This window comes from Schistocerca piceifrons, chromosome 2 (assembly GCF_021461385.2).
Source record: "Schistocerca piceifrons isolate TAMUIC-IGC-003096 chromosome 2, iqSchPice1.1, whole genome shotgun sequence".
Lineage (NCBI taxonomy): Eukaryota > Metazoa > Arthropoda > Insecta > Orthoptera > Acrididae > Schistocerca > Schistocerca piceifrons.
Window position 1 is genome coordinate 21,238,359 of NC_060139.1, and position 144,179 is coordinate 21,382,537.

A 144,179-nucleotide genomic window follows, 5' to 3' on the forward strand; every position below is an offset into this window, starting at 1 on the left:
CAGGCTGCCTGTTTGTGCTAGTACCCTGTTTTGAACGTTCTAACGGAAAGCAACTTTCAAAGAGCACGAGAAAAGTCTTGAGGAAAGCATTATATTTATCGTCTACTGTATCAGCACTATAAACATCTTGCCACTCTTGTTCCTTGATAAGGTTTACAAAAGTCTGTATAGCAACTGGATCAGCTTTCCTAAAAAGTTGGTAACTATATTTAACATGTGTTGCAGCACAAAAATCTTATAGACTTACAATTTGTGCATCATGATCTGAAAGGCCATTCACCTTTTTGCTAACAGATTGCCCTTCTAATAATGACGAATGAACAAAAATATTGTCTATGGTTGTTCTACTGTTCCCTTGCACTCTCGTTGGAAAGAATACGGTTTGCATAAGATTATATGAATTAAGGAGGTCTACCAGCATCCTTTTCCTTGCACAATCACTTATACAATTAATATCGAAGTCACCACATATAACTAACTTTTTCTATTTCCTATAAAGTGAACCAAGAACCTCCTCTAGCTTTAGCAAAAATGTTGTGAAATCGGAGTCTGGGGATCTATAAATAATAACAGTAAGAAGTTTAGCTCCACTAAATTTAACCACACCTGCACAACATTCAAACACCTTTTCAGTGCAGTACTTTGAAACATCAATTGACTCAAATGGGATACCGTTTTTCACATACATGGCTACTCCCCCACACCGCAAAGAGCTCCTAGAAAAGCTGCCAGCCAACCTGTATCCTGGTAAAGGAAGCCTCTGAATTATCTCCTTATTTAAGAAGTGTTCAGATATACCAATAATTTCAGAGTCAACATCTATAAGCAGTTCACTAACTTTATCTCTAATACCTTGTATATTTTGATGAAATATACTAATTCCCTCATTAATCGGATACCCAAGCTTTGTAGAATGTGGTTTCTTTGTTAGAGAGACTTCCCTTAAGCAGGAATACCTATCAGCTGACTTCAATCTAAAAAAGGTACAGCTCTAACACCCACAACTACCGGAATTTTCCCATGAGTGATCCCACCACCCCCACCTATGCTGTCACCTATAAGTTTTGCCAACCTCCCCTTCCCATACCTGTTGAGGTGCAGGCCATGTCTAGTGAAACCCGTCCTACTGATAGACTCCACCGACACCACTGAAGTGTGACTCATGCTTTCTGTCATCAGCGCACCCCCATGTCTCATGTTATTACGCCGGACGGCTGTATTAAGATGAGGCCGATCGTGACGCTGAAACAGCTCCACGAAATGCACATTCGTGTTGCCAGTCTGAGTGGCTATCTTTTCCAGGTCACCATCTATGTCATACTCCCCATCCCTATCAATGCTATTACCAGCCCCACCCACAATCACTACCTGATCCTCTTTAGTAAAATCCCTACATAACCCCCCTATTTTAAAAGTCACCTGAGCCAATCCTGCATTAGGCTTCACAATGCTGGTGACCTGGTACTCACTCCCCAAAACATCCTGCAACTGCTGGCCTACACCTCTACCATGAGAACTACCTAACAGCAGAACCTTCTTCTTTCTCTTAGACTTTGCAACTGTCCTAGCCACCGTAACTGCTGAGGTCTGCTGCATACTTCCTACATCTACAGCTACTAGTGATTCCTCTCCACTAGACTCTGACAGTTGGTCATATCTATTACAAACACCAATAGTAAAACTATCTGAAAATCTCCTTCTCCTAGCAGATCTCTTGCCAACAGCCAGCTCCCATTCCCCAACCCCCTTCTCCCTCCTCATCCTATCTAGCTCCTCCTGTGCGTTTTTCAACTGCACCTGAAGGGCACAGATCTTACGCTCCTGCTCCTCTATCAACTTACTCTTGCTACATAAACTGCAGTTCCAGGAGAGGATCTCACCAGAATGCCCACTGGCTTCCCCACTGCATTCCCCCCAGTGAAAATACTTCGAACAAGCCTCACACCGCAATCCACTACTCACGAACCTTCGGCAAAGCCCACACTTCTCACTCATGGTAAAATTTTACAATTATTGAAGCAAGAAAACAACTTTATCTAAGTTCCACTACTACAATAAGAAGATGTTAAAAACTGACTACAATCATCACTAACTTGCTCTACAAGGGAAGTAACTACTATTATTGACAGTATTAATCAACAACAAATGAGAATATAACAAAATACTAACACAGAAAGAAAATCAAACGTCTAATGACAGTAACGAAACTGAAAGCAGTTCGCAAAAATTTCTTCTGAAGTTATTTCACCGGAAAACACCAAGAACACCGGTTGAAGACTACTAAAGTTCCTAAATAAACTACTATACACAAACAATTAATTAGTACTTAGCTTTCGATGCGCCGCTATAGCTGCAACTGGTCAGCACGGAATGTAAACACGGGTAAGAGGTTAAGTTGCTCGATACGAAACACTCACAAATATCAGGCCACAACACAAGAAATGCAGAGGTGAATGAAGAAACCACTAATAAGTCACTTAAATAGTAAATATTATCACAAAAACAATTAAAATATATATCTGAAACCTAAAAATAGATGAAAACTTAGAGAGCGATCTCACACGCAGTCACGCGCTTATCTATGATTAAGACAGTAATTCCATGTCTTTCATTTACTGACACTAATTTGTTAGTTGATGCTTACTATTTGTTGATATGCAATGAGTCGCTGACCTGTTTTTGGGGTCCTTTGTAATAACTGATGAACAGTTACATGTCCAGTTTTCTACTTGTATGTATCTGAGTCCATAATGTCTTGATAAATTGTAGTTTTCAGGATATGCAATTGTTTGGTTATGTTTAAAAGAGTACATTTTAATTTAACGTACTCACATACAACATGCTTGGACAAGAAACAACTGGCTGAGCAAAGAGTAATTAACACACTATAGTTTCAAGAAATACATGAAGCATAATTACAGAAGCACTTGCACAACAAATAACAATAGAACATCAAAATATAACTAACTCTTAACAGTTCGTTTGGTTAGATATGTCATCTTCCATTGGTTGACTATACCAGCAGTTCCACGAAAGGATAGTTTATGTAGGTGAATATTGTGATTCACACAGCCAAATACCTTAGACTGGTAGCAAAAAAAAAAACAGCTACTGCTTTTTTGTTATTTAATGTTCGTAAAATTTCACGAGTGAACAGTTGTCTGCATTTATATCCACATTTATACTCCACAATCTACTGTGAAGTGCATGGCAGAGAGTATGTACCACAGTACCAGTTCTTGTGGTTTCTCCCTGTTCCACACATGAGAAGAATGATTTCTCCTTCAAGAGTCTGCTAGCTCAGTTTCTTCAGTCTCTATGTGACCTTCTCCCACAGGTCAAACATATCTGTGACCATTCGTGCTGCAGCACTCTGTATACATTCAATATTGTCTTTTTGTCATATTTCGTACAGGTCCCGCACTTTGAGCAATATTCCACTATGGGTTGCGCAAATGATTTGCCTACAACCTGCTTTACCCAAGACTGTGCCTACGTGAGCATTCCATTTCATATCCCTAAGAAGTGTTACACCATGGTATTTGCATGAGTTGGCCGATTCCAACTATGACACACTGGTATTACAGTCACATTATAACGGTACAGCCTCCCCCAGGACTCATATGAAATATCTGACATCACCTTTTTTATATGCATCCAGATAGTTATCAGACAATTCAGTGCTTCCTAAGGCCTTGTATGTGTGTCTTTATATATATCATTCTGTACTATTTGACAAAAAACCTGATATTCATTGCGAATGTGTGTGGAATGTTCTGGAAGGACGTTCGTTGTCATAATTATGCGTGGATTGTTCTCATTGATAAAATTATATACATATACTAAATTAAGTAATTAATCAAGAAATTGAAGTAATAAGTCCTTAGCAATAAATAACTAGAGACAGCTGAGATATTGGTATGAAAAATCAATGTTTCTAATTAACAAAATGGTAACCTACAAATTCCAGTAACAGAAGATCTCACTATCTTGAGAAACAGCTTAAAAGTTATTACCAAGTGATGTATTTTCATTTGTTATTTACTTTTATGTATTCCTCTGTAATTAATATTCTTTGTAATTACATTTCTAATTAACTCTCCAATTATTTATGTCTCACAGTTTTCCAATTTCCAGAATTTGAGGCCTTATTTATGCAATTTATGTATGTAATGAGAAACGTCCTGTCCATTATCCTTCCAAAGTGGTATACCACTGTCTGCCAAACCTACACAATATACTTGTCCATCTCTACACAACCCCTGCTCCAACCCCTTACCTCATTACTCATATCTCTGTAATACACCTAGGTGTAAGATGTATCCCATACATCCTCCCACCACCACTTACTTCAGTCCGGTCACAAACATCATTTATCCCATCAAAGGTAGAGCTACATGTGAAACCAGTCAAGTAATCTACAAGCTAAGCTTCAACCACTGTGCTGCACTCTATGAGGGCATGCCAACCGACAAGCTGTCTGTCTGCACGAATGGCCACCGACAAACTGTATCCAAGCAACAAGTGGACCACCCATTTGCTGAGAATGCTGCCCAACATGACATCCTTAATTTCAATGATTGCTTCACAGCCCATGCCATATAGACCCTTCTCACTAACACCAGCTTTTCTGAAACGTGCAGGTGGGAACTCTCCCTGCAATATAACTTTCATTCCTGTAACCCACCTGGCCACAGCCTTCGTTATTCATTTCTCTCACCCATTCAGCCCCTTCCCTGTTCCCATTCCAGCACTACATAGCCCTCATTCCACAAACACACCCACTCTTATTACTTCTCTCCTTTTCTGCAACCCCCCACCTCTCCCTGCCCTCTGTCTAACCTCCAGAGAGCACCTAGCTGCCCTACCCTCTCTCCACTTTTGTCCTTGTGTGCTCCTCAGCAGCACTTCAGTGTCGCCCACCCCTCACTGCTATACCTCTTCTTCCCACCCCAGCCTCCTCCTTAACCCCCCCCCCCCCCCAATTGCCACTTGCCACTCCCATCATGCACAGCTGCTGTTGCTCGCAGTGTGGCTTCAGCTGCCAGAGGCTGCAGTCATGTGTGTGTGAGTTGAATTTGCGTGTGTCGTCTATTTTCGAAAAAGGCCTTGATGGCCGAAAGCTTATATTGTGACAGTCTTTTTGTTGTGTCTATCTGCGACTTGGCATCTCTGCTATATGGTGATTTCCAAGTTACTGCATGTGATAAAAGTAATATCTCACCAGAGTAACTTTTCCTAAACATGTCAACAGTATGGCTATATAAGTGCTACATCATGCTGAGTCATGATATCATATTCAGTATATTCTCATATAAATGAGCTCCTCCTCCTCACTGGTAAAAACTGGCAGGAACATGGGATAGAAGTAGTCCAATTGTCCTCTTCTTCCTGTCCAGATTGAATGTCCAGTCGTCACTAATTTATTTAATTTGCTCGTAACATGTAATTTTTACATGCATGTGCCTTTTTTAACAAAGTATATAAAGAATGAAAGTGAAATTTTTACAATTAGAGTTTTAATTTTACATTATTTCTTATTACATTATAAATATATATAGAGTATATAAAACAACAAAAATTAATTTCTTATTACATCATAAATGTATATAAAGTATATAAAAAATAAAAATTAATTTTTTCAATTAGAATTTGCTTTTTACATTATTTCTTATTACATCTTCTTTCTTATTACAGCATAATTCATTTAGGTCCAGATTATAGGGGTATTTTTTAATAAGCTACTGCTTGATGCAATTTTTAAAAGTATGTACCGTCACTGTTTTTTATGTCTTGGTTCATAGTGGTGGATGTCCATATTTCTTTTTGTGATCTTAGTGTCTTCTTTCACTAGCATTACTGTTTCTAGTATTACATGGTATAAACTGTAAGAATATTGTGTCTAGTGAACAGTGTTTTACAAGAGGTTCTTTGTTTTACTTTTGCTACAATCCTTAAGGCTCGCTTTTGCAGTATGAAGACTCTTTTCATATTTGTTTAGCATGTGCTGCACCACAGTACTATCCCATATGACAAGATAGGTTATACTAACCCATAATATACAGTCCTCAGAGTTTCTGAATTGAGATATAGCGATAATCTTCTTAGTACATATAGAATGGATGTTATTTTTTTGCAGACATGGTCAACTTGCTGCATCCATGAGAGTCTGTCATCTACGTAGAGTCCCAAGAATTTACAATCTAAACAGCTATTTGACAGAGTTTCCTTAGTTTCAGTGTTGTGCCTGTCTATACCACTGGGTTTATAATGAACTTTCAAGTTGTCTTTTTCAAAGTGTGCCCTTGCCTTTTCAATAAAGCTACGAATTTCTTCGACTAGGCCGGTCTCACTGTCTGCACAACAGACAACAGATGTATCATTGGCATACATAGTGACCAATTGCTTACTGTCTAGAGAACATGTGAAATTATTTACGTAACATATGAATAGGATTGGACCTAAAATGGAGCCCTGGGGAGCCCAAAATGTACTTTTCTTATACTTGAGCTTTTCTGCTCTAGTATTTCACCATTGTAATATAGGGTTTCTGCACACTGTTGCCTCCCTTTAAATATGTTGCAAGCAATTGCACGAGTTTTCCAGTGAGTTTGCAATTTTTGACAAAAGTACATCAGGATGTACTCTGTCAAAAGCTTTTGAGAGATCCAAGAATACTCCTGCATTTGAGACTTTTTATTTATGTTTTCAAGTAAGTGTTGAACAAATTGTACAGCTGCTGACATGGTACTGCAACCCTTCGTGAAACCATGTTGGAAATACCCTGGTATGTCAGCATTATTGTAGTGTACCAGGACTCTTTTTAATATTATTTTTTCTAACAGTTTGCCGAATGTTGAGATAAGGGCTATGGGCCTGTAGTTCTGTACATGCTTTCTTTCCCCTTTTTTGTGTAATGGTTTAATTACAGCCAGTTTCAACCTGTCAGGGAACACACCTTCTTCGAGTGTAGAGTTTATAAGATGAAGTAGTGGTTTCAAGAGTTCATGTTTGCGTTTCTTCATTAAATATGGAGAAATTTCATCTATTACTGCTGATTTTTTGTTTTTGAGGCTATTAGAGTGCTGCAAAATATCAGAAGCACTTACTGCGGGTAGTGTACTTCTGCAGTTCCGTTTGTCACTAGTCGTGAATATGTGCTGTTTATTTGCTGACCAGAATGGGATCAGAAATGGCATTATTGTGTGCGGTTAATTCTACATTATTAATTTGGGTGTCTGTTTCTTTATTTCTTATTTTATTTACAAGTGACCAGAAAGATTTTGAGACATTATCTGAGTTTCATATCTCTTGGCTGATTCTTTCTGCTTTTAATTTTCTGACTTCTTTGTGGTACTTGTATTTATACTGCTTGTAGGTTTCTTTATGTACCTCTGAGTCAGTTAGTCTGTGTAAGCGATACATGTTTTCCATTTTTTCTTTTAGATCTTTTGTTTTACAGTGTAATGGCACAGGTTTTGATGTTAAAGGTTGGTTTTTGTGAATATTTACTTTTGTTATTGGCATGGTCCTATTTAGGTGCCCAGTTAGGATTTCTACAAATTCTTTCCATTTATTGTTTACCCCATTGGTAGTAATAACTAATTCCCATGATTTCTGACTTAAACTAAGACTTAGCTTGGCAATGTTGTTTGCAGATAGTATTCGCTTGTGCTCATACATTTTTCTTGGTTTGAACTTGGGTATAGTATAGAGTGTGACCTGGTAAAGATTGCATCGGCATCGAGACATACCAATGTTGAATTTGTATCAGTCCTGAGACGCCACGACAGGCCTCATTTGAACCCTTCTGTTGGGAGAGTTAATTTGGAGTTGGAACGACTGCTTGGGTCGGGTGCGGGGGCTCATATTGGTGTGGATCCTGTTGATTCTTTCAGTAGGTGGGACTATACCAGGCACGGCCTACATCTCAACAGGAAAGGGAAGGGTAAACTGGCTGGGGTAATAGCAGGAAATTTAAGAGGGGGAGGCACTGCCATGAATAGTAAAATACCAGTAGTTACAGGTGTTGGAGCAGCACCTTCTTTAGGATAGGTAAAACAGAAAGATGTCAAGTTCTATGAGAGGTCAGTTTAGGAAAGAAATTAAACAGCACAATTCTAGCACATCGGATCACCAATCACAGCTGTCAATTATAAATTTTCACCAATCGCCAGAAATTTTACCTCCAGCAAGTTGTATCTCAGTCCTAGGTAATTGCATTGATGAATTAAAGTCACCCAATCCAGCTGACATAATCTGCCTCTCTGAACACCATATGACCACTGGTATAGGAACTAGGCCTAAGCACAATGAGAAACTCAGACAGGAGAGTACTGCAAATGTTAGAATAAGGAAAGGTTCTCATAAAAGTATAATCATAAATAATGTAAGTATACTTCATCAAAATATTTGGAGTTTAAAGAATAAAATAGATTAGCTTCTGGTTTGTTTAGAAGATTTGGAAGCTGAGGATGAAATAGATATACTATGCCTGTCTGAGCATCACATTGTTACTGATATGAATAAGGTAAATGTAAGTGGATATAAGCTCTCTGCACATTTAATTAGAGAAAATATGGAGAAAGGAGGAGTTGCCATATATGTCAAAAGTTATCATTGTGCAAAAAGTATAGAAACAAAAACGTTTTGTGTAGAGAAACATATAGAAGCATGTGCCTGTGAGCTTAAATTAAATAAAGGTACATTTATAATTGTCACTGTATATAGGTCCCCACTGGGAAATTTTCATCTATTTCTGAAAAATTTGGACTCCTTGTTGTGCTACCTGTCAGACAGGGGGAAGCAAATTATTATTTGTGGGGACTTCAATGTAGATTCTCTGAAAGAGGGTAATAGGAAAAATGATCTTGAAGTATTACTCAGTTCTTTCAATTTGACACCCGTTATTGATTTTCCTACTCGGGTGGTAAAGGATAGCAGCTCACTGATAGATAACTTCTTTATAGACCAATATAAGATTAACCAGATAAATGCTCAGCCTGTTGAGAATGGTGTTTCTGATCATGGTGCACAGCTAGTTACAATATATGACATAGCTCCATTCATCAGTACTAAACAATCCTCCAAAGTAGTACATTCAGTCAACAATTTAACAATTGCAAATTTCAGGGAAAGCCTACAGCAGTTAGACTGGGATGAGGTGTACCGTGAACCTGATGGCAATTTAAAATATAATTTATTTCATGACGCTTTTGTAAATGCATTTGAAAACTGCTTCCCCAAGAAAATAGTTAAATATACTCGTAAGAAACCATGTAACAAACCATGGCTTACTAAGGGTATAAAAATATCTTGCAACCAGAAAAGGGAAATGTATCTGACAGCAAGAAAGAGTAGTGACCCAGAAACTATTAAACATTATAAAAACTACTGTGCTATATTAAGAAAAGTTATTTAAAAATCCAGAAGTATGTGTATCATGTCTGAAACCAGCAACTCTGATAATAAAATTAAAGCAATTTGGAATATTATTAAAAGAGAAACAGGTCAATCAAGAGCACAGGAAGACAGTATTACCATCAAATTGAATGAAAACTTTACGAACAAAAAGTCAGAAGTTGAAAATATTTTTAATAAACATTTTCTAAATGTTGTGGATATAGTCGGATCCAGGTGTTCATTAGAAGATGCTAGGCAGTTAATGGAAGAGGCCATACCTATGAAATTTGATACAATTGAAAAAAACCTCACCCACTTCTCCCTCTGAAATTAGGAAAATAATAAACTTGCTTAAAAGCAAAAACTGACATGGAATTGATGGCATTTCCAGCAAAATACTAAAAGCTTGTTCTCAACAGATAAGTAAGATTCTCAGCCACCTGTGTAATAGCTCTCTGGAACAGGGCATTTTCCCTGATAGACTGAAATATGCTATTGTTATACCTTTGCATAAAAAAGAGGGTAGATCTGATGTCAACAATTACCATCCAATCTCCCTTCTAACGGCTTTATCCAAAATTTTTGAGAAAGTAATGTATTCAAGAGTAGCTTCACATATCTGCAAAAATGAAGTACTAACAAAATGTCAGTTTGGTTTCCAGAAAGGTTTTTCAACAGAAAATGCCATATATGCTTTCACCAATCAAATTTTGAATGATCTGAATAACCAAACACCACCCATTGCGATTTTTTGTCATCTCTCAAAGGCTTTTGATTGTGTAAATCATAAAATTCTGCTAGACAAGCTCAAGTATTGTGGCATGAGTGGGACAGTGCACAAATGGTTTAATTCGTACCTAACTGGAAGAGTGCAGAAAGTTGAAATAAGCAGTTCTCATAATATGCAAAGTTCAGCACATTCCTCAAACTGGGGAACTATCAAGAATGGGGTTCCACAAGGGTCGGTCTTGGGTCCTTTGTTGTTCTTAATATATATTAATGACTTACCGTTCTATATTCATGAAGAGGCAAAGTTAGTTCTCTTTGCTGATGATACAAGTATAGTAATCACACCTGACAAACAAGAATTAACTGATGAAATTGTCAATAATGTCTTTCAGGATATTACTAAGTGGTTCTTTGTAAACGGACTCTCACTGAATTTTGATAAGACACAGTACATACTGTTCCATACAGTAAATGGTATGACGCCATTAATAAATATAGACCTTAATCAGAAGCATATAGCTAAGGTAGAATATTCAAAATTTTTAGGTGTGTCCATTGATGAGAGATTAAATTGGAAGAAACACATTGATGATCTGCTGAAACGTTTGAGTTCAGCTACTTATGCAATAAGGGTCATTTCAAATTTTGGTGATAAACATCTTAGTAAATTAGCTTACTACGCCTATTTTCACTCATTGCTTGTATATAGCATCATATTTTGGGGTAATTCATCAATGAGGAATAAAGTATTTATTGCACAAAAGCGTGTAATCAGAATAATAGCTGGAGTCCACCCAAGACCATCCTGCAGACATTTATTTAAGGATCTAGGGATATTCACAGTAGCTTCTCAGTGTATATACTCTCTTATGAAATTTGTTATTAACAACCAAACCCAATTCAAAAGTAATAGCAGAGTGCATAACTACAATACTAGGAGAAAGGATGATCTTCGCTATTCAAGATTAAATCTAATTTTGGCACAGAAAGAGGTGAATTATACCGCCACTGAAGTCTTTGGTCACTTACCAAATAGTATCAGAAGTCTGACAGATAACCAACAAGTATTTAAGAAGAAATTAAAAGAATTTCTGAATGACAACTCCTTCTACTCCATAGAGGAATTTTTAGATATAAATTAAGAAAAAAAAGAAAAAAAAACAAACAAAAAATTATTTAAAAAAATTTAAAAAAAAACAAAAAAATTAAAAAGTTGTTATACTAACTTAACTGTGTTGTTAAATTAACTTAATTATGTCATGTATTGGAAAATTTGACTCGTTCCACATCATTACGAAATATCATATTCATGATCCATGGAACCAGTATTAATCTAATCTAATCTAATCTACTACATTTTAGTACTAGTGTTTGGCCCAAATGATCTGAAAGGTGACCATTTATGATGTCTGCTGAGATGATATGGTCATAATTTGTAATGATATGATCAATTGATGCGGGTGCGTTAGACATTCTAGTGGGTACTAGTCCAAGAATGTCTTAAGCCACACAGGAGACGATACAATCAACAAAACGCTTGCTTTCCTGGTTGATGAGTAAGGTGTTTATATTCAGACTTCCAAGTATGATAACATTTACATTTCTGCAACCTGAAATTGACTCACTTCGAACTCCATCAAGTGATTCCAGGAAAGCATCAAAGTTTCCACCTGGGGATCTATATTTACCTATAACAATGAACGAAACAGTACAAAATGTGAGTTTAAGAGCTGAAATCTTTGTCAGCATTGAATTTTTATGTCCATAACACTTTTTCTGTGGCTGTTATTAACTTATATTTTCTCACACACCACCGCCTTTATTTTGTGTTCTACAGTAGAATGTTGCTAGGTAATAGTCTTGTAATTTGAAATGATTAATGTTGTCTACTGGCTTTTGGTGTTCTGTGACTACCACTACATGTGGAGCTAGCTCTGTGATGAATGATTCAAATGCATGTATTTTGTTTAAACCCTGTACATTATAATGCAGAAACGATAAATTGCACTCGTTTGATCTGAGATCTGCTTGAGGTAATGTGGATCACATACACTTGCATATGGTGTTGCACTGGTGGAAAGCTTTATTGCCAAAAAAAAACCACTTTTGTCCTGCTGATGTATTGTATCACTGACCTTGTATTTCGTGGTTGATTCATCCGTGAATTCGTGATTTTTGTTCTTGAGAGGGATAGCTACTGTAGCATAGCACTCCACATTCAGTTTGTTGTTTACTATTTCTTCGATCCGTGTTATGACTAAGTCTTCTCCTAGTTTGTTGAAGTGCAGACCACGGATTGTGTGGAATCTTCTTCCTATGCTGCTTATGTCCACAAATGTTACGTTTTCGAATCTTGAGCATATATTTTGTATTTCCTTATTTGCTTGCCGCACTTCTTCATTTGCACATGACCAATTTGGTAAGTCGTGTCGATGGGGAACCGAGAAGACGATAACATTTGAGTTTAAGTTCATGTAGCTGCCTTTTGAGTGAGATCATTAGGCATTTCGTTTCATTTCTTGCTACATCGTTCGTTCCCACTAAGAACACGAAAACGTCTTTGTTTGTTGATGCTGTTTTCTCAACATGAATTGTAGAAGTCACTGCTTGAAACGTTGCGCCAGGTGTCACTGTACTAGTAATGCTGTGAATGCTTCCACACTGAAATTCAGCTGTTACGTTCCGCCCCTGACTGTCCGCAAACAGGTTTATTTTCCCAGAATTTGTTTGATGGTGATTTGGCCTACCTGAAATTTTGTGTTGCGTGATGACACAGTTTGTTTCTTGTCTTTTGTCCACAGTAGTCGATAATCCATCTTGTGAAGTTCTTGATTTTGAAACACTGTCGGCGACCACACTCGTGGTAGAATTGTATTTTCCCTGAGGTTTACAGCTTTTTTGTCGTGCTTTGCTTCTGTCGTCTGTCTTCACATGTGGCTCGACACATTTCGTTGTAGTATCACTGTCTATAATTGAGAGGACTTCGAAAGAGTTTTCATGCACAATGCTTGCGTTGTCGTTGCATTTACTATTCACACGATTTTGCAGTTCTTGAGTGTTTTTCTTGTATGTGATTTTAGTCCATTTGTCACTGGCAGCAGCCATGTTTTTCGGAACTTTTAGAGAATTCGGCTCAGTTTTTCTGCACTGAAATTTCGAAATATCTTCTTTCATAGAACTGATTATATATTGTATGCTCGATATACGTTCCTTTAACTTTGTTATTACCTTCTTGCAATTTGTACACACTTTCTTTTTACTGGTAGAATTAGCTTTTTTCCACAGAGAAACATGACGAACTTTCGAGTTGGCAGCCATCTTACTGCATGAAATCAGTGGACTGTTTCACTAAAATGACACTTTTCTTAAATTCTGCATACTCCCATAACAGCTGAGTGTTTAACCCCCCTCCCCCCCTCCTGCTGCCTCCCTCTGCCATTGTTTGACAATTTCAAGACATTCAAATATATAATATTCTTCCCACCCTTACTCTACAAGTTGGAAATCACAGATGTTTGTGGGACTAACAATATCTTTTCTCAACATGTGGTGTGTGGAAATTATAGCTCAACTGCAAAGGTAATTTATAGGGACTTGCGTAAGTGATAAATTGATAAAGGTTTTCATTTGTTTATTAATGGTATGAATAGCATAGTAGCAATATGTAAGTAAATGGTAATGACTAGACTATAGAGTAACACCTTTCAGTCAGAAACCAGAAAGAATCTCCCATTTAACAATAAATGGAAGAATAAAATAAATATACACTAATAACCTATTGTTTATAGGCTTAATGAGGTAATGGATGGCATTCACAGAAAATCGATTAGTCATAGTAACATTATTACACAAAATGAGAAAAAAATAAAAATGTTGAAGTTGAAGACTGGACATATTTACAAAAAATAGTAACAGCTTAAGATAATGGTTTAAGATAGATTACCACATGAAGACAATTTCAGTTAAAACTGATATCCAACACTTACAAAAACCACAAAGGAAAGCCAAAACCTGGATGTCTCCAAATTAAAATCTATGAGGTTTCAAGCCAGACGATGTAACAATAACGAGAATAAAGTTTAAAGAAGTAATGAATGACAGTGTAGTGGTCAGAAAGTGCGAAACTGGTGAGATGAGTATCCCTCAGAAGTTAAAATTCAATTACCTTCATCTAATATAAAAAACAGAAAACACTTACATACAAAATAAACAAAGCAACACTAAGAAAGTATAGAAATACAGAAAGAAGACTTTGGAACAACTTAAGTTAGTGACTACCATGAACTATAAGATCAAATTATGAAAGTGACAAAAAATATCAACCAAGAATAAAAATAAGACATTATGGAATGACAACAGTACTACATTAATGGACTCAGAAATGGAGAACATCAAAATGTTAAAAAAGAAGATAATTTTGAACAATTCATACAGCAAACGAAAGTAGGATCGAAAATAATCTGGAAATTGAAAAGAAAACTTAAAAAATCTGAGCTTACAGAGCTACAAGAAAATTTCACTGAAATAATGGAAGAGGCTTTTACCAGAACTTTAAATATAAAAAAAGCTCATAAATACTTCTTCAGTGGCGAAAATAGTAAAACAGGATTAAGGAACTGTAATAACTGAGTATTATTATAGAATTTTAAAAAATACGTGAAGAATTGTTTATAGCAACAGAGCTAGGAATTCATAAAGCCATCAAAATACTAAAAACAAATGAAGTAAATGGTGAAGATTAGATTGCTGTACAACTACTAAAATTGTTGAAAACAAAAATTACAAAAGGCCAAATTTACTTTTCAAGGCCACCTAGAAGTTATGAAGAACGTGAGATGAGAGCAGAAAGCACTGTTTTGACCACTAAATAAAAAACAAGCTGCTGACAATTATGGTAGAGTATCACTTCTTTGAACGATATATAAAATAGTGCCAGAAATTCTTCTGGACAAAGTTGAAAAAATTCTGGATATACAGCTAGGAGAATATTATGGTGGTTCCTGAAAAATACTGTGAGATCTCTGTCTTTAGTTTAACACATTCATTATATTTATTGAGACATCACAAGGAGACAGCCGTAATTTTTCCCAAGGGCATGCAGCTTTACTGTATGGTTAATGATGATGGCGTCCTCTTGGGTAAAATATTCCAGAGGTAAAATAGTCCCCCATTCGGATCTCCGGGAGGGGACTTCTCAAGAGGACGTTGTTATCAGGAGAAAGAAAACTGGAGTTCTACGGATCGGAGCGTGGAAAAACTGATAGAAGCCGACCTTGGGGAAGATCAGTTTGGATTCTGTAGAAATGTTGGAACACGTGAGGCAATACTGACCCTACGACTTATCTTAGAAGAAAGATTAAGGAAAGGCAAACCTACGTTTCTAGCATTTGTAGACTTAGAGAAAGCTTTTGACAATGTTGATTGGAATGCTCCCTTTCAAATTCTGAAGGTGGCAGGGGTAAAATACAGAGAGCGAAAGGCTATTTACAATTTGTACAGAAAGCAGATGGCAGTTATAAGAATCGAGGGGTATGAAAGGGAAGCAGTGGTTGGGAAGGGAGTGTGACAGGGTTGTAGCCTATCCCCGATATTATTCAATCTGTATATTGAGCAAGCAATAAAGGAAACAAAATAAATGTTTGGAGTAGGTATTAAAATCCATGGAGAAGAAATAAAAACTTTGAGGTTCGCTGATGACATTGTAATTCTGTCAGAGACAGCAAAGGACTTGGAAGAGCAGTTGAACGGAATTGACAGTGTCTTGAAAGGAGGGTATAAGATGAACATCAACAAAAGCAAAACGAGGATAATGGAATGTAGTCGAATTAAGTCGGGTGATGCCGAGGGAATTAGATTAGCAAATGACACACTTAAAGTAGTAAAGGAGTTTTGTTATTTGGGCAGCAAAATAACTGATGATGGTCGAAGTAGAGAGGATATAAAATGTAGACTGGCAATGGCAAGGAAAGCGTTTCTTAAGAAAAGAAATTTGTTAACATCGAGTATTGATTTAAGTGTCAGGAAGTCGTTTCTCAAAGTATTTGTATGGAGTGTAGCCATGTATGGAAGTGAAACGTGGACAATAACTAGCTCATACAAGAAGAGAATAGAAGCTTTCGAAATGTGGTGCTACAGAAGAATGCTGAAGATTAGATGGGTTGATCACATAACTAATGAGGAGGTATTGAATAGAATTGGGGAGAAGAGGAGCTTGTGGCACAACTTGACTAGAAGAAGGGATCGGTTGGTAGGACATGTTCTGAGACATCGAGGGATCACCAATTTAGTATTGGAGGGCAGCGTGGAGGGTAAAAATCGTAGAGGGAGACCAAGAGATGAATACACTAAGCAGATTCAGAAGGATGTAGGTTGCAGTAGATACTGGGAGATGAAGAAGCTTGCACAGGATAGAGCAGCATGGAGAGCTGTATCAAACCAGTCTCAGGACTGAAGACCACAACAACAACAACATAACAAGGAGGGACCTTAAGTGCAGCTAATACAACATTATTAATGAACTCATCTGGGATGGTGTATCAGCAGCACGGTTCTGTTCATTCACATGTTAAGAGAATCACACATAATTCAATTGTCAGCTGACTAGCCGACTATGGAATGGGGGCCTAGTTGAAGATGTGATAACGAAAGTGGATTATGCTAAGTGGGAGAGATCTTATTAAATGGGAGCCAAAATGCCAACACTTGTTATTAATTAGTAACAAAAACCGATAGCTGTTAATTATATGGAACTACTTGTCTACTTGACATGCCATAATAATGTCAACATAAGCTTATCGCTGACAACCAGAGCAACTGACTTTAGTAAGAGGAAAAGATGATCTTCAAATAAATAGGAAGATACAGAAAATATTATTCCAAGCATGATGTAGTGACAAGGTTAAAGAGCTGTTCAGACATATAATCCAGTCAAATGAGGGATTTTAGTGAAAAGTTCTTTTGAATAGCTATCTTCTATATCAAACTTACTGGCAGATTAAATTTGTGTGACAGGCTGCGACTCAACAACGAGACCTTTGCCTTTCTCAGGCAAGCGCTCTACCATCTGAGCTACCTAAGCACGACTCATGCCCCATTCTCACTCCTTTAATTCCACTAGTATCTCGTCTCCTGCCTTCCAAACTTCACAGAAGCTCTCCTGTAAACCCTACAGGACTAGCACTCCTGGAATAAAGGATATTGCGGAAACATGGCTTAGCCATAGCCTGGGGGATGTTTCCAGAATGAAATTTTCACTCTGCCCGCGAAAGGAAAAGGTCCCGAGTTCTAGTCTCGGTCCGGTTTACAGTTTTAATCTGCCAGGAAGTTTGATATCAGCGCACACTCTCTTTCTTCTATATGTTTTCGAGTGTGCTGAATCAGAATTTTCCAATTACCACTAAAATTTTGGATCGGAAATGGGTCACAAATGGAAATGTTACTTTTTGGGGGGGTTTTTACTTACAACTCGGAAACGACGGAATTTTCGGCTAAGTTGACTATTTACGAAAATAAAGAGGAAAATTTTCTACAAAACTAGGTATGAGTGACTTTTTTCTTCTGACCAAGTAAACAGCGCGTGTCGTGTGTTGAAGTTGTCATGATTTCAGGTTCCACCACTTAAACCTAACTTCTCATTTCTCAATACGTAATGATGTTCGTTGTGACGGTAAAATGAAAATTTTCATCACTCCTAAAATTACGAGAAGTCCCTGAGACCAATGACGTAATAATTATGCTTTAATTGTCATATGGTAATAATATTCCTAATTACGGGAGCGCTTCAGAAATATGTATGAAAAGACCACACACAGAACCACAGTGTGGTTTGTTTGGGAGGTCTGTCTTCATGATTGGTTCCTGTTTGAGTCCAGGAACGTGGGGTAAAACGCGATCATTTCCATAGCCACTCGAACATACGTCTTCCCATAGCTATATTCCAAAATATTAAGCAAGGTTTGAAAGGCGAACTGAAGCTGGCGCCCCAGCAACTGGCGCTAATCGATCGATTCCTTTTGCAAAAGATTTTCAACGGGCTGAAATTAATCTTCAATTAAAAATGGTATCATTTGCAAGTGAACTGCTCGGGTTTTAGCTGCAAAAACCATGAATGTAGAATAAAGCCCGGTCCACACACAACGATCTGTCTGCGCAGACATTGGCGCAGATGTCTGTACATGCAAAAGATCGCTGCAAATGTGGTGTGTTCACACGACACAAACCCCAATCTACTACTCGCCCGCCATATGTCGGTGTAGAAAAGAAAAATCCGTGGCAAGCGACTACGCTCCCCGTAAACGTCAAAAATTTAATTCAGTTATTTTGAAATATAGAAATGGAGGAATTTCTGTTGTCGTCTGTGTTCGCAACTTGTGTTGCAAAAAACATTCAGACCAACCGCAGGAAACAGAGAAAGCGGTCAAAATGGTGTAGACAGTGGTTGCTAAAGCGAAAGCAGTTTTCTCACGTACATTTACTGCGAGAGTTGCAGGGCGAACCTGTTTTGTTTCACATTACCTCGTGTTCCATTTCCTGGCACATTGACACTCCAATTTCATCTTCAATTGTACTCCTGCTTGGTCTCGGCGTTTCTTGATCACTAAGAAAGCCAGGCAGATCAAAATACCATAATGTTGGCTGGTATACTTGATCTACTCTTACACCAGATCTTCTAGATTTCTGAACTTTGGATAACTCTTTTCGGTAAACAGTTCACTGACAGACTTAAATTTACTTAGCTTGCCTTCATGAACTCATCCTTCAGGACAGCGTAAATAGCTTCACATGTGTTTGGTATTATTTTACTCAACGCTTGTTTCGATATTGCAGTTGAAAATTCCAAATCCTTGTAGCTCCTTCCTGTTGCTAGGAATCTTAATGTTACCGCCAGCCGTTCATGAGGAGAAATTGCCCTTCTCATACAAGTATTTTTTCTCATAATATGAGGGGTTACAAGCTTTAAGAGATAATTATAAGTTTCGACATCCATCCGCAAATAATTTCGCCAGTTCGCAGCGAATTTTTTTTAATCTTTTTTTTTTTATTACCGTTTCTCTGTTTGCCGAGGCGTCAACTGCACGCAATTTTTCAATTAGAGCATTGTATGCTGCTGCCTTTTTGTCTCTGTCACTATATTCTTTACTTTTAATCTTCCACAAACATGGGTGGTTTCTATATATTTCAATGAATTCACTTACAAGCTCTCGAGAACACTGACGAGTATCAGCCATTTTAATGCCCTATGCGCACAAATACAAACACTAGACTGAGCAAACAGCTGTTTCGTGCCAGATTTGCGGCGATCTCCTGTCCACACGCTCCAACATGTCTGCGCAGATGTGGTTTGAACCCACAGATTTGAGAGGTTTCGCTCAAACCTCCAACTCCAACTTCCAGGTTTGCACACACCTCAGGTTGGTGCCAATCTTCTGTCCACACACAACGATCTGTCTGCGCAGATGTGATGTGCGCAGACAGATCGTTGTGTGTGGACGGGCCTTAAGGGGAGATGGCGCTACAGACTTCCGTTGTTCATTGTTTTGAAGCCAGTGGGCGGGGCCTGCCGCCATCTTGGATCCACCAGAACATTAGCAAACGAATGTTTACAATTGCTTCTTGTTCGTTATTTCTGTCGTGTACACGCGATATTTGTTTTATATAGTAAATGTTACACTATTTTAGTGAACAACACAGCAACTTCAAACGTTCTTCTGGTCTTAATTGCGCATTCGATACAGTAATACGACACGAAAGTATGACGCTTCTGGCCTCAGTACTGTAATTCCTTTTTGTTTATACACTTCGAATAACTGAGACGAGAAGTACGTGCTATGAAAAGCGTGCTTTCGTAATCCATTTCTATTCACTTTTATTGTGTTTGTGTCGATAATTGATAAAGCCGGAACTCCAAAAGCAATGATAGATAGTTTAGACACAACGATTTGTAGTCGTTGCATTTTCAAGTCAAATGCAAATTTAAAATGTTCAAGTTTGCCAGAAACTTACCTTATTTCCTTTGGTGTCCCACAGATGTACGTAGGGATGATATAAACAAGCCAGCTGTCATGTCAACAAAGTGAAAGATTCGTTAAATTACGAATAGCCGGCCGAGCGGTTCTAAGTGCTACAGTGTGGAACCGAGCGACCACTATGGTCGCAGGTTCGAATCCTGCCTCGGGCATGGATGTGTGTGATGCCCTTAGGTTAGTTAGGTTTAAGTAGTTCTAAGTCTAGGGGACTGATGACCTCAGATGTTAAGTCCCATAGTGTTGTATTGTATTTTATTGATCCTGTTGTCTACATAGCAGCTTATGCATAAGACATTGGACAAGTCAAGTTATAAATATACAGTCTGAAAGTAATTTCAAGGCATACATATTTAAGCTTACAATAATACACTTTACACGTAAGTATTTATATAACACATTTCATAAATATAAATATTCTTCAATGGAGTAGAAGCAGTGATGCTGTAAATATGACTTTAGAGATTTTCCAAATGTATTGACCTCAGTGATAGCTTTTATGTTTTCAGGAAGTTTGTTATAAAGCTTAACTCCCATGTGAAAAGTACCTTTTTGGCACAGTGCTGTGCTGATTTGAGTCATATGTAAGTTTCTGTTTGGAGCCATTTGAACGAAGGAATATAACTGACAAGGGGAGGCCGCCAATTGTGAAATTCAGATTCGATTCATACTGCGCATAATAAAAGCTCATGGCCAGAGGTATAATGTGGCAAAGCAGCAAGATGCACTTCTCAGCCGTTGTCGAGAAAATCGACAGTTAAAAGAAACCGTTGCGGTGAAACACTTTCTACGATTAATAATTTTCCATAGCCGGATCGAATCTCGCACCATGCAATTTTTTTAGTATTTGTTTTTTGTAATTCAAATGTGTGTTTATATATATATAAAATTCCCGGCAATCAGTTGCAACAATTATGCATATAATAAGTTGTTGAAAGTCGTTTGTCGTGGAAAAACTGGCGACTTCGAACATCATTATTTTTTCCGCAAACAAAGTTGTATTTCACAAATGTTATTAATTGTCTTCATAATGTTAACCACGTATAGTTAACGGAAGACGTAGAAACGATATTCCGAAACGAATACGTATAGCGTAAGTCAAACGTTCGAATTCGAATAGAGACCCCACGAACACAAATTCCCTGTGGCAGGTATGAAATATAAACTCCGTTACTCGCTCGTTACACTTGAAGGACAGATGTTGAATGGGCCGAAACGAGCCGCCGCATAACAGCGTAGTTGCCTGCTAACTTCGAAAGAAGGTAGATGCGGTCCCTAGCGCAACTTATAACGTCGTCGAAAATCAGTGAGGACGGGAGAGCTTTGGTACACCCTGTTAAAAAAAACGGAAAAATGGAGGCGGTACAATTGGAGAGCGATCCGCCTTCACCAGCATGCATAAGCAATTCATTAATAGTTTTTATATATATATATATATATATATATATATATATATATATATATATATATATTTGAATTACAAAAAACTAAAAATAAAAAAAATTGCATGGCGTGAGATTCGATCCGGCGACCTTCGGATTACGAACCCGAGCGCTTACCGCTGTAGAAATCTATTAATCGTAGAGAGTATTTCACCGCAACGGTTTCTTTTAATTGTCGATTTTCTCGACAATGGCTGAGAAGTGCATCTTGCTGCTTTGCCACATTACACCTCTGGCCATGAGCTTTTATTATGCGCAGTATGAATCCAATCTGAATTTCACAATTGGCGGCCTCCCCTTGTGAATTTAAGATTGTCAGGCCCATTGTAGTTTACACATCTGCTTTGTTTTTAAATTTTAGCTACATTCAGTGTGGCAAATAACAGCAATTTACAGGGTAACACGACAACACAGTGATTAATGTAATGATTTAAGTAGCCTGGACTTAGATTGGGAACTTTGCTTTAACGGATCTGTAACCCTTTAAGTACTTATAATTTAACCACTGTAGCAGGTGTACCACACATTTTACTGAAGATTTAATTAACTACGTGTGTTAACATTACTTTTGTATTAAATTATTGCATTTTAAAACATTAGTCCCCATTCCCATCTACCAATGACCACACAAAAATTAAACTAATCAGAAAATTGCTATAAAAATAATTGTCCGAAAATAGGTCACCTTATTTCTAACCAGTAGAAAATGTTCTACTGCATTTTCTTCGTGAACGTTATGCTGTCTCGTAGAAAATTAGTTTTCTGACAAAACATGCAGAAGTTCGGCAGTTTTCATATGGGGCCGAAAAGTAGATAGTATTATTTGGTACATACATTATTTTGCAGTTCTTTGGTTTATTTCAGCCAATCATACTTTATTTGAAATGCTTAATACAACATTTCGTGCCAAAATTATTCAACTTTGTTTTTCTAGCGGTGCTTTTGTAACTTTCAATTTTTAGTGGCACATAGCTTAAATAAACACTGACAAGAATATTAATATAAAAAAGAACAACACTATATACGCTTTCGAATAGTTTATTATTTGTTATGCGAATCGTTCAGCGTTCACCACATCTTTTTTCTTGGTTTGTTTCAGATGCAACATTTCATTTATAAGGCGCTTAGGGAAAAGTCTTGAGACAGCCCATCTCCTCAGTTTCAAAATCTAACTTCAATATGTTTGGCCTGACGAAATAGGTTCCCAAGACCTATTTTGTGGGAAATTCTTGTTCTCTTTATTTTCAAATGTACTCAACGTTGCCGAAAATTGCGTCATCTCAGAGTTGCAAATAAAAACAAAAAAGTTCCAGTTTTTCCATTTTTCTTTTGTCCCATTTCCAGGCCGAAACTGTGGTGGAACTTTCAAAAATCGGATCCAGCATCCAAGAAAACATGTTAATTCATCTAAATAAATAAAAAAAACCTTGTACAAAACTTTCTGCTATTTGGCCTTTCTGAGCACGATTTGACTGGACTGATTATCCTGCTAACTCATCAGCGCCACATTCAACTTTGTATGATTAGTTACTTACTTTCACACCCTGTGCAATAAAGAAACACAAAAGAAAAGAAAACAATGCAGATGTGAGCTAGTAATAATTCCTACCTACCACCTTTTACAAATTACAATGATAGAAATCCTTCTACTGAGCAGGAGAAATAGTTATTTTGGTATGAACAATAAGGATTTCAGTAAGCAATGAGTGAAATATTGGTGTCAGTTCTCATTGTACTAATAATGATGATTTCGAAGGTAATTTATTGTAGACAACATTACCACTATTGTTGGACAGGATGGTGTGTCAAAAAATTCAATTTTTAATAACCAATTCATGTTATAACTTCCTTTACCCATAGCCAAAGTCATATGTATATGTGTATTACTGAACAGAGCGAAATGTTGACCCTGACAGCAGTTTCATATTCTGGTGCAAAAATTAGTAACAGGTTTCAGTTCATGGTAGATTTCAGGCAGGAAATTGAAAATCTACTGATATTGGCCACTCCTGTAATTTATCAGAAAATGTTTTTAAGGCTAGTTGCAAACAGAGACCACAGCAGAATTTTCTGCATTACATTAGTATCTTGAACTGAAAAGGCACCATCCAACAGAATGTCATCAGGAAAGCTTGATGGCAAGAAACCAGCTTGCTGAAATATCATGCCTTCTCAATGCTACCACCTGGATGAATACGCGAGAAAGATTTGAACTCTGCCTATTCCATGAAAATCTTAAATCCCACGTGGTCTAGAGGTAGTTCTTTGATTCTTAATCAAAAGTCATGGATTCCAGGTTTGATCGCAGCCACTGATCAGATTCTGAATGAAGACAATGAGCAATTGGTGGGAGATTTACAGTATAAAGGGTCATTTTGATTCTGCCAAACAGTCTTGTCAATTAGGCCACAGGCGTAAATTAGACGTTCCAGCACCCTCTTGTCTTTAGGGTGCGAACATAGCAATAAAAACAGAAGAACAAGCAATGTATCGGGATGCAAAAGGTAATGGAAACCACTACATTAAAGACATATAATGTGTATCCACACAAAATGATCATTCTCTGTAATAGAGAATAGAATACTTTCTGTGGATATTGTGATTGTCAGGAGGAAATTAGGTACACAATGAGAACAAAACTAGTTGAAAAAATGAGTCATGATGATCTCTTCATTAGCAAAAAGACTCCCGATTAGTCCCCTGTTCATATCTCTGTGATGGTAGTGCCAAGGGGGAGGTGATCGCACGAAAGAGACTAAAAACTACTGAAGTTTTCACATTTTATAAGTCAGAGCGAAGAATGGCAGAAATCTGAATGGGAAAAGGGAAACTAGAAAATATGAAGAGGGAAGTACAAAGGCTCAATCTATATACAGTAGAGTCAGAGAAAGGGAGAGAAGAGAAGGATTTCTGGTCAGATAAATATTAGGTGAAATCAGCAACAGAAGAAAATGGTATAACAGGAGTAGGATTCATTAGGAATAAGGAGGCAGGTCAAAGAGTGAGTTATAGTGAAAAGTGAATAGGATGTCCCCTATCCGAAACTTGTCAAAATTTCGTAGGAACATGCTGGAACTCAACATGCCACATAAATTGTTGTGGCAAGTTTTTGTAGCTTTCTTAATGTTTCAATGTGTGCTTTTGAATTTATTATTGCATCCTGTTGTATAAACTCAAACAGTAATCTGCCATTTGTGCATAAAAAGACAGTGAAAATAACATTCTTGGAAGAAGTGTGATAGAGTTTCAAAAGTTCTCAGAGTGAACTGGTGTTATGTCACAACATTCATATAGTTCATAAACAGAATCCACGACTCATCATCTCTGACAGTGAGATTGAGAAAATGATCTTCTCTGTAATAGAGAAAGAATGCTTTCTGTGGATATTGTGATTATCAGGAGGAAATTAGGTACACAATGAGTAAAAAACTTGCATTCGACTACTCTAATCAAAAGGACAATTCACTTGAGAATATTGTAAAATTACAAGGAGACAGAATGGTTGGGCAGTACTTACCCGCAGGAAGCAAAACTGCAAGTACTGTTGATAGACACTGTAGCATACTGCTTCCAAGACTTGGTCAGATATTGCAGGTGTCATCGAATCTCTAATGTGGCAACATTTCAATTAGGATTGTAATATAGTGCGAAGAAATGAATGAGTGTTGAATGACATATCTTTTGATGTAAATAAATGTGTCACTAATTGAACACTCAACTTTAAGAAGTTAATTATGCACAACAGTGTTGTATATTCAAAACAATCAATGATATCTGTAGATTGCCCACTACCTCAATTGGGTTGATACGAAGTATGAGATTGATAATGTCAGGGTTTGATTTTATATATTTTAATGCCAAACCAGGAACTGCCAGCTTGTAGATCTTTCTGCAAGAAACCACGGGTGTCAAAACAAGCCATTAGTTGGAAAAACACGCAGTTTCCCGAAACACTGCCACCACAATCTCGAGCACTTTGTTGTCTTGTTATGCATACCTAAATAGAAGACTACCATTAGTGTATGCCAGATAATGGCAAGAGCACTTTCTTAGAAGACATCCGTTTGTGTCAGTAGCCAATGATGGGTGGTGAGAGAGCCACTCAGTGACAGATTTTTATCAGTGAGGCTGTAAACTTGGTGACAAATAGTTGTTCAATCTATGTTATATGTAGTCAGTTAGTGAGCCATAGTCAGGCAGTCATTTCACTCTTTCAGTCACCAGTAGTTTGGTTTTGAAGGTACACCGAACTCATTACATTACATTATTTATATTTCTTATTACACTCCACTATCTGCATACATGACAGACATTCTTTTAGGGAGTGTATTGAAAGTGTAGCTGTTCTGAGGCATTGCTTCCTTTGTCAAATTTATCTGTGTGTCTGTTCAGTGTTATTCAAGTATTCAAACATGTTCTATATTCAATCAATGCATCTTTATCCCCACGACTAGTTGCCAGTCATTTGTCTATTTTACGTGGCGCTGGTATACACATTTGTTCAGTCAATGTACGGCTATTAATTTTATAAATGCTATTACCATCATATACATGATAGAATCTTATTTGAAACAAAAAATGAATCTGCTTTATCACAAATTAATATTAAAAAAGGGAAAGAGAGGAAGGAAAGAGCTTCTTGGTTTTCTTCAGCAGTCTGTCTGTATGTTTTTTGTCACAGCCATATGTACCTGCAGACTCCCATCAGTCATCCATTGTCTGTCTAGATCTCCAGCTCCTGAGGAAGAAGTATTGACTAACAGACTGACATTTCAAAACATACATTGTGTAGTTTAATATCTCAGGTAACTTAACAGGGTTGCCACAAGTTTCCCCAAGTGAAATTCCCTGATATATCCCTGGTTTCCAGACAAGTTTTAGCATTTTACCCTGACAAATTTTGAGATCTCAGGGTTGAGTAAAGACACAAGTTGACAAAAAATGTAGGAACTTCTGTATTTCTAAACATTTGAGCAAAAATATTAAGTAGTAACATCAACATATTTTGTAATGAAATGTTTTTAGATGGAGAAAGCAAGCCAAATGGTATGTGTGTTTCATCAAGACCACCGATATTATTTTATTTCAATGAAACGAAAGACATTTGATGACAAAAATACGCATTTTCTTGGAGTCACAAAAGACATTTAAAATACTTTCACTGATTTCAGAAGTAACCTCAGAAAAAAGTAGGCCTCTTGAATCAAGTATATAAGGTGGGGAACAGTTGTTTAAACCAACACTATACGCGACCGCCAATAACATGTTGGTTCTACTACGTTGGTTAGTGTCAGGTATTACCCACTGTGTTATGCCTATTATTTTAGAGGTATTGTGTGTCCACATGCCTAGCTGCGTGGTAACATGTGTGCCTACCAGCAGCGAGCCCCAGTTTGATTCCTGGCCTGGTTGGAGATTTTCTCTGCTCGTGGACTGGGTGTTGTGTTCTCTGCATCATAGTTTTATGATCAGCTACACACAAGTCGCCCAATGTGGCGTCACCTGCACGAAGACTTGCAACCCGGCAGCAGAACTTCCCTATATGAGGTCTCCTGGCCATCAATGCCACTCGATCATTTCATTTTACAGGTATTGTTTGATTTTTCTTTCGAGTACATAGTGTACAAACTGCCAGTGACTGCCACAATTTTCTTCTTCTTATTGTTCATACTTGCTAATATATGAACTACTTTAAAGTGCCAAAATGTACTAGAATAAATACAATGTCTATAAAACGATGCACTGTACAATGTACTTGTGGTGAGACAGTCGCAATTCTTGAAATCCGTCACCCATGGCGTCTGGCCTGCTGAGGAGCACCACAGTCCTTGGTCCATGGCTAAATCCCGAAAATCTGCTGCATTATAGCACACACATACAGACCCAGCCTGTGGGAAGATCAGATCCGATGGGCAGGGCCTGCACATTAGTGGCAAACGAGACCGCGGTGATCAGCCTACGCAATAGATAACTTGTGTGAATACTTTAAGAATCAATTCTACTGAGGATAGGTAACAACACACCGTGAAGATGATCGTTGAGCCGCTGACAGGGACGTAGAAAAGACAATCACACTCTCACAACTAAATTTTTGGCCACAGCCTCTGTCAGAAAATGAGAGCGCACACACTTTCACATAATCACTCAGACACAACCCACACTCACACGGTTGCCATCTCTGGCCGCTCCATCAACACTTTCTGAGAATCAGATCCAAACACACCACTCCTGACGCCTCTCGTTGGTAGCTGCTAGGCTAGCAGCAAGAAGTGGTGGCAGCACCGACTGCAAGCTGAGGAGAAAGGCAGCAGGAGGAGATGCAGTAAGAATGAGGGATTAGGGAGGCAGTACATGGCACTCAGCTGCACCCAGCGTGACAATGCATGGCATCTCAGTAAACAAAGTGTTTCATTTACTGAGACAAAAATGAGACTTTTCCACGGTTTTCTTCCAAATTTCCTTAACACGTTTGAAATTCCCTGATTTCCAGAACTTGGGGCAACCCTGCTTAATCATATCATTGAGGTTTTGGTGCATTGTGATTCTATGACTAACTTTCTTATTTCTAACAACATTTTTTTTATTTAAATATCCAACAAGACACACAACAGTGCAACTGTACATATTTCTGTAAATTATATTTTTTTAAAATGTAAGAGAACACTCTCATTGTAAATTATGGAAAACTGTAACCTGTGAGGTCATCAACATTAAAATGTCGCTAAATTTTCTTAACATGCATCATGATAGCAATTTTTGTTCAACATTTATTACTATAGCAAATTTAAATTGTTTTAATTAAACAATTTACCTAAAGTTAAAGATTCAGAAGTGTACTGTAGTAAAAGATAGATAAAATTTTGTCTAGTATGAAATCTGTTGAATACATATTGAGACTAAAAAGTAATAAAGACTGGGTTAAATTGTAGATTACAATGTTCTTCATTTCTAGGTAAATTGTACTCCCAGAACAATATATTACTATGTGTAACAAGATGCATTAGCATAACTTTGTAGATAGCAAACAATTACAAATTAGAAAGTGAAAGAACATGTAAGGAAATAATAGTCATTAGATGGGAGGGCAAAATGAAGGTAGCCTTGCAGTGGCAATTTATCTATGTTCTGTTCTGTAGATTCATGAGGAGCATGATACAAGAATTCCTACTGCTCTTTGTGCTGATTGCAGTTCAGTCTCTCAAGTGAGAAATTATATGCTACTGCTGCATTTCAAAATGCTCCACACAACATAGTTAAAATGGACAAGGAACATCATAAAGCAAAGCATATGATTAAGATTGTATAATTTTTTACTATACTTTTTTTAAATGGAAATGCAAGTAGTAATTTTGCCTGATATCAATTCTTGCTGTAGTTTCCTGGGTGTAGAACTGTAGAAAGTCACAAATATTTAAAATAATTCTGTGAATATGATAACAATCAGTGAATCTTTACAAACAAATTGGCAAATTCTAGTATATCAAATATCTGAGATACACTGAGTGACACATGAAGGAAGGTGGCCAAACTACGATTGCATGCAAACTTCTTATCAGTGGATAATGGAAAGTCATCAGTAAAATATAAAGTTTATGTGATGAGGACAATGAGTCACGTCACCTACAAATTGGATAGGTGGTTTGTGTTCAGCTACAAGTTTAGATATGTAGAACCTAAGCTGTCAAGTTTCTGGCTCATTTTCTTCCCCTTCTTTCTCCACTCATCGTAGTTGCTTCTCAGTAACATCTTGGTTCTATACATAAACCGTGTGTGTGTGCGCGCGCGAGCACGTGCACGCGCAGGGAGGGGGAGGGGGGGGGGGGGGGAGGATGCACCTTTGATAAAGTAGTACTTTGTCTTAAATGTGAGTACTGTGCTCTCTTGGCCTTGTAATTATTACTTTTAGCAGATAATTGAGATTATTCCTGTAAGAATCACTTAAATAACTTAGAAGGAAAGGACACCATAAATGTGGTAGGTAACAGAGTTTTATTTCCTCACAGAAAAACAATAATGGAAAGTGTGTCACAATGATGGCATAACAAGGAATTTCTTATTGGGGCCAGCAGAATCCTTGCATCCTCTTCAAGTTTCCTATGGCAGACATACAAAGTCAGTTTCAATCAAATTTCTCTCTTGATTTCGTTAAGTCTAAAACAGAAGAATATACATTTTAAAGTGCATTTGGACATACCTAGTGATATTCAAGCCTAAGCAAGGCAGCTACAAATTGTTTGGTTTCAGAGACATAATGACAGATCAGGAAAGTTGATGTTATGGACCTGATTGTAGGACAGTGCGGTTTTAAATTAGATGTTCTGAAAGAAAATGTGCAAGTGATACCATACATACAAAATTTTCCCCCGTTTTATCTTATGTGATGGGAGATGGGTACTATTTAGTTTTACAGTTACACAACATCTCTCTGTGCAACTGCTGAAGACACACACCACATGCTTGGGTTTATCGTCAAACTTTTCACGACCAAAATGATAATTCAATTCCTTCTGGGAGATATTATATTATTGATAATGCTAAGAAGATAAACTTAAGGGTGCATTATAACAGCACATATTAAATAATCCTGCTTAAACCAAACCCTTGAGTTTGTAAACATCAGTTCAAGGTAAAAAAATTCACTGGTAATTAAAATAAGCTGCAAAATACAGATATTGTAAATCTTGAGATATCATATATTTCTGGAACTCTTATGTCAATCCACAAGTTGGTGTCATAATTATGAATCAGTTCAACAAATGAAGCAGCACTGATTATGCAGTAACACGTTCACCTCCACAGCCAACAGCAGGAAGTGTATGTCAATATTACCAGTCTGCCAAAAATATGCCCTGTCAAACATGAAATATATAAACATTAGAATGTGGCACTAAGCAGTGGAATCAATGTCAGCTGATTTATGCCCTTGACTTCAAGGGCCCTGATTTGGGGATATATTTCTAAAGTATCCGTTTTGAGTTCTAAATATGACTCACAACAAAGCAATATTTCAATGTTACATTAGACGATATGTTACGAGAGCCAAAATCATTCATAGCATCGTTTCTAAAGGCTCCTGCACAACTTTTAAAGATGGGCATTAAACACAATGATTAGAAGTATTCAGCTAACATCTATTTTCCAAATGTGACAATTTTACAGGGGGTCTTTAAGAGAATATCTTGAAGTTTCTGTTCTTCTCAACACATTGATAACTAGAGAATGTAAACTTTCAGCTTTGTTTCATCCTCTCATTTTTCATTACTATTACTTAAAAAAATGTCTGAAGAAAAATTTTGGTTACATTACATATTTTGCAATACTTCCTGCAAACTAAAAGTTCATTTAAAATATTTTTAGTTAACAATGTAACAAATACATAATATCTGACCATCGTAATATGACTTCATATGGTGAACACGAGTACAATCTATGGAGCTAAGGTTTTTGGTCATAATTTTGGATAGTTTTCTGGTAAATATCTTTTGTACCAGTACTGCTATCCAATGTTAATGATGAACACTCAAAAGGTATTTCCCTTGAAGTGTTTGGATAAGAAGATTTAACTGTAAAAGATTGAGCTGCAAAGATTAAACATCTTTATTAACAATGATGATGGCCATGAAAACCAAAACTCCTTTGTAAAACCTATTGATACACATTATTTTGTGTAACTTTAACTGCCTTCCTCCAGTTTTTTAATGTGTATCTAATAGTACCTTTAGTTTCAGGATTGATTACTATTTCCATACATTGAGGAAAACAAGTAACCTGTAATCATTTTGTTCACTGATCAAATAGTTCTCAGAAAACAAAATAATATTTTGTTTGAGAACAGGTGCCATTTTAGGAAATTCCAACAGATATTTAAATTATGTTGTTCTTGGCATATTAAATTATAGTCTTATGAGCATACTGCTGCCAAAAAACATTTAGGTGACTTAAATAACAGTATCTCCAACACTATAATTATATGAAAGCTTCTCCCTTGAACAACATATTAAATTCAGAATTTAGAAATTATATGATATTGCCTGGAATGCTTATAATCTTCCCCAAAATTTAAAGCACTTGATGTAAATAGAAATGCTTTCTTTGTATAATTGTATCTGCTACAGCTCCACAATGGCACGTTCCTCATCAGTACTCATTTCTTCAACTATTGTGCTTACACTGATTCCACTCCGTGAGTACAGAAGCAGGTGGACATCATAATTCTCCTGCACAACTCGTTCTTTAAGTCGTCTACATTCCCAGGATCTAATGTCCCAACTGCCAAGATAACCAAGCCTTGTCAATTGTGGGCAAGTATCCAGTAGCAGTTCTGCACTCTTTCTTGTCAGTTCCACGTATCCCAGAAGTAGCTGTAAAAAAGCAATTCTCGTATTTAGTTACAACTGCAACACTTTCCCACACATATATAGATACAGACATTTACAATTTGGCTGTTACCAGGAATGAAATTCAACACAAAAATGTTTTACACACACACCTTTCTTCACTTAGAGAGAGAGAGAGAGAGAGAGAGAGAGAGAGAGAGAGAGAAGAACTGTTATGTACTCCATTTTCTTAGAATTTGGTGACACAAAAACAAGTAGTTCTCCGCTGTAAGGTGAAGCAAAGCAAAGCAATGCACTGTTTTAGATGATTCTGAAATCAAAGCAATGCACTGTTTTAGATGATTCTGAATTTACAACATGATCAAAAGTGTCATTGTTTTGTAAAAATAGTTTGACAGAGATTGAACCAAGTCTGTTAAAAATCTTGTGATTACAACCACAGTCAGTGGTGTGTGGGATGATGATGGCAAAACGCTTGCTGGTAGAACTGTGTTAAATGAGCTCATCTGTGGCAGACTCTCGATCAGGCATTTCTCCGTACTCTGACTAGCTCAAGGTCAGGCCAATAATCCATCCCTCCAGTTCATAAGATGACATGTAGTGTGGCCAATCTTAAGAGTGCTGTGATGTGACTCCTCTCCCATGTTATGGTGAAATAAGCTAAATTATCATTTAAGAATGTTAAGTTCCTGCATACAGTTGCAATCCTATGTCACACATATTCATCAGGACATTTACAAGAATCCTGACATTAACAGGTGTGAAATCCATTTGCATAATAAACAGGAGTGAACTCATGATTAGTTGCCCTGTAACTGCAAAATGTATCCTTGCCACTAGACAGAGTTAGTTTTGTTGGCCTGAGCTTTTCACTACTGCTAATGAAGTTCTTTAAAAAAATCATAGTCATTATCATATGTTAGGAGATATCATGCAGTATTATTAACGGTTTCCACAGAAAAACTGCCTCTTTTGTATTAAGAAAGCTTACTTGCAAGCAGTTTCATTTTTTTAAACTCAAAAACCTGTCCGATTCTTGTTTAACATCCTACAAATCTTTGTTTCAGCTATTCTTAACTTGACCTTTCTTACATGTAACAGCTGCATTGACTGCAGTTTAGTCCAATGATTCACATTGTTTTCAAACCAAAGAATGGCTTTAATTAAACTGCTGACTTGCCAAACCACAAAAAATTACAGAATTATATGTATACCATATGCTCACTGCAATATTTTTTAAGCCTCTCTGTTGAATCTCAGAAGAGCAATTCCATTTTCCACAGCCAACTGTTTACCCACAATATTTTCTTCTCAATTTCATCTTCTTCTCGTGAAGCACTGTTTCATTACCACATGTACACTGAATGCAGGCATCATTCTCACTCATACAGTGGTGACCTCATACTTCTCTTCTGCTGCAATTCCTCCATTTTGTTCTTCATAGAATAGCACTGAGATTAAAACTGTTAAACCATGTTATTATTATGGGTGAATATTAACTACAAACAGAATAATAACATAACGCTGTGTGTGTTTACAACAATACTCACTGTCTTCAAGTAAGTCATTGGATTTCGCCGCAGCCACAAGGAAAAGATGGAATCTGTGAGATCCCTTATGCGAACAATGTCAATATGGGTAACATTCTGGGACCTAAGAAGCACTGATCCACACTCCAAGGAGACGGGACAGGTAACCTAGAAAAAAGAAATAAAATCATCTGAAAACTTAAAATTCACAGGAACCAATATACGAGAATTTGCAACAATTCAATTCAGAGCATGCCAATATCAAAAGTCATGACCTTAATATCTTTAAGTTTTGGAAATATAGGGCTGACACGTATAGTACAAGCCCTTAGTGGCTCTGCAGTAACTGTTAGCTTTTCAAGCAGTGGGCAACACTGTGCTACTAATCCCAAATCAACACCACCACTGGCAAGCTGAAACAGCAACACAAATTAATAAAATAAAAATTAGGTGTATAAAATAATGGAAATTCCATTACAAATCAACACTATTTTCTAGTAAAAAGAACATAGAAAAATATAGTAACCTTTCATACAACAAACTGAAATTGGAGTAAAATTTGGTAACTACTGCAAAAATTAAATGAAATTTAGTGGTTATTGAAACTTTTCACTCACCAAACACTTAAAGGCTTCATAAAATACAAATGAAAACCAGTACATTGTAATGTATGGAAGAAGAAAACAAAGAAAAGTCTTACTTCATCTTGACAAAAAAACACCAAAATTATCAGCAAAAACTGAAAGAATTTTCAATCTTTGGGGGCACATCCGGCTCTTTTATTCACAGGAAACAAGAAGATAAGAGGAAAAACGGCTGTACAAATCACAGAATGTTACAGTAACTGGCTTGGAAAGGAAGGAAGAAAGGAATGAATTCTACCAGTTGATAGAGAAATCCTAAGTACAGAATGAATTCTGGCCTGAGTTGGTGCTCATATGTGAACGAGGTGTGCTTGCTTGTGTGTATGAATGGTGTGTGTTTCTCCTATGCTGATGAAGGCTGTGGCCGAAAGCTTTGTGCAAGTGTCTCTTAATTGGGGCTGTGTCTTCTTTACAGTGAGTAGCAATCTGCCTTTTCCTACATTGTTGATATTCCTACTTGGAGTTCCCACTGTTTCTTTAAATATCTACTGCTACACTAAAGAGGGATATGATCTTGGGTGAGTAAGTGCAATCAGTACTAGCAAGGAATGGTACCCAACTGTTGTCATGCACACTCTGAATCTGTACAGTGTGTTGAATAGCCAATATTGAAATATACATACCATGCAAATTAGGGCTGCTATGGACAAGAAACACAGGAGTTGTGAGCTGCCAAATATAGACTATGAGTAAATGTAAACAGAGGAATCCTCAGGCAGATCAGTCCAAACACAGCTGAATACTGTAATGGACAAGCAAACACACTCAGTAATGTTTAAGTGATGAATATAAACATTGGGGGCGTGATTTTTGAATATGTTCTATATCGTTACTCCTCAGGTCTAAGTATTTATTTCTCAACATAGCCACCAGAATGATGAACACTTTTCTTTCAACAAGATACCAGTTTGTTACTATTGTCACTGTAGAATGACTGACTTTGTTAATGGAACCACAACCTCAGCTCTGCTTGCACTGCTTCATAAAAATCAAAGTGAAGTCCTCGAAGCTTTTCTTTAAGTTTTAGAAACAGTTGGGGTCAAGTCAGAACTATACGGAGGATGATCGATGACAGTGACCTCAAGCCACCAGATTGTTGTATATGTTGCATTGCTCATGTGTGGTCTAGCATTGTCATGCTGAAGGAGAGGGTACTCCATGTGTTGACAAACTCTTCAAATTTGAAACTCTATTACAGCACACTGTTTCCCACACACCAACATAGTTATGTTACATACTGCCACATTACTCTCTACAATCCAAAGCCCTTTTAGTGGCAGAGGTTTACAAATATGTAGACATGAGGAATAAATCTGTAGAATGTGAATAAATGTTTGCTTTATTTATAAAACTCTACAAGCTCTCACAAGATAAATTCAGAGGCATTACTTTTCAAAACGCCCTCACACATTTTGCACCGAGGGCAGTTCAAGTGCAGTAGACATAAAGATCGGTAAGTTATCCATGGGCTAGGAATAAACAGCTTTCACAGTGAGCACACTGAATGAAGGTAAGCTGAATGAAGGTAAGCTGAACACAATCTCCTTTGAAACATTCTTCTTCTAAACCACTCTCAAAACAATATTCGGAGGGCAACTGAAATGATTCTAGATGATCCTTGGGATAACCACATTTGAAGAAAGCATATTAGATCAATTGTTTCTATCTATTTGTCGAAAATTTTAAGTGCACAAAAGACTGAATGTAAATAAATAGTACACTTTACCACACTTTACCTGTGGTTAAGAACACTACCACATCTGTGATGTATCATACCACACTTTTGAATGGATACAAAAAGAAAATACCCACTGGTTGAACAAATTCAGTACACTTTGCAGGGATCAGCTTCTTGTGAAATTAAATAACTACTGGAACTGCCTCATTGTATAGAGCATCATCTTTATTTGCTGCCCAAGAATCAACCAAAAGAAGAATTCACTGCTGCCCTGCAAATCTGGCCATAACAACTGTTCAAGCAACACTGTCAAGTCCCTTTTTGTCATGCTTGGTGATTTGCCAGTATATGCTTTCACACTGGAAAATTTAAGTGTCACACCTGCTAGAAATTTCCCAATAGGTTCCATGACAAGTACCTACATGTATGGCAGAACTACAATAACAGACATTATCATGTGTGAATATGTGATTGCTGCAAGTGAACCTATGATACCAAAAATCATGTTTGCTCCCTTAACAGCAAAGGCTCTCCCTGAATGTAACACTTTAGCAAATCTTGTTTGATCTGCATTAATTATCTACAATTGTGTAAAATTATGCTTGTCAATGAAATGATTTACTTCCATAACACACTGCACAGCTTTCTTTTCTATATCAGTGGCTTCACCAATAAATCTGCTATCAGGTTTACACATGATCATGCGAGAAACAATTTAATTTTTTCCTCTTGGACTACTGCTTGTGCTTTACAAGACATTGCTCAGGCTCGCCCAGATTCGTAGGATTCAGTTGTTGTATAATTCCACGTTACTTTCATAGTTCAATGATTGATCATATGTATCTTGTTATTTAGTCTTGTAGCACCTTGCTGTTTCTGCCATGTCATTTCAGTGTCTTTTCAAAGTTTTGTGAAACTGTCTTCTTCTTCTTCTTCTTTTTTAACCCCCCCCCCCCCCCCCCCCCCCCGTGTGCCATTATGGTAGTGAATTTGACACTATAAGGACATGTCAAGGCCTACTCCTGGAGGGCACTACTGTGGAGAATCATTTCCTCTTGGCTACTTTGTCCAGATTTTGTAAGTATCAGTCACCTGTCCTTCAGGAAATTATTTTGTTCAGATCGGTGCTGGATACTATGAGGAACCACTACTCTCATCACTGCCTTGTAATGCTGGACCACTTTCTGAAGTCAGCTCATTTTCTAGTTATACTGAAGGGTCATCCCAAAAGTCACTTTTGATATTATCTTCATCAGTGGCTTCTTCATCTACCACAACAGTTCTATACTCTTCGACAACAAAGTTTTCTAATCTGTTCAAAAACTATGCAATCTATTCTAGTAGGCCTTTCCTCCAAAATACTGCAGAAATCCTCTAACAACTTAATGACCAAACCTGGTTTCATTGTCCTTGCACTCCATACTTCCTTTCCTTTCACTTACAATGGTCCATAGCACATCAAATTGCACCAAATATCTTTACTAACAGTGGAAACACCAGGCTAGAATATCAATATTATTATGGAAAGAATAGATTGCTACTCACCATAAAGATGGCTCGACGAGTTGCAGACAAACACAACGAGAAGACTGTTACACTATAGCTTTCGGCCAAAGTCTTCTTGACCAAAGAAAGCACACGCATATTCACACAAGCAAGTGCACCTCGTGCATACGTGGCCACTGCCAATGGTAGCTCTGACTGGATTGCAACTGTCACTTGAATAGCAATTTGGAATGGGGCAGGAGAGTGGGATATGGATGGGGGACAGAAGATCGCTGTCTGGTGGGGCTTGCAGGGACTCGAGACTGCCAGGTGCAGCACAGGGAGGTGGGGTACGGGGGATAAAATGGGGAAGGGAAAAGGAGATGAGCAGGGGAGGGGAAAAAAGGGTGGCACACTATGAAGATAAGGGAATGTGAAAAGGGAGGAGATTAAAGGATGAGGGGGCAGAAATTGTTGGGTGGAAGGTGTGCTGGGATAACTTTGGAAGTGGAGAATGTGCTATTAGGATAACTCTCATCTGCACAGTTCAGAAAAGCTGGTGGTGTTGGGGAGATCCAGATGGCCTCGGTTGTGAAGCAGCCATTGAAATAAAGTATGTTATGTTCAACACATGTTGCGCCACGGGGTGGTCCACTCTGCTCTTGGCCGCACTTTGGCAGTGGCCATTTATCCTGTTGGACAGCTGTTTCGTACTCATACTAATATAAAAATCTGTGCAATGGTTGCAGCAGAGCTGGTATACGACATGGCTGCTTTCACAGGTGGTACGACCTTTGATGGGGTAAGATAAGTTTGTGAAAGGACTGGAATAGGACCTGCTGGGTGGGTGGATTGAACAGGCTTGCACCTGGGGCTTCCACAGGTATATGATCCCTGTGGCAAGGGGGTTGGGATTGGGAGTGGCATAGAGACAAACTAGTATGTTGTAGAGGTTGGGTGGATGATGGAACACCACTTTAGGAGGGGTCAGAAGGATGTCCCTCATTTCAGACTATGATGATAGATAATCAAAGCCCTGATGAAGAATGTGGTTCAATTGCTCCAGTCTGATGTGGTATTGGATGATAAAGGGGCACTCTTTTGCAGCTTGCTCTTAAGGGTGAAGGGAGGATTGGGGATGTGTGGGATAATGGCACGGGAAATCTGTTTGCGAACTTGGTCCTGGGTATAGCGATTGCCTGTGAAGGCCTTGGTGGGACCTTTAGGATACTGGGCAAGGGATTTCCTGTCACTGCAGATACACTGTCCCCAGGTGGCAAAGGGCTTTTCTGATGTGGAAGGGATGGCAGCTGTCCAAACTACCAACCACCGCCAAACTGTGGTCAAGAGAAATTGGACCACCCTGTGGCACAACATGCAGTTGAACATAAAATGCTTGATTTCAATGGTGCTTCACAATCTGGACCATAACGATCCTCGCTGGGACAGGTGACACAGTTGTTTGGTCCCTTTAAACACACAATCCTAATCATCATCGTCTGGATGATCCCCTCCACCACCAACTTTTCTGAACTGTGCAAACAGGAATTATCTTTGCAGCACATCCTCAACTCCCAAAATCATCCTGTTCTAAACCTACAGAACCTATTGTCCGCACACCCCCACACAACAGTTTGCAGCCCCTCCGTCCCTATCACCTCCTCACTTTTCACATTTCCTCATTCCATTTATGTGCTGCCCTCTGCCAATGTGCCCAACTGTTGTCCTTTCCCCTCCTCTCCTTTCCCACTCTCCCCTCCCCATCTTCCAACACTGTGTCTGGCAGCTGGCAGTCTATTTCTCTATGACCCACCAGACAGTGCTCTTCTCCCTCCCAATCTATATCCTGCTATCCCTACCACTACTCCCACTCACTCCAAATTGCTATTCACATGACAGTTGTATTCCAGCTGGAGCTGCCGGTGCGATCATGTGTGCACGAGGTGTGCTTTCTTTAGTAAAGAAGGCGTTGGTCGAAAGCTATAATGTGTAACAGTCTTTTTGTTATGCCTGTCTGCAGCTCATCGAGTCATCTTTATGGTCAGTCACAATCTATCCTTTTCCTAATATTGTCAATGGTCTTTTCTTATGTTCTGAAACACAAGTAAACTGGTCTTGTTCAAAAGTTGGTGACAACTACGGGTACCAAACGCCAGTGTGCCTACTCCAGAGTAAGACTTTGTATTTGGGGTCATTATAAAGTAGGTATGACACCAAACAGTGAAGGGATTACAGGACACATGTCTAGGATTGCAATGGCTATGAAAGTGTAATGCAATACTTACAGATTGTAAGGGGAATACTAAGGGAACTTAAATGTGGAAGTCTGAAACAAAAATGACATTCTCATGAAACCCCACTAAATGATTTTAGAGGACCAGTGTTCATGGAAGACTGCACAAAAATTATGCTACCTTCACTGTATATCTTACATAGGAACAGTGAAAATTAGGTAAGAGAGAGTAGGGCATGTATAGCCATTATTATCCACTGTTCTGTACATCAATGGAATAGGACAGAAAAGAGGTCAAAATTGTGTGAACTACCATCCACTATATGAGAGCTTGAAGAGTATACATGGAGATGAAGGACAGTTAAGTGTTATCTGTAATCTAATATTAGGTTTTAAATTGTTACAATAGTCTGAAATTTATGTAACACACACACACACACACACACACACACACACACACACACACAGAGAGAGAGAGAGAGAGAGAGAGAGAGAGAGAGAGAGAGAGAGAGAGAGAAAGTGGGGGGGTGGGGGGGTGGGTAGAGGGAAGAAGCCTCTAGAATTATTATTTATGTTTATCCTAAAGATCTAACAGCATGCATTAATGTAGAACATATACTCCATTAAAATAATTTTAAAGTGTATCTTACCTGCAGTTCAACAAGCTGAGAGAAATGCTTCATTCCTGCTGTAATGTCTTCAGCAAGAATATTTTCAAGTGTTAATGTGCGTACTTTCTCAAATGCATTCCAAACCTGTGATTGATAGAGCATAAATAATTTAAAAAGCGAGAAAGGTTACATTTAAAAAATGTAAACAAAAAATGTGGTAGATCAGAATTTTATTATTAATATGATAATGGGTAATAGTGAAAGGAGTATAAATGACTGCATGATGAAAAACAATCACTCTCCATATAGCATAGGCATACAAATCTCCCTCCCCCCTCCCCCACATACATACACCGTACACATGAACATAGATTTGGGGGGGGGGGGGGGGTAAACACATATGCAAGTATACTTACTTGATATTCCACACGTCGTTCAAACTCTGAGCCCAGGAACAAGTTTTCCAGGTTTGGGCAGCAGTTTGCAATTACTTTCAATTTTACATTTGAAGGGCCTCTGTAAAATACCTGGAAAAAACGGTAATATTAATTAACAAATCCATCTCCTGTTTCCGTTGCAAACCTCAACATTTGCAGTATATAAAGGAAAATATACATGCTGTTACTTTGAATTATTTAAGAATATAGGAGATGACACCTAAAGGCAGAAGTGCTGCGTTGTTGACAGATACACACACAAAAGGTACAGAGCTTTACTTGGCTAGTTTTTGGAATGGAATTCCTTTCTCAAGCGGTAAGAGAAACACACACACACACTATTTGGTGGTGGGACAGTGAGTTACCTTAGGTTTAGGCCAGCGAGGTTACGGAAGCAAAGGATAAAGGATGTGCTGTAAGGATAGCTCCCATCTGCACAGCTCAGAAAAGCTGGTGGTGGGGGGGAGGATCCAGATGGCACAGATTGTGAAGCGGCCACTGAAATATCGCATGCTGTTCTCTGCTGCATGTTGTGCCACTGGGTGGTCCACCTGGTTTTTTGCAACAATTTGACGATGGCTGTCCATTGGTTGCAGCAGAACTGGCGTATAACATGGTTGCTTTCACATGTGGCCCAGCCTCTGATGGAGTAGGATAAGCCTGTGACGGGACTAGAGTAGGAGGTGCTGGGTGGGTGGATATGGCAGGTCTTCCCCAAGGGTATGATCCTTGTGGCAGGGGACTGGGTATGGGAGTGGAATAGGGATGGACTAGGATGCTGTAGAGGTTGGATGGGTGGCAGAATACCACTTAGGTATGGGATGGGAGTATCTTGGCTAGGATGTCCCTCATTTCAGGGCACGATGATAGATAATCAAAGCATTGACGAAGGACATGGTTCAGTCGTTTCAGTCCCGGGTGACATTGGGTGAGAAGGGCAGTCGCTTCTTTGTGGTTGGTGCTTGGGATGGATGTGAGGATCAGTTGTGCGTGGAGATATGGCATGGGAGATCTTTTGTGTAGAAGAACTGGGAGGTTTGCCTGTCTGCGAAGATTTTGCGATGCCTTCAGCATACTGGTCGAGGGAGTTCCCATCACTGCAGATGAATCTGGCACTGTTGGCGAGGCTGCATGGGAGGGATTTTTTTGTGTGGAAGGGTTGGCTACTGTCAAACTGCAGGTACTGTTGGTGATTGGTGGGTTTGACACGGACTGAGGTGTGGATGGAGCCACTGAGAGGAGAAGATCAACCTCTAGGAAGGCGGCACGTTGGGTGGAGGAGGACCAGGTGAAGTGGATGGGAGAGAAGGTGTTGAGATTACGGAGGAATGAGGATAAGCTGTCCTGGCCTAGGGTCCAAATTAGAAAGATGTCATCAATAAAGTTTGGGGTTTTGGAAAGCTAGGAATGTTTATTTTAGGTGGCCCATGTGGTTGGCACGTGAGGGTGACAAGCGGGTGCCCATGGCTGTGCACAAATTTGTTTGTATAATTTCCCTTCAAAGGTTAAGCTATTAACTCAACTCTCTTGAATAACCCAACTCTCTTGAATTGTTTGAGCGTTCATTCCCATCTTATTAAAAATAGTGCTCTTATTTAAAATGTTTCACGTGGTTAAAGCCACCAATCACATGAAAGGTACAAAACCGTACCGTATTTATTCGAATCTAAGCCGCACCTGAAAAAGAGACTCAAAATAAAAGAAAGAAAAAAAAAAAAAATCCCGAATCTAAGCCGCACCTGAAATTTGAGACTCGAAATTCAAGGGGAGAGAAAAGTTTTAGGCTGCACCTCCAAATCGAAACAAAGTTGGTCCATTGTAATATGAGACACAATTTAGGTCGAATGAATGACGATACAGCTACAGTAGTTTGGTTCGAGTCGTAAGCTTAGCAGTTAAGCTTTACCAGGTAGCCATTGCTATGCGTCAGGCGCTCTGTCCGTATTTATACGGGTACTCTTCCTTTTTCATGTGCTTCATCTGGTTTGAATCGATTGCTTATTTTCCTTTGATCTGATAAGTGCGTCTTCTTTGTTATAGGTGTTTACGTCGCTCTAAGCTGAAAATGCATTACTATACTGTGTCATGCATTGTTTGTCGCATTCTGATAGTGCGTGTTTACGGCCTGTCGCCGCTCGCGGCATGGCTTGCTTTTGTGTGCACTACCACCGCTTATAATTAAAAAAGAGAGAGGAATCGTCTCATTAGCGAAACAATGGCAAGAGACTGCTATTTGTTGTTACTTACACTGCTGCTTTCTTTGATAATGATCAACAAGAACCAAATAATAGACTGCGTATCATAGAACATGTTCTGAACGAGAGTTAGGCGAAAATTTTTCACCGTTTGAAAATCTTTGCGGCCGCTTCTTTAGTACATCACATTCTGCACAGAAATTAGTCATCTTAGATTTAAAAATCTAATCAGTTGCTTGCTTCATTTCTGACTGTATCACTATTAGGCATAAGAATAATACGAATATAAACATGACATGATACGTATATTCTTCCGCGTTTGCTGTTCTACATCTACATCTACATTCATACTCCGCAAGCCACCTGACGGTGTGTGGCGGAGGGTACCTTGAGTACCTCTATCGGTTCTCCCTTCTATTCCAGTCTCGTATTGTTCGCGGAAAGAAGGATTGTCGGTATGCTTCTGTGTGGGCTCTAATCTCTCTGATTTTATCATCAGGGTCTCTTCGCGAGATATACGTTGGAGGAAGCAATATACTGCTTGACTCTTCGGTGAAGGGATGTTCTCGAAACTTTAACAAAAGCCCGTACCGAGCTACTGAGCGTCTCTCCTGCAGAGTCTTCCACTGGAGTTTATCTATCATCTCCGTAACACTTCCACGATTACTAAATGATCCTGTAACGAAGCGCGCTGCTCTCCGTTGGATCTTCTCTATCTCTTCTATCAACCCTATCTGGTACGGATCCCACACTGCTGAGCAGTATTCAAGCAGTGGGCGAACAAGCGTACTGTAACCTACTTCCTTTGTTTTCGGATTGCATTTCCTTAGGATTCTTCCAATGAATCTCAGTCTGGGATCTGCTTTACCAACGATCAACTTTATATGATCATTCCATTTTAAATCACTCATAATGCGTACTCCCAGATAATTTATGGAATTAACTGCTTCCAGTTGCTGACCTGCTATATTGTAGCTAAATGATAAGGGATCTATCTTTCTATGTATTCACAACACATTACACTTGTCTACATTGAGATTCAATCGCCATTCCCTGCACCATGTGTCAATTCGCTGCAGATCCTCCTGCATTTCAATACAATTTTCCAATGTTACAACCTCTCGATATACCACAGCATTGTCCGCAAAAAGCCTCAGTGAACTTCCAATGTCATCCACAAGGTTATTTATGTATATTGTGAATAGCAACGGTCCTACGACACTTCCCCGCGGCACACCTGAAATCACTCTTACTTCAGAAGACTTCTCTCCATTGAGAATGACATGCTGCGTTATATGCTGATATTCATTGGGAAATTTCTGTTATGGTGAAATAGCATTGTGAAGGTAAGTGAGGACTGAAGTAGTGTCAGGTCGAAATGTGGATTAATAAACAGTTAGTACAAGTGTTGTTTGTCAAAATAACTAAATATTAACCCTGTCAATCCCAACTTAAAAAGTGCAGTGTAATCGAGCTGCACAAAAATTAAAACAGGGCCATTGGATCGGTACTGGGCACACCGTCACAGGTCTTAATGTTCCATCGAATGTGAGTCCTTCACATCCAACCAAATGACATCTGAATGCCTCAATTAAATCTGCGACCACTAATAACCATTGAAATGTAGCAAGAGGTGGTGGAAGATTACAGTGCCCACGCACATACTTAAGCAATTACCCATTTGCTCTTTTTGGGCAAAAAAATAAGAAACAAAAATCAGCCACAGCAAAAAAGAAAAAAAGACACTACAGCTGTTGTCTCACTCTAGTTTCGTAGTTTATTAGGCAGACAGGATTTAAATGAGATAGCAGCAAACACGAAAGAATACATGGCAAAATGTTTATATTCGTATTATTCTTATGGTGAAGAGAATACTGCATGTGATTCACCTTTCATCAGGTTCCTATCAGCAACCATCTCTTCTCACTGGTAGGAAAAAATTCAGAATGTAGAGTTGGCCATATTGACAAACAATCGTGCCAGTCGGATTTTCATAGTACATTGAAATTCTGCTACATTCTAAGATGAAAAATACGGAATTTGTATTTACTTCGTTGGATAATGTATGAAAATACAGTGGTCGAAACTCGGGGCGGAGAAAAAAAAGCTCGTCTTCCACCTTTTCTTTTGAATTTATTTACTGACGCAGAGGTTTTGGCACCAGTATTTATCTTTGTGCCTACAAAGCATGCCTGTGTAGCACTACATATATTCGACGGCAGAAGTTAGTGGTGGTGGGACCTACCAACATTTTTCAGAACTTCTGCTTGCTTTGCACTCGATTCTAAGCCGCAGGCGGTTTTTTGGATTACATAAACCAGAAAAAAGTGCGGCTTAAGTTCGAGTAAATACGGTAATTGTCACGTACCGATGTTTCATCTAAAATTTTGTGGCTATTATGAAGAATAATCGAGAATTACACTGAATACAGTCAAAATGGTGCTGTAACAATAGTGACAAATGTGAATGAGAACTGGAACGGTTAGGGCCATATTGCTTATAAAATAGACAGTGACTAGATTCAAAAAGTACAGGCTATATTTTGTTTATTCTGTATTACAAAATATGAACCAGATGCATACAATTATCTATTTGAACAGAAATGAATAATAATCAAACTGTATTTCCACTGAAGCAGGAACAGGGGATGGATACTAGGCACCGGATCACAGTTCTTAACTTACTTGTACTTACCGACATGTGAGTTCTACTCCACAACTAAATGGATTCTTACTGTCATTTACAACCACTAAAGACCACGAAAAATAAGATGGAACAGAGTGGTAGCTAACAACTGTTTCATAAAGGACATGACGAATACAGATTTATAAATACAAAATCAAATAGGGGTTATGCAGGAGTAGGTTTAATAATGAATAAAAAAATTGGAGTGCGGGTAAGCTACTATCAACAGCATAGTGAACGCATCATTGTGGCCAGATAGACACGAAGCCCATACCTACTACAGTAGTACAAGTTTATATGCCAACTAGCTCTGCAGATGATGAAGAAATTGATGAAATGTATGATGAGATAAAAGAAATTATTTAGGTAGTCAAGGGAGACGAAAATTTGATAGTCATGGGTGACCGGAATTCAAGAGTAGGAAAAGGGAGAGAAGGAAACATAGTGGGTGAATATGGATTGGGGAAGAGAAATGAAAGAGGAAGCCATCTGGTAGAATTTTGCACAGAGCATAACTTAATTACAGCTAACACTTGGTTCAAGAATCATAAAAGAAGGTTGTATACCTGGAAGAATCCTGGAGATACTAGAAGGTATCCGATAGATTATACAATGGTAAGACAGAGATTTAGGAACCAGGTTTTAAATTGTAAGACATTTCCAGGGGCAGATGTGGACTCTGACCACAATCTATTGGTTATGAACTGTAGATTAAAACTGAAGAAACTGCAAAAAGGTGGGAATTTAAGGAGATGGGACCTGGATAAACTGACTAAACCATAGGTTGTACAGAGTTTCAGGGACAGCATAAGGGAACAATTGACAGGAATGGGGGAAAGAAATACAGCAGAAGAAGAGTGGGTAGCTCTGAAGGATGAAGTAGTGAAGGCAGCAGAGGGTCAAGTAGGTAAAAAGACGAGGGCTAGTAGAAATCCTTGGGTAACAGAAGAAACGTTGAATTTAACTGATGAAAGGAGAAAATATAAAAATGCAGTAAATGAAGCAGGCAAAAGGGAATACAAACATCTCAAAAATGAGATCGACAGGAAGTGCAAAATGGCTAAGCAGGGATGGCTAGAGGACAAATGTAAGGATGTAGAGGCTTATCTCATGAGGGGTAAGATAGATACTGCCTAAAGGAAAATTAAAGAGACCTTTGGAGAAAAGAGAGCCACTTGTATGAATATCAAGAGCTCAGATGGACACCCCGTTCTAAGCAAAGAAGGGAAAGCAGAAAGGTGGAAGGAGTATATAGAGGGTCTATAAAAGGGCGATGTATTTGAGGACAATATTATGGAAATGGAAGAGGATGTAGAAGAAGATGAAATGGGACATACGATACTGCGTGAAGAGTTTGACAGAGCACTGAAAGACCTGAGTCGAAACAAGGCCCCGGGAGTAGACAACATTCCATTGGAACTACTGACGGCCTTGGGAGAGCCAGTTCTGACAAAACTCTACCATCTGGTGAGCAAGATGTATGAGACAGGCGAAATACCCTCAGACTTCAAGAAGAATATAATAATTCCAATCCCAAAGAAAGCAGGTGTTGACAGATGTGAAAATTACCGAACTATCAGTTTAATAAGTCACGGATGCAAAATACTAACGCATATTCTTTACAGACGAATGGAAAAACTGGTAGAAGCCGACCTCGGTGAAGATCAGTTTGGATTCCACAGAAATGTTGGAACACGTGAGGCAATACTGACCCTACGACTTATCTTAGAACATAGATTAAGGAAAGGTAAACCTACATTTCTAGCATTTGTAGACTTAGAGAAAGCTTTTGACAATGTTGACTGGAATACTCTCTTTCAAATTCTGAAGGTGGCAGGGGTAAAATACAGGGAGCGAAAGGCTATTTACAATTTGTACAGAACGCAGATGGCAGTTATAAGAGTCGAGGGGCATGAAAGGGAAGCAGCGGTTGGGAAGAGAGTGAGACAGGGTTGTAGCCTGTCCCCGATGTTATTCAATCCATATATTGAGCAAGCAGTAAAGGAAACAAAAGAAAAATTCGGAGTAGGTGTTAAAGTCCATGGAGAAGAAATAAAAACTTTGAGGTTCGCCGATGATATTGTAATTCTGTCAGAGACAGCAAAGGACTTGGAAGAGCAGTTGAACGGAATGGACAGAGTGTTGAAAGGAGGATATAAGATGAACAACAACAAAAGCAAAACAAGGATAATGGAATGTAGTCCAATTAAGTCGTGTGATGCTGAGGAAATTAGATTAGGAAATGAGACACTTAAAGTAGTAAAGGAGTTTTGCTATTTGGGAAGCAAAATAACTGATGATGGTCGAAGTAGAGAGGATATAAAATGTAGACTGGCAATGGCAAGGAAAGCATTTCTGAAGAAGAGAAATTTGTTAACATCAAGTATAGATTTAAGTGTCATGAAGTCGTTTCTGAAAGTATTTGTATGGAGAGTAGCCATGTATGGAAGTGAAACATGGACGATAAATAGTTTGGACAGGAAGAGAATAGAAGCTTTCGAAATGTGGTGCTACAGAAGAATGCTGAAGATTAGATGGGTAGATCACATAACTAATGAGGAGGTATTGAATAGAATTGGGGAGAAGAGGTGGCACAACTTGACAAGAAGAAGGGACCGGTTGGTAGGACATGTTCTGAGGCATCAAGGGATCAAAAATTTAGCATTGGAGGGCAGCGTGGAGGGTAAAAATCGTAGAGGGAGACCAAGAGATGAATACACTAAGCAGATTCAGAAGGATGTAGGTTGCAGTAAGTACTGGGAGATGAAGAAGCTTGCACAGGATAGAGTAGCATGGAGAGCTGCATCAAACCAGTCTCAGGACTGAAGACAACAACAACAACAACAACAAGATGAGGAATAATCTATATTATTAACTCCTGTGGCTCACAGCATGGCGCATTACTGAGTAACATCACTTGGACCGACATCACTAAGGAAACCAAATAGCTGGCACAACACTACTGTTAACTGGTGCCACAATCCAGAGAGCACTCTCCATCAGGTGTGTCCTCTGATGAGACCATGCTCAAATCCAGTTTATAAGTGCATCCAGGTTTGGTCTGAGATCGTTGTAATGTGATCAGTGAATAGCTGGACTTGGATTATGTGGCTTACTCTAAGATAGCTTGTACTGTTTGAACCACTACGGCAATGGCTGCAGCTATCAATTGACTTACTGCTAGCCCTGGGATCAAGGACGAGCCTCTCTCTAACCAATGGTAAACTGAAGAGGATACTCTGAGCAGGAGTGAGCGGTCAGTGGAGGGTCGACAAGGAAGCAACACTGTGCAGTGAGAAGACAGGCAGTTACTGTGTGCCTGCTATACAGCTCTCTCTCTCTCTCTCTCTCTCTCTCTCGACTGCTGGGCTGTGTTCCAAAGGCGGTGCATTGGTGGTGAGCTATGCTGTTCAATAAGTGACTTTTACTTGCTGCTGGAGTGGCAGCCAGTTAAAGAGGACACAGCTGCTAACAGAGACTGATGGTAATATTCTTGCGGGTGAACGGCTCTGCGGACTCCAAATCCCAGTAAAGATCTTGTAAAATTGTTTTCTTCTTGCTGTGGCAAGGCACGGGAGTATGTTTAAATGGTGGTGTTTTGCAAATATTCTGGTTTGGCCACAACACTGAGTTTCTTAGTTGCAGTTCTGACCCGTGTTTCTTGTTGATTCATGTGGTAGGAGGCTGCATCCTCGAATAGAATACTGTGTTCGTACTGGTCCTGATCATTCGGTCTCTGGCTAGTATAAGTTGACTGAAACTCTGGTTGTCTAAATGTAACAGGTTTTGTGCTGTTCTAGTTGTTGGAACAATACTACTCAACAGGATCTGTCAGACAATACTCACGGCCATCCCAGTAGAACAAGCCGGCTTTCGTCCCAACCGAAGCTGTGGAGACCAAGTCCTGGCCCTCACAACACATGTTGAAGCAGGATTACAAAAGAAATTAAAAACATCTGTGGCCTTCATTGACTTGTCAGCAGCCTATGATACCGTCAGGAGACAAGGCCTACTATATAAACTGATGAAAATAATTCCCTGCCAAAAAATGACAAAGCTTACTGGTAACAGAGGATTGCAGGTCATCATGGGAAACAAAGTCAGTAGCCAGAAATTCCTTCAAAATGGCTTACCTCAAAGCTTAGTATTAGCCCCACTGGTTTTCAGCCTACACATTGCTACATGCCAGAAACAGCTTCTAGGAAATTTGGCTATGCTTATGACTGGGCCATTGCAACAAGGCACACAGATTTTGATACATTGGAAGAAACCCTGACATCCCATCGGTCTGCCCTGGCAGCATACTTCCGTACACGGAGGCTTAGGCCTAACGTCACGAAGACAGAAGTAACCTGCTTCCATCTCAATAACAGAGAAGCCGACAGAGCTCTGGAAGTATATTTTGATGACACATGCCTCAACCAAAACAAGGAGCCAAGGTACCGAGGGGTCACGTTAGACAGACCCTTGTCGTTTAAATCAGACCTTACAAAAGCAGCTGCCATGGTGAGAACAAGAAACAACCTCATCCATAAACTCTGCGGAACCACCTAGGGACCAATGGCAACATCTCTGAGGACGTCTGCACTGCACCTGGAGTACTCTGCGGCGGAGTACTGTGCACCTATATTGCTAAACAATAGTCATGTGAACAAAATCCATGCACATTATTTCAGGAACCGTTAGGTCTACACCTAACACATGGCTACCTGTCCCGAGTCATATACCACCCCTAAAAATACGACGAGAAGCAGCCTTGGTTAGGGAATACACGATTGAAGCAAACCCTGAACTACTGGTAAACATCGATATACCTGACCACACTATCAAGAGGCTTCATTCAAGACATCCTCCTCTCACTCTCGACAACTTCGCTGGGGCTGACATCAACTCTTGGAAAAGAGAATGGCTCCAAAATGCCCCAACAACTTGCCACCTAATGCCTTGTATTACTGAGGCAATTCATGGGTTTGATCTGCCCCGTAAGATCTGGTCAACTCTGAACCAACTAAGAACTGGGCATGGAAGATGTGCTGACTCACCCTTCAAATGAGGACTGCTGTCTTCGCTAGCATGTGACTGCGGCGTGCCTAAGCAGACCATCCAACACATCAGAGATGAATGCAGTGCCACAGCGTTCAGTGGGGACTTTGAAGAATTCCTCATGGCATCCCAAAAATCCATTGAATATATACAAGGACTAGATGTTTGTCTGTGAATATAGAATAATGTGATCCAATACTGAAATGTACTTAAATGTCGTACACTAAATATGTCTCTGATACATTTGTGTTTAATGCTTTTCCACCATTCAACAATGTGAGGGGTGCGATGCTTACCACCAATAATTGCAGTTATATTCTATGGCTTGCAAAACTTCTGACATGGAAAGCCATGTTCTTGTCAGGAAATATCAATGCACAAGCTACAGCCATTAAAATCTGGCAGAACTTGAGTTGCATGGAAGATTTTCTTTATTGCAAAAACATTTTTCGACAAAGAACCTGTTATTACAGTCAGGTGAGAATTTTGGCAGCAGAAAAAGGGCTCCAATCAACCTTACACAGATTGGGGCTCCTTCTAATGGGATTAAGAAGAAATTATTATTTTAAGTAACTATGTGGGCAGAATTATGCAGACCCTCTTATCAGGGACATTATTGTGCATTTTACCCTCAATTCAAAAGAGAGGAATAACGCACTGAGGAAATCTGATCTTTCTCTGATGGGAGCTATGTGAATAAACTGTCCACACAGCCTAGCTTGCTTATAAAGGAAGAATGCATCAGGGCAGTCAGCTCTGTGGCACCTGAAGTGCGAGCTGTATGCCATATCTGGTGGGAACCTCACCTGCACCACAGCCTGGACAAACCCGTAAGCAATTAAACCTGCAGTGAGAGCCCTGTCCGGTTGTAAACATTGTTTCCTTTGTCACACACGCAGCATGCTGCAGCAAAAAGGGACGTCTGCAAGAGGTATGTTGTAGCATTCCAGTGCAAATATGTCTCAACTTGTGGAAGAAAATCAAGTAAGTGATGAAATTATGGAAGTGCAGAATTTCCAGAATGCAACCCAGCAAATGTTTTTATAGGACATCCTAAACAACAATGCTTCTATGTGCTAAACCAACACATACTAGTTTTGAGGTTGCCTCCCCTGCACGCAGTCAAAACAAACCTTTGGACACATGGATGGCATCATGTGCTCTTGCTGAGAAAACTTCCAGTTTTACTCACTTTTTACTCATTTACAAAAAAGACTCTCATCCAGTAAATTTTCTTGTGGTAGCTGACCAAAAGTCAATAAAAATTTTGAGGTGGGCTCCTACCACACTTCTGGATTTACTGCGCACGAAACAGTACACACCCTGCAATTCAAAGAGCCTTCACCACCCTGAAGACTCTCTGTGATGGATATGCTCAAATCGTTTCACCTGGGTTACAGAAGGTAACTGATTTCAGAGCTAATGCCACTCTCAAAGCAGCAGCTATCCTGCATATCTTCAAAACTTGCCCAGTGTCTCTGGCTCTATCCTTATCTACAAACACATTATCTATTAAAGTGCTAGAACTGGCTGTTACTCTAGTTGGAATGTCCACCACTGGTACTAAGTTGTAACAGTACATCAGGTGTTCAAAGTCCATTTTGCTTCTATTTTCTGTTAAGAAGTCCACACATTGAAGTCACCTGTAACAATGGTTGAGTCAGTTTTCCTACATAGATGGGACAGAAATGATTCTATTTGTCTCAGAAATACATTCAGATTCCCAGCAGGTGCCCTGTAAATAGCCAGTACAGTGACTGTTGCGCTGTCTGCTGTTAACTCAATGCCACACACCTCAAAATGCTGATCACTGCTTCTCACATATTGCAACTCCACCTTTTCTCATAATAGATCTACAGTAATGTCCAGCTAAACTAAAGTTCTCAGTCTGTAGCATGTGGATTCCACTCCTACCATGATGTTCTGAGAAACACAGTATATCAGGCTCGCTTTCACACTCATCTTTTAAATTTATTAGCAACTGGTCTATTTTATATTTGAATATATATTTTGGTGGAATAAAGACAAAGTTTGATTTTTGCTCACCCCTGCATTTGCATGATGTTTCTTAGGAGTGGCTTTTTCCAGAACACTAGTTGATAGTATTGCTTGAGGTGTGGAAGACACATATTGAACACACGAGAGAGATGTTTCACACAACGAATCCTTTTCTCTCATGTTACTCACCATAAAAAACGCTAGGTTTGCTTTCTGTTGCGTGTAGTACGGGCAACAGTTTCTGCTGCATGTGCTGATGTTTCTGCTGTTGGTCCTGCCTGATGATTCTGCTGCTTTTGATGATGCTGCTGCTTCTGCTGCTGACACTGGTCCCATACCGGTACATGGAATTTTGCTGTTCGCTCTCTCCCTGTTCGCAATGATTTCATTTATCATTTTACACACAAAGTTGGTATGCTGACACCTGTCCAATTCGCCTATATCAACAACGCCACATTTTCCAAACAAAGAACGCATTTGATTTATTTTAATGTTAGTTTTTCGAATTTATTTGCTGACACATGAGCGATATATTAGATCATATCTGTGTGGTAGAGTTGCAACTATTGTATTTCGTTATTTATTGCATTTCAGGAACTTTTTCAGTTCCATTAGGCAGTTATTTGCTTGGTTTTTTGCAATAGCATTTGCACCCGCTATACACACGACATAGTCATTTTTTCCCAATATTTATTATCATGTAAGTCGACACCAATAATGTTTTTCGTTGTTGCTCCTGGCTTCATAATACCTGTTGCGTCGTATTTTTTGTTTTCTTTGAAAAGTCTCATCTTGTTTTGTGCCATGACGGTCCGTTAAAAATAATACACTACTTTCGTGTTTGCACTCATGTACGTTTTCCTTGATGTTGTCTTTCTCATTCATCCCATTACTTCGTGCAAAAGATGGCATGCTCAATTTCTCACCGTCACGAACTTTGAGCCTGTATCGCCATTCTGTTGATAAGGTTTGTTCAAAAGTTCATGTTCCCGTTACCGATGTTAGGCCTAAACCCGCCTCTTCGCTCACGGAAAGAACATGAAATTTGTTTTTAACTGACAACTGTTTGGTGTTTTCACTCCCTGGAGATGTTTTCTTATTTACATCTCTGTTTTATATGTTTTTTTGTCCACTCATTAGAGTTTTTTTGCGGAAGAGAAATGGACTTTTGTTTGACTATGGCTCACTTTTTCTTTTCGAAACTTTTGTTTGACTAATGGCTGACTTATTTCTTTTCAAAGTTTAGATATCTCACTATTCAATACACTGATGATTTGCTGAAGACTAGAAATACGCTCATTTGGCTTCATAATTTCATCCCTACACACTGTATTTTTACTGACATTATTTTCGTTTTTTGTAAGACCACCACTCCCTTGTACATACAACGTCTCCGCCATCTTGACCTACATTCAATCACAGACAAATGGAATAAAATATGACTTCAATCCCACATGCAAGAGGTATGTACTGTACAGGAAAATGAAGTTAGACTAATGACTGAATGAATGATTGAAATAATAATTTCAAGTCCTTTGTTTTATGTGAAGAGATATAGGACGCCCATTTAACTACAATCAGCTGGCAGTAGTATTCTTAGCTGCTAACAACTATGGTATTGCCGATTCACAAGAAAACTAAAATGACTGTACTATATAAATTGAAATATTGGTAAACAAATGGATGGCAAAGAGATGAATTAATAACAACATCTACTTTGTAAGAAGACACTCTTTTACTGCATCTAATATATTATTTACTGAGAAAGTTACACATAAATGCTCTTATTACATTTACTACTACACTATTTTATTAAAAGTGTTCAAAGGAAACACAAAATGTACAGTACTCTCATATTTAACTGCTTAACTCAAGTGATAAGTGACATCTTTTAAACAAAGAGAAACAAGACCAATTTCTTGGCCTTGTACAGTCGTCACAATGACAGCAATAAAATGGTATATATTGAGAAATAATGTAAATCAAGTACCAACTTGATCCATCATATGAAAGTAGCCATGTTATGTGTTCAAATAGATACACTGGATTACTGTACCATCATAAGATAGTGTGTCTTGGTTGGTTTATAAATTAGCTCACAGCTATTGACGACTTATAAGAGCCTAGTTCTTCATTTTCAGCAGTTAAGAAATAGGTGTCTGAATTCAAAACATTCTGTTCTTCTCCGTACAATGGCCAAAGCAAAATAAACAAATCAGTAATCTAATCAGTGGACGGAATCTGGAGGTTGTGCACTGTGTAATCTTCTGGACTAATTGGATGAAAAAATATTACTTGACTGCAAAGAGAGAGAGAGAGAGAGAGAGAGAGAGAGAGAGAGAGAGAGAGAGAGAGAACATCAGCTCACAAAGGTGTTTTGTTAACTGGAAAACCGAGGTGTTTATGAAACTTTTGAAATGAAAACTTTTCCATCAGTCAATGGCAGAAATGTAGTCACTTCAGGAATTTTGGATGACAGCGATATACGTCCAAAAGGAAGCAACCAAAGTATGAAATGTTGGATCATTCAGCATATTTGGCACTCTGTGACTTTCACAGATAGCTCTTCAAACCATTCTGTCTTCAGAGTATATGTAATGTCTATAAAGCATTACATTCAAGAGACTTCAGTTGCTTTCTTTCACGGTTGTCACTATTGTTACCTCATATTTAATCTGCATACGAAATTTATGTAAAAAAGGTAATGTAAAACCACTAACCTGTTTCAGGAATGAACCAACTTTTGGTCGGGTCTTTATCCCGTATATCCTTTTCAAACCAGCTGCTGTGAACACGAAATTCCCCAGTGACGTAAGATAAGGCAGAACTCGTAGAACAAAAGCTGCACCTTTTACTTTTACTTGTGTATTGCCAAGACAAAGAATCTCCATTGTCTTGCAGAGTGCGTGCTTGTTAGCAAATTCTGTTTTCTCCTAAAAATACATTATTTCCAGCTAAATATAACTTGTCCATACATTAAAAAAACTCTGTTCTGTATGCAAACTTTAGTAAAAATACTTGCCAATAATCAACTGTTTTACAAATGTACATATTTTGTGTCAGTAGTTCACATAACCCACACAAGACGTTAACATGTAACAACAATTTTTCAGAAAGAAAATAAACACATAAACCTATGGAAGATAGCGAAAAAAATGCTGAAACATCTGGACGAAATGGAAAGCACAAAACAGTGTCTTGCATTAGGAGAAATTCCTCTCAAATTTTTTGTAGCAAGCACATAAATAAGAACTACAGGGCTCATAAGAGGATTATTTTTAAAGCTACTTAAAACTGAATAACTTTTGACGAACATCTAGCCAGTGATTGTACAAATCTTATTTCTTCTACTCCTCATTGCTTCTGTACACAATTTTTACTGGACGAGTTAACTTCAACCTCAAAAAAAAAAAAAAAAAAAAAATTGGTTTATATTTACTTTCCACTGTTTTAAAGAGAATTATGGCCAATACATAAAACTTTAAATTATACATTACACTGATTCTGTCAATAGCTAAAATCAGAGACATGTATTCATTTAAATCAAGGGCTTTCTGTCAGTCAGTATACACTGAAGTGGAGAAAGTCATGAGATAGCAACATTGCTTGTTATTCAGTGTTTGTGACCGACTGCCATGATCACCAGTGAAGAAGATGAAGATAGCTGCTGTGTAGACAGGCTTTGTCTCCTATGACAGCGATGCTCTGTTGCCTGGGTGGATGACAGTTTTGCACATGGGTTTGTTTCTGTAGTTTATTTTTCTCCTGTATATTGAAAAACACTGGAATTTTTTAGAGGGCTTCAGGAGAAAAATAAACTGCAGATGGAAACATGCGTGAAACCATTGAAACATGCACGAAACCATTATCATGGAGATAACAGAGCATCACATTCATAGGAGACAAAGCCATTCTACACAGCAGCTAGCTCCATCTTCTCCACTAGTGATTGTGGCAATCAGTCACGATAACTGAATCACAGTCAACATTGTAAGACATTTCACCTATGGTCATCTGTGTACGAAGTCACATTTGCTGCTGAAAGGGTGGCCTAATGGCAGGTGGTGCCACCTATAACTTCGACACTCTGTACCATCATTGGATGTTGATTCTAGACATAGAGCCCTATTCTCAATGTGTTCCTCATCAAACGCCTCTACATCCCCTCATAGTTTGTCACAACATTTCTGGAAAACCCTGTATGTACGAGGGCAGTTCAATAAGTAATGCAACACAATTTTTTTCTCGGCCAATTTTGATTGAAAAAAAAAAAAAAAAAAAACCGGAAATTTCTTGTGGAATATTTTCAAACATTCCCGCTTCACCTCGTATAGTTTCATTGACTTCCGACAGGTGGCAGCGCTGTACGAAGCTGTTAAAATGGCGTCTGTAACAGATGTGCGTTGCAAACAACGGGCAGTGATCGAGTTTCTTTTGGCGGAAAACCAGGGCATCTCAGATATTCATAGGCGCTTGCAGAATGTCTACGGTGATCTGGCAGTGGACAAAAGCACGGTGAGTCGTTGGGCAAAGCGTGTGTCATCATCGCCGCAAGGTCAAGCAAGACTGTCTGATCTCCCGCGTGCGGGCCGGCCGTGCACAGCTGTGACTCCTGCAATGGCGGAGCGTGCGAACACACTCGTTCGAGATGACCGACGGATCACCATCAAACAACTCAGTGCTCAACTTGACATCTCTGTTGGTAGTGCTGTCACAATTGTTCACCAGTTGGGATATTCAAAGGTTTGTTCCCGCTGGGTCCCTCGTTGTCTAACCGAACACCATAAAGAGCAAAGGAGACCCATCTGTGCGGAATTGCTTGCTCGTCATGTGGCTGAGGGTGACAATTTCTTGTCAAAGATTGTTACAGGCGATGAAACATGGGTTCATCACTTCGAACCTGAAACAAAACGGCAATCAATGGAGTGGCGCCACACCCACTCCCCTACCAAGAAAAAGTTTAAAGCCATACCCTCAGGCGGTAAAGTCATGGTTACAGTCTTCTGGGACGCTGAAGGGGTTATTCTGTTCGATGTCCTTCCCCATGGTCAAACGATCAACTCTGAAGTGTATTGTGCTGCTCTTCAGAAATTGAAGAAACGACTTCAGCGTGATCGTAGGCACAAAAATCTGAACGAACTTCTCCTTCTTCAAGACAACGCAAGACCTCACACAAGTCTTCGCACCCGAGAGGGGCTCACAAAACTTCAGTGGACTGTTCTTCGTCATGCGCCCTACAGCCCCGATCTCGCACCGTCGGATTTCCATATGTTTGGCCCAATGAAGGACGCAATCCGTGGGAGGCACTACGCGGATGAAGAAGAAATTATTGATGCAGTACGACGTTGGCTCCGACATCGACCAGTGGAATGGTACCGTGCAGGCATACAGGCCCTCATTTCAAGGTGGCGTAAGGCCGTAGCATTGAATTGAGATTACGTTGAAAAATAGTGTTGTGTAGGTAAAAGATTGGGGAATAACCTGGTGTATTTCAATGCTGAATAAAACAACCCCTGTTTCAGAAAAAAAATGTGTTGCATTACTTATTGAACTGCCCTCGTACAAGAATCAGGAGGAAATAATAAGATTGGAAGACCAAGAATGAAATGCTCACACACAAAAAAAGATGTAAGACAGGGACGCAGTCTCTTCCCTAAAATCTAAGATTTGTTACTTCGAGCACCTACATTTGTGGAAGCTCTGAACTAATGATATCAGTATAAGAATTGTTTGTGCCAGGTGTACTTTAAGATCTTGCTTACGCTAGGAGTTTTGGCTTTCCACAAATGGGAGTATCTCATACAGATGGGATTTTGCTGTGTTAGTAAATTACATGTATACTGTCATTATGAGCCACATCACACATCTACATCTACATGCATACTCCGTAGACTACCGCATGATGACTCTTGTGACGCCAGAGAATACAATGTATGAAAATGAGTTCTTTTTATGCAGCATATGTTAAATACTAACTGCATGGAAGTTGAAGTGTGATGGAATTTTTGTGCACACTGCTGTCTCTACCGCCTGAGCAATGTAAGGATATTTATTAAAAAAAAAAAAAAAAATGTAATTAAAGAATTTTTTCACATTATGATTTTGTGAAAATTGCAGTAGCCACCAGAAAGATCGCGAGAGGCGCACATCGGCACGGCGCGTCACGGACGGTAGTTGCCGCAAATAGAGTCCGGTCCACCAGAGGGCACACGAGAATTCGGCCACGACCTCTGCCACGGAACAACAACTCAGGCAGCACGGACCGTGCCCAGTCAGTTCACATCGGGCATGCCTATGAGACAGTTCCCGGTCTACTATGAAGTGCGGCGGAAAATGTGAACCGTGCTACTACACAATTGGCGACGAGTAGGGTCGTTCTTTCGTGTGTTGCGTCGTCGTTCCGGTTTCGCAGCTTATCCGCGGCATGGAGGATTTAGTGCGGGTTTTGGTTGAGCAGCAGACGGAGCTCATGGCCACCATGAAACAAGTGTTTCCGGCGTTGCTCTCCACGCCGTCTGCTCCAGCGCCGTTCCCTCCTCCCTTTCCCCCGTATGACGAGACGGCGGAGGATTGGGACGCGTACGAACATCGCCTTCGGCAGCATTTCCAGGCGTTTCATGTTGTCGATGCGGAGGTATGTCGTGCTCTTTTCTTGTCTTGGATATCTCCCTCGCTGTATCAAGTTTTGCAGCAGCTAGCGCCGTTGCAGGAACCCTCATCCTTGTCTTTTGACGCATTGTGTTCATTACTGTCTTCATATTATCGCCGCCGCACGCATGTTGTGGCGGCTAGGGTCGAGTTCTATCAATGCAAGAAGCACCCCCATCAGTCTTACCGGGCGTGGGCCGCTACCCTGCACGGTCTTAGTCGCAAGTGTCATTTTGTCACGGAGCAGTCGCGAGAGTCGTATGCCCACGTCATGGTGCGCGACGTCATTGTTCGTTCGGCCCCTGATAGGGAGGTCCGGCAACGGGCCCTGCAGTTGGAAGACCCTTGAGGAAGTCCTGTCCATTGTATGAAGTCTCTCATGCCGCCGGTCAACAGTTGGAAGCGTGGCGGGATGTCGCGGCGGTTCAGGGTGGCGCGGCAGCGTCCACTGCGTCTGGGGTGGACGACGTGCAAGCGGTACAATCCGGCCGTTCCGGCCGCTCCCGCACGGCACGTAAACAGAGTTCCAGCCGCCGGGCCCTGTTACCGTCCTGTGCGTCGTGCTATATACATCATGATCGGTCGGAGTGCCCCCAGCGTTGGGCCGTTTGTCGCAAATGTAATAAAAAAAGGACACATTGTTAAAGTTTGCCGCTCAGCCTCGAAAGAATCGAAGGAAGCAGTTACACAGGACATGGACGTTGACATTCAGGAAGTTTCATCGGGCCAGGCTCCCGACACATTGGCCCACAATGTTGGTTCGGTCGCGCCGATTATAACTGCAAGTAGATACGGGCGCGGCAGTTTCTTTGTTGAATGCACAAACTTACTCCGACCTTGGGTCGCCCCCGTTGGCGCCAGTTTACCGGTGTCTACGCGGTTATGGTAAACAGTTCATTCCCCTACTGTGTCAATTCACTACCAACGTGACTCACAAATCAGTCACTCGGCTTATTACTTTTATTGTTGTCAGTGATGTGAGCTCCACTAACCTTTTTGGCTTGGATGCCTTTCAAGCTTTCGGGTTTTCTATCACTGACACCATACAGTTGGTCTCTGAAGATGTTCCCTATCAATCATTAGAATCTTTGATCTCTGACTTTCCGGATATCTTTGAGGAGGGCCTGGGGAGTGTTTCAGACTTTGAAGCTCACTTAACGTTGAAGGCGTTGGCTCGCCCGCGTTTTCTACGCGCGAGGCAGATCCCCTTGGCTCTCCGCCCTCAGGTAAAAGAAGAGCTAGACCGGCTGACAGCCCTAGGGGTCGTTCTTCCCATTTCTTCTAGTGACTGGGCTTCGCCCCTTGTTATTGTCAGGAAACCCTCGGGAAAATTACGTCTTTGAGGCGATTTCAAGGCCACCATTAATTCCCAATTGGTGGTGGACACCTATCCTTCACCTCGTGCTGATGAATTGTTCTCCGCCATAGCGGGAGGCCGATATTTTTCGAAGATCGATCTTTCGGAGGCTTATCATCAGATACCTCTTGATGAGGACTCCAAACGGCTGGCGGTTGTCAACACCCCGTTTGGCCTTTACCAATACCAGCGGTTGGCCTTTGGAATATCGAGTGCCCCGGCGATATTCCAGCGTTATCTTGAGCACGTCAGGTCGACAATCCCTCATTGTATTAATTACCTGGACGACATAACTGTCACGGACCGCAGCACGAAGGAACACTTGCACAACCTTCGCACCCTCTTTCTCAAATTCAGGTCCGTGGGCTTGCGTTGCAACCTGCGTAAGTCAAACTTCTTCCAACCGTCCATTGAGTATGTGGGCTACACAATCTCTCGGCACGGCGTCCAGCCGCTAGGAAGTTTGGTCCAAGGTATCGTCGACCTTCCGCGGCCCGCTTCACTGAAGGAGTTACAAGCTTTTTTAGGCAAGATTGCCTATTAGCACCGGTTCATTCCCAGCAGGGCTTCCACCATCGCCCGCCCCCTGTACTGCCTTCTGCGCAAGGGTGTTCCTTTTGATTGGCCGCCTGCATGCGAGCGAGCGTTCACCTCGTTGAAAGGCCTCCTCACGTCAGCGCCGTGTTTGGCTACTTTTGACCCCCATAAGCCGTTGGTCCTGGCTACAGATGCTTCGCAGTATGGGGTGGGGGCGGTCCTGGCCCATCGCAACGCAGATGGTTCCGAGCAGCCACTGGCGTTTGCGTCTAAAACTCTTAGTCCCGCACAGGCCCATTACTCTCAGGTGGAAAAAGAGGCTTTGGCCATTGTCTACACTGTTACCAAGTTTCACCCTTTCTTGTATGGCACGAAGTTTCAGTTAATCACTGACCATAAGCCGTTAATATCGTTATTTGGCCCCACCTCTCAGATTCCGGATAGGGCGGCCCACAGACTACAGCGCTGGGCCTTGTTCCTCTCTAAGTACCATTATGACATTCATTTTCGCCCTACCGGACAGCATGCCAACGCAGACGCTCTTTCCCGTCTTCCGGTGGCCCCGGATCGTAAGTTCGATCGAGAGGAGCAGCGAACCACATATGGAAATCGGGAATAAGCATCAATGACAATGAGCCAAAAGCCATTGAGAAACGGGCCCGCAAAATCGATGTGAACACGTTCCCAAGCCTGGGTTGCAGGCGGCCAAGTGGTTGATGGCTTCCTGATCACTAGTTCTAGAGTCGCCAGGGAAACAGCAGCTGACCCAGTTCTCCGGCAAGTAGTTCGCCTCATTCAGCAGGGGTGGTCATCCCGACCTCCAGGCCGGGCCTCGGATCCTCTTCGTAATTATTTTGTTCTACGATACCGCCTCTCTGTCTCGGAAGGAGTTCTCCTTCTGGCTACCGATGATACAGCTCCTCGCGTGGTTGTTCCTGCAAGTTTGCGAAGGGAAGTCCTTACGTTATTACATGAGGGGCACTGGGGTGTTTCCCGTACTAAAACCTTGGCTCGCAGACATGTGTACTGGCCCGGTATTGACAGAGAAATTGAGCACTTGGTGGCCACCTGTTCCCAGTGTGCGAGCCAACAGGCATCTCCCAGGTCAGCGTTCTCTTCATGGCCGCCTGCAACCCAGGCTTGGGAACGTGTTCACATCGATTTTGCGGGCCCGTTTCTCAATGGCTTTTGGCTCATTGTCATTGATGCTTACTTCCGATTTCCATATGTGGTTCGCTGCTCCTCAACCACTTCAGAGGTTGTAATCCAGGCACTAGCAAAAATCTTTTCTGTGGAAGGTCTGCCAGTCACCCTGGTCTCAGACAATGGACCTTCCAGGATTTTTGTAGGTGCTTCGGTATTCGGCACGTTTGCTCTCCCCCCTTTCATCCACAATCGAATGGGGAAGCCGAGCACATGGTGCGCAAATTTAAGACACAGATGGAAAAGTATGTGCACGAATTTCATGCGGAGGAGGCGTTGACGTTTTTCCTGACGGCATACCGGACCACACCTATGGGAGAACGCAGCCCCGCAGAGCTCCTCCACGGGTGCCAACCCAGGACTCTGCTGCACCTCCTTCGGCCCGGTCCTCGCCAGTCTTCGCAAAACGGAGTACCCGGCTTTCCACCGGGTATGTCGGTCTGGGCACGTGCGTTTGGTCGCAATCCACGTTGGATACCGGCGGTGGTCCTGCGCCGAAATGGCTGCCGGCTCTATACCCTGCAGACGGGGGACCGGGAGGTACATTGTCACCAAAATCAGCTACGTCCACGTTTGGGCACCCACCCTCCGACCCCTCGGGCACCGGCTTCCCATTGCCAGCACCTGTGTTGGTTTCTCAGGGGACGCTACCACCCCTCCCCCCTGTGATTCCGCCACACTGCGATGGCTCTCAGCCTTGGCAGCCTCCAGTAGCTCCAGCACCGGCATCACCATAGTTAGCGATGCCCCAGCGAGAGCCGGCCCCCCTTGCAGGCCCGGTTTCTCAGCAGGCTGGTTCACCTGTGGTCGTCCCTTCCCCATTGTCCCCGCCACTGGGTCTTGCCCCTCCCGGGGTGGACCAAGATCCAGAGTTCGACAGCCTGTCTCCCGTTCTGTCCCGGGTTCCGGTGGTGGGACGACGTGGGCCTCTTCGTATGGGTCACTTCCAGCCGTATTCGAAGGTTCCGGCTCGAGGGTTGGCAGATCCGCTCGACTCCAGCCTTCCGATGGACATGGAGGTCATCACTCCTGCAAGACGCTCCACCTTCCGACGCAGTGGATCACAGTGGCTTCACCCCCCGAAGGAGGAGGAGTGCAGTAGCCACCAGAAAGATTGTGAGAGGCGCACATTGGCACGGCGCGTCACGGACGGTAGTTGCCACAAATAGAGTCCTGTCCACCAGAGGGCACGCGAGAATTCGGCCACGACCTCTGCCAGTGGAACAACAACAACAACTCAGGCAGCACGGGCCGCGCCCAGTCAGTTCACATCGAGCATGCCTATGAGACAGTTCCCGGTCTACTCTGAAGTGCGACGGAAAACGCGAACCGTGTTACTACAAAAATAATTACATGTTACATGTTGAATGAGCAGGGATCTGAGAACACAGCCACATATACTTTGCAGTGAGTGGGCCACTGTCACGTCAGTCAGCATGTGAACATCAGTTGACAGCAAGCGACTATGAGAGGATACTGTCATTTTGTTCTATTCATGTCTGGCCACACTTGCCTATAGTCTTATGACTTTAAGTTTCTTTGTGGCAAAGTTGTACACTGTGATGTATTCTGTGACAAAATAAACCAGTGAGAAGTTGTTATGGGATGGAAAGTATTTAAAGTGTTCGAATTTTCTGAAAGTAAGTATCATTCTGAACTTTTATCTCCAATTATGTTATCCTGAATGTTTGAATAAAAATGGGTATTTTGAGAAAAAAAGTGACTGAAATACAGACTACTACATAAAAGACAAAGCTAATAAGATCTTAGGTCTTTCTGTGCTGTGACAAAGTAAAAACAGATTATTAAATATTCTATGAATGGAGAGAAACTATAAGTGATCTAATCTTGAAAACTGTAACATCTGTTAATATACAAACTGCTCATAGTGAAACAGTTTCCATAATGATAACTTTGACAAATTTGGGAATTATCAGTTTGAATACAGAGAGTAATGTTAGTTGCAATACAACAATGTTGATAATTACAGCAAAGCAGATAAACAATATTCTGAAGCTGTTGCCTTATGGTGTCAAAATGCAAAAACTATCTAATTAAATATATATTCAGAACAAATATGATGTTCGTGCTGTGCCACAAGGAGAACAAGCTATACTCAAGAAAAAGAAGAAGATTTGATTAATGTACGGGTGGAGATTACTGGTGGGAATGGGGAGAGTGTTGGAGTGATCCTACAACCATCAGCAGTGTGCTCCGAAGTGTGCATGGTGATTTCACTCACACTTTTGAGACGCAGAGATGCGAATTCAACAATGCTGCAGCTGAGGCCGTGCAAACAATGAAATACTCTATTGAATTTGTGAATGGTGAGTCCTGTACAGTACTGTTTCTGGAAAACTGATTTATTTAAATATAGTGTGTCAATAATTAAAATTGCATTTTCAAAATGCTGTGGAGAGAAAACCACTGCTCAGAACAATGTCAAATTTGAACAGCATTACTGAAGCTGGGGAATCATCATGGGGGGAGGGGAGGGGGGAGGGGAATTTTTCCAGTAGATGGCGTTGTACATTCTCAACATAAATGGGGTCAGCTAAAAATGGCAGATGAATCGCATTACAACAGCTATGTCTGAGTTGTGCGTTACATCATCTGTATTGTTCAGTGTGCATGACTGCACAAATTTGTTACCGCAACAAGGTCATACCAAATTGGATGGGCAAAAATTTGTGTTTAATTGTCCTTATGTAAAAAACTGCATAAAGGCAAAATGACATCAGTTGTCCTGGGGCCATAAACTGTATAATACGCAAAATTACATCTTTTCTGACTGTCATGAGACTGGTGAAAGGTATGTTCAGTATGAAACTTCCTGGCAGATTAAAACCGTGTGCCGGGCCAAGACTCGAACTCGGGACATTTGCCTTTTGTGGGCAAGTGCTCTACCATCTGAGCTACCCATGCACAACTCTAAACCTGTCCTCACAGTTTCAATTCTGCCAGTACCTCGTCTTCTACCTTCCAAACTTCACAGAAGTTCTTCTGTTCAGTATGCCGTCCACCACTTTCAGTAACAAGCAGAAATCAAGAAACAGCTTGTTCCACAACAGATCAGAGTGTCTTGGGGCTCGCATTTAGAATGTGCTGCAGAATGCGTACCTTCAATTCAGCTATGTGTGTAACTGAACCACTGAACACAACATCTTTCAGATAACATCAAAGCCAAAAGTCACAAGGATTAAGATCAGGTGATATGGACGGCCACACTGTGCAGAATACCGTAATTCTAGCATTTCAAAATGCCGCTGCAATAGCCACTTTGTTGACTGTAAAATGTGTGGGATAGTGTCATCTTTCTTAAAAATGATTCTACCCACATTTCAATGCTGTTGGAGGATTGGAATGACGTTTGTGTGCAAAAGACTTTTGTGGCGTTTACCAGTGATGGTACAGGTAACAGGACCTGCAGGACTCATCGCCTTGAAAAAAATGTGGCCCTATGATAAACGATTCCATCAACCTGCACCACACCATCACCAGAATGAAGTGGTAGAGGTTGATCTGCGTGCGGATTTTCCATTACTCGTATTCTGCAATTTTGTGTATGGATATGTCCTTGGAGATTGAAATGAGCTTTGAATGTCCACAGAATGTTCTATGGCCATTCACTGTCCGCTTCCATGCAAGCAAGAAATTCCAGAGCAAACATTTGTCTTGCTGGCAGGTCAGCAGGAAGCAACTCCTGAACACGGGTGATTTCGAAGGGATAGAAATGCAGGCTACTTTGAGGGATTTTATGCACAGTGCTCGCAGGCATGTCCAGTGTTTGAGCAAATCCCATGCCCTGCTTGTTGGCATACCACCACTTGACCCCTCCTACAATGCTGTGACCAGATCTTTGACAAACATCGGATCAACTGCTTTCCTCTCTCTGCCGCATTGCACTTTAAAAGAAACTGTCTTTCCAAATTTTGTAATCATTTCCTCCACATCCTTAGCAGACAACAGACCAGTGCCTTTTTTTATACTCTTGAGTATCTGAAACTTCTGCAGGACTACTGGTTCACAGCCACTGTTCTTGAAAAGGGCTTTACCAGCAGTGTGTGAGCCTGCGCGAAGACAGTCATGCTGGACATCTAGGACACATACTGAGGAACAGCCTTGTGCCACACATCTGTTTGTGTGCATATTATGATCCTTACAGCACCATCTATTTATCAAATTGTCATTAATTTCTTTTTCTGTTCCTTGATTGTTTTCCCTGCAGCAATAATATGCTGTTCAAATTTGACACCATTCTGAGTAGCAGTTCTCTTTCTATAGCATTTTGATACTGGAACTTTAATTATGGAAACCCTGTGTAACTGTTTAAATTGAAACATTTAAATAAGAAACATCAAGTCAAATGACATAAAATTGATCAATGAAATGCTGAACAAGGCTCTGAAAATAGTAACTAGCCAATAAAGGCTGATGGAAAGGGAAATACTGAAACATTAGAACATAATGTTGCAAGATATTTTACAGAGTTAAATGCTAGTAATGAACATGTAGTGACAACAACAAAGCTCAGAATTCCTATGTGAGAATCTTGACAGGAGAATGAATTACTGAAACGAAGCATAAATGACGTAACTAATGAATTAAATGGCTCGAAATTGCACATGTATAAATATATTGATACAACTACTGAGATCTAAAGGAATAAGTGTGTAGTAATGACATAGTTAGATATGAATTTCTGTGTCCCTTGGGTGAACTAGAATGTATGATGACTGCAAGACTAATTTTGGGAAAGATACGAGCTTTAATGAATACTTTGATGATTATTTATGTTACGAACACAGTGCATGTGAATTAAGTTTAAAAACATCGATTATCAGTGGTTATACTAAAATAAAGGCTTACTGAGACAGATTTTTGAATCTGGACAGATGTTTAACTGAAAAATTAAGGTATGAATACCTAGTATGTAAACTTGTATGTCTATTGCTTTTAGATGTACGAGAGACAGTTCTCGATAGAGAGGCCAGTGATGTGTAATGCATGCTAAGCTACATAGATGTATTGTATATATTAGAAAGTAATGGAACATAATGGTTTATTTAACAGAATTGACGCAGGGAAAGATTTGATGTTTGTCTAGTGCCCGTGCCCAAATCCAGGGACAGATAGTTTTTTCGTGTGGAGTACACCAAGAATCATTTTGTATGCAGCGTGCTTCACAGCAAACAATGACATGACTGATAAAGTAAAAGGATTATATAACACAAATTGTGCAAGTCAATAACGGCACTTGGTTTTATTGCATTTAAAACCAACAGCATAAACAGATGTGATGATGTCACTGAACTCTAAATTCAAGTTTATATTTTTGTAAAGCTTTTACTGACTGCTAATTTTAATATCAGCATTCACAATGTTATTCATTGCTTGGCTTGACAGATGTTGAATCGTAAGCCTAAGAACAGAGAGGTTATCAAAGAGACTGTAGGAGTAATGTGAATATTTATCATGGGGTTGAAAGATGTAAGTGAATTGTAATGCAAACTCCATTCTCATGCGAAGACCAGTAAGCCAGCAGTCTTGCTGTGGCCACAGGAGTGTGCATTTGGGTGTCTGTGTGGTTGTGTGTGTGAATGTGTACTTTTCCCAGAAAAAGAACCAATGCTCAAAAGCTAGTGTGAAAGCTGTTTTCTGTTACATGTTTTTGTGCTCCGCACATTGATCTGCTATAGATGAGTGGTTGCCTTTCCCTTTATTTTACTTATCGATGAACAAATATGTTAGCAATGGTTGTCATTACTGCAAGTATAACATCAAAATCAAAGCTTTTTCACTTGTTTGTTGTTAATGAATAGCAAATTTCATGAGGATTACTAAACCAGAAGGGTTCAAGTTACAGGTGGCTAAAATATTAAGGGCTAGTAGAGGACTATAATATGCTGGCTATATAAGGAGAGGAACCTCAAATTAGTTACTGACAAATACAAGGGTACCTGGGGTATTGCATATGTGCAAACTCCTTGTTGACAGATTATTTTAGAAGTCGGGCAACTGCAGCCAAATTTGTACATGGTGAATAACATCTTCCATACTGTTTGTTAAAATACTTTTACTAAAAAGTCACAATTGGTTTTAAGGTGCGATCTCTGATAGTTCGATCATAGACAACCACTTATAGTATGCTTTGGTTTAATCTTGACAATGAACAATGGGACTTGGCTTGTAGCATTTACTTTGCTGTGCCATGACTGTTTTTTTTTTTAAATAAATAAACTTGTGAGTATTCAGCTCTCATAGATATATGGCGCTTTATGGTATGACATACCTATTTTTAAAATTTTTAATGTTTCAATTTCTTGTACAGAACACGTGACAAACTTGTAATAATAGATTTCAGCTATCAGTTGTCCTTTTGAAATTTTATTGGCAGATCTAGATTTCAGCTAGAAACTAGCCATCCTCAATGCACTGTCATTTTTTATCAATGCATGTAATGCCTGTTGGACGGGCTTCATTCACTGAATATTAACAGATGTTAGACTTTTCAAGATTGAATCCCGGGATGATCGTGAAGCCCTTCGACCAGCTGCTTTTGGGCACTTCAGCCACTTGCAGGTGTCGTCTTTCACACTAGCAGAAACCCGGGAAGGGAGTGACCCAAGGGACCCCTTCCTAGTGAGAGGAGCCGAAGAAGACTTACGTTTCTCCAGCTCAAAAGTGGGGACTAGTGCCCCTGATGCTTGGGGGGACAGTGCTCCCAAGATAGATGGTGCAGGAGCAACAACGAGGGAAGTGCCCTCCACCATCAAGGGGGCAGGTGTAGTCTTTTGGTTCTGAGATCTGACTGGAACTCGCGGTACTGATGGCCTACAACTGTTCTCGTAGCGGCGGCATAAGAGGAGGTTATAGCCACAGGATCTAGGTGCTCAAATTTCCTCTTGGCCTCAGTGTAGGTCAGTCGGTCTAGGGTCTTGTATTCCTCGAGTTTCCTTTCTTGCTGTAAAATACTGCTGTCTGGTGAGCAAGGGGAATGATGCTCTCCACAGTTGACACAGATGGGTGGCGGGGCACATGGAGTATTGGGATGGGATGGACGTCCACAAGCTCGACATGTGATGCTGGAAATACAGCGAGAAGACATATGGCTGAACTTCCAGCACTTACAAGTACTGCATTGGGGGACGGATATATGGCTTGACATCACAGCGGTAGACCATCACCTTGACCTTCTTGAGTAATGTATCACCCAGGAAGGCCAAGATGAAGGCATTAGTGGCAACCTAATTATCCCTCAGACCCCGATGGACGTGCCAGACGAAATGAACTCCTCGGCGCTCTAACGAGGGGACCTTCTGGGAGGTGCATCGAGTTACGAACTCCCACTTCGCCTGCTTATAATGTGGGTAAGTACCTGTCACACCCTAAAATTGTAGGTGCCAATGCAGCCACGATTATTAAATATTGCCTGTTTAAGTTTGGGCAGCTCTTTATATAAAGAAAAGTTTCACTCTCATGGCAAGTGAGTGAGTAGTCGAGTGGCAAGCAAGCGGGACTCCCGTCCAGGTGACCCTGGTTCGAGATCTGTCTATGCTACTTTTGTTTCCTTTTTTTTTCAAATGCCTGTTTTAATTAATCATGAACATTCCACAATGAATTGATTAAAAAGAATGCAAGCCTCTATAAATCAAAATTACAAATTGAATGTCACATTTTGTTTCAATCTTTTGTGTTTTTTGTATTTTAACAGGAAATTAACCGTAATGTAATTTCTTGAAATATTTTATTATTGTTCAATTTGTTTTCATTGTGTTTTTAATTTTGTTCCATTAAGGTAGGGAATATTAAAAAAAAAACAATGAATGAGGGATTAAAAATATGTTTCATTTAATGGAAAGTTAATTGGTATTTCCTATATTTTGATGAGTACATTCCGATGGATGATACTTGTCATAAAAACAATCAAAACATTTGTACTTTCAACACCACGAACATTGTTCGAATGCACATTCATTTTTGTCACAATCTCATCTGTATTTTCTAAAGTCCAGAGGAAACGCCACTGCATTGACTTCTTTTTGCGATGGATGTAGTGCCGCGAAAACAAAAGTAGCATAGACAGGTCTCGAACCAAGGTCACCTGGACGGGAGTCTCGCTCGTTTGCCACTCAGCTACTCACTCACTTGCCACGAGAGTGAAACTTTTCTGTATATAAAGAGCTGCCCAAACTTTAACAGGCAATATTTCAAAAACGAGGCCGCATTGGCACCTACAATTTTAGGGTGTGATAGGTGCCTACCCACACTATAAGGAGGCGAAGTGGGAGCTCATAATTCGATGCACCTCCCAAAATCTTTATAGTTAAGCACATAATTCTGGCTGCAGTAAAAGTTTTTTCCTACTTGTACGATTCATGGACCAACATTGGGAGTAGTCTACGCGAATTGCCAAGGGACAGCAAGAAGATTTGTCAACAGTTGGTTTTAAATAGCTAATGAGAATTGAGCGGGCAGCAATGTGTTTCATAGCAACAAATTTATGGTATCCTTTCATATTCAAACTTATCACAACCTTGAGGTGGACTAGCTATACATTCAATATTTCTAAGCTCTCAAATTTGATGCTAAAAGTGCATCAACCTATTTCCTGCCAATCAGTGGTTCCATTTTCACTTAAGCAAAGAAAAGGAAAATCTTTAAATTCTTTATCTACAAATTGGAAAAAAAAAAAAAAAAAAAAAAAAAAAAAAAAAAAAAAAAAAAAAAAAAAAAAAAAAAAAAACAGCATACAAGTGACCAAAATCCTAAAAAGTTTCATACAATTAGTGCTTACAATAACTGTATCAAAATGGAAAATCATTTTAGAAAACTGTAAAATTACAAGGAGACAGTATTGACCTGTAGGAGGTGAGGTTCCAGTACTGCTGATACACACATAAAAATGTACAAAAAAACTATCCTATCTTTCAAAACTATTAGTTTCTTCCTCAGGGAGAAAAGAGGGAGAAGTTGGGGAAGATTACTCAGACATGAGGATGAGCTGAACCCATCTGTTGTGAAGACATCTTAACTTCCATGCATCTTCCTTCTTACAGCAAACATTTATAGTCAATGTGACATGGAAAAAAACAAAAACACAATGTTCTGGGATTTCTTATCACAAATAAAATACTTATAATTATTTGAATCTCAGCTACATGCAGAAGGAATTTGAAAATGATAAGATGAGTAGGGTGAGAGGTGGGGTATGGGGAAAGAGAGAAAGGTGGGGAGAGATAGAGGTGGTGGTGGTGGTGGTGGGGGGTGAAGAGGGGGGATAGGGGGAGGGGGGAAGGGGGGAGGGAGAGAGCAAGGGGGGAGGAGAGTGGTGGTGGGGAATCAGCAAAGTAATTGTTGCCGTGCGCATACATAATACAGTAACAATAAAAAGCTCACCAGAAGGCTGTCCAGAGGTTGTGTATAGTGTGATAATGGCAGGCACAGGTGCAGCATATCAATGCATGTGACTTTTGAGCCCGAAATATCAAGCACACGTAGGTTCTGACACCTATATCCAATAGTGGACAATGCCCCTGACCCTATAACAGCCTCCTTCAGAATCAGTTCTGTCAGATATGGACATGATTTTGCAAGTGAGCTGACAAATGACTGAAAAGATGGCAATTTTTTTGTTGTGAGCATGTTTGCCCCTAATTCAAACCTGCAAAAAGACGGGGAGATCTGTAATTCTCTCTCAATAAAAATCCTGGAAGATTTAACACACTTATAAAATAATTACCTTTCCAAACCTGTACATTTCTTCAGAATAATTGGCCATAACTTTCTGCTTAGCCGTATTTTTGGATCAGATAGGTTCAAGTTACGTACATCTTTATTTAGTATGACATCCAGCATCCCAACAAGAATGCGAGGCTCTCCAGTAATGGATGCATTTTTGAATAACCTACAGATAAAAGATTGCAAGGTTTCACAATAATTTGCAAATGACGTACAACTGCATAAAACTAGAAAGTAAGTATTGTCAACATGATGAGGATCACCTTCATTCTCGCCCATTTTAACTCCCACACAGGGCATAAAAGGCAGTGGAAACCAATGTACTGAAAGGATAATATATGTTTCCATAGCACACGTAATGTAACCACTCATGTACAGAACTTTTTCACACAGAAACAAATTTACCAAGAGGTATACACAGAGGGTGTACATTATCAGCAACTGAGCACTTGTTCCATAATAAGAACACAAAGCGGTTTATATCTAACACAGTAAACTCCATAGTATACAGTTTGCATATGCTTATTCATAACTGAAATGTGAAGTAATTATTTGTGGAAACAGTGTTGCAAATTTGAGATAATTAAGATTACAGAAAAAGATAATTCAACTAATGAAAAAAGTGGAGCAAATAGCAAAAGGTAAGTAATTATTTAGCAAATACAAAATTCTACCAACTTAACATGCACACAGGGTGTCCAAGAAGTCATAGTATCTCTTGTAACTATGTACAGTTGGGGAAATAAACAGTTATTTAATTGGTATAGCTGCTTTGAAGGTAACAAAAAGCATGAGAGAACCCATTTATCACCATCAATCAATCAATTTAGCAGTTTCCAATGACATTCATTCATAAAAGAGCAGTTGAACTTCAGTACCCTTGCTAACCATGAATAATCACATCACAAAAAGATTTAAAAATTAAAGGATTTAGCCCAATGTATGTGAATGAACTAAGCTATGACAATATGGAATGATAAATTGTAGTCTCCTGTGCTTTGTTGGCACAATTTCCAAATGCTGTGTCTCGCTCAAGAGTGTTACTTTCTGATGAATGTGCCATGTATCACATTTCATAGAGGAGGAATGTGGTTTTATAGTCCAAGCAAGCCCCATTATGTGAAGAGCTGGAAAGGAACTGCCACATGTTACGATACGGGCCAGGAAGCCACCATGATGTGTGTTTGGACCAATTTTTTGAAAGGTACACTATGTGATCAAAAGTATCCGGACACCCCCAAAAACATACGATTTTATATAAGGTGCATCGTGCTGCCACCTACTGCCAGGTACTCCATATCAGTGACCTCAGTAGTCATTAGACATTGTGAGAGAGCAGAATGGGGTACTCCGCGGAACTCATGGACTTCGAGTGTGGTAATGTGATTGGGTGTCATTTGTGCCATACGTCTGTATGCGAGATTTCCACACTCCTAAACATCCATAGGTCCATTGTTTCTGATGTGATAGGGAAGTGGAAATGTGAAGGGACACGTACAACACAAAAGCATACAGGCCGACCTCGTCTGTTGACTGACAGAGGCCGCCGAAAGTTGAAGAGGATCGTAATGTGTAATAGGCAGACATCTATCCAGGCTATCAGACAGGAATTCCAAACTGCATCAGGATCCACTGCATGTACTATGACAGTTAGGTGGGAGGTGGGAAAACTTGGATTTCATGGTTAAGCGGCTGCTCATAAGCCACACATCACACTGGTAGATACCAAACGATGCCTTGCTTGGTGTAAGAAGCATAAACATTGGACAAATGAACAGTGGAAAAACATTGTGTGGAGTGACGAATCATGGTACACAATGTGGCAGGGTGTGAGTATGGCTAATGGTGGTGAACGTAATCTGCCAGCATGTGTAGCGCAAACAGTAAAATTCGGAGGCAGTGGTGTTACAGTGTGGTCGTGTTTTTCATGGAAGGGGTTTGCACCCCTTGTTGTTTTGCATGGCACGATCACAGCAAAAGCCTACATTGATGTTTTAAGCAACTTTTTGCGTCTGTTGACTGACAGAGGCCGCCGAAAGTTGAAGAGGATCGTAATGTGTAATAGGCAGACATCTATCCAGGCTATCAGACAGGAATTCCAAACTGCATCAGGATCCACTGCATGTACTATGACAGTTAGGTGGGAGGTGGGAAAACTTGGATTTCATGGTTAAGCGGCTGCTCATAAGCCACACATCACACTGGTAGATACCAAACGATGCCTTGCTTGGTGTAAGAAGCATAAACATTGGACAAATGAACAGTGGAAAAACATTGTGTGGAGTGACGAATCATGGTACACAATGTGGCAGGGTGTGAGTATGGCTAATGGTGGTGAACGTAATCTGCCAGCATGTGTAGCGCAAACAGTAAAATTCGGAGGCAGTGGTGTTACAGTGTGGTCGTGTTTTTCATGGAAGGGGTTTGCACCCCTTGTTGTTTTGCATGGCACGATCACAGCAAAAGCCTACATTGATGTTTTAAGCAACTTTTTGCTTCCCACTGTTGAAGAGCAATTTGGAGACGGTGACTGCATCTTTCAACACGATCGAGCACCTGTTCATAATGTACGGCCTGTGGTGGAGTGGTTACACGACAATAACATCCCTGTAATGGACTGGCCTGCACAGAGTCCTGACCTGAATCCTATAGAACACCTTTGGCATGTTTTGGAATGCTGACTTTGTGTCAGGCCTCAGCGACCAACATTGATACCTCTCCTCAGTGTGGCACTCAGTGAAGATTGGGCTGCCATTCCCCAAGAACCCTTCTGGCACCTGACTGAACATATGCCTGCGAGAGTGGAAGCTGTCATCAAGGTTTAGGGTGGGCCGACTCCATACTGAATTTCAGCATTAGCGATGGAGGACGCCACGAACTTGTAAGTCATTTTCAGCCAGGTGTTCGGATACTTTTGATCACATAGTGTATGTAGATGAAAATTCTTATTTGTACATCACAAACAATTTTAATACCTTATCTTGAAAACAGGGAATCATGGTTTATATGTGGTTACAGCAGGACATCACTCCAGCATAATTTGTTATGCAGATGCAACAGCTCTCTAATGAATAATTTCAAGGTTGCTAGACTGGGTGCTATTCTGCAAAATCTCCAGCCCTACTGCAATGGACACCTCTTTACCATGCCAGACAACTCATTATGGGAATAATAAAGTTCCATGTGGTTCAGCATTACCAATGAAGAAATGCATAACAGTATTGAGGAAGCCTTTTGAAGTGTAAATACTTAGGTGTTCTGCAAGATGTAAGGAAGACATGACGACTCATAGTTCTCTAAAGCAAGGTGATGTACATACAAGTCCACTGGATATATTGTTTTTATGTGTTAGGACTCCAATGTTCAATATAAGGTAATACTTGAAAATGTGTTTACTCTAAAAGAAAAACTGAAGAATAATATCATACACTGTAGGCTTTCACAGCTAGTACTGACTTCACTTGGTACTTCCTGGCTGATAGACCACAGTTGATGCATAAAATTTTCTTCTAACATTTCATCTCCAACTGCAGGAGACATCTACAGAAGTAAAGCAGTGACCAGCAACCAGAACTCGAGCGAGCGTCGAATATAAAGACAGTGCAGAGGGCACAACAGTTGATCACATGATGTTGGCTAAGAGATTATCTCTGGTAATGCCAACACTCTCAGTATGAAATAATCGATCATCATTCTTATGGTGTAACATTGGCACCCAAATTGTATCTAATTTAACACCTCCCTTTTTCCTGTTAAAATTATTACAGTGTTTATAAATCTCACATCTTAAAAACATTGCATTATCATGTGCACATGTATACACAGGGTATTGAGATTTATAAGCACCATAATAATTTTAACAGAAAAGAGGAAGGTGTTAGATTAGATAAAATCCGTATGTTAACAGTCACCATAAGAATGATGATCGATGACTTTCAATTGAGAATACTGGCACTACCAGACATAACTCTTAACTGACGTCATGTGGTGCCCTCTACACTGCCTTTATATTTGGCGTTCCCTCAAGTTCTGATTGCAGTTCACTGCTTTACCTCTGAATATGTCTCCTGCAGTCAGAAATGAAATGACTTGAGAAAGTTTTATACATCGACCGTGGCCTATAAGCACGGAAGTTTTGAGTGAAGTTAATATTAATAATCCTTGCACCTCTGATAATAAATGTGTGCACATTTACTGTACAAGAGAAACAAATTATCCACAGGCAGACCTGCAGAGGATAGCTGACTAGTGCAGGGACCGGCAGTTGACGTGGAACATACACAGTGTAATGTATCACGCATCAATTGATGGTGAGATGTATTACTGATCAGTTAAGTTATTGGTGATAAATCGCTGGAATCAGTAACAACTATAAAATACCCAGGGATAATTGTCCACAGTGACCTCAAGTAGACTGACCACATAAAATTAAATGAAGCAAAGCCCGATGATAGGCTGAGATTCAGTGAAAGAATCCTCATGGAAAATAATTCATCCATGAAAGCAGCAGCTTGCACACCACTTGTTGAATCTTTTTTGTTTATGAAACATCATTATGGGAGCCTTATCACGTTAGACTAATAAATGATGTAGGGGTGATCCATAAAAAGTGGTATGTTTCACCACAGCATAATTTAGTAAGCATGTGAGTATTACAACAAAGATACTCAACAAAATCCAGGGGCAAATGCAACAAGAAAAGCATTATGCATTACAGTGAATAAGAGGCTAACTGTTGAAATTTTGGGTCTGTATGTTCCAAGATCAGGCAGCATATGGGTACTACTTCCTTCCACATACATCTCACAAACTGACCATGAAAAAAAAAAAAAAAAAAAAAAAAAAAAAAAAAAAAAAAAAAAAAAAAAAACCAGAGAAATTAGAGTTCATACAGAGGCTTATCAACAGTTGTTTTTCCTACATACATTTCTGAATGGAACAGGAAAGGTGGGAAATGTTAGGGCTGCCATTAAGTACCTTCCACCACACACTATACGGTGACTTGTACATCTAGAAGGTAAATAACTAAATATTGATTTATTTCAGAAAGACATAATTCATCTTCAAATCTAACAAATTAGTACACTGCCAAAATTATAAAAATAATAATGGTCACGAAGCATTTAAAATTATGTGATTAAGCACTACTTTTGTACAATTAGGGAGTAAATGATAAAAACACTATTTAATGTTGAATATGTGAGATGTTTTGAATAGCAGAACATAATATAATACAGTATTTCATAAGTAGAACACCCATTTTAGGCAGCTTCTTGAACCATCCAGGCATGACTTTAAAACAGAGAGTGGGTGAATAAACCAATGATGTGAAATGATCTTACATTAGCAGTATTCCACACATCTGATGGGCAGAGGAATGTGGTGGGAAGACTATGTAAAACACTTTCCAACAGCTGATACAAGATTTATTTTTATCAAAACTTTGATAAAAAAAAGTAGCACCCTGAGTTTTGATAGACATTGGATGTTTATTTAACATATATCACATCATTGTTCAAAAGATCATTCAAATCATATTATGTAAACTGACAACCTATAATAATACTGCCTCATGAAAGTACAGAGACAAAAGGTATAAATTGAAACATTTTCATTACACTGGTTAACTTTATTTAGGGTGTTAAATTAGCATCTTTAAACAACAATTATTCTAGCCACACTAATGTTAATTTAAAATGTACATGTTTAGCAGTGCAGATTCTTGAAACTATCAATGAAACTTCTTAAGAGCATCTCTGTTTTTCATCCACAGTGACAAATTATATTCTGTTAACTTCACATTTTTTTCATTAAAGTAATACATTCTTCCTAATGGTATTGATTTAGGTACACCACCAGCAGCACATAAAATGTTTTCTAAAGGCACAAAACAAGTCTTCCTTCTCAGGCCAAAAGAATGACACTGCTGGTCCATGTGGGTTGAGAAAAAGTAGTTCAACATCATCACAGACATTTCTGACAAAGGCAAAGTACCACCTGTCATCATATACAGCTGCTACAAAAGAAATTTGTTGAGGACGTGTGCATGTCCATTATGGGGCATTTTCATTGAATGAAAGAAATCAAGGAAGGTGTTTCAGAAGTTACTCTTCTTATCTCTAAAGAATCACAAGAAAGTAGTTTGCAATAGTGAAAATTCCTGATGCAAGGTATTGTGCGGGTTGTCAAAGATCTCCTTTGAGGTGCTTGCGTAGGAAATCTGCACTGACTTTCTTTAAAAAGTGGGGAAAAAATTGTCACTATTAGCTTTGCAGAAACTGTAAACACCAGATCCATCTGTTATTTGTGCATCATCCACTAGTTGAAGATTAGCTCTTCTCAATATACATTTTATAGTTCCTCCCAAACCATCAAACACAGATTTACCGTGGCGAGTAGCAAAAAAAGGAATCCTCAGCATCAATAGAAAAACCATTTTTGTGCTCACACAAATTTTTAAAGCTTTTTCTATTCTTATATTTAGCAGCATATTCATCAGTAAAATAATGCACTTTCTTCACTTGTCGGTAACGCTCTGCCAGCTACTTAACCATTTCTTTCTGGACAGCATTTACAAATCCTACAACATGTTCCATATTATCATTTATACAACAGTGGTTCACTATTATCAACTTACTTTCTTCATTTACCACATAACCACACATGGGATGGATTGTACAGTTGCTTCTTGTCCAGTGGTGTCTCTGAATTTCATTCTGAATTACAAAACTGCAGTTTTCAGCAAAGTTCACTAACAGAATTGCTTTTCTGGGGTTAGATATTCTTTCAAGTTTTTCAATGATTTTGACTGACACTTAGATATAAATGACTGGGGTTACAAATCCTTGAATTATTATGTGGTTTGATGTGGAATGATACTAACTCTTGAAGCCTTGAAATGTGCAAAAGCAGGCACCAGTCAGTTCATCACTTATTGCTGAAGTTTACATGAAAAAAAAAAAAAAAAAAAAAAAAAAAAAAAAAAAAAAAAAAAAAAAAAAAAAAAAAACCCTCAACATTACAATATCATCAAAATATATAAATAGCTGTATCACAGACTATGAAGTTAAACATCTTTTTGTAGCAGGTTCCATTGCAGATTTTCAAACAAGTGTTATTGTAACAATTAAAGAGCTAAACTTTTGTCAAAACTAAATGTGTCTGAACATTCTAAACATTTTATCTGCAGCAGAAAAACCCTTTACCTTTAAGAAAAATTTTCCACTGCCGAGCTGTGTCATGCTATAGCATTTTTCATTAATATTTTTAGACAAACTTATTACATTTTTATGATTATAATTACATAGATTTATTTCATGATATATGTAATGTTCTTGGTTTACTTATTTTGTAAGCAAAAATAAAGTTACTCTTCTTGGACAGTCTTTCAATTATTGTTTCAAACGATTTGTGGTGTCAGTGCGAAGGAGGGACTTCATGTTTTCTTCTTAGACCTATGGAAAGGCATCAATTTCTTCCAGAAGCTCAGCGCACAAATTACAAGAATGGTTGCAGATCTCTCTTGTTGATTATGTTTCCTATGAAATCATTATAGTCATATTACTTTTAAACCAACCAACTTTAAACATTCCCCCTACAATCTAAGAGTAATAATGCTTCAGATCTGGGAGAAGTACAATATCGGCCCTTGCAAGACTCCTATTAGAGAAAGTAAACCCTCACAGATGTTTACAATATTGGACAATATGGAATAAATTAATGTTGAACATAAAGAAAACAAACAGAACGTACTGCAGCACAAAGAGGGCAAGCAAATCATTTACATGATAACTCTAAAAATTTTACAGCACACAAAGTTTTTAGGTATCAACATTGATTGTCAGCTAACATGGAATGAACATACCAAGATGCTGGCAAATTGAATGTCATCATTATGTTATGCTCTTAGGGGGTTAGCATTAGTCTGTAAAAACCATTGTCTTGTGATGACATACTACACCAACATATACTCAGTTCTTTGCTGTGGGATTCTTTTCTGGGGATTGAAGGCACACAACATGGACACTGTTTTTAAATTACAGAAAGGAGGGGACTAGTGCAGCAGGGGATACAACCCATCGGCTTTGGACAATGACGTCACAAGTGGCCCATCGAGAAGCGATTCTTCTTAGTGTTGTAGCTCCCTTCAGTGGCTGATAAGTGTTTTTTGACTTTTTAAAAAAAAAAATCTCACGAGATAGAATAAACAGATTCACTTTATTAAGCAATCAGTAAAAAAACTAAACTGAAACATAACAGCAAAAGCGAAAATGGTAAACTGCTCTCTGGCGGCTTGTGACGTCCTTGCCCAAAGCCGACGGGTTGTATCCCCTGCTGCACTAGACCCGAAAGGAGGCATAAGAATAATAACTGGAAGTATTACTCGGGCTTATGGTAAAGAGTTATTTAGAAAATTGGGCATCCTTACTGCACCAATTGAGTTCATCTACCAATCTGTGGTGTATATCAGGGAAAATATTACTAAAAGCTGCATTACCTGTTCTATACACGCCCATGCAACAAGAACTAGTTTGGAGTTATATTTACCCAGGCAAAAACCTCAAAACATAATTTTACATTATGACATAAAATAGTATAATAAACTGCCGATGGAAGTGCAAATGATTACTAAAATACATGTGCTTAAAACGGCAGCTAAAATGTTTTTTGTAAGTAATGTGTATTACACAATTCGACATTACTTAGAGGTCTCAGACTAGTGGACAGTAACAAAAGGGGAAAACTACAGCACCTTGTGGCATTTCAACACGATTTTGTGCTCTTACAAGTATTTGTCAAGACGCAAAATACATGATACTAATGTCTGTTAGCTTAGCTTTTCAGGTGAACACTGACATGTAGTTGAATATGAAGAGAAATGAGTCTGGAGTTAATGCAAGGAGCAGAGCACTATCTTCACAGTCCAGGAGTCATTAGTGGGTGTCTCAATGTGTGTGGTAGTGAAGATAACGTTTTACACACAAGTAAACAGAAACAGTAACCAAAAACAGTTCCAGAGTCATCACTGGGTGATCTCAGTGTGTGTAGCAATGAAAAGCCAAACTATGTTTTACACTACAGGTTATCTGAGCAAATTTTGTGTAAATCAAGGAACATTATACAACAGGGGTTTACCAAGTGAGGCAGCGCAGCTGTTGACACTGACGACCTATTCGGGAGGATGACATTGCCATGTTCTGCCAACCTGATTTCAGTTTTCCTAGACTGCTAAGGCAAATGCCACGAAGGTTCCCTAATCAAAGCCATGGCTGTTCACTTGTCCTATCCCCATAAATGACCAGTTGTATCCTCATAAAGCATGTTATGTATGCTGTGTTGTATATTTTGGCCTGCTGATTTGGATTGTATTACCTTGACAGATCCTATATCACTGTGAGACGATCCTTGGGCAAATAAAGATAAATTAAATACATAAACAAACTAGATGGAGACCGTGAGTTAATGTTACTAAGACCGTATGATGAGGAGAAAGTTAAGGTTTACATCCCATGGATCATTTACATGATAAACTGTAATGATGTGTGATGAGTTATTTTATAATTGCACTGCAAATTATTTTGTATATATGGCTACATGCTGGCCATATGCATTTTTATAGGTATATGGATATGAGTTAGTAATTTCTACCCACCACTTATTACATATTAAAATATATGTAATATAAGGTGATGAATTCCTCTCAGGTTACCAGCCGAGTGGTGGTGTCGTCTTGTCGCATTGTTTTGATGAGTTTCACATCCATCACCTTAGAACTCGAGAAGAATTCATCAGTGCAATACGCCGAGAAAGACTGCAATCACATATAATATAAGGTGTTGTTAATAAAAAACTTTCTGTTTGCTTTCAAATTTTACTTTGCTACCTGTCAGACATTTTATATCAATGAGTAAGTTAGCCTATCAAAAATTTTAGGTGTAGCATTGTGCATCCCTTTTTGTGCTATAATGTAATTTTTTCTTCTAGTATTGTAATTATGCTTCCCCATTGTTATTTCTGAACTACAGTGGATTATTTACAATGAGCTAACTGCAGTGGATTATTTACAATGAGCTTCACCACGAAATAAATATACTGTGAGGCAGTAGTCCAAATCCCTCAAACTCCTTAACATGATGTCTACAAGATGATTGTGGGTAACACATATTTTTCTTATAGCACATTTTTCTTAAAAGATGAATTACCCCAGAACATTATTCCATATGACATTACCAACTGAATGAAAATTTACAAAATATGTCATTGGTTTCTCTCTTCTCATGATTTGCAAAGATTCTAAATGCAAACATAGCTGAACTAAGTTGTTTTAGGAGTTCCAAATGAAGCATTTTCAAGTTTAAATTTTCATCAATATGAACAACTAAAATTTAGAATTTTCTATTATGTTTATTATTTCTTCACCATGTGTTATGCTATCATTGGTATAGTAGTTGGGTGAGGCATTTGCAGAAAACCAGTCAATGATACTTTCAAGAACAACATTTAGCACTTCTTCTGTTGCTGTATGTATGCTTGGATTGATTACAATACTAGCATAATCTGCAAAAAGAACTAATTGGGGTTGTTGTATATTAGATGGAAGATCTTTTACCGGTATATATATGAGGTACAACAACGGACCTAAGACTGATCCTTGGAAGCTCCATATATGATTTCTCCCCAGTCACAAGAATCTTCCCGAATTACATTGGTTGAATTACTAAGTCCAGCTTTCTGCATTCTTTTGATTAGATATGACATTATCCATTGGTTGGCTACACCATCAGTCCCATTAAATCTCCACTTATTAAGGAGAAATTGTGATTCACACAATCAAATGCCTCAGAAAGATCACAGAAAATACCAATTGGTGCTACTACGGTATGTTGATGATTTTCACTTATGGACCGTCTGACAGCAACTGAATAAAACACAATTTTAGTGCCATAAGCATTTCGCCTTTATTTTCTGCAAGGCATCATCAGTGGCAGGTTGCGTAGACAGTTTCTTACATATTACGCTCCTGTTGCATTTTTGGTCTTGTTCTTCTTCCTATGAGCGCCAATTTGCTGTTTTTTCCGCATTCCACAGCACTATGCACTGAACGCTTTTTGTCTACGCAGCCTGCCACTGATGATGCCTTGCAGAAAATAAAGGCGAAACGCGTATGGCACTAAAATTGTGTTTTATTCAGTTGCTGTCAGACAGTCCATAAGTGAAAATCATCAACATACCGTAGTATTACGCGCAACTGAGGAGTACAGGACCACAAAAGTTGAAGATACCAATTGGTGCTGTTTCATTACTTAATGCTTGTAAAATTTGGCGACTGAATGTGTAAATGGCATACTCAGTAGAACAACTCTTCTGAAATGTGAACTTTGACTTACTGAGGGCATTACTTTTGCTTTGTTTTGTTCTGAACACAAGCATCTGTACATTTAGTAAGCCAGGCAGTGATGACCAAGCTCTCAGCTGATATACATCTACAGAGTGGCAAATTAAGTGTTTATCTTTTCCTTGTAGCATACTTCTGAAATTTCACAGGTGTGTCCATTTAAGAGGTGTAGACTCACATTTTGTAGGTGTAAATTCAGGCAGTCTGTAGAACAGTTTTCAGCCAGCTACATAGCTCACTGAGGCATCAGTGCCCATTTGTGACACATCAGGAGGTAGCAAGTTGCACATCTAAGATTTTGCCTGCTTTTATAGTTTACTTCTTCAGTTAGTTTTGCAAGGATGGGTAGGATGTGTGCATGCTGTGTGCGGATGCAGGAGGAACTGGCCACAGCTTGTGAACAGCTGAATGCGCTTTTGGCTACTGTCAGTCACCTTCTGGCTGCTGCCTTGGGGTGTAACGGTGGAGAATCTGGTACATCACATGGGACACCATGTTTTGTCTATGGGCTCTGCTACTGAGGAATCTCCTAGGGTTCCCGACGCAATGGATTTGCCCTCACAGCAGAGTGAGTGGCAGGTAGTAATGGATTTGTGTGGCTCAAAGTGGAGGGCCAATGTGAAGACTGCTCGTCTGGCCTTGCCCATTCACCCTGTGAGAGGACAGTTGGCCACTCCTTCAGCAGGGTACAAGCATACACATGGGTGGAGGGGTTTACTAGTTGTTGGGAACTCCAACGTTGGGCGTGTTATTGAATCTCTTAGACAGATAGTGTTCTGGGCTGGAAAGAAAGCCAATGTGCACTCAGTATGACTGCCAGGGAGGGCCTCATCTGAGATGTGGAGATGGCCTTGCCTGTGGCTATAAAGCATGGAGAGTGCAGCCGACTGAAAGTTGTGGCTCGTGTCAGAACCAATGACGCCTGTCGCATGGGTTCTGACGCCACCCTCAGTTCATACAGGTGACTGGCAGAAGTGGTGAAGACTACTGGCCTCACGCGTGGGGTGCAAGCAGACCTCGCAATTTGCAGCAGTGTTCCTAGAGTTGATCGGAGTCCTCTGGTTTGGAGCCAAGTGCAGGGTCTCAACCAAAGGATTTGTCAACTCTCTACTGGTCTTGGCTGCAAATTTCTAGACCTGCATTATTGGTTGGGTGAGGCTTTTTAAGCCACGTGGTAGTTTGAGGTACTCCGATGAACACTCGCCAGTCGATGCGCAGCGAGCAAAGTCAGATGGCATTCAGAGTAGAGACAAGTCAACTGTCAAAATTTTATCACTAAATTGTCAGAGTATTCATAATGAAGTTCCAGAATTTACTGCCTTCCAGGAAAGTTCTCATGCTCAAATTATTCTCAGGACCGAGACCTGGCTGAAATCCGAAGTGGAAAGCTCTAAGATATTTAAAGAGTCATGGAAGATGTATAAGAATGATATATTAGAGGGCATAGGAGTGGGAGTGTTCATTGCTTTTGACAAAAATATTGTGTCAACTGAGGTCAAAGTTGAGAGTGACAGCGAAGTTATCTGGTCGCATATAACAGGTGTAGGTGAAACCAAGTGAATTGTTGGATGTTTTTGCAGGTCGCGTGATTCTGCTGTGACAGTTCTAGAGTCATTCAAACAATGTCTGTGGTCAGTAGAGCGTAAATACCCAAATTATGCATTACAAGTTGGAAGGGACTTTAACCTCCCAAGTACAGACTGGGAAGTCTAAGGATTCTTTGCAGTGGAAACAGATAGACAGATGTGCAAAGTAATTTTGAACACGTTTTCTGAAAGCTATCTTGAGCGGCTACTTCGGCAACCCACATGCAATAGAAATGTCTTCGACTCTGCAGCTACATATAGGCTGGAGCTTATCAACAACGTCATTATAGAATTGGGGATTAGTTATCATGATGTCATTATAGCAATTATGGTTACAAAAGTTCATAAATCACTTAAGAAGGCTAGATGAGTGTTTCTGCTAGAAAGTGGAGATAAGCAGTTGCTAGCACCTGACTTAGTGAATTGACATCAGCTAGTTCTAGTAAGTTGGACGAAGAGGAATTACGGGCAAAGCTCAAACAGATTGTAAATTGCAGTCTGGAGAATTATGTACCTAGTAAGTGGATTAAGGACAGAAAAGACCCACCATGGTTCAATAACGAGAAAATGCTGAGGAAGTAGAGACTGCTGAACTCTCGGTTCAAAAGAGACAGTGTAACTGATGACAAGCAAAGGTTAGATGCATGCGCCTGTGAAAAGATTTATGACGGAAACATACAACTGCTAACACTGTTGTACCTCAGCAAAAGATCAAGCAGAGAACCCAAAAAAAAATCTGGTCCTATGTGAAATAGCTATGTGGGTCTAAGGCTTGGGCTTCCATCCAGTCACTTGCTGACCAGTCTGATATGACATCTGAAGACAGAAAAACCTAAGCTGAAGTTTTAACTTTCACATTCAAGAAATCGCTCATGCAGGAGAACTGTACAAACACATCATCCTATGACATTTGAACAGACTCCTGTATCAATGACATAGTAGTAAGCATCTCTGGCATAGAGAAACAACCGAAGGAGTTGAAAACAACCAGGTTCAGATGTTATCCCAATTCACTTTATCAAAGATTACTCTATGGCAATGGTCCCTTACCCAGCTTCTATTTATCATGACTCTCTCACCCAGCGCAAAGTCCCAAGTCACTGGAAAAAAGAATACATGACTCCTGTGTATAAGGAGGGCAAAAGAGCAGACCTGCAAATTTACAGACCAATATCCCTAACATCAGTTTGCTGCAGAATCCTTGAACATATTCTCAGTTCAAATATAATAAATTTTCTTGAGACCGAGAAGCTTATGTGCACAAATTGGCATGGTTTTAGAAAGAACTGCTAGTGTGAAACTCAGCTTGCCCTTTTCTCACAAGATATACTGCGAACAATGGATGAAGGGCAACAGGCAGATACCATATTTCTAGATTTCCAGAAAGCATTTGATATGTTGCCCCATTGCAGGCTGTTAAAGAAGGTATGGACATATGGAATAGCTTCAAAAATATGTGAGTGGCTAAAAAACATCTTAAATTATAGAATTTGACGGTGAGTGTTCATCAGAGACAAGGATATTGTAAGGAGTGCCTCAGGGAAGTGTGATAGGACCACTATTATTCGCTATGTACATAAATGATCTGGTGGACAGGGTAGGCAGCAATCTGCAGTTGTCTGATGAGGTGTACACTGAGGTGTCGAAGTTGAGTGACTGTAGGAGGATACAAGACGACTTACGAGGGTTGTTTTATAAGTAACGGCCATTTTTATTTTTTAAAAAAAGATACAAATACTTTTGTAAAAAAACTTTTATTTTCTGATTCTACACACTTTTACCTATTTTTCTACATAGTTGTCTTGTTTATTTAAGCACTTGTCATACCGTACAACTAAGTTTTTAATTCCTTCTTCAAAGAATTCGGCCGCCTGCTCCGACAGCCAAGAGTTCACGGCCGCTTTCACTTCATCGTCGTCATTGAAGCGCTGCCTGCCAAGATGGTGTTTCAGGTACCGGAAAAGGTGAAAATCGTTAGGAGGAAGGTCGGGACTGTATGGTGCATGGTCCAAAACTTCCCAGCCAAAAGAATCAATCAAATCCTGAGTCTTTTGAGAGGTGTGAGGCCTAGCGTTATCGTGCAGGAGCAAAACTCCTTTTGTCAGCATGCCGCGCCTTTTGTTTTGAATTGCTCTGCGGAGCTTCTTTAGAGTCGCACAGTAGGCATCTGAGTTGATTGTCGTTCCTCGTGGCATAAAGTCCTCTAGCAAAACACCGCGCCGGTCCCAGAACACAGTTGCCATAATCTTGCGCTTTGACAGCGTCTGTTTGGCTTTGACCTTGACGGGTGAGGTTGTGTGTCGCCATTCCATCGATTGTCGCTTGCTTTCGGGAGCGATATGGGATACCCATGTTTCATCTCCAGTGACAATTTGACTCAACATGTCATCCCCTTCTTCCTTGTAACGAATCAAAAAGTCCAATGAAGTGGCAAATCTCTTCCCTTTGTGGTCCTCTGTGAGGAGTCTGGGTACCCACCGAGAACACAGTTTCTTAAAGTTTAGGTTTTCAGACACAATTTTGTACAAAACCGATCTTGAAACTTGTGGAAATTCCAAAGAAAGAGTGGAAATTGTGAATCTTCTGTCCTCACGAATCTTTGTTTCGACTGCAGCCACCAAATCATCAGTGATCAGACAGTGATCACAGAGGGCCGGCCTGAGCGTTCTTCGTCATGGTCGTTTTGACGGCCATTTTTAAACTCTCTAACCCATTGACGCACTTTACCTTCACTCATTGCATTCAAGCCATAAACTTCTGTTAACTGACGATGAATTTCTGCAGCTGATAGGCTTCTCGCGGTCAAAAAACGTATCACTGACCGTATCTCACACGCGGCAGGTGATTCAATAATCGTAAACATTATAAAGTAGCACAGCGATGCGTACACGTCAGCTACAGAGCTGCAACTTGCATCAGTGTGAACGGGAAGGATGCCGGCAAGTGGCGCGGTGGCTTGTTGCGGCATCCGCGCGAACTACGGGACTATACGTGGGAACGGCCCTTACTTAAAAAACAACCCTCGTAGACAAAATTTGTTGTTGTGTCATGAATTTGTCTACTAGTTCTAAATGCAGATGAGTAGAAAAAACAAACCCATAATGTATGGATGCAGCATTAGTAGTGTGCTGCAGGAAACAGTCATGCCAGTTAAATATTTAGACATAATGTTGCAAACCAAAACAAAATGAAATGAGCATTTAAGGATTAAAGCAGGCATGGTGAATGGTCACCTTCAGCTTACGGCAGAATTTGGGGCAAGTGTTCAAAAATGTTCAAACGTGTGTGAATTCCCAATGGGCCAAACTGCTTAGGTCATCGGTCCCTAGACATACACACTACTTAAACTAACCTATGCTAAGATCAACACACACACCCACGCCCAAGGGAGGGCTCGAACCTCCGGCGGGAGGGGTGGGGCAAGTGTGGTTCATCTCTAAAGGAAACTGCATATTTGACATTAGTGCGATCCATTATTGAGTACTGTTTGAGTGTTTGGGACCCGCACCAGGTTGGATTATGGGAAGACATCAAAGCAATTCAGAAGTGAGCTGCTAGATTTGTTACTGGTAGGTTCGTACAACATGCAAGTATTATGGAGATGCTTTGGGAACACAACTGGGAATTGCTGGAGGGAAGGAGACATTCTTTTCGAGAAACATTATTGAAAAAAATTTAGAGAACTGGCATTTTACACTGACTGCAGAATGATTCTGCTGTCTCCAGCACACAAGGACCATGAAGGTAAGATACAAGAAATTAGAGCTCATACGGAGGCATATAGAGTCATTTTTCTCTTGTTCTATTTGCGAGTGAAACAGGAAAGGAAATGACTAGCAGTAGTACAGGGTATCCTCCACAAAGTGCTGTACAGTTGACTACAAAGTATCGATATAGATGTATGTGGGATGTTATTCTAGAATACATCAACTTCTCAAAAATTTAGGAAAATTTTGTCAATAATTAAAAAGATTAGTAGCCACTGACATCTCTCTCACCATCATTCTTATGCAAGAGTTTAACAATGGTATATTTCAATGTCTCTGGAAGAATCCCTCGAGTTAATATTGCATTACATATTTCAGGTAAGACAGGGCTTATTATATGGGAACAAACATTTAATTCCCTGGAGGAAACAACATCAAATTAAGGGGGGCTTTTATTCTTGAGAGAATATATATTTTCTTAATTTCAGAAGAAGTTGGTGCTGGATTTTCATGGTTGAATTTTATAAAAGTCACTTTTCCAATGTACTGCCGTGACTTTCTCTTGAACTGTTTGTCCCTTAATTTTCTACTTTACTTAAGAAATGATTATTAAACATAAGTTTTATATTAGCAATTGACTATAACAGCATATAACCAAAATGGAAAAGGAGACAATTTTGCCAAAATGACAGCTCAAAGAACTGCTCTGGAACAGACAAGAAGGGAAGAGGATAAGAATTTCCTAATGCTTTAAAAGCAAAAAGGACTACAGGCCTAGACGGACAGTGTAAATCAGAAATTAGATCTCTGGCTCCAACGGAAAAATGCGTTATGAAGAATTGTATTATCAATGATCGCCTTGGGGTGCATCAAAACTGAGACGATTCCCCGTCAAGCAGTGGAAGCTGTTGCCGGTGATGACAGTAATAAGTTGCTTCCCACTGTTCAGTTCAAATGGCTCTGAGCACTATGGGGCTTAACATCTGAGGTCATCAGTCCCCTATAACTACTTAAACCTAACTAACCTAAGGACATTACACACATCCATGCCCCAGGCAGGATTCGAACCTGCGACCGTAGCGGTCGAGCGGTTCCAGACTGAAGCGCCTAGAACCGCTCAGCCACAGCGACCGGCTACTGTTCAGTAAAGGCCAGCAACAGCAGCAACAATTCTAGCATGCTTCACTTTGTTACAAGCACTCCCTCTAAAATCATTAATAGCTGCAAAATCAGTGACACAAATAAGTTTTACATCTTTGATTGCTACTGAAATTTCAGACATCTGCATCTACATACATATCCCGCAAGCCCCTAAACGGTGCATGGCAAAAGTTACCTTGTACCACTAGTTATTTCTTGTCCTGTTCCACTCGCAAATAAAGTGAGGGAAAAATGATTGTTTATGTGCCTCCGTACGAGCCCTAATTTCTCTTATCTTATGTTTGTGGTCCTTACGTGAAATATACATTAACAGCAGAAGAACAGTTCTGCAGCCAGCTCCAAATGCCAGTTTCCTAAATTTTCTCAAAAATGTTTCAGGAAAGGGTGTCTTCTTCTCTCCAGAAACTCCGCCTTGAGTTCACGAAGCAACTCAGCTGAAACACACTTTCCTACAATACTACCAATTTGCTTTGTATTGTTATGCCTAGATATTTAATTGACATGACAGTGTCAAGTAGTACACTATTAATGCTGTATTAGAACGTTACAGGAGTGCTTTTCTTATTCATCTGAATTCAATTACACTTTTCTACATTTAGACTGAGCTGCCATGCATCACACCAACTAGAAATTTTGTTTGAGTCGTCATGTATACACTTACAGTCATTCAACAACAACATCTTCCCGTACATCAGTGATGATACCTTCCCATACACGACTGTATCATCAGCAAACAGCCACAGATTGCCGCACACCCTGTCCATCAGTTCATTTACGTATTTAGAGTGTAAGAGCTGTCCTATCATATTTCCCCAGGGCACTCCAACAATATCCTTGTCCCTGATGAGTACTCTGCATTGAGGACCATGTACTGGATTCTAATTGTTAAGAAATCTTCGGGCCTCTCACATATCTGGCAGCCTATTAGGTATGTTCATACAGAAAATATTAAATAAATAAAAGGGGAGAGGGAGAGGGAGGGAGGGAGGGAGAAAAGGAAGTATGGTTCAAACTTAACCTTAATGTCTGCCAAGAATTAGTGTTGCACAGATATGGGAAGCTGCTTGCAGCATTCAAAGGTGTTGGAAAGATTGATACATTGGCAACGACTAAGTTTTCAAGGTAATGAGCAGATACTGATAGCTCCTATAGTTCCAATATGTTCTAGAGAAGTGAAACCTTGGCTATTTACCACATACTAGAAAAGTAGGGAATAACTGAATTAAATCTTGAAAAATTGTTTAATGGTGATCTGTTGTATCTTCCTTGGTGTCAATCGTACTTTGAAGGGGCTGTCTCGACTTTTCAAAAGACACTGAGAAACCTGAATGAAACTGACAAGAAATTTTACATGCTGGTAGCAATGAAGTCCCTGGTAACGTCCACTCTACCATTCTTGGATTTCTTGAGCATCATCATTCCTTGTCAAAACAATGGAATAATGCTGACTAAGAACTTTTGGAGTTCACTGGTCACAATACAAACACTACAATATCATTTCATATTCCAAGAGCTCTATGTTCTGCCAGATGAATAACAGGTGCACTTTTTGCATTCAACACCAATTTTAGTTATATAACAAGAACTCTTCAAGAACATGTATTTCCTTTGGGGATGTATTTCCTTGTCCTAATTTATGTAAAGATCTGTATTCTGTCATCAAATGCAACTTTTAATGATTTCCTGTTCACAAATTTAGCTGATACATTATCAAAATATTGATCTGGAAAACAGCACAGTTGCTATGACATAATCTCTGAACCACCTCCGGTACTTACTTCTTGACACTATGACTCTCTCCAAATTTGATGACAATGTTCTGACAGCAGTTAAGCAAAATATGTTGCTAATTATGCAAGCAGATGAAAGTGAAAAAGACATTTTGTAGCCAGGGTAACTATAGATGAAAGTGAAAAAGATATTTTGTAGTCAGGGTAACTATAGGTTAGGATTATACATTGCTGCAGAACAGAAATTTCCGAAAATTCTCCAAAATAATCTTAAAAAATCCTGTAGGCCTAATTTCTTTTTTTGAAAAAGAGTGAAATTTTTTTCAAGGCTGCATTAGTGTTACACAAGTCCCTTTATTAGGAGGTGCTGTTAATAGCGTTATCACTTTGTAAGGTAAGAGAGAATGAACTATGTCCCAATGTTCCAGCCGTAACCTATCAATTGCATCAAATGGATAAGTTTGGAATTTATACACCATAAGGTGAACATTGAAATTGTCAAAACTCATGCTCCAATAAAATAATTCCAGAATGAGAGCAATTAACTGCAAATTAGAATATATAGCACAGAACCAGTGGCAACGGAGACCCATGATCCAATAAAATACCTAGGGAAAAGATGTCACTCTCGAAAACTGTTATAACAGACTCAGTGTCAAAAATGTTGAGGTACTAATATGAACTGAACGTGGGCCAAGCGGACACAGCATGAATGAAAACTAACTATGCACAAGATGGAGAGGGCCTGGTGACCAGAATATAATTTACTTGGTAAACAACAGAAATTGGGAATCATATTACTGGATTTAACGATAAATTTAAATCAAGTTGTGATAGAAAGTGGTGAATAAACAGCATTGTGGCGGTTCAATAAATAAATCTGGAAGTATAAATAGCATAACTAAAATATACATATTTTAAAATTATTTACAAATGATTATTTAATGCTTCTATACTAAGCAGGTTTTAAAACAGCAATACAAATCCGTTATGCAAGTTATAAAAGTGTTCCATTGGGGAAGTTCAGGCAATCAAAATTAGCCAAAGTGCTACAGTTTTTCAGCTCAGTTTGGTTGTTCAAGTCGAAAATGTTACAGTATTTCAGCTCAGTCTGATAGTTCTGTGGTGTATGAAAAACTGCCACTTATTCTTAAACATTTAAGATGTTTCCTTTGCAGTCTTAAATAAGATCTTAAAATTATTCTCCATGCAGGACACTAATTTCTAGTATAGTAACTTTAAGGAGTTTGGTTGTTGCCTGGTAGGTGCCCAATTGAGCTAAAATATTACACAGGCTTATTTTTTGTTGAGTGGGACACAATGAAAATATGGAAGCAGCAAAATTTTACCTACTGCAGAATTACCTGTAGCTGAGTAACCCTAATGTTCACTCACATACATGAATTTCTTCTGTACTAATGTTAAATCCACTTTAAGCCTCTGTAGACTAATCAATATTATTTCTTGTTGAAAACTGTTGCGTTTGGTGCAATGAATATCTACAGTAATTGAGGGCTAGTCCATTGTATTTCATAATCTGCAGTTATAGATTTACTGGAACAAATTCATCGAAATATATGTCTCTTTTTTAATTTTAAAAATAAATACCTCAATTGGATTTCTGAATGGGGGATTGTCAAAGATTGCACTTATTAAAATATTCCAGGTTATTATCACATGGTAAGGTAAATCAGACCACATCATAACAGCCTGGAGTAATTTAATAAGTGTCACACTTCCAGCTGTGATGGATTATATTTTATGAATGAGGCCTATCATGAAGAAATTGTGGAGGGAAAAAAAAAAAAAATTTCTGTGAAACAGAAAAAGCTATGTTATCAATTTGAATAGTGTAATGACAAGTTGTGGTTGTACACTTTACATGAATTATTGAAGAGAAATGGAAAGAGTGGATCAGACACATTTTGGAGCAATGTCGGATGACTCCCATTGCTGTTGAGGATAATTTTGGAACAGCACAGTACCAGGAGAAGATCCTTCAACATCTTGTCCAGGTCCACAGTCAACATTCTGCTGATGGGTTTCCTGTCAAGACAATAATGCACAAGCATATTGAGCTCAACTTGCGGATACCTCCTTCCAGGAGACATAAAAACAGAACCGAATGACCTGTGGTATTTGATAACATGAACCTGATTGAAAATGCTGGGGACCAGTTGCGACTTGTCATAACAAGAACCCTTTTCACATTCCAGACAAGCTCACGAATAGCAGCACAGCAGACTGGGTTAAGCTTTAGCGGTGCTGCCTTGACCACTTTGTTTTGATTTCACGGCAGTGCAAAGAAATGCACTTTCAAACAGAGTTCCTTTATTTTTGTTGTTATTTTGCTTTAAGTTCTTGTATGTCTCGTAAGACTTATTTCCTAATTCACAACTTCCCTTAAACAAAAGTTCGCACATAGGCTATTCGTGGAGATGCAGGTGCTGCACAACTTTTTTTGAGCAGTTTATAAGTGGCACATGGGTAAGGTTCGTTTTGATTGTGGGGAAGATAAAGGTATCATTAACATTTCTGACCTCACAATTATAAAGAAAGTGAGAATTAATACATAACAATCAGGATGCAACTAAGATTTGCCAACTCAAGAGCATGGAAAGATGCTAAAAACACAGCTTGAAAACAATGAAAATTAAGCACAGAGCAAAATGATTGCTTTCATTTGCTGCCAACAACAAAAACCAATGAATAACAAAAGTAAAGTAAACTCTATGGCACTCAAACCAGAATGGGCTTCTGCCATGACTTAAGATAGAATGCAGTCTTTCACTCACCGCAGAGCTAGGGTGCCCTTTTAGGTCATGTTTTATCAATTCACTCCTGTGGCTAGTTTTACTAGGCACAGTCTGAACCCACAAGTTATCCCAAACTGCGACATAGCAAAAACGAACTTCTCTCTTAATAGGTAATACAGCACTGATGATCGTCATATTAGCGTACCAAACTAAATTGTGGGGGTTGCAAGTTGTAATTTTATTTTTCTACTTAACGTCAGTAATGGTACTACTGTTATTGATAACAGTCAATATATTATTCTGTTCCGAAAGCATATGCAACATACACTAGTTATATATGAGAACCAACCTGTTTGTGATACTCTGACGCACAATTTCACCCATCAAAGGTGGCAAGGAATCAAACTGGGCAGCAAGTTCTGCTTGTAAGGCTTCTGCCTCAATGCCCCGCCTGCGTAAAATTAAAGAGGTTGTCTGATATGTTCGAATATGCTGAACAAGGTTTATTTCTTGTTCTAGGTGACTTAAAATTAAACTCATGCACAGCTCCTCCAGTGCAGGCGGCGTTAATTTGCGTTGAGGTGGCATTCTGATCTATACAGATGAAGCTAGTATAACCTTTTTAAATTCAGACAAGATATCAAATAAGTCAATTAGGTAACAATAACGGCAAATCAGCACAACGGTAGCTGCCTGCACGTGAAGTAAATTCTCATTTAACGAATAATATTTGTCTCCAGGTGGCTGTAAGTAGTTTTTCTATTTATGAACCGGTCACACAAACATATCGCACAGGCAGTGTATACGTTCTTAACATCATCGTCCTTTTCCCGCAATAATTGTCCTGAACAAGCCTGGCCCTCATATACGTAGCTTTACAAAGCAGTTATAGCATTGCGTTTAACAAATTACGCCGTCTACTGAGTAACACACAAAAACCGCCTGAAATAACACGCCTAATGAATTCAATGTTGCTATACACAAAAACTCAAACAACCCGCTAACAACAAACGGCCATAACAAACATGACATCTCTCGCTCATGTCTACACTCTACAGGTGTTGATCAAGTACTTTGGAGAAGTTTTCGCTTAAGATCTTTGATGTTGGAAGACGCCAGGCTAGTAAGTGTACGTTGCGTTAGTAAAAAATTAAAACATTATTTACGCCTCGTACACACTTCTAGCAACATACTAAACATGATTTCAATTTTTTAATTAGGACTGAATGTGAATACAGGTCACGAATCTGAATACAGTCAATAATATTTATACCATAATTTTAGAAACTAGGCCGGTAGAACAGTGCAGCGACACTTCAGTCTCAGTTAAAAACAGTTTCATAACAACTCATTGTATAAAGAATGTAAAAAACTTGTGAGTAAAGGCATCCTCCGTGTAAAATGTAACTTCTGGTTACACGAAAAATGTGAGAATGTGTATCTCAAGTTCGTAAATGTCGATATTAGGTGGTCATGTCGTAACTGTGTTACAGATGAGCGTGATTTTCTCAACACGATAAATTCCAAAGACGAAATTAACGCGTTACTGAATAGTTCTTTCAGAAAAGAAATAGTAATCTTGAGGTAAGAAAACGCGAAACTGTTAAATGAAAATTTTATGGATTCGTGGAAACAGTGAATCAGTGACGGAAAATGAAAAAAAAAAGCAATTGTTTGGTACCTTGGTTTGGAGAGAGAGGGACCAAACTACAGGGCCATCAGTCCCAAAACCAGTCAAATTCAAAGTGTTAAAAGCCATATACAAACCAAAAAAGTTAGAATAATGACGAAGATCGCGTAGAAAGAAATACAAAATATGTCGAACCTAGAAATAAATATCAGTGGCTGGCAGTAACTACAAAAAGCAAAGGAAGAAAGCATCTAGATAGTGACAAACAAAGGACCAGAAATGGCCTCTTAATAACTGGCGTTCATCAATACAAAACATTGCAGTACCGAACACAAAAATTAATAAGTATAGATCGATTAAATAATCACTTCAAGAGCAAGTAGAAACGAAACAAAATGTATTCCCGCTGGTAAATCGCAATGAAAACTATAAAGGTGTTTTCATTCACGTGGGGGCGAACTCACTCCGAAACAGCAGCGAAGAAGAGATCGTAAACGAAGCACGATATTTAATCCGGATGGCGAAAAACGTGTACCCAGCCTCAAAGCTGAATACAAGTAGTACCCTGCACAGAAGATCGATAAGTGATAAATACGTAGACAGGATAAACAAACGCGTCAGAGAACAGTCCAACAGACTTGGTGTAGTTTTCCTAGATTCGAATAAATTTATTGGTGATAAATGTTTAGAACAAGATCGGCTGCATCTAAACAGACTAGGATCGACTACATTCAGCAATATGTGCAATGATATTTGTAAGATCATAATTAGTAAGGGAAACTAGTATGCAGAGATGGGGATGTAAAAATTGATAACGAAGTTGAAATGAAAATACACAAACAGCATTTCAAAACAAATGCCATTAAGAATATTAAAGAAAGTAACAATACATTCATAACGCATTTGAACATAAATAGGTTAAGTTCAAACTACACAAATGGCAGAGAAACAAAATTTACCGACTTGCGAATTTTTTTGTCAAGATTGTATGCTTGAATGAACACTGGCTTACAGACGATAGTATCAAGATCTTAAATAACTTTTATAATTTTTATGTTGCCAAAAGCTTTTGTTGGAGTATTTAGCACTAGGAGAATCGTGCATACTTGTGGAAAGATCAGTGGGATATAGAGCAAGATTGATTTCGGTTCTCTTAATGGAGAATGTATATTTGAAAGCTGCTGCATAAATTAAGGGCAAAATATTGTAATTTAGACTGTGTATAAAATACCAGGCGCAGAAATGAGGAAAACCGTTTGTCGAAATGTCAGTGCCTATTGCAAAAAATTTAAAAATAAACCAAGAAAAGAGTCATGACAACTGCTGATTTCAACACAGATTTAGCTAGTGAAGCCAACAACTGAACAAAATTCATAGATGCGATTCAAATGTCGGGTTTCAGTGATAATTTCATTATTTTACTCTAGTAAACAAAAGTCACCAACATGTATAGGTAATACTTTAAGCAATTGTACGGACTGGAGCGTGGAAGCTTTTCACAATGTTGACTGGAATACTCTCTTTCAAATTCTGAAGGTGGCAGGGATAAAATACAGGGAGCGAAAGGCTATTTACAATTTGCACAGAAACCAGATGGCACTTATAAGACTCAAGGGGCATGAAAGGGAAGCAGTGTTTGGGAAGGGAGTGAGACAGGGTTGTAGCCTCTCCCCGATGCTATTCAATCTGTATATTGAGCAAGAAATAAAGGAAACAAAAGAAAAATTGGGAGTAGGTATTAAAATCCATGGAGAAGAAATAAAAACTTTGAGGTTCGCCGATGAAATTGTAATTCTATCAGAGACAGCAAAGGACTTGGAAGAGCAGTTGAACGGAATGGACAGTGTCTTGAAAGGAGGATATTAGATGAACATCAACAAAAGCAAAACGAGGATAATGGAATGTAGTCAAATTAAGTCAGGTGATGCTGAGGGAATTACATTAGGAAATGAGATGCTTAAAGTAGTAAAGGAGTTTTGCTATTTGGGGAGCAAAATAACTGATGATGGTCGAAGTAGAGAGGATATAAAATGTAGACTGGCAATGACAAGGAAAGTGTTTCTGAAGAAGAGAAATTTGTTAACATCGAGTATAGATTTTAGTGTCAGGAAGTCGTTTCTGAAAGTATTTGTATGGAGTGTAGCCATGTATGGAAGTGAAACACGGACGATAAATAATTTAGACAAGAAGAGAATAGAAGCTTTCGAAATGTGGTGCTACAGAAGAATGCTGAAGATTAGATGGGTAGATCACATAACTAATGAGGAGGTATTGAATAGAATTTGGGAGGAGTTTGTGGCACAACTTGAGTAGAAGGAGAGATCGGTTGGTAGGGCATATTCAGAGGCATCAAGGGATCACCAATTTAGTATTGGAGGGTAGCGTGGCGGGTAAAAATCGTAGAGGGAAACCAAGAGATGAATACACTAAACAGATTCTGAAGGATGTAGGCTGCAGTAGGTACTGGGAGATGAAGAAGCTTGCACAGGATAGAGTAGCATGGAGAGCTGCATCAAACCAGTCTCAGGACTGAAGACCACAACAACAACAACCTTTAATAACGTAAATAAATTTTGTCTAGATTTAGGACTTTTGCACTATTTATGGAGATACCAAAAAAAACCTCACACGAAACAAAATCTACACCAAACGCCAGTTCAACAAAGAAAATATGAACTTCTTTCATCATAGATTAAACAAGGTGAAGTGGGCTGTAGATCGTAGTATTTCATGTTCTGATAATTTTACTACTTCCTTAGAAAACTTCCTACACGTTTTTAATGAAATGTCCCCATTCTGTGCATAATAGAAGAGTAGGAAATAAAGTAAATTGTACTACTGAACGAATAAAAATCTCCAGTGCAAGAGAAAGACAGCTACATAGGGAACTAAAACATAGAAAAAGTCCTGATTTTGTTACCTGTATAAAAACTACAAAAATACTTTTAGAAAGAGTTGTAAAGGCAGCAAAACAACTGGCAAATAGTAAATTTAGTTTGGATACTGAAAATAAATCAAGGGCATTATGATCATGCTCAAAGCTGAAGCAGGTGCCACAGCTAGAGACCATGTCATTTCTGAAATCAAGATAGAGGACGAAACTATTGTAAATATTACTCAATTTCTGAGTTATTTAATGGATTATTTATAAATGTGAACAAATCAAACATCAATGTAGAAAATTTCCCAGATAAGGTAAATTTCTTTGCAGTGAGCAATTTGAAGTTAAAGTGTTCAGTACATTTACTGAAACTACTGTAAAAAGATACAGAAAATGTGATATTTCCACTATAAAATAAAATATGAGCAGTATGGGATGGGATACCAACAAAAGTTTTGAAAACAGTCTCCAAAATAATTGCACAGCCACTATCTACAATCGTTAACCAGTAGCTCCAAGAATGTTATTTTCCATTAAGTATGCAGTTGTTAATCCACTATTCAAAAAAGCATAAAATAACACATGAGAAACTGTCTCACTTCTTCCATCACTATCTAAAACAGTCACCACACAAATTAAAAATTTCATAGAAACATTTAAAATAATCTCAAAAAATCAGTATGGATTTTGGAAAGGCAGAACCACAGTACCCGCTATAAAACATTTTGTAGATTAAATTAGCTCCTTTCTAGACAACTCACTGCATGCCAAAGGACTTTGATAGTGTGAACAACTCCTTGCTACTCTGTAAAATGGAAACATATGGTTTTAGGTGCACTGTATTAGAATGGTTTAATTCAACATAACCAACTGAAGACAATGACTGGTTATATCATCTGAGAGGAACTTACTTCAAAATGGAAAACCATTTCACAAGGATTACCCCAGGATTCTGTCTGTCTGTTTGCCAGCCGAAGTGGCCGAGCAGTTCTAGGCGTTTCAGTCTGGAACCGCGCGGACGCTACTATCGCAGGTTCGAATCCTGCCTCGGGCATGGATGTGTGTGATGTCCTTAGGTTAATTAGGTTTAAGTAGTTCTAAGTTCCAGGGGACTGATGACCTCAGCTGCTAAGTCCCATATTGCCCAGAGCCATTTGAACCATCTGTCTGTCTGTTTCTGTTTTACATAAATGATCTACCACTTAATATTGAGTGTCACTCAGTTTTACTTGCAGATGATACATCTGTAATCATTGAAAGTAACAGTAATGACCAAATGCCCCCAAACTGTATTGAATACTTCAGAAAAATTTAGATGATTTAAATGGGTTAAAATTAAACATGGAAAAGGCTCCATTAACATAGTTTAAAACAAAACAAGCAAAATTAAATGATATTCAGATCAGTCACAGAAACCAAGATTTGCAGGGAGCTAGCTGTGTGGGATCCCAAGGAATGCAACTGGATAAAAATCATGGAGTACACATACACAGTGCCTTCCAAATAAATTAAAAACCCTAGCATATGCAATGAGGATGTTGTGCAATGCAACCAGTATGGATGTAAGCAAAGTAGTACATCACAGCTACTTTGAGACAGCAATAAGGTATGGTATTGTATTCTGGGGTAAATCAAACCATAAGGATGAATACCAAAACATCAGAAAACCATCATTAGAAATATGCACAATGTAGGGCGAAGAAAATCATGTCACCCATTCCAAAAAGATCTAAGTATACAACGCATTCCCTCACTATACATCTAGGAGTTGGTTATCTTTGTACACAGTAACCTTGATTTATTTGTAGCAAATCATTTTCAGCATGATTACAGCACCAGAATTTAAAATAATTTTGTGCTGCCCATCTGTCATTTAAAGCATTATGCTCACAAGGGAACCTCCCCATCGCACCCCCCTCAGATTTAGTTATAAGTTGGCACAGGGATAGGCCTTGAAAAACTGAACACAGATCAATCGAGAAAACAGGAAGAAGTTGTATGGAACTATGAAAAAAATAAGCAAAATATACAAACTCAATAGTCCATGTGCAACCTAGGCAACATCAAGGAGAGTGTCAGCTTATGAGCGCCGTGGTCCCGTGGTTAGCGTGAGCAGCTGCGGAACGAGAGGTCCTTGGTTCAAATCTTCCCTCGGGTGGAAAGTTTAACTTTTTATTTTCAGATAATTATCAAAGTTCAGGCACTCACACGTAATCAACTTCGCTCTCCAAAATTCCAGGACATGTTCAGATTTGCTTGGACATATGCAGGATTTCACGGTCTACGCACGGAAACATTTGAAAACGTAAAAAACATATGTTTTGACAGCGCACAGGGAAAACTGTGCGACTGTGAAACTGTTGCATTCATTTGTTGCAGTTTATGTGACAAACTCTTAAGTTTTCATCACTTTTTTGGGAGTGATTATCACATCCACAAGAAAACCTAAATCGGGCAAGGTGGAAGAATCTTTTTACCCATTCGCCAAATGTGCAAGTTAGGTGGGTCGACAACATATTCCTGTTATGTGACGCACATGCCGTCACCAGTGTCGTAAAGAATATATCAGACGTGTTTTCCTGTGGAGGATTCGGTTGACCTATGACCTTGCGATCAAATGTTTTCGGTTCCTATTGGAGAGGCACGTCCTTTCGTCTACTAATCGCACGGTTTTGCGGTGCGGTTGCAAAACACTGACACTAAACTTATTACAGTGAACAGAGACGTCAATGAATGAACGGACAGATCGTAACTTTGCGAAAATAAAGAAAGTAAAATTTTCACTCAAGGGAGGACTCGAACTGAGGACCTCTCGTTCCGCAGTTGCTCACTCTAACCACAGGACCATAGCGCTCCTCAGCTTATATTGTCCTTGATGTTGCCTATCTTGCACATGGACTACTCAGTTTGTATATTTTGCTTATTTTTTCATAGTTCCACACAACTTCTTCCGGTTTTCTCGATTGATCTGTGTTTAGTTTTTCAAGGCCTATCCACTGTGTCAATTTATAACTAAATCTGAGGGGGGTGCGATGGGGAGGTTCCCTTGTCAGAATATGGATATGAAAATTTATAACAAAGTCAAAGGAAGAGAATTGCTCAGCATAAATTTATAAGTATTGAAAAGAACGTTATATGAGGAACTAGTGCAGAAGTGTTACTATTCAGTAGATGAATCCATGAATGACAACCTGAAAATTTGAGTAGGAGAGACCAAGTACTTAGGACTTTTAATTTTTAAGAGCTTGTTACTTTCTAAGAAAAATTATTAATTGCCTAATTAATTAATTATCTAATACAATATACTAAATTAATGATATTATAAGCAAAATTGTAAACCAGTATTTGTGTTTTGATGAGTCTCCTGTACATTAAGTCAATGACTTGCAATTGTATGTTACAAGACAATAAACTTCTTTTCTGTTCTATTACTCTCATACTTTTTTATCCACTAATAAGAAAAATGATAATAACTGATACAAACAAGGGACCTCACTGGTTGATAATTACATTATTTACTGATTGTGAAATTTTACAAAACAGTTCTTCAATATCTAATGGGTAATTTAGCCTGTACACACAATTTACATTTTGTTTGTTACTGTCAAACATGGGCCAATATCCAATTTAGTCGAATCTAACATCATTGACAGGTGTGGGATGAACAACACCCTTCCTTGTAGATTGCATAGTCCCTACTTCAGTTTATGTGTGACCGCATTTCCTCTTGAAAAGGTTCCCAGCTTGAAGCAATGCATTGAGGTTTTGCAGTCGGAAATACACCAATAGCATGGGTTTCTCTTTTAGCTGCAAACAATGTCGCTTATAAAGAAGCTGAGCACTGTGAGGCCTTAACTTTTCCCGGAGAATTGAATGTTCAAATAACTTACGGGTTTGCTGCCGGGTGACGTCGAGCACCGCCGATATTTCGACAGGAGCACACCCTGCCATTCTCAAGGCACAACTGCAAGGCAAAAGAAATGTGCAAGCAAATGTTACCTCTACGGGGAGGAAATGTATCGTTGCCTGCGGAGGTTTCTGGTATGATTTTTTTTTCGTAATTTAATTGAAAGCTTTGTTGCTTGCGTAAAAATAAAATTGGTTCTTTTTGTCGTGACAGAATAAATTACTATTAATCACACCAGATTTGTCAGAGAACAGCAGCAACATGTGTAATTGATCCAGCTTTAAGAAATTCTATTACCTTTTAGCGGAAAATTCGTGCGGTACTCTCCGACGTTAGAAAAGTCGTGGTGTTCCGTTCGGAGCAGGAGGCGGCTGTCTTTTCTCATTCGCGATATCGAAAATTACTAAAAAATGAACAGAGATTTTTTTCGGAGGAAGATCGCGCGGAAAAAACAGACGGAAGTTACATGAAAGAAACCTAAGGGACCAACTAACTGGATTTGTATGAACATATAAACGGAACTGAAAGAACTTGGAATAAATACTATAACGATGTCGTCATGACAGCCTCCTGTTCCGACAGAACACACGCTGGATCATAAGCTGCATAAATCTTTTAAACAGAAAAGATTATCACAAGTATAATTAATGAAAATAAGGTTGAGAGATTTTCTTTGAAATTAAATAAACTTCAAGGCTTCAAGTATTATATTATGAAACGGAAACTTACATTAACATGGCCACCCATTGTGGCAGTGGAGCGAATTTTCATGATACACATTCTCGCTTGTTGGTGGCTACATATATTTTTAATCACTTAAACTCTTAAATTTACAATAAAATGATTATATCAGTATGGAGCACAATACTTTTGCGTCCGACTCGCAACACATTCACAGAAGAACAGCTAGAGAGCGGCGCGGCTCCCTGCAGAAGTAAAAATTGGCAATTGTTATTTTTGAAACATAGGTGCATCGTTTTTTTACTGATCGATAGCAGCGTATAACAGTTTATAGCTATCGTGATATTCTGCGCTTTTCAGGAGCGCGGCAAAGATATCTGGTTACAACATTCATTGGTATATGTTAAAAGTTCGCACATACTGACGCGAATACAGAAAAAAAAACTTTTACATGTTAAAAATCGCAGTGATAAAGGCTGTAATGTCACAGGTTGGATAGACTTCGCAGCAGTAGAGTAAGGTTGGAATGTGCATTATCGTTTTTATTAAAGTGTCGAAATCATAGTGTGGTTCGAACGTTTGCTAATATGCATCATATTAATTCGCTTGCCGCCAATCGCATCAAGCAACGTGCTGGTTTAGCTCTTGTTCGTGAAAGGATCCATTATACTCGCCGTCAATTAGATTTTGTTTCTAAGGAATTATTTCAGCTTCATTTAATGATGGCGTCTAATGTTTCTGAATTTTCTTGGGATTGGGTGGACGGTGCCTCTTGGTCGCAGCCTGACTGGGAATTTCAATCTGTAACTGCTCGTCATTTGGCGAAGTTTGAACGTTTCCTTGGCTCAGTGTCTAATTCTAATTCTCGACGTTCTGTGGTCAATCTGACGGAGAAAACGTTTGACGACGCAGCTTTGTCTGTGCTGAGGAAGGGTTTGAACTTCGCACCGACGCCTAAGAGTTTGCCAGTCGTTGATTTTATTAGTTGTATCGAACAGGCTGTTTATAAACTACCTTCCAAGGCTGCGGAAGAGTTTAGGAGGGAAGCTTGTTGTGTGTTGACTAGGGCCCGTCCACCCAAGTGTAACATCACAGCAGCTAAGGCGGCTGCTTTACGTTCACTTAGAATGGATCCTGATATTGTTATTTTACCTGCGGACAAGGGAAACGCCACCGTTTTGTTGAACAAGCGCGATTACATTCAGAAGTTGCAGTGTCTACTTTCTGATTCGGCATATCGCAAAATCGGTGCTGACCCTACTAAGAGTGTTGAGAGAAAGACAAATAACCTCCTGAAAAAACGTTCTTTGTTACAGGAGACTATCAAGAGTCTTAATTCTTACTGTGCTGTACCACCTAGATTATATGGCCTCCCTAAGGTCCATAAGGAGGCTGTCCTGTTGAGGCCTATTGTTTCTAATATTGGTGCTCCAACATATCGTGTAGCTAAACATCTTGCTAGTTTGTTGAGCCCACTAGTAGGTTGGTGTGAACACCACATTAAGAACTATGCAGATTTCTTACGTCGATTGCAGGGATTGCGTTTGAATGACTCTGATATTTTAGTCAGTTTTGATGTGGTTTCTCTTTTCACTCGCGTTCCTCTCTCTGATTCGTTGCAGCTAATTGAGGTTAAGTTTGGTGTCGAATTAAAAAGTTTGTTTTGACATGTGCTGACTTCCACTTACTTTTTACTCAATGGTCAGTAATACGAACAGACTGATGGAATTGCAATGGGAAGCCTGTTGTCACCTATTGTGGCCAATTTGTTTATGGAGGACTTTGAGGAACCTGCATTGGAGTCAGCTACCTTGAAACCTGTGTGTTTTTTCAGATATGTAGACGTTACTTTTTTTGTTTGGCCTCATGGTAGTGAGAATTTAAACCGGTTTTTGGAACATCTGAATTCAACCCACCCGAATATTCAGTTCACTATGGAGGTGGAAATGAGTGGATGCCTTCCCTTCCTTGATGTGTTGGTCAAAAGGAAGACTGATGGTACGTTGGGACATTCTGTTTATAGGAAGCCTACCCAGACTGACTTGTATCTGCGAGCTGATAGTTGTCACCATCCAGCTCAGCGTGAAGGAGTACTTCACACCTTGGTTCACAGGGCCCACGTTATCTCAGACCCTGAAAGTTTGGCAGCTGAGCTATCATATCTCGAAGTCACCTTTCGTCAGAATGGTTATAGTGAGAGGCAGATCAAACGTGCGTTGCGCCATCAGCCTCCTGTGCAACGGGTGAGTGACGATAGCAACGACGTGGCACCTAAGTCTACATCCTTTTTGCCTTACGCAGGAAGCATTTCCAACAGGATTGGCCTTATTTTGCGGAAATATAATGTGAAATGTGTTTTTCGACCACCTTCTAAGATTAACGCTCTGTTGGGGTCCGTAAAAGATGATCTTGGTTTGCCGGCCAAAGTGGCCGTGCGGTTAAAGGCGCTGCAGTCTGGAACCGCAAGACCGCTATGGTCGCAGGTTCGAATCCTGCCTCGGGCATGGATGTTTGTGATGTCCTTAGGTTAGTTAGGTTTAACTAGTTCTAAGTTCTAGGGGACTAATGACCTCAGCAGTTGAGTCCCATAGTGCTCAGAGCCATTTGAACCATTTTTGATCTTGGTTTGCGTAAGGCTGGGGTCTATCGTCTTCCTTGCAGTTGTGGCATGTCATATATTGGTCAGACAATCAGGACTCCGGTGTATTGAACATAAGCGTCACACACGCTTACAACAGCCGAGCAAATCCGCTGTTGCAGAACATTGCCTTGGCACCAGTCATCCTATGGAATACAATGACACAGAGATTCTGGCTTGCACGTCCAGCTATTGGGATAGTGTTATTAAGGAAGCTGTTGAAATCAGACTGTCAAGCAACCTTATTAACAGAGATGGTGGATTTTGTTTAAATGTTGCTTGGAATCCGGCTCTGTCTCTCATCAAAAAACAGAGGGACAGAATTAGTGCTACCTCACCTGTTGATTAATAGTAACTATCGATATTTCTGATGTTGGTTATCTTTGTTTGTGTTGACACTTGTTCTGTGTGTGGTGTCTTCCTTGTTTTTCCTCTGTGAACTGAGGTATTAAATTTGCTTGCACATTTCTTTTGCCTTGCATTTGTGCCTTGAGAATGGCAGGGTGTGCTCCTGTCGAAATATCCATGGTGTTCGACGACGTCACCCGGCAGCAAACCCGTAAGTTATTTGAACAAGCTGAGCATTCATTACACAATAACAGTGAAGTGAAAAAGACCTGAAGATATCTTTTTGCCACTAGATTCATCCTGTACAATGTAACAAGCATGTCCAGAAGGTCTGCTCCACCCAAATACTGTATTCTGTAACAACATCAGGTCGATATACATTGATGTGTTCTTTGTCTTTCTCTGACCTTCTTCTCTCTGCATTTATGGATTCCACATCAATGTAAAAAGACATCATGTGAACACTTTTATTGCCAAACCATTTGATACATGTTTCGTTGTGCATCTCATTCATTTTACCCATGTCCTAACGATATGAGAGTTTTATCTGACTTGTTGAAAAAATCAGCAACCACTTACACAATTATTTGTTTCAGGCACCTTGTGTCCTTCTTTGGACAGCTGTACAAAATAATGTTCCACAAAGCAGTATAAGCTAGGTAAGAATACTAAATTTAAGAGAGAAAAGTTTAAAAGTTTGAAGATAAAAACATAATACACATTTGGAATTGTCACATTATTAGCAAGTGTCAAAAATAAGAGGTGTATGCAGCATATTGTTGTAGTCCTAAAAAGTACAAGAACAATGTGTAATATAACAAAAATGTGTTAGCACAAAAGAGCTTATAAGTGCTTATATGTGGATAATAATGCTTATACAAATATGGTACTGTATAAAGAAAGCAAACAACAAGTGCAGATGTTATGCCAGAAGTGGAGCTAATCCGCTACTGACATGCATATCTTGAATTTAGTCTCTGTGTGGGGGAAAAGTACATTAAAATAATAAAACATAAACTTATGCAACTGTTGTTGCCACAAAACAAAAGCGATAATGTAAGTGCATGTAATCAGACTTAGTGAGGTCAGTAGTGTGCTAGCAGATACCTGCCAGCAAAAACAAAGTGTGAAGCTTATGATGGGGCTGGAAGCTGTGATTGGAGTAAGTGGAGAATCAATTCTCGATCAGTAGCTAACATCAAGGGTAAGAAAGTAACCATAGAGGAAAGGAGGTGTGGGCACAATTCTGTACATGTGTTACAGCGAAACAACTAGTAAAAGAATATATGTAGGTCACAATTACGACTCATGGAATTGACTAGAACCAGTGAAATTCATACCAGCTGTATGGCAAGGTTTAAAACACATCACTGAGCTGGTGCAGAGAAGTCAGTAGCATGATCGAAGGAGATACAGCAGTGATACAATAGTGAAAAAACTGGTTCATAAATGTACAAAAAATTCTTAATACTTTTGTGGAGTGAGTGTAGCTAGCAACATTCATACTAATTGTATGAAATAAGTGTAATACGTTTGACTAACTGATGCTGAATGATTAATATAGCTTGTTAACCATAAATACTAATTATAAATACAAAGCACCTGTAATTGTGATGATAGAATGTCAGTAGGCCATTGTTTTTATATAGCTAGCCACCTGTAGCAAAGATGAATCGTAATTTTTAAGTTGTTGTTGATGTAGTAACTGTACTAATAAATGTTTAGCTGCCTGGCTGTGTAGTTGGCTACCCAATTACAATTAGAAAATGGGTAACTACTTGAAACTGTAGATGACTGATAATCTGTAACTATTGCTGAATAATTTACTAAAGAAACTGTGCAAGAAAGATAAAAACTAACTATATGCAACAAATGTACCAAGCAGTGGAAGTTTGACTAAATGTAGCTGATAACTCTGTTTTAATGTAGCTGAATATGGATAACTAACACAAACTAATTGCAATAGTAAATGGCCAGGCTGTAGTATGCAAAATACAACTAATGGTTTACTGGCTGTAAATAGCAAATTAGTGACTATATAATAACTTTCTGGAAACTATTGAAAGTAATATACTGATTGCAGCCTACTGACTACATCTTAACAGATGTAACAGAATAATGCACAGGTGGGACAAGGTTATCATGTGGAGTGACAGTGAGATAGTAGTTGCAGGCATGGTAGGAAAAGGCAATGCGAAAATCACGAGAAGGGCTACACTTGTCAATGATATAGCCACAAAAATCAATATATTCCTATAATTACCAACCTGTACCCAGGGGAAAAAATTAATTATACCCCAGAGAATGATTTAAAGCACTGCAATTGTAGTAGACAACTAATGTGAAAGATATAGGGTAGAAGGGAGAGGAGCTGGTGGAAGGTGGGGGGGGGGGGTGGGGTGGAAGGGGGAGGAGGAAAGCTTTTAATCACACAGAAAGGGGGAAGGAAGAGAGAAGCAAAAGTAATTTTGCAAAACTTTTACCCCCAGACCAACCTTAATAAATGCATGTCATAAGCTGATTAGCTCCTTGTGGGTGGATGTCTACACTTATGGGTTGATTTCCTTACATGGTACAATATTTATACACACACTATTATCCACATGTAAGCATTTATGAGCGTTTTTCATATTAATGCATTTTATTATTGTACTGTGTATTGTTCTTGTATTTTTTAGGACTACGGTAATATGCTGCATGCACCCACTTATTTCTGATGCTTGCTAATAATGCGATAATCCTAAATATGTACCATCTTTTTATCCTTATATTTTAAAACTTTTCTCTCTTAAACTTTAATATTTGTATAATGAAACTTCCAGCACAACTTCGCCATATCATTCTGGCTGAATGGTGCAAGAATGATGTGGAAGCGTTTAAGTCGCTACTACAGGAGGTAGAACATAACGTTGGGGAGTACCCACAGAATAACACACAGGTGGTACGAGGTTATCATGGGGCGTGAGAGCGAGGTAGTAGTCACAGCATCGTAGGAAAAGGCAATGCGAAAATCATGAGATGGGGAATACTTTAATAAATGTGTAGGAATCATGGGAGAAACGATAATCGACATGAGAATGATAAGAACGATAGACGAAATGATGAGAACAGTCCAACTTGGCAAAGGAGTGGTACCAGAAATCGAGAGAAAAATCATGATGAGCAGGATTACAATAATCTTAGAATAGTTATTATAGTAGATGTAGAGATTAGGTTGGTTGACCCCCAAAATAATCCATCAGATAACATAGAGCAACGTCAGTTAAGACTGGTACCCATCAAGGAAGGTGTTGTCAGACAATGAACACTAGCAGAGACATGTACTGTGCAGGACGTTTGCCAGACTATATGAGAGAGACATTACTACAAAAGCCAAACGATAATAAAATTTTAGCTGTTAGCCCTGTTGTTATTATCTCTATTGGGAAGGTATCTCTGCTGTGCATTATCGATACTGGTAGCCTTTATCGTTAGTGAGGCTGTATTTCAGAAGTGCGAGAAGACGGGAGCTTGGCCAACCTTGTCACTGTGGGGAACGAAGATGAAGGGGGCAATTTATGGACAGAGCTTAGAGGTCAAATGGCAGACTTGAATGTCTTTTAAGTATCAGGGAAGTCAGTTTGAAGTGAATTTCTTAATTTCACCCCTGATGAATGTTGAAGCAATTATGAGAGTTGACTTCATGAGTACCCATAATGCAGTTGTGGATTTAGGTGGTGGTGTTATGACTTTAAATATCGAGGGAAATCCTGTTGAGTTAATGTTTATTAATTGCATCTTGTGGGACAGGTCAGAATTGAGGTGTCTGAGAATTTTTGTTCAACCAGAATTGCGACTGGAACCATGATTCCTTTCAGTTACATAGCTGGTGTGGGTTCTCTGTTTACTGTGTGTGGAAGAAATGAAATTTTTGCTAAAATTATGGAGGAGAGTGTAGTCAGTGTGAGGACACATCAGAGACTGACTGAATGAGACCACGTCATATATTGAAGGGTTATGATGAATAAGTATTTTCTGCTGCATGTGGTGTGATCAAAGGTTTTGATCACGAGTTCCAGGTATGGGAACATCAAAAATTCTTTGTCAAACCCTTCCCAATACCACTAGCGTATAAGGAGAAAGTAAAAGCAGAAGTTGCCAAACTGTTGGACCAGGATGTAAATGAGTGGGCTGTGAGCTCATATAATTATCCTCTCTTAGTCATTTGGAAGGAAAATGAATTGGTGAGGTTAGTGTCAGACTCTAGGCAGGTAAAACAGTTATTAAGCAAGAGACAGATAGGCTGGAAAGCCTGGACGAGTTGCTGCAGCTCTTCCATGATGCGAAAGTTCTATCATCGGTCGAAATCCGGGAAGGAACATAATTATGTGCTAAATCGTTTATTAGATGCTTTTGAACGACAAGGTGTGACTATGAACTTGGAAAAATCCCAGTTTGACAGGAAGAAAAAAAAGTTTTTAGGGTATATTATCTCGGCAGACAGAATCTCACTCGACCTCAATAAAATTAAAGCGATTGTCGAATTTCCTACGCTTACAATGAAAAAGCAACTTGGAGGATTCTTAGGCATCACAAATTTTTATAAAAGATTTGTGAATTTAAATTTGTTGTCCACGCCATGCTTATGGCGAGTTTATAGAGTTTGGAACTGGGGTCCACAGGTACAAGACGAATTTGTGAAACTCACAAATGCGTTAGTAAATGTGCCCATTCATTTACATCTTGATTTAAATCAGAATATCTGTTTGATGACGAACAGCTCGTTAAATGGTCTCAAGTGGAAGAAAGAAGTGATCCTTCCACATGGAAAACCGTATCATTTGCAAGTCGTGTCCTATCTCACTGTGTAAGAAGCTATTCAGTAACAGCGCTTGAGGTTCTCGTGGTGGTTTGGGTGTTAACCAAATCCAGGTATTTTTTATATGGCAGGAATGCTGGGTTGTTTGCAGGCCTCTCGACTCTGAAATTTTCGAAGTTGACGAAATTGACTCATCAGAGAACGGCTCGCTGGGCACTGTACCTTCAGCACTATCGATTCATGAATGAAGAATATATCCCAAGAGAAAATAATACATCGCGGATGCACTCTCACATGCACTTTTAGGCCTAGTTCATGGAGGAGATGGAACCTTAGGGAGAATGATTTCAGTATTGGGTTCGAGAATTTTATTACCACCTCCTTACAAAACTTTGGTCACATACAAGACAAAGATATAATACTGAGAGAGGTAAAAGAAGGGTGGAAGGATAGGAACCATATGGTTAATCGACAATATTATTTGGAGAACGATAATATTCTTTTCAGAAGACGAAATCTAGAAGACTCAAGGTGGTTATTAATGATACTGGCAGAAGTGATGAATAGGTTAGTTTGGTATATCCACCTGAGTTATGGACAGCTTGGGACAAAACGCGCTTCCAAAAGCTGCATGAGATATGTTATTTCTAGAACATATTGAAAAGGATAAAGTGTATTATTAGAGTGTGAAACCCTTGTCAGGAGGCCAAGCCACCCACTACATCATTTACCATGCCTATATATCCAGTCATACCAAGTAAATTGCGAGACTCTGCTCCAGTTGACCTGTTTGGGCTAATAACATGTACCAGGTCAGGTTTCTCATAAGTTTTTGTAGCAGTGGAGCTGTGTCCGTTATAATTATCCGGGCTGTTATGCCGTGGTCGGCTGATGAATTTTGTGTTAACTCCCAACGTTTCGTCTCCGACTGTGGGAGACATCTTCAAGGGGGTCCGTAGCTCGATGGAAGGTCCAACACACACATTGGCTCGCTACTGACTGCCGCTAAATTCCGTGTCCGCGCGCTCCCACGCAGAGGCGTGACGTCACGTGTTTTGAAAACGCCAGTGCAATTGGCCGCTGTCCGTCGCCGTCGATCGCCGTTGCCATCACCCAGTAGTGGACGGGTGGTACACATCTTCTTTAACACCGGCATCCATATCCCGTTTAATTTCACGCCCTCCTCCTTTCGGTTGAAATTATTTGGGTGTTTAGCGATTTCGATTGCCTCCCTGTAGAGCCTTTCGTAATATCCGCTTGTGGCCGCTAGTACTTGCGTCTCCTCGAAACGAATATTGTGGTTCCCTGGCTGGAAAGCATGCTCCGCAACAGCTGATCGTTCCGTTTCTCCTCTTCTACAATTTTCCTTGTGCTCTTCCAAACGTTTAGAAACAGTTCTTTTAGTGGTACCCACATAAACATCTCCACAGCTGCATGGGATCCTATACACTCCAGCTTTTTCCAATGGTTTGCGAGCGTCCTTGGCAGGCTTAAGGTATTCCTGTATCTTCCTTGTGGGCTTGCAAACTACAGTAATATTCCGCTTCGTCAAGACCCTCTCTATTCTTTCCGTTACATTTTTAACAAACGGCAGGAAAACCTTAGATTTTGCAGTAGCCTGTACGTCAGTATGATTTCTGCGTGGCTGCCTCAACGCACGTTTTATTTCGGCGGACGAATATCCGTTAATCATTAGTGCATTGTGGAGATGTTCCATCTCAGCGTCAAGCAACTCAGGTTCACAAATATTTCTAGCTCTGTCCGCTAACTGCTGCAAAATGGTTCAAATCTTACATCACCGACGGGAAACAAATGGTGTTATTAGGAAAGAGACATGTATCAAGTTATCAGGCACCATCCAACTGGGAACTAATTGCATGTGGGGTCCCACAAGGTTCCATTTTAGGGCCCTTACTTTTTCTTGTGTAGATCAATGACCTCTCAGCAGTAACATTGCAGATACCAAGTTCGTTTTGTTTGCCAATGATACAAATCTTTCAATTAATAGCAAATCAAGTGTAGTCTTAGAAAGATGAGCTAATAAAATATTTGTGAACATTAATCACTGGTTCATAGGCAATTACTTGTCACCACACTTTGAAAAAAACACACTGCATGCAGTTCAGAACTTGTAAGGGGTGTCCCACGAGCATATGCCTAACATATGATGACAAGCAGTTAGAAGAAGTGGACAGTGTTAAATTCTTGGGATTACAGCTTGATAATAAATTCAACAAGGAAAAACACACCACAGAACTGCTGAAGCGTCTTACAAATCTCTATTTGCATTGCGAATTGTGTCAGGCATAGGGGATATGAAAATGAAAAAGCTGGGATACTATACTTACTGTCATTCCATAAAGTAATATGGGATTATTTTTTGGGGTAATTCATCAAGCCAAGCTAAAGTTTTCGAGGCACAAAAACGTGCAGTAAGAGTTATATGTGGTGTGAACTCAAGAACATCCTGCAGAAGCCCGTTTAGGGAACTAGGGATATGAACTACTGCTTCCCGATGTATTTATTCTTTAATGAAATTTGTCATTAAAAATATATCACTTTTGCAAACCAACAGCTCAATTCATGGAATCAATACTAGAAATAAGAATAATCTTCACAAGGATTTAAAGTCACTTCGTCTTGTACAAAAAGGTGTGCATTATTCAGGAACACACATTTTCAAGAACTTGCCAGCAGCCATAAAAAGCTTGACAACCAATGAAATTCAGTTTAAGAGAAGCCTAAAGGATTTATTGGTGGCCAACTCCTTCTACTCCATTGATGAATTTCTCAGTAGAACCAACTGATTTGTATATATATATATATATATACAATATAACTTATGCACAAATTCAGTGCAGTAATGTGTTCATTGTAAATAAGTGTGTATGTGTATGTGCATGTGTGTGTGTGTGTGTTTTATGTGTGTGTGTGTGTGTGTCTGTGTGTGTGTGTGTGTGTGTGTGTGTTTAAGTACAATCTAACTTCTGCACCATTTCAGTACAGTAATGTGTTCATTGTAAATAATTACTATAGTAGTTGTATTACATGTTCATTACTTTATAAATAAATAAAAATAACTTTTTACTTTAAATTCAGTGCATTAGTATTTGTAAAATGATTCTTTCATATAGTGTTCATTAAAAAATGACGATCATTCCACTTGGGCCATATGGAATGGTACATTAGCTTATTTGTTTGAGTTGTAAATATTTATCATGTATTGTTGTTTTTCTGACATGTTCTACATCCTGGAGGACCTCCTCACTATGGATCAATTGGAATGAAAGTAAATCTATTCTGATCTAATCTAAAGTATGGACCAGTACATTTAAGTGTAGTTTAATTTGCAATAATAAGGCAAATTATGTTAAACAGTATGTCTGTCCCTTGAATTAGTTCCTCTCATCATACATCTTAGGATCCATTCCACTTAATTACTAACATCTGAGTATCCTGTATGTGAAAAACGATTGAAAATAAGTGACGACAAAAGAAACCACGTTATTTTGTGGTAAGTTAAAGTAAACTGAATTTAAAGTCATACTTAAGGACCTGTATAAAAGATCACTGACATTAAGTATTTTAAAAGTACTGCACATTGAGTAAAATTAGTGAATGAATAATACCAAAATTTGCATCTCATGATTTTTGTCAGTAAAGTGTGTTTAGTTTGCTTTATGGTAATGGACAGTTTAAGGGTCCTCACTTTTGTGTTGCTTAATATGAGAAAACATTCTTGAACAATGAGTTTTCCAGTTGTATTTTGAAGAAATTCTATAGTTTTGTTTGCTTTGTGCAGTCAAGTTTGGCAAGACAGTTCGAGGGCCCCCACCTAAGTCTTTGCCTATGAAAGATAAAGTTAATGTAATTGCCCTTATCCGTAAAATAGACACAATATTACTTCTTAATGAAGGTAAAAATCGCATTGCAAGTGACTTTTAATTATATTTCTTTTATTTGGAAAGTAACTGTTGAAAGAGGACTAAGTTCATGTCCAATTTCTGGTTTAGTACTGACTTTCATAACGTTTAGTGATCACATAATTCATATATAACAAAGAAATTACTATTGAGAGGAAATAAGTCGTTAACCGTTTCTGTGAGAACTTCCATATACTATTTATAGCTGCTAGCATCACTGTACCACTTGTCTGGTTATGGTAGGGTTAATTGTACTTCTCTGGGAAAGAAGTAATGGTAGCTTTCCTTTACCAAACTTTAATACAGATTCTTAAAAGTAATGTTTCATTTTACTATGCCTAATTAGGTTGGTGACTGTATTTCATTTCATTTAAGTAAACTTGGTTGCTTAAGCAATTTAACAAATTTCAATCTTTAGCTTTCTGGTTTCTACTGTTATATTAAATTGAGGTTCGCTAATCTAAATCCATTATTTAACTCAGGGTCAATTTACTTAAATCCTCTCAGAGGGTAACATTTACTGCTATGTAATATCGTATTTAGTAATACATGTTGTGCCAGTGTAACAAAAGGTGCAGTATAGTGTTGCATTTTGGTTTTTCCTGCTACAGTACTATCTGTTGGGCAGTAAGTGTTATATTCGGCTCCCTTGTGACAGGACTAAAATCTTATCATGACTAGATAAACTGCATAATGATATAACAAATGTTGCAGCAAGTGTTATATTTGGCGCCGCGTGACAGGACTTGGAGTTTTACTGTTAGAGTGTGTAAAAAACGTAAATATTACGCGAAAAACAAAAGTAGGTCAAACACGAAATGTCCAGTGGCAAGAACCCGTAACATATTCGAAAAAATAAGTAACAGAAATTTACCTAAGTTTGAAAGTTAAAGATATAAAAATATAACAATAACTAAGATGGACAAAAAACTGGAAATGAACCAAGACGAGCAGGATGGGAGTGTGGCAAAGGCGCTGCCTGGTAGTAGTTCGACAAGTGCACTCATAGATGCTGCTACGCGAAGACAACAAGCCTATGTGGAATACCACACAAATGTAAATGACCAAATTCAGAACAAGAATGTAGCACATATAAAAGAAGATAAGAATGACCATATAACTGAAGATAGTGGTTATGCAAATGAGTGAAGGGACATGTTTGACTCACCAAAGGTCAAAAGGGAAGTAACTGAGCCACGAGAAGTAGCATTTGAATAGAAATATGTAGCAGAATCGAAAAACGAAAAGTCACTAGATATGACAAATTTGTTCCAAATGTTGTCTGCACAGACTGCAGAACAGAGCAGTGACATTAATAAACAGATTAGGACACTCGAACAAACACAGAGTAAACAGATCGAAATGCAAGGAACAAAAATTAGTAAGCAAATCGAAAAGGTGGATGCGAATGTAGGCGTTGTGAGTAATACAATTAGAGACCTTAAATTTGAAGTTGATGCTATCAACGGTAATGTTGCTGATACACAAGGACAGATTAACGACATCAATGAAAGATTTGATTCAGAAATACTAAAAATTCAAGACCAAGTTGAACCCCTAGTTGTAATGAAGGTTGACGAAAAAATGTTCGCCCTTAAACCAGAAGTACTAACAGAATGTAACACTGAGTTTGCTCAAATTAAACAGTCAGTGACAGCAACAGGCAGGGAATTGTGCAGACAAATTGCTACTTGCAAAAAGAAGTGCGAGCACAACGTTTCTCAAATCCAAGGTAAAGTGCATGACTTGGAAAGAAAAATGAGAGAAAATCCTAATGATATTACTGAGAAAGTAGTTTACAGCAAATTATTAGATGGCTAAGAAACGTTTGACCCACTAAAAAGCATAATGGGTGGTATCCCCTTGACTTTGTGAAAAACTGTGAAAGAAATTTTCCAAATTGTCTGACAGACCAGGAAAAATTAATATAATGATCAGTGCTCTAGCTGGTGATGCTAAAAGATGGGGGTTAAACTTAGACGCAAATCAGATGTCATTTGAAGAATTCAAACGAAATTTTATTGAAGAATATTGGCCAGAGCAGAAACAGGATTACCTATGGAGGGAATTTATTATGGCTTTGATGCATGATGCCAAGGGAAGAAATTCAATGAAAGAGTTTTGCGAAGCATGGTATCGAAAGTTAATTCATTTAAAATCAAGACGAACTGAATCCAAAATTGTATGGGAACTTTGGAAAAACTGCCTGAGGATTCAATAAGATACGTAGGAAGTAACCACAGAAGATTTTCAGCATTTGTAGAAAGAGTTGAGGACGAGGACCATTGGAAAGGGAAACGTGAGTGCCGTCCGATCAATACTAACCGATCGAGAGAAAACAAAGACCATAAGGAACAAACAGAAAACGAAAGGTTTCGAGTAAACATAGTGCAGAGAGGTCGTGGTAGGGGAAGAGGAAATGTTGCGGTTCGCGGTAGGGGGTTCATGTCGCGAAATTTTCGAGGTAGAGGTGAACTGGAAAACTAAAAACAGCGTGTGTTAAGGGCCAGATTCACGCGGGTAGTGATTTCAGTCCCAAGGTAAAGAAATCATTCCGATATAATGAGAGTAATGAATGCAAGCAACGAGTTACCGAACGTAAAAACACAGCATTAGTCAGAGCACACAGAGCGTCAGACCACAGCATTAGTCAGAGCACACAGAGTGTCAGACGGTGGCGTGTGCAGGTCGGAATCTTGTGACGAATTAAAGCGCTGGATCTTGAGCTCCAGGCAGCACAGATCATTGCACTTAGAGGGGCAGACAAATGACCACAGTGCAAACAAGGTAGCCGAAGCGGAAGGGGCAGACAGTATCGAGGAATTCTGTAGACCAGTTGTGAGAGTAAATGACTACGAAACTGGGAACAGTATGAACATGTTATGAGACAGGGTTGTAGCCTCTCTCTGATGTTATTCAATCTGTATATTGAGCAAGCAGTAAAGGAAACAAAAGAAAAAGTGGGAATTAAAATCCATGGAGAGGAAACAAAAACTTTGAGGTTCATCGATGACATTGTAATTCTGTCAGAGACAGCAAAGGACCTGCAAGAGCAGCTGAACGGAATGGACAGTGTCTTGAAAGGAGGATATTAGATGAACATCAACAAAAGCAAAACAGGGATAATGGAATGTAGTCGAATTAAGTCTGGTGATGCTGAGGGAATTAGATTAGGAAATGAGTCACTTAAAGTAGTAAAAGAGTTTTCGCTATTTGGGGAGCAAAATAACTGATGATGGTCGAAGTAGAGAGGATATAAAATGTAGACTGGCAATGGCAAGGAAAGCGTTTCTGAAGAAGAGAAATTTGTTAACATCGAGTATAGATTTAAGTGTCAGGAAGTCGTTTCTGATGACATTTGTATGGGGTGTATGGAAGTGAAATGTGGGCGATAAATAGTTTGGACAAGAAGAGAATAGAAGCTTTCAGAATGTGGTACTACAGAAGAATGCTGAAGATTGGATGGGTGGATCACATAACTAACGAGGAGGTATTGAATAGAACTGGGGAGAAGAGGAGTTTGTGTCACAACTTGACTAGAAGAAGGGATCGGTTGGTAGGACATGTTCTGAGGCATCAAGGGATGACCAATTTAGTATTGGAGGACCACGTGGAGGGTAAAATTGTAGAGGGAGACCAAGAGGTGAATACACTAAGCGGATTCAGAAGGATGTAGGGTGCAGTAGGTACTGGCAGATGAAGAAGCTTGCACAGGATAGAGTAGCATGGAGAGCTGCATCAAACCAGTATCAGGACTGAAGACCAGAACAACAACAACAACATTTGACAGGGGTAATCAGAAAGCAGGATTGTGCAAGAAGGCATTGTTAGGGAATGGAACGGAGCAGGAAGATGTGATTGAAAATGGAAATATTTATGCAACCAATGACGTTAAGAAGGGGAAGGCGTAAGAGAAGGGGAGAATTTGGTAAGCAGAAATGAAAGGAAAATAGGAAGTGCTGCATAAAGTATATGTGCAGTACAGAGAAAAATAAAGAAATGAAGAGGCCATGGAAGGCATGAAAGCAACCTTTATTAAAGGGAGTAACAGGAAAAATAATGTCATGGCCAGTATAAATAAATTTAGTGTGGAGGAAGAGATCCTCTATGGTACAGATGAAGTACCAATGGATATGAATCTTGCACAATTATTTGTAAATAATATTGGGGAGGAAGATGGAATGTGAATTACTGAAGTACGTGACAATTATACAAAATATGAAATAAAAACAGATGTCATTCAAAGCAGTACCGAAGAAGTGCATGAGAACATAAATCAAACGCTATATGTAGAAGGTAATCAGAAAACCGAAGCTATTAAAACATCTATTGATGATTTACCTCATTGCTTAAAAGTTGCATTCTTACTCGAATCTGATAATGAAGAAGAACTCAGTGATAGTTCAGGTGAGGAAGAGTACATAGAAACAGACAAGAATGAATACACTTTTACCAAAAATAAATATGAAAAAAGAGATGACATTTTTTCGAAACAAAATCCAGAAAGCGAAACTGAAGAGAAACCGAAAGAACCACCAAATAATACAGTTTTGGGGAATGATTTGCAGAAACCTCCAGAAGATACTATACTGGGACAAGCTTTACTTACTGTTATGAAGGAATTTGAAATTCTGAAACCAAAACAACCGCCTGATATCATTATAGAAGGACAGAAACTGCTATAGATCTCTAAAGACATAGAGATCAAGATACCAAAAAAGCCACTAGATGTACAGGGAAGGTCCGTGGGTAACATTTCCTGGAATGACATAATGGTCGAATAGGATTTGTTGTGAGAAGAGCAGGAAGAAACAGAACATAGGGTTATTAAACAAACCATTATCCCAATAAAAAATTGTGGGATTGTTTTACAAGTACTGTTGGACACTGGATCTCAAATTAGTGCCATTTCAGAGTCGTGTTTTGAGCATATCTCGAATAAACCAGGATTAGTCATAATGTCCGTGAATGGAGAAACAATTATAGGAGCAACTGGCAAATCCGGTAAGCCCATTCATTAGCAGGTACTGATTGAATTTGAGATAGAAGGGCAAAAGTTTGAACATAACTTCTTAGTTGTACCTAAATTAAGTGCAGAAATGATCCTAGGTATTTACTGGTTGGACAAAGAAAGAGTATTTTTGGGTTTTGGGAAAGGAATTGTTAAAATTAATAGGGAACCTAATACTTTAGAAATTAAATTCGCAGAAAATGAAACTGTACATGATACTAATGTAGAGTCAATATTGCTAGAATTGGAACCTGGAAATGGTGGGTTGTTCAACTTGTATGAAATTTACCATTTGAAAAACTTAGTACCTAATGAAGTGAAAACTGAAAGTTTTAGGGAAATTGTTGTCGGAAACCCAGAACTTTCGCCTGAACAAAAAGATGATTTATTTACCTTTTTAAATATTAACCAGGAAGCGTTCTCTGATAATCCTGGTATGATTAAGTACTTTGAATAATGTACCGATGCACTTGAACATGAACCATTTTTTGTAAGACCGTATCCAGTACTGCTAGCAAAGAAAGAAGCAGTACAGGCAGAAACTGACAGAATGTTGGAATGGGGAGTTATTGTAAGAAGCAACAGTGAATATAATAGTCCACTTATTATAGTAAATAAAAAAGATGGTGGCGTGTGTGTTGTCATTGACGCACGGACACTGAATAAAACTGTCAGGAGAGAAGTAGACTGACTAGAAAATTTAGACACTTTATTAAAAAAATAATGTAATGTAAAGTATTTAACTCTCCTTGACCCCACTGCAGAATACTGACAGATCCCACTACATGAAGAATCCTGGAAATATACAGCATTCTTATTTGCAGGGAAATGCCATCAATATAAAGTTGAGCCCTTTGGTTTAAATACTTCTGTTTCTGTTTTTATTAGAGTATTGGATTCCGTGTTCGGTAGGGAACTTTGTGCGAGACTAATTATCTCGTCGAAGACTTGTTAATTACTACTGAGAGTTGGGAACAACAATGCGAGCTGTTGAATAAAACTTTCGCTGCTCTTCAAGCAGGAGGGATGACTCTGAAGTTGAAGAAACGTGAATTTCTTAAACAAGAAATATAGTGTTTAGGACATATTGTAACTATGACTGGGACTGCAAAGGAAGCAGAGAAATTGAAAGCTATAGAAAAATGTCCACTGCCCAAGAACCAAAAGCAATTGAAAGCATTTCTAGGTCTTTGCGGTTTTTACCATAAATTTGCAAAGGGACAAGCGTTTAATAGTCTACATTTAAATGGTTTATGAAAGAAAAACACTGCATTTATTTGGACAAATGAATGTCAAAAGGATTTTGGAGAGTTAAAAATTGAATTAGTAAGAAGGATTATATTACATTACCCCGTTTTGAGTGAACCGTTCTATATGATTACAGATAGTAGTGCATATGGAATCGGAGTTGAAATTTTCCAGGAAAATACAGAATTAACTAATCAAGAACACAAGTTGATAGATTTCGCAGGCAGGACTCTAACTAAGTTTGAAAAGAATTACACTATTTCAGAGAAAGAAGCACTAACTATTATGTGGGGATTAAAGAAATTCCGGAATTATTTATGGGGGCACAAAACCACTATCCATACTGACCATAGAGTATTAACTTTCTTGAAAGACTGTCGCCTATTTACTGGCAGATTAAGTCGATGGGCTCTATACTCACAACAGTTTGACTGCGATATCTTGTATATTAAAGGTAGTCATAACTATGTAGCAGATGCTTTGTCACGATTGCCTGAAGGCATGAATAATTTACCAGAAGAAAGTGATGAAGATGGTAAATTTCACATGAGATATATTAAAGAAGTTCAGGGTAAGAAGAAAATTGAGCAAATTTGCAGGGGCATATGTTTCCATCAAAATGAAGACGAAATATGGATATCAGTGAACATAATTTCAGTTATCCCAAATTCCCCCAAATTGGTAAATTTTATATAATCTTTAATGGAATATTGAACAGAAGGAAAAATACAGGTACAGAGGAGTGGAAAGTTTGTTGGCCATTACAATTTGAAACTGAAGTTATAGGATATTTCCATCTCGCTTTGGGACATTTTGATCCTAAGAAATGTATGGAAAAATTCATTGATGTAATAACGATAAATGTGGGTGCCAGTAAGAAAATAACAGATAGGATTAAGTCATGTGATGTTTGTCAAAGAGCAAAAGTTGCTAACTGAACTAACCAAGGTTATATGGAGAACACTGTCTTGGAAGATACTTTTGACTTGTTGTCAGTAGATTTGTATTGATCTCTTCCAAGAACTTCTGGAAATTTTACAAACACTGTAGTGGTTTTGGAAGTCTTATCCAAATTTATTAAACTGTTCCCTATCAGAAAAACTACTGCGAAAGCAGTTTTCAGCAAAATGACTGAATATTTTAATACAATTGGTAAACCAAAAGCAGTACTATCCGATAATGGACCTCAATTTATATATAAAATATGGAAAGAAGGCATGGAACAGAACGAAGTGCAAGTAAAATATATTTCAGCCTATCACACAGCGAGTAATCCTGTAGCAAGATACACGTATGAGTCAGGCAGGTTGTTTAGAACCTACTCCCATCATAATCACAAGGTCTGGGGCAGGTTTATTACAGATTTTGAGAAAACCATAAATACACATGTTTTACACCTGAAGAGATTCTGTTAAATTACAAAAGTAAATTTGTTATTGAAGAAACTTAACAATTTCCACCTATTGTAGGGACTGACCTAAATGAAAAAAGAAGAGTTGTTTAGAAAAAGAATGAAAGAAAAGGCGAATGCCAGATCTAAAAGACATGATAGGGACATAAGATAACTAAATTCAAAGTTGGTGACTTATTTTTAATGAAAACTGAAGAAAAATCTAGTGAGACTAATAATGAAATTTCTAAATTTAAATATATTTACAACGGCCCATTCGAAGTGCAAGGAACTCTACATGCAAATGCTTGCTTCCTAGTGTACCCGAAGTCGAGAAAAGTGTTAGGAGTGTGTAACACTGTAGACTTAAATCTATCTGTCAATAGGAGTGAATGATCTGACAAACCCTCAGAGGGCATTGCACTTTATGCAATGCTAGGTGTTTGACGAACACCAGGTATTCAACTTGTTGGCAATACTACTTCCCTTTCATTTCGTGTTGTTAACCTGACTCTTCATCATTCGGAACTTTCGCTATCATCTTTCATTCTTCCCTATTAGAGTAGATGTTTGTAAATAGAGAGGAAGTACATAAAGTGAATATAAGAGACACATAAAATCTTAATAACATTTCCCCACAAATGTGTTGTTTTCTTCAGTACAGTTGTTCTAATACTGAAGGTACCTTTCTTTGTTAGCATAAGTAATGTTCAAAATTTTCAATAGTAAACCTTTTTTCTTGGTTTAATATCTATAGGATATAATGAAAAACTGCAGAAGGTGTTACATTAATTGGCTTAAGTAAAATATTAGTAATTTCAAAAATTTGTATTCTCTTTGAATTTAGTATATGATGTGTATGGGTTAAATCCACAGAGGGCATTGCACTTTATGCAATGCTAGGTGTTTGTCGAACACCAGGTGCTCGAGTTGTTGACAATACTACTTCCTTTTCTTTTCGTATTGTCAATCTTCCTATTCTGTCACTCTGAACTCAATCTATCATCTTTCCTTCTTCCCTGGGTGCAGTAGGAAGGGAATGAAATAGAAAAATAAATGGAATTAGAAATGATAAAAGAATAATGAAAGTAAGATTAAAAGAGTACTATAATGTAACTGATGTTCAGAAGTTTTGTGTGTTTAGGTAAGAAATTGCGTTGAAAAAATGTTTGTGTCAAAGGCAGGGGAAATCTACATGCTAAATGTGCATGAGATAGAAGTGGGATGTTTTTCCAGAGCCACTGAAGTTGGCAGGAATCACTTGCAATGAGTTTAATAATGTTGTACTAATCTTAATGTATGTGATAACTTAAATTTGTGTAAAGGAATGAAGTTTGAATAGTAACTATATAGGAAATACTTTGCTGGACAAGAAACTAGGGAGAGAAAATTGCAATTTTGGGACCTTTTAATGCATGATGACTTTTCTTGTAAACTCTTGATAATGACTTTATCACGAATATGACGAAAATCTAAAAATTCATGATGTTTGTACTACCTCATATTGTCATGATGAAAAGAAACCCTCTATTACCAAAGTGTCTAATACCTGTTTGTAAGTTTCAGATTCTATTTAACGAAATAATGCAATGTATTGTACAAAATGTGCTAGAATGAGGACTGCCAACTGGAGCAGGCCGTAACAAAGGATTGCCAACCTGGGGCAAGAATATATGTGAACCATTCACTGCCCTAAATTACAAATAGGCAGTGAATATAATTGAAATGTCTTTTAAATAGAGTGTTTTACATATAAGTGTATCTAAATATATACATACATACAATGTGAAATGCTATTGTAGGCAGCAAAATAACCTGAATTATTTTGATTAATATTGTGCGTTTTTGTTTGATTTTTCAAAAATGGGCTGACTATTCTTAATGAAGTCAGTGAAAATCGATGTTAGGCCCAAAGTAGCTGTATGTATTCCAGTGCAGTTAACTAAAGTGGACTATCTATTTTAGAAGGATGACAGTGAAAAACAACACTACCTTCATGAAAAATGTTTTTGTTTACCTATGTGATTAACAAAAACTTGGATTGCTGTTGATGAAGTGTACAGTGTAAGATGGTTTCGTGTGAAATTTTTTTGTATATATTGGCATATTTGGAGATAATTTTTTTGAGTATTTCAACATTCTCTGATAGGGTAAAATGTTTTGTGCTTTTGTTAATGAATGTTCTTGTATGTGCATATATACTTCTCTCTAGAATGCTATACCATTTTTCAAGTTAAGTAAGTTATATTGTGTACTGTTTGTTTATTATATGGTAGAGTAAGGATGAATTGGATCTTTTGTTTCTTAAAGTAATGTGAGGATGAATTATTCTGTGCATGCAAAAATGAATAATACTGCATGTGTATAGTACGAGACTGTTGTGTATAAAGTGTTTGAGTATTTAGTGTGTTTATTGTATGCTTATAATGTGTAATTTTTTATTACCCAACTGAAGTTGGATGGATAAATTTTTTTTGACAGCCAGCACCGTTTAGGTGTTATGGATGTTTCCATGATGTATCCCTGATGAGAAACCTCAACGAAACATGGGGAATGTGTAACACTGTAATTAATTCTGTAAATAATTCACACTGATTAATTCTGCTTAATGTCAAGTATGTATTTTTTTACTGTGTAATGTCTTTGATCTATTTTAATGAAGTGAAAAGTTGTGTAAAATGTTTTCTCTTTACCATTTAAATTCTTTGTATTAATTGGAGAAAAGTAGTATTTAACTGTGGTTATTTTATTTTGACTTATTAATGCATTTAAATGTTGGGATTTTATTAAATATGTTTGCTTGCAACTATGTATAAGCTGGTTCATACCTAGGGACTTGCATTGTATAAAATGAAAAGCAACAGTACTTCCCATTTAAACAGAAGTGAGTTGGTGTGCGCCAAAATGTATTGGTGCGGACTAAAAGGAGGATGTGGCGCTCAGTCTGGGCGCCAAGCGAGAGAACACAGTCAGTCAGCAGCTAGCTACTGGAAAGTTAGGTCTGAGCATCAAGTGAGCGAACAGCCCAAGTGCCGAGGGTAGCATCCATTAACTGGATTAATATGGAAAGACCTTAGATGTGTGTATGACTCTAAAAGGGTGCTCTATTATTGGAAAAGGCTCTAAAGATGGTAATTTCGTCACTGAGAAGAAAATAATAGGACAAATTACATCCAGAGGAAAGACGAGGTAGCCACTATGTACTCGCCACCAATATTGCGCCATAACTTCAGCAAATGTAGGAGGTCAGATTTATGTCAAAGTATGTACCAGTACATTTAAGTGTTGTTTAATTTGCAATAATAAGTCAAATTATGGTAAACAGTGTGTCTGACCCTTGAATTGGTTCCTCTTGTCATATCTCTTACGATCCATTCCACTTAATTACTAACATCTGAGTCTCCTGTATGTGAAAAACGATTGAATATAAGTGGATCGTTGGTGTTGCTTAGTTTTGAATGCAACAAGATATATAGAAATACTGTGGGTTCATTGAAATCAAGGGAGGTAGTTAGTATTGCATTTATGAAAACCTCCATAATGTTTGATTTGTTTTGGTTCAAAGTATTTGTGCTTCAAAGATTAACTGCATTTAATTCTGTCAATGAAAATTACTGGGTGTGCTGATGACAAAAGGAAGCACATTATTTTGTGGTTAGTTAAAGTAAACTGAATTAAAGTCATACTTAAGGACCTGTATAAAAGATCACAGACACTAACTGTTTTAAAAGCCATGCAGGGTGAGTAAAATGAGTGAAAGAATAATACAAAAATTTGCATTTCACAATTTGTCTCGGAAAAGTGTGTTGAGTTTGCTTTATGGTAATGGACAGTTTAAGGGTCCTCACTTTTATGTTGCTTAATATGAGAAAACATTCTTGAACAATGAGTTTTCCAGTTGTATTTTGAAGAAATTCTATAGTTTTGTTTGCTTTGTGCAGTCAAATTTGGCACGGCAGTTTGAGGGCCCCCACCTAAGTCTTTGCCTATGAAAGATAAAGTTAATGTAATTGCCCTTATCCGTAAAAATAGAAACAATATTACTTCTTAATGAATGTAAAAATCACATTGCAAGTGACTTTTAATTATATTTGTTCTATTTGGAAAGTAACTGTTGAAAGAGGACTAAGTACATGTCCAATTTCTGGTTTAGTACTGACTTTCATAACGTTTGGTGACCACATAATTCATATATAACAAAGTAATTTCTATTGAGAGGAAATAAGGCATTAACGGTTACTGTAAGAACTTGTATATACTACTTATAGCTACTAGCATCACTGTACCATTGTCTGGTTATTGTAGAGTTCATTGCACTTCTCTGGGAAAGTAGTAATGGTAGCTTTCCTTTACCAAACTTTAATCCAGATTCTTAAAAGTAATGTTTCATTTTACTGTGCCTAATTAGGTTGGTGACTGTATTTTATTTCATTTAAGTAAACTTGGTTGCTTAAGCAATTCTCCAAATTTCAATCTTTAGCGTTCTGGTTTCTACTGTTATATTAAATTCACGTTCGCTAATGCAAATCCATTAGGTAACTTAGGGTCAATTTACTTAAATCCTCCCAGGGGGTATAATTTACTGCTACATAATACCATATTTGGTAATACATGTGCCAGTGTAACAAATGGAGCAGTATAGTGTTGTATTTGGTTTTTCCCGCTGTTGGGCAGTAAGTGTTATATTCGGCTCCCTTGTGACTAGACTAAAATCTTATCATCACTAGATAAACTACATAATGACGTAACAAACGTTGCAGTAAGTGTTATAAGTCTACTCTGTTATGTATATGTGCCCATTGTGGTGGAAGGCAGTTTGTTACATCTTTGGGTAATTGTGACGCCAGTGAAGGTATAGAATGTGTGTATTTTGTTGCTAACATCACCTATGCTGTATGAGAATGTGTCTGATTTGCTGTGTGAATGGATGTGGACTGTTGTGAATGCCATTCTTACTGTGCCATTATTTTAATGAATAGTCTCCTTTCTTACGATTAAGCAAGTAAATGTTTCTCTCTGGTTATTTCATTCAATTTCAAAATATAACTGATGTAAATTATTTTTACATTCTGTGAGTCCCATATTTTAAGGTCTTTGGGACAAATTAGTGTGTATTGTTCAAATTAAGGGTAATTTTAAGATTCGGTTATATTACAAAACCCTCTTGTAAAGTTTCTTCATGGGGAAACCAAATGGACTTCGTAATTTGTCATTGTGAATGTACTGCAGTGTATATTGCTCTGCGAGTCCAGTATTCGCGAGTCTGCAACTGTCACGATTCAGCACTGGACCCACAGAAGCCTGAGTCAAGTACCAATAGTGGCAGGACAAGGTGGTAGTTCTGGTTACTTGCCGGGTGCGAATCGAAGTGTCCAATCAGTGGCAGTTTGGGAAACATGGCAAGGAAGAGTGTCAGCCCCCATGATCTCCTGACATCAGGCTTCTGCTATCTGAACCAGCCCCACCTCAGCAAATCTGACTGCGTCAGCGACCTCAGATACACGCGTCTGGATGGGGAGGCTGAACTGAATCATTCACATCGATCCACTGATGGAGCTGTGAGGAACTGTCAAAAAATGTGTGGGCACTGTGTGCACATGACCTGAGGGCGACAAGGAACTGCAACACATTGTGAGCCATCCTAGTACAACCAGCCACTGCGGCACCATAACATGGCGTGTCTGCCTCACAGTCACAGTCAGACATTGTGTTGCTGTGTGACATACGCAGGTGGAAGAAGATGAAGAATCCATTCACCAGGTGGGTGTTTTATCAGGATTGGGTGTCAGTGTTCTGTTTTCTGATGGCGCGCATCCCACATGATCAACCCATTGCAGCAATGTTAGGGGGCATGTCTGAATTATAGCCTGGAGTCTGCCATTGTGGTGCTGCTTGAAATACATAGATGAAAGAAAACGAGTGATGAACTTTTCTGCTGGAATATGGTATACTCAGTACATAATACAGCATTTCATTAAGCACTCAATGGACTGTACCTTCTAAGCCCGCTAAACCTGCTGGGCAGTACAGGTAATAGGATTGTGGAAAGGACCAAAGGTTGAGGTCAGTTTCTCCTTCTAATTATCGTTTATTGTAATTTAATAACCTTTACAAGTAAAGCAGCACATAGCCAGACCTTTACTGAATGCAACTCTTTCATGGCTGAAGGCCTGCAAACAACAGATCTTAGCAAATCAACAAGATAAAAATCCAATTAAGATAGCAATAAAATAATTTTAAAAAACCAGCAAACATATGCAAAGTGCAATACAAATGGCTGAGGGCCACAATAAAATTTCAATATTTTAGAATATATTACCATAGACTTTTAAAGGCAGAAGGCCAGAATGTTCAACAACAAGAAATCTTAAAAATATACAAGATTAAAGTGCAATTAAAGAGGCAAATCAAATAAATAAAAAAGTATCATGCCTACATGGAAAGCCTTAAGGCTAAACAGATTGAACATACATATGCAAGATGCAATACCTATGGCTGAAGGCCACAATTAAGTTTCAAAATTTTAAAATATATTACCATAATCTTTTAAAAGCAGAAGGCCGCAATGTTTACCTGGAAAGATGAATTTGAAAATTAATTTTGCAAAAATGTTTAAGAAAATAAAAAAAGAACCATTAGCCTTAAATTTAAAGTAACTGACAACAGATAACTAAACACCGGTGGCACTCAGAAGCGTCCAGGGAGGTTGGTCTGCCCTCATTCACTTAGGTGAGACAGGTGGTGAGCCCAACTACACTTGATGTGTCAGAACCCAACCAGGGGACAGCCATGGACCGACCGACACAACGACTTGCTTGCCACCAATCGATATGTGAGAACTCAAACACACAAAAGTTACAAAGCACACGGGATTAATGGACGTGGTTTGGGTAGTTGAAACTTCTACTCAACTTTGACGTCGTGGGTCGGTGAACCACGAAGTTCGTAGTGATTGGACAGCTCCACACACGCTCCAACACTGTGTAGGACTGGCAACGGATCCAGGCGACTGCACCGCATGGAGATGTTCTCCCTGGTCCGCACCAACCGGCCGACTGCCTGCTGTCCCGTCCGTGACTGCTGCTCTGTCGCGACTGCACTGCTGGTGAGTCTCCGACTCACTTCCAGACACATGACGGCGGAAATACTGACTCGGACCCAACCATGCAGAGGAAACATGTCCACTGGCTAAACGACATCCCTGCACCTGGAAAGGACCGACCCAAGTTCCACAAGACGGTAATTGAAGGGGCCCAAAAGCCCTCAGAGAACCAGTTACACATCATTCGATGAGACAACCGACCTCTCAGAGCCAATACGCCGACAAAATTTAAAATAAATAGTCAAAGTAAATCACGCCACATACACACAACCTGACAAACACTTGGACAGAGACCAGAACGATACCCAACAGTAACTAAGCACACATGAAGACAAATCGGGAGTCGATGCACACACAGAGCCGACTCATGAATGATCGGCGAGTCAAAACACGTCGTCCGGTAGGACGAACGACCGACGATCCACCAAGACCGTGGCCCGGCTCAAGTGATGCGTTGTGGCAATGGTCCGGCAAACCATGTCGACGCAGACATCACTGCTGCTTCAACTTGACTGCACTAGTGCCGCATTGAAACTCCCCGACTGGCAGGTCCGGACTGCGCTCCAGACTCGTTCCAACTAACTAGCAGAACCGAACTCGCGACGAACTCCTTACGATAGACAACGACTGGGAAGTAATAGCAGTCGAGCAAAGATACTAGAAGAGGGGATATATCGATATTCGCTGCTAGCCCGGGTCGCACTCAGGCAAGGCAGCAACTCAGTGACAGTAGTAATTATATAAATTAATGTAGTGCGGTGGAAGAACGTTAAAAACAGGGTGTAAAGTGATGCGTGATGGCGGAAACACGAGCCATGCACGGCTCACCTTGCAGTTAGAGAACAGAACTGTTGTAAATAAGTGTCTTGGGTCACTGGGACCAGTAAATCAAGAGAGAATTTAAAGCAATTCAATTTGTAAGTAGCCTGTTTATATGTTTGTATGTTGGCAGTGCTATGGATTGTATTAATATCGCTGACAGCGCTCTGTGTTCTCAGTAAGAGACTCTGTGGTTGGATGGACTAGCAGTTACCAGTTAGTGAACGGATGGCTTGGATATGTGTCCTTCATGGAAACTCCGTGTTGGTAGGACATGCATTGCAAAATGTGGATGGATGTAGTTGGTAATGTTTGGATAGTGGAATTCATCATCGTCATCATCATCAGTCAATTCAATCATTAATTGATGTGGTCTTTTCGAGTCATGGATTCACGTAAGCAGTCCTCTCCAAGTGGAACGGTCTTGGACAGTTCTCTGCCAGGTGCTACCAGCAATCTTCGTGAGCTCTTTGTCCCATCTGTCCAGTGGTCTCCCTCTAGGCCTCCGATGGTCTCTCGACTTCACTCCAGTACTAGCTTCGTCCATCTTCTGCATTTTCTTCTCACGATGTGGCCAGCCCACTGCCATTTCAAGGAGCCCACTGTCTCTAAGATGTCCTTAACCTTCATCATGCACTGGATGTCATCTCCCTTTTCTTATCCTTTCTAGTGTAGCCCAGAATTGATCTTTCCATGGCTCTCTGTGCTGTCCGAAGTTTCCCTTTTGTAAACGAGTTCAGTGTCCATGTCTCGCAATCTTACATCAGCACAGGTAGAATATATTGATCAAATACTTTCCGTGTCTGTAGTTTCCTGCGAGCGGATCAGGATGGGAGCTGGTCGCTAAATCCAATAATGAGGTGGCTGGTCCAACTCGAAGTTCTGGTGCTGGAACACAAGCTGGAAATTCTTTGCAGATAAGGGAACTCTGTGGGATAATGGACGTATCCTTCTGATGAAATAACTGAGACGAAACACGAGGTAGGATAAGACCACTGTCGAACCCTAAGAGGCATCAACACATTGAATGTAAGTTGTGGAGTCCTGGATGTACCCTGTGCAGCTAAGTGCCACAGGAAACTAAGTCCCATCCCGAGGGAAAAGTATCTCAGGTCCAGCATCTGAGGCAACTGTCGAGGGAATCCCCTAGCAACACCAGCAGCCCTGCTTATATATGCTCGTCTGATGCAATCCCCCGCTATCGCGCGCGTCTCCCGTGTCCTGTCGTCCTTCCAGAACATTCTGTGGTAGTTGGACACAAAGCTCCAGCGTCTCTTGCTTATAAAACGCAGCCTCTCCCGCTTCCCAGCGCCCTGGCTGACGTTAGGTTGCTTTCCTACAGGTTCATCTTATGCAATCTTATGCATTTCTACTCACATCCGCGACCCATTCGCGTCATCTCCCTCCCCGAGGGAAAACGTTGTATTCTCTGTCCTCAGAGACTGCAAAATTTTGCTATCAATGTGTTAGCTTATGCCTCTAGCATTCGAATTTTTTATTAAATTGTAAATTTACATTTTCTTTATACATTTACTTAACTTTCTTTAAAGTGCATTCATGTTTCTTAAAAACATTTGTTGAACAAAAGGCTCCTGATACTTTTACGTTTCAATGGTATTTTGCAAAATCCTATTATGAATATACAAATTCATTAATACAATTATCCCTTTCTTTTCAACAGCAGTTAAAAATAATCTTCAAGTTTACACATAGTTATTCAGTCTCCACATCACAATTATTTTCTCTCTTTGTATACAATTAATAGACACAATTTTTTGTATTTGCTTTTCAAGGAACACATGAACATTACTATCACAAGGACATACACATTATCTAGTCTTAATACACTAGAAATTTCTACTTTCTGTACAACCATGGCACATCATAATTTCTTTGTTTTCAAGGGGTACACAAACAATATTTTCTCAAGGGCACACACAATATATATTCTTAACACAACAGAAAATTTTACTTTCTGTATACATTTGTATCTATACAAATCATGTGCACATAATAATTTCTCTCTTTTCAAGGGCACACAAATAAATACATCTTGAGGCACACATCATATCATACCATTATTACGTTAATATAATCATAGTCTTTTACCTCTTGTCCAATCTTGACATTAACATTACTGGTAATCGTCTTTCGATCTCTTCCGAATATCTTGTTGGTATTATTCTTCTTTCATAACTCACATGGCCCTATCTCTTGCCTCATATCTGATGGGCATTCTTTCTAAACAATTTCATCATTTTCTCCAACTTCCCTACGAGCAGGTTGGTACCTAACCATTTCTCTACTTGGGTACTAATTTATATTTTTATTTCTTACACAGATCTTTTTACAACAGTCGTCTCTCATACTCTTAAATGCAAATTTGTAGCATTTTCTACAACATTTACAGTATCTGCAAATACATAAAACGATTATTACAATTACAATTCTTGAGTCCATAAAACTCCAGATGGACATACTGCTTAGTGAAAATCCGCTGAAGGTGGTCGTTTGCTGGTATAAAATTTCAGTCTCAAATTCATCTAACTTATGTCCAGCTGCATTTAATTCGTCTAACTGTCTTACAACATGTTCGACTGGCAAATTTAAGGTAACCTTTGCTATGTTTTGCTTTTCATTGTTAACAATGCAACAATCTATCTCCAAATTCAGATTTAAACAATATCATCATTTGTTACATTTGTTTAATTATGTGCTCAGATTGTATTAATATTTGAGCACCATAACCTTTACATTTTCCAAGAAATTTTAACTTGCCTGTACCATGAACAACTACATCTCTGGGTTCATTATCACTACATAACACTGTAAGACCTTCATCTTTAAGTGCTGCAAATAACCATTCGTTACTTCTGATTTGCGTCCATATGCTTTCATTAAATCATATATACCTCTGGTTACAGTCTTTCGGTATCTTGGTAACCGTTTGTAGCATTCTAGCCTCACACATCTCACGACTGTAAATAGAAAATAGAACAAATGTTTGCTTATATATTCTGTGACCTTGGTCTAATTTGTTACATAACAATTGCTCATAGTTTAACTTCACATATTGACTTTCCGCATCATCTATTAACAATATCTCTTTCTTTGGAGATACATATGTAAACAATTGTTTCTTGGCGTCTACTTCAACTGGTAGGGGGGCACATTTTATACATATCAAATAAACTGCTGTCTACCAGGGAAATATTTAATCCATAACTTAATATGTTACCAGCTACAAAAACATCAAAGTCAATTACTACTTGCACAGGATTAATCAAATGAGGTTCTAAAATACCTTTCTGTGCGTTTACAACTGCTGTGATTAACAAATCATATTCCTGTTCAAGCTCATTGAAAATAGACAATAGCTGAATCAGCTGCTCATTAATGGTTATCAAAATAACTGCTCTCTGTAGCCACTTATTAGTGCTATTTTCGAACTGTATAACGTTCTGACTAAACCGCTTCATTCCTTGAGTAATTACCTGTTCATTTCTGGCTATTGAGCTGACAGTTTAATTAAAACTCGTTAACGTGGCCTTTATTATTGTGACTTGCTCTCGGCTTAATCTTAACAGCTGTTTCTGTTCTCCCTCTAAACATCAATTTTGACTTGAAATATAATGCATCATCTACATCTAGAGTTACAAATAAACTTCACTTATTTCTCCAACAAAATTTAGTATTCCCCATTTTCGTATTCTCACTTCACGGTGAGCTAACTGTCCAATTAGACTTTGAGATTTTTCTATTTTTCCGATGTGCCATTCTAATGCATGTTTCACACTGGCACATTCTGACGCACTCATGTTAAGTAAAGCGAGTCTTCTCTGACAGAATGTCACAGCTCTGGTAGCTAATGCTTCGGTGTTTTCAAATTTCTTTTGTAACTCTAGCAAGTTAAAATAACTTACAATTCTCCATGTCTTACTATCGAGACTGACCTTCCCCTTGTTGCCATAATACAGTCCTGGTGATGACTGGAATTTTGTAAGGTGAAAATCCGGATGAAGAACCACTGTTTGGACCGAAGTAATCCTGAAGGCTAGTATGGCCAGTCCAATTATCAGCTGTGTCATCGCCATCCGGTAATTAGAAAAATTCTTTCAGGCATTGGCTTGTACCGTCGGGTACTTATTCTTTCTTATCTGTATGACCACAATTGGTCATTTAGTTTCTATTACTATGTATGGGCCTCGCCATTGACTATCTAATTTCCTTGAACTTCCCCTTCTAACACTTTCATCATACAGGAAGGACTTTGTCTCCGAATTGGAACTCTTTCGGATGCTGGGTTTTGTCATAACATTCCTTGTTCTTCAATTTAATTTGGGCATTATAGCTTCCCGCACACTGGTGTATAGCCTGCACTCGCTCTTTTAGTTCGAGCACGTAATCGTCATAATTATATGTTACTTCTTCTGGGTTCTTTTGTAGCACTCCCGGTACATTACACAACCTACCGAAGAACAACTCGTGAGGTGTGTATCCAGTTGCACTATGCGGTGTTGTGTTGAATACAAAGACAGATTATGGGATCCATGTATCCCAATCGGCTTTTGCTCGATCTATGTAATGACGGAGCGTTTCAGTTAAGGTTCTGTGTGTTCTTTTTAGAGCTCCATTAGTCTGCAGATGGTAGCAAGTGGTTTGAATTTTATCTATGCGCAACAATTTGCATACTATTCGCATTGTTTCACTCACGAAGATGCTGCCCATATCACTTAGTAATATGGATGGTATGCCAAACTTCAAAATGATCTTTTCTACTAACACTCTTGCTACCGTTTCGGAATCTTGTTTCTCAACAGGTTCCGCGACTAGAAATTTTATTAGTGCATCTCGAAAAGTAGGGATGTACTTATTGCTCTTGTCTGTGGGGGTCACTGGACCAACAATATCAATGTCACACTTTTCAAATATATGCTCAGAGGTAGTCGTAATTTCTATGGGCACTTTATTAGTTTTGTTCTGTGTAATTTTATTCCTTTGGCAGATTTCGCATTTGCGAATATACTGCTCTATATTGGCTTTCATGCCTTCCCATGTACAATGTTTTTTTATTCTTTCATAAGTTCTTCCTATCCCCTGATGACCACCAATTGGTGAATCATGCAACAGTTTGAGGACTGTATTCTCCTCCTCTAAACTCAAATTAGCGGCCGATTCCTGCACGGCTGCCTTTTTCGTGACGGCCTGTGTATCTTTGCCTTCTACATGGCCTGAGCGTTTGGACCTGCTCATCTCCCCTCCTGCAGCTGGCTCTTTTACGTCACCACTTACGACCTCAGAGACCGCTTCTAAATTACTGTTCATCCCAGCTGTTTCAGCTGTTCCGATTATCTGTTCCTGACTCCTTTCCGTTGCGTCTCTGTCGTCATCTACCTCGGTCGCTGCCCTGAAATTTCGTATTCTGGATAGAGAATCTGCTACCTGGTTTCTATTACCACTTTTATACAGAGTTTGGTAGTCGTATTCTTCTAGTTTCAGTCTGAATTTCATTAACCTTGACGACGGATCGGTAACGCTGCTTACCCACGTTAATGGCTTATGGTCTGTGCAAATTGTGAATTTTCGACCAAACAAGTACAGTCGAAAATATTTCACTGCCCAACATATAGCTGACATTTCTCTCTCTATGGTGCTATATGAGCGCTCAGCCTTACTCAATGTTATTCAGATATATGCTACAGGTAAATCATTACCGATTTTGCGTGTACTCAAAACGGCTCCGATGGAACTTTGGCTAGCTATAAATTCCTGTCCAAAATATGGATACTGCAATATTGGGGGATTTATCAGTTTTTCCTTCAACTGTTGAAATGCTTCCTCCTGTTCCATTCCCCAATTATATATCACTCCTTTCTTCAGCACTTCGTAAAGGGGTTTTGCAATTTTACTTTAATTACTTATAAAACGCCTATAATACCCACTGAGTCCGAGGAAACCTTTTAACTGTGTAGTAGTCTTTGGCTGCGGATATTGTCTCACTGCTTCGATCTTTTTCGGACCTGGGCTTAATCCTTCTGCTGTAAGAATATGCCCCAAAAATGTCACTTCTTTACGTAAGAACACGCTGTTATCGACTTGTAATTTTAACTTATATTTCCTGAGTCTTTCAAATGTTTCTTCAGTTATTTCAGTGTGGTCCAAATATTACTACATTATCTAGATCTGTAAATACCTTTTCTCCCTGCAGTCCCATTAAGACTAAATTCATTAGTTTTTGAAACGTATTTGGGGCTGTTTTTAGACCCATTGGCATCCTCTTATAATGCTCATAGGGCGTACTAAACGCCGTTTTCTCTTGATCTCGCTCATCTAATAGCACTTGATAGTACCCTTTAGCTAAATCAAGTGTCGAAAAGTATTTTGCCTTTCCTAGTCTGTCTAAGATCTTGTCTGTTCTCGGAAGAGGATACACAACATTAATTGAGATCTCATTCAGGCGCATATAATCGGCTACAATTCGCCATTTATTTTCCACTAGCATCCATTTTCTTAGGAATCATCAATAATGGGAAATTCCACGCACTCTTGCTTGGAACTATAATATCGTCTTGCAACATTTTATCAGTTTCCTCTTGCAAGACCTCTTTTTGCGCCTGCGGTATTCTGTAGGGCCTTGAACATACTGTTCGCCCTTCTGCTTCGGTATTAATTTAATTTCATGTTTAGTAATGTCTGTATATGTTAATTTATCTCCTGGCAAGAGGAAGATATCGTTATATGCCATGCATATTTGTAAAATGGCATTCCTTTCTTCGTTATTTAAATGTTCAACCCTCAGGTTTTCCTTTAACTTACTAGCCCGTGACTTCACTTCAGGCTTTTCTGTCTTCACTTGCCATACCTTATACACCTCCTCAGGTGGCACTTTCTCTGTCACTAATACTGGACGCTTCGTAGATATTCTCTCATCCGTTGTGTTTAGTGCACTTGTTATATAAGTGCCCTCCTTGACTCGTATCAGCGCTTCTGGTACATAAACTGCAGGATTTATTTCCTGTTTAGGAATAAACACCTCTGATTCATTCCTTGCATTGACTTCGATTCTAAGAATTCTCTCTTCTCTAGGGCCCATTACTATTCTTTGCCCCTTTTGTTTCGCTCTTGCGGTTTCCTGTTCACACTGACTTAACCTGTGTGTCACAGAACCAACCGTAATTGTATTTTAGCACTGTTTCGCAGATTCTACTGTCATCGAACCGGCCCCAACCGCTTTCGACGTGTCTTTCTCTTCTCTCGCGGCTCTAACCGCATCTGAACTGTTGACTCTGCATTTCGCAGATTCTACTGCCATCAAACCGGCCTCAACCCCGTTCGACGTGTCTTTTATTTCTATTGCGGCTCCAACTGGTATCGAACAAGCTCCAACTGCGTTCGTTACACGTCTACTTCGTTTCATGGTTCCGACCGCAAACGAACATTTACACTTTTGCTTGGCGGCTCCAACCGCCTTCTCACTACAATAGCTATCTCTTGCGGATACCGCTGCCATCGAACCGGCTCCGACCATGTTCGATCTGACTTTTCTCGGTTTCGCGGCTCCGACCGCAACCGAATAAGTACATCGCTCTTCCGCCGCTCCTACTGCGCTACCATTATAACTGTTTCTACAGGATTCTTTTCCTGTAGGCTGACGTTCCCATGCCGTTCTTAGCTCAATTCACCTTCCATGAATCCATACACATTATGCTCCATAATCTATCACGGAATTCTGTCTTGTTAGGAAATCTCTCCCTAACAGACCTTCAAACGGCAGACCTACCTCTGTCCCTATAACATGAACTGTATGTTTTACAAGCAGATCCCTTGAAATCTGCTGTTCCAACTCTAATGAACCTTCAGTCTTTGCTACGGTATTAGCGATCCCCCTTATCCTAATACCGTCTCTTGGGTTACATTTCCCTTTGTTCCAGCACGCATCTCGTGGTCGTGCGGTAGCGTTCTCGCTTCCCACGCGCGGGTTCCCGGGTTCGATTTCTGGCGGGGTCAGGGATTTTCTCTGCCTCGTGATGGCTGGGTGTTGTGTGCTGTCCTTAGGTTAGTTAGGTTTAAGTAGTTCTAAGTTCTAGGGGACTGATGACCATAGATGTTAAGTCCCATAGTGCTCAGAGCCATTTGAACCATTTTGAACCGTTGTTCCACAAACTTCCCTTTTTTACTAAACTTATTCGTGCCCCACTATCTATTAAAACTTCATTGGATTTCTTTTTCCTTTTGTGCACCGTATTCTACAAAATCGTTTCTGTTTGCGCAGTCTACTGTAAATACCTTAATGGATATGGCGCAATGCGACTGCCTCATTGTGCCTCCTTCTAGTTTACCGGCCTCTTATTCTTTCGTTTCGCCAACCATGGGCATCCGTCGCACTGTGTTCCGTAATGGCCTCTCTGGTTGCATTTAAAACATATTACATCACTTGAATCTGTACACGGTGCTTTGTGCCCCGACAAATTACGCTGACAAGGGGAGGCCGCCAATTGTGAAATTCAGATTCAATTCATACTGCGCATAATAAAAGCTCATGGCCAGAGGTGTAATGTGGCAAAGCACCAAGATGCACTTCTCAGCCGCTGTCGAGAAAATCGACAGTTAAAATGAAGCGTTGCTGTGAAATACTCTTTAAGATTAATAATTTACTCCGGTGTCGTGGCGCAGCGGTAAGTGCTCGGGTTCGTAATCAGAAAGTCGGCGGATCGAATCTCGCCCCATGCAACTTTTTTTTTTTTTTTTTAGTATTTGTTTTTTGTAATCCAAATGTGTGTATATACACACATACACACACACACACACACACAAATATATATATATATATATATATATATATATATATATATATATATATATATATATATTAATTCCCGGCAATCAGTTGCAACAATTATGCATATAATGAGTTGTTGAAAGTCGTTTGTCGTGGAAAAACTGGCGACTTCGAACATCATTATGTTTTCCGCAAACAAAGTTGCATTTCACAAATGTTATTAATTGTCTTCATAATGTTAACCACGTATAGTTAACGGAAGACGTAGAAACGATATTCCGAAACGAATACGTATAGCGTAAGTCAAACGTTCCAATTAGAATAGAAACCCCACGAACACAAATTTTCTGTGGCGGGGATGAAATATAAACTCCGTTGCTCGCTCGTTACACTTGAAGCACAGATGTTGAATGGGCCGAAACGAGCCGCCGCATAACAGCGTAGTTGCCTGCTAGCTTCGAAAGAAGGTAGATGCGGTCCCTAGCGCAACTTATAACATCGTCGAAAATCAATGCGGACGTGAGAGCTTTGGTACACCCTGTTAAACAAACGGAAAAATGGAGGCGGTACAATTGGAGAGCGATCCGCCTTCACCAACATGCATAAGCAATTCATTAATAGTTCATATATATATATACTGATTTTCGACGATGTTATAAGTTGCGCTAGGGACCGCATCTACCTTCTTTCGAAGTTAGCAGGTAACTACGATGTTACGCAGCGGCTCGTTTCGGCCCATTCAACATCTGTCCTTCAAGTGTAACGAGCGAGTAACGGAGTTTATATTTCATACCTGCCACAGAAAATTTGTGTTCGTGGGGTTTCTATTCTAATTCGAACGTCCGCTATACGTATTCGTTTCGGAATATCGTTTCTACGTCTTCCGTTAACTATACGTGGTTAACATTATGAAGGCAATTAAAATATATATATATATATATATATATATATATATATATATATATATATATATATATTTGAATTACAATAAACTAATAATAAAAAAAATGTTGTATGGCGCGAGATTCGATCCGGCGACCTTCGGATTACGAACCCGAGCGCCTACCCCTGCGCCACGACGCTGTAAAAAATTATTAATCGTAGAGTATTTCATAGCAACGGTTTCTTTTAACTGTCGATTTTCTCGACAACGGCTGAGAAGTGCATCTTGGTGCTTTGCCACATTACACCTCTGGCCATGAGCTTTTATTATGTGCAGTATGAATCGAATCAGAATTTCACAATTGGCGGCCTCCCCTTGTGAGTATACTTAACCGATGTCAAACTCTTTATTTCTCTACAGTGCCCCTTAAATTCTCTATTTACCTCGGTTAGCCTGTCCGCCCTTTCCTGTTCCAGGCTCGCTAGCCTGTCTGTATTTTCTTTCTCTTCCCGACGCATTCCATCCGCGTCTCTTTCGAAAACTCGTACACGACCGTGTGCACGACAGTCTTTCGCCATGTGCCCTGGATTTCCACAATTATAACACGATGGACTTTTAGCCTTGTCCATCATTGGTGTTCTAACCATATTTCTCACGGCCGGCTTCTGTTTAGCCGATGCTATCGCGCTTTCCTCCGTAGCACCAATGTCACGGACTCTCCTCTAGCCCTCACTATTGTTTTGATTCTGTTGTCATAGAGTCCCTGTATGAACACTGCTCTTCCTAAATTCAATACTAGCGCAACACTCCCAGCCACTTCAACTTCTGTCATCACAACTCGGATGGCTTCTCTAAAATGATGTTGTAACTCGTCAATACGTGAACTCCACTGTGGAATGCTTTCACCTCTTCCCTCACGACTTGCAAACAGTTTACACGCAAAGTAATCCGACGTGCCTTTACAAGCGTAATTATCAACAAGTATAGCACGTACATCGGACCAAGTGGTTGTCAAGTCTGTAACTAATAACTTACTTTGTAGCTGCACCCACGATGTGCGCCTTGACAAACATCAGTAACACACTGTGCTGTTCAGGGGCCACTAACTCAAACGCACTATGACAGTTGTCTAGAAACTCGTTCAGCTGAAATTTATTACCATCAAAAAGCTGAGGCAACAACTTTAACCCATCACTCAAACTAATGAATTGCCTGATTGGTGCCGATCGCAGTGGTCGAGCGGTTCTAGGCACATCAGTCCGGAGCTGCGCGACTGCTACGGTCGCAGGTTCGAATCCTGCCTCGTGCATGGATGTGTGTGATGTCCTTAGGTTAGTTAGGTTTAAGTAGTTCTAAGTTCTACGGAACTGATGACCTCAGATGTTAAGTCCCATACATAGTGCTCAGAGCCACCTTTTGCCTGATTGCTAATGATTGCGCAGTGTTATTACTGGTCGATTCTGCCTGCCCTGACTGCGGCATTTTGTACCAACAAGATTTGTCTTACCTTATTAAGGGTCTTTGTGGTCTGCGCTGATTCGTGCGCCGCTTCTCGTTGCTCGCGTCGGCTCGCCGCCACGCCTCCTTTGCCGCCTGCCTCTCTCGGCAGGCACGCACCTCGTTGTCTGCTTCCAGCAGCTGACGGGCCTCTGTGGTCTTACCGAGGACCGATAACGCCGCCTCCTGTCTGGAGCCGCGTACTGTTTACGCCTCGTCGGCGACCGTTTCTCGCGTGTCGAACCCGTGCCGTGACGGACCTTCCCAGCCCGTCAAAGTCGTCTTCTTCTTTCTTCACCTCAGTACGCACCTCGTGTCAGATTGATTGCTCAAAGCCGTCAGTCTTTTCCTGACTTCGGGCTGAGTACTGTCAAAAGTTAAAGTCGTCCTACACCTGTTCCTCAAATCCGTGGCCTGGCTAATCCCGGTACTGTGTGTATGAACAGTAAGGTTAAGGCTCCCACAAAAAACCAACACCTATTAGAAGGGATGCCTGATTTGTGCCAACCTCACATCTGGCACCAAAAAATGTGGATCGACTGTCGCGTCTGTAGTTTCCTGCGAGCGGATCAGGATGAGAGCTAGACGCTAAATCCACTAATGAGGTATCTCGTGCAACTCGAAGTCCTTGGGCTGGAACACAAGCTGGAAATTCTTTGCAGATAAGGGAACTCGGTGGGATAAAGGACGTATCCTTCTGATGAAACAACTGAGACGAAACACGAGGTAGGATAAGACCACTGTCGACCCCTAAGATGCATCAACACATTGAATGTAAGTTGTGCAGTCCTGTATGTACCCTGTGCAGCTAAGTGCCACGGGAAACTAAGTCCCGTCCCGAGGGCAAAGTATCTCAGGTCCATCGTCTGAGGCAACTGTCGAAGGAATCCCCTAGCAACACCAGCGGCCCTGCTTATATACGCTCGTCTGATGCAATCCCCCGCTATCACGCGCGTCTCCCGTGTCCTGTCGTCCTTCCAGAACATTCTGTGGTAGCTGGTCACAAAGCTCCAGCATCCCTTGCTGCAAAAACGCAGCCTCTCCTGCTTCCCAGCGCCCTGGCTGACGTTAGGTTGCTTTCCTACAGGTTTATCTTATGCAGTCTTATGCATTTCTACTCACATCCGCAACCCATTCGCGACATACTGTTTTCGCCAGATTTACTGGCATTTTTGATCTGAGTATTGTTGAATTTCTCCGAAATGCTTGCCAGCCAAGCTTGATGCGCCGATAGATTTCTGGCCTTACATCTCTCTTCATGTTTATAATCTGGCCAAGGTAGATATATTCACTGAGCTCTTCTGTTGGACTGTCCTTGACTTTCACCTCTCGTTCTGGGACCCAGCTGTCGGACATTGCTATTGTTTTGTAAAGGTTCATATTCAAGCCAACGATCTGACATTCCGATGCAAGGTCTGTAACTAAGTTTTGGAGTTCTGTGAAGTAGTTGGCCAGTAAGGCAATGTCATCAGCAAATCTCAAGTTAGTAACCCTTCTTCCATTAATTCTAATTCCCTTACCTTCCCAACTCGCCTTTGACATAGTCATTTTCTGTACTGCCGTGAACAGTCTTGGGGAGATGGGATTGCCTTGCTTGACACCACTCATGGTGCGGAATTCTTGAGTTGATTCGCCGATATTAACATAAGCTGAAGAAGTCTCGTAGATATTGTTGAACACTTCAATGTATGCCACTCCCATTCCTTGCTCACTCAAAGCTTGGAGGACAGCTATATGGCTAACAGAGTCAAACGCCTTTTCAGAATCTACAGAGGCAATGCAGACAGGCAGTTGGTATTCATTTGCTCTGCTTATCACTTCACTAACGGTCAGACTGTGGTCAAATGGTTCAAATGGCTCTGAGCACTATAGGACTTATCATCCGTGGTCATCAGTCCCCTAGAACTTAGAACTACTTAAACCTAACTAACCTAAGGACATCACACACATCCATGCCCGAGGCAGGATTTGAACCTGCGACCGTAGCAGTCGCGCGGTTCCGGACTGCGCGCCTAGAACCGCTAGACCACCGCGGCTGGCCGATGGGAATATATCTGGAACACTAGGTACATCATTTAATTTAGGTACACTCAAATCTTCCCTTGGTTTGCTATACAAACTGCTATAAAAGTCTCTAATGAATTTCAAAACCTCCTCCTTTTCAGTGATTCGACTGTCATTTCCATCAAGTGCGATCATCTGCTTTTTGCCGATTGTGAGTTTGCGTTTGGCTGACTTTAAACTTGTCTTGTTCTCTAAGCTAGCTCGTAAGGTGTCTTCACTGAATTTCTGTATGTCAGTTTTCATTTCTCTTCGCACTGCCTTACATAGTTCGGAAAACGCCACAGTGCTA

The 144,179-nt window shown here is 39.4% G+C and overlaps 1 protein-coding gene across 2 annotated transcripts; it reads right to left on the bottom strand.

Annotated features, from left to right (window-relative positions):
• Positions 1-29,565: 29,565 nt before the first annotated feature.
• LOC124776980 lies at positions 29,566-95,350 on the bottom strand. Of its 2 annotated transcripts, none has more exons than XM_047252221.1 (10): positions 94,641-95,350; positions 71,958-72,122; positions 71,615-71,879; positions 55,191-55,403; positions 40,529-40,639; positions 40,152-40,256; positions 33,737-33,874; positions 33,483-33,629; positions 31,765-31,956; positions 29,566-29,689 (listed from the first exon to the last, which is right to left on the bottom strand). In XM_047252221.1, exons 1-10 carry the CDS (start codon positions 94,877-94,879, stop codon positions 29,681-29,683), a joined length of 1,584 nt encoding a protein of 527 aa, XP_047108177.1. In that variant the 5' UTR covers positions 94,880-95,350; the 3' UTR covers positions 29,566-29,680. The 2 variants fall into 2 exon arrangements, with proteins under 2 accessions (XP_047108177.1, XP_047108176.1); XM_047252220.1 differs by having other exon boundaries at positions 29,566-30,444.
• Positions 95,351-144,179: the final 48,829 nt, after the last annotated feature.

Excerpts from the sequence above, each read along its gene's own strand:
- LOC124776980 (XM_047252220.1), bottom strand. The coding sequence starts at position 94,879 with ATGCCACCTCAACGCAAATTAACGCCGCCTGCACTGGAGGAGCTGTGC. Across the intron at positions 72,123-94,640 it reads CGTCAGAGTATCACAAACAG|GTTATTCAAAAATGCATCCA; the intron begins GTTGGTTCTCAT and ends TTTTATCTGTAG. Across the intron at positions 40,640-55,190 it reads TTGGTTCATTCCTGAAACAG|GTATTTTACAGAGGCCCTTC; the intron begins GTTAGTGGTTTT and ends CGTTTTTTCCAG.